The 113,734-nt window shown below is 43.3% G+C and overlaps 6 protein-coding genes and 1 long non-coding RNA gene across 15 annotated transcripts; 2 read left to right on the top strand and 5 right to left on the bottom strand.

The window, feature by feature from the left end:
* Positions 1-11,918: 11,918 nt before the first annotated feature.
* arfip1 (ADP-ribosylation factor interacting protein 1 (arfaptin 1)) lies at positions 11,919-24,876 on the bottom strand. 3 transcript variants are annotated; one of them, XM_034532340.1, is made up of 10 exons: positions 24,609-24,863; positions 22,962-23,341; positions 19,548-19,649; positions 18,420-18,528; positions 17,838-17,939; positions 16,327-16,439; positions 15,889-16,110; positions 14,889-15,046; positions 14,280-14,454; positions 11,919-14,182 (listed from the first exon to the last, which is right to left on the bottom strand). In XM_034532340.1, the coding sequence occupies exons 2-10, from the start codon at positions 23,337-23,339 to the stop codon at positions 14,027-14,029; spliced, it is 1,515 nt and encodes a 504-aa protein (XP_034388231.1). In that variant the 5' UTR covers positions 23,340-23,341; positions 24,609-24,863; the 3' UTR covers positions 11,919-14,026. The 3 variants fall into 3 exon arrangements, with proteins under 3 accessions (XP_034388231.1, XP_034388239.1, XP_034388249.1); XM_034532348.1 differs by lacking the exon at positions 17,838-17,939 and having other exon boundaries at positions 24,609-24,876; XM_034532358.1 differs by lacking the exon at positions 22,962-23,341.
* A 601-nt stretch (positions 24,877-25,477) lies between these two features.
* fam193a (family with sequence similarity 193 member A) lies at positions 25,478-43,859 on the top strand. Of its 4 annotated transcripts, none has more exons than XM_034534558.1 (23): positions 25,478-25,926; positions 27,040-27,108; positions 28,862-29,104; positions 31,458-31,633; positions 31,730-31,897; positions 32,568-32,808; positions 32,948-33,072; positions 33,329-33,476; positions 33,603-33,677; positions 33,767-33,841; positions 33,932-34,044; positions 34,882-35,124; positions 35,281-35,437; positions 35,594-35,740; positions 36,134-36,412; positions 36,705-36,927; positions 37,020-37,337; positions 37,644-37,926; positions 38,046-38,232; positions 38,444-38,683; positions 38,829-39,732; positions 42,320-42,401; positions 42,767-43,859. In XM_034534558.1, exons 1-23 carry the CDS (start codon positions 25,705-25,707, stop codon positions 42,873-42,875), a joined length of 4,827 nt encoding a protein of 1,608 aa, XP_034390449.1. In that variant the 5' UTR covers positions 25,478-25,704; the 3' UTR covers positions 42,876-43,859. The 4 variants fall into 4 exon arrangements, with proteins under 4 accessions (XP_034390449.1, XP_034390443.1, XP_034390435.1 ...); XM_034534552.1 differs by having other exon boundaries at positions 37,020-37,385; XM_034534544.1 differs by having other exon boundaries at positions 37,020-37,394.
* A 3,888-nt stretch (positions 43,860-47,747) lies between these two features.
* On the bottom strand, positions 47,748-52,858 carry tnip2 (TNFAIP3 interacting protein 2). Of its 4 annotated transcripts, none has more exons than XM_034534587.1 (7): positions 52,682-52,858; positions 50,582-51,229; positions 49,783-50,100; positions 49,584-49,673; positions 49,223-49,486; positions 48,971-49,087; positions 47,748-48,872 (listed from the first exon to the last, which is right to left on the bottom strand). In XM_034534587.1, the coding sequence occupies exons 1-7, from the start codon at positions 52,682-52,684 to the stop codon at positions 48,576-48,578; spliced, it is 1,737 nt and encodes a 578-aa protein (XP_034390478.1). In that variant the 5' UTR covers positions 52,685-52,858; the 3' UTR covers positions 47,748-48,575. The 4 variants fall into 4 exon arrangements, with proteins under 4 accessions (XP_034390478.1, XP_034390494.1, XP_034390470.1 ...); XM_034534603.1 differs by having other exon boundaries at positions 47,748-48,875; positions 50,582-51,265; positions 52,682-52,854; XM_034534579.1 differs by having other exon boundaries at positions 47,748-48,875; positions 52,682-52,854.
* A 1,301-nt stretch (positions 52,859-54,159) lies between these two features.
* On the bottom strand, positions 54,160-57,204 carry sfrp2 (secreted frizzled-related protein 2). Its single transcript, XM_034534615.1, has 3 exons — positions 56,474-57,204; positions 56,195-56,275; positions 54,160-55,890 (listed from the first exon to the last, which is right to left on the bottom strand). Exons 1-3 carry the CDS (start codon positions 56,973-56,975, stop codon positions 55,586-55,588), a joined length of 888 nt encoding a protein of 295 aa, XP_034390506.1. The 5' UTR covers positions 56,976-57,204; the 3' UTR covers positions 54,160-55,585.
* A 76-nt stretch (positions 57,205-57,280) lies between these two features.
* LOC117732020 lies at positions 57,281-74,359 on the top strand. Its single transcript, XR_004609568.1, has 3 exons — positions 57,281-57,362; positions 65,774-65,966; positions 72,256-74,359. It is a non-coding gene; the product is annotated as an uncharacterized LOC117732020 (long non-coding RNA).
* Positions 74,360-75,300: 941 nt separating this feature from the next.
* On the bottom strand, positions 75,301-103,334 carry dchs2 (dachsous cadherin-related 2). The gene is made up of 21 exons (XM_034533324.1): positions 103,244-103,334; positions 101,247-103,045; positions 97,691-97,882; positions 97,326-97,557; positions 95,933-96,169; positions 93,154-94,179; positions 92,419-92,606; positions 91,468-91,567; positions 91,226-91,395; positions 89,470-90,316; positions 88,791-89,030; positions 85,510-85,644; positions 83,889-84,098; positions 82,549-83,409; positions 82,346-82,459; positions 81,539-81,750; positions 81,272-81,423; positions 80,373-80,503; positions 79,959-80,245; positions 79,489-79,630; positions 75,301-77,906 (listed from the first exon to the last, which is right to left on the bottom strand). The coding sequence occupies exons 1-21, from the start codon at positions 103,332-103,334 to the stop codon at positions 75,301-75,303; spliced, it is 9,972 nt and encodes a 3,323-aa protein (XP_034389215.1).
* Positions 103,335-106,526: 3,192 nt separating this feature from the next.
* plrg1 (pleiotropic regulator 1) lies at positions 106,527-112,041 on the bottom strand. Its single transcript, XM_034542758.1, has 15 exons — positions 111,872-112,041; positions 111,535-111,641; positions 110,912-111,048; positions 110,670-110,723; positions 110,469-110,562; positions 110,247-110,337; positions 110,043-110,141; positions 109,856-109,948; positions 109,006-109,155; positions 108,779-108,880; positions 108,450-108,552; positions 108,244-108,352; positions 107,541-107,680; positions 107,203-107,396; positions 106,527-107,105 (listed from the first exon to the last, which is right to left on the bottom strand). The coding sequence occupies exons 1-15, from the start codon at positions 111,878-111,880 to the stop codon at positions 107,046-107,048; spliced, it is 1,542 nt and encodes a 513-aa protein (XP_034398649.1). The 5' UTR covers positions 111,881-112,041; the 3' UTR covers positions 106,527-107,045.
* Between the last annotated feature and the right edge of the window lie 1,693 nt (positions 112,042-113,734).

Below are 113,734 nucleotides of genomic sequence, written 5' to 3'. Positions count from 1 at the left end.
GAGAAAAAGTTGAAGTTAGTCGAATGTTGTCAGATTGGTCTGCAAGATCAACTTGGAAAAGAATGTGATGACAAATCCCACCGAAGCAACTGAAAAGCACATTTATGTCTCGATACCAGGCCAACAAACGGCACATTTTCTATCTTTAAACTTATATTTTGCAGGCGGCATATAAAATCTTTTCAATTATTACCAAAATGCACAGTCAAAGACAAATTTGGAAACATGAAACTCAGGCCGTAACGTAATGATTATTTTCATGATTGACTATTCATATCTCTTCTGTAAATGTATGCGAATTAGCACATATTTCATAAGTTATAGTCTCAGGTGTCCGATCCTCTTCTTGGCCCAAACAGAGAGACGAAGTGCTGCTTCGGACCACGAAACTGGAAACAAATCAAAAAGGTTGATGGGGGGGGATATTGTTGTCAGCACGAAATAATTTGGTAATTTTCTATCTCTGGGATGCGTTTTTTGAAAATAAAAATAAATAATTGGTACACAACACTGCATTAATGGACATTTCAACGCTCATCTTCTAAAACTTGGTCATATCTTAGTTAGCAGCCTTTTCCACCTGATACCCAGGCGGTATGAATGATTAATAAAGCAGACGTCACAAATGGCCTCATGTTGCTGACATCAGCCTTCATGCTGGACCACACCGTCGCTCATTTGTAATTCATAAGACTCTGAGAGGACATCTGACCTCACACCAAGTCGTCTTCTTCTGTGGTGTTACATCTACCAGATGCCCTTTCTCTCATTATTCTGGTCATCTCAGCAGCTTTTTAAAAAGGAATAGTTTGACATTTGACATTTTGAGGTTTACATTTTTTTTGCTTGTTTTGCAGAGAGCAGATGTCTGTACACTAAATATGAAGCTACGGCTAGGGGGGCGGTTTGCTTAGATTAACCTAATTTAGCATACTAGAAACAGGGTGAAACAGTAAAAAAATTATTTAATTAATCAGTACAATAAATAAAAGCCCTAAGACTCTAAAGTCACTGCATCTGGGCAATAAATAGTCCAGCACATAACAATAAAACAACAAATAGTGATTTTTTTAAAAAGGGAGCTTTTAGAGATGCTGGTAGCTATTTTCTTTACCTTGAGAAAGCGCAACGCTAACTCCCACTGAGCTTCATGCTGTGCTAAGCTAATCGCCTGCATAGGCTTGTCATTACATAACGAATTAGCAACATAGCGTCATTTTGGATGCATACGGGTGGTATACAATTCAATATATCAACGCAGGTTTTTTTTACCTTTGAGCAGAGTCAGGCTATGCTAAGCTAGCTAACAAGTGAACACCACTTTGTGATCTTTGAAGCGTAAATGTAATAAGCAGTAGCATGACTTCACGTGAAGTTTAAGGAGGACTGGTGGTTCATCGTGATCTTTAACGGCGTAGAGCAAAACGTTAAAATATCTCAAGCTCGAGTTAACCACAGACCTTATTTCAGGCCCCTTACCAAAAACTAAATGAGAAAACCCATTGACTTGGAGACGAGGGAACCAGAAGTACAACAGTGCAAACTCATTTCCCGGCTTGTAGGACTCCTTCAATGCTCAGGCTCCAGGTACATTAATCCTGCCTCTCTAAAGAAATCAGCTCTGTGACACTGATTGATTTGTGGTATTTCACACTCGTTTAATTATATTTCAACCAGCCAACGAGGCGGTAACGGACATCCTTTGCCTAAAACGATTCACAGAGGAAGCACAGCTGTCAGTAACCTTATACAGAGAAGCCCTGAGGGAGAGACTCCCCACCTCCACCTGCCACCATGAATGAACACAGGTCGGCCCACCTGTAGGCGACCCCCAGGCGTTCCCTATCAGTCTTCATTAGTGACAAGAGGTATCCCACTTCATTAGTCTTTGACAGGTAACACAGCAGGTCAACGTTAACATGCATAAATGGAAAGCAGTGGTCTCAAGGGATCCAAGACATCCAAGGCATCCGAGGTATAGGTTCCGACGGGGACACCTTCCCGAGACCCAAACCCAGGACCCGGGTACGAGCGACTTGTTGTGTATGGGTAGCGACACTTTCTATTGTCGTTTGTCTCGTGTTTGTGCGTCAGCAACTTGTCCCATTGTTGACTAATCTACTGATCTTCTTGAATAATCAATTAACTGGTCTAAAAAGTAGAAAACAAATTGCGATTGCGACGTTTTCAAATGTCAGACTAACTGTCTAAAACCCAAGGATGTCTACTTTACTGTCATAATAGAGGATGAAATAAATTCATTTTTGCTTATAAAATTATTTTAAAAATTGTATGACTATCAGCTCGTGAATAGGTTTTGAAAATTATGTGAATTCAATGCCATAGCTTTTTAGACTTTTAGAAGAATGGCGTTCATCCCTCCAGTCGAAGAGTCTTTGCCAAATGCACTTCAGGTGGTCTCGTACTTTCATTTGTCACCTGTCTTTAGTTTCATAACAAACTCAAAAGTGACGCACAGAGACCTCCGACTGCCTGCCGGATTATTTTCCCTGAAAAGTGATTTTAACCGGAGGTAACTGTCAACAGGCTTCCGGGGAGCCACCCAGTCCAAAACAAATACAATCCGCTCTCACTCACTGCTTTGGCGATGCTGAAGGTCTAGGCGTCTCCGGCTGCTATAATAATCCCCTGTTGCTGACTTCCAGTTCAGTTTTCCTGAGGGTCAGTGAACCCCCCCCCCACCCCCCCGCAGAGCCGAGGTCTTTCACTGACACCGTCGGGGCAAAGAGGTGCGTTCAGGAGGAATTTGCCCAGTGGTGCTCCTTCATCATCGCCATGGGAACGCTCGTTAGCAGAGAGACGTTTTGTGTCAGGCTCAGTGGGACGTCGCTGTCAGACCTGTTTGTTTTTGATCTCTGATTGTCCAAACGAGGGGGGGGGGGGGGGGGGGGGTGGGGGGGATCGGGGGGAGGAGCCAGTGATGGAACCTTAGTGCCACTGAGATGTTTTTTTTTTTATTCATCATCACAGATTCGTCATTTGGCTGGTTGCTCTAAAAATGCGTTGAACAATTATCACACTTGTTGTTGACCTTTAGCACGAGTTCAAGCTGGAAAACAATCCTTCTGACTTAAACTTGGGATTTTGTTTGTTTTGGGCTTTCCTGTGAACCAATGAAAAACTACTGTTTGTGTCTCTCCTGTCATAAACAGATTCAATCATCAATCACTGAACCTAAAAAAGGTACAATAATTATTATAAAATAGTGAGCGATTAATTCCAAGAGTTGACAACTAAATTGGAGGAATCGTTGCGGCTGGCTTATCTCTGATTTCCATGTCTCGTTTACAATAGAGAGGACACACAATAGAGAGAGAGAGAGAGAGAGAGAGAGAGAGAGAGTGGAGCATATTATCAGCAACAAAACACACACAAAAACACACACACACACACACGGCCACTACTGCCCGGATACCAAAGACAAAGGGACCATGTTGACGGAAAAAAAAAAGCTCAGAGGAAATGAAATGACACCTTTTAGGTGCTCGTGGGCAAACAGAGGCAAACGTTTACAGATCAGCGGTTCTAGGCAACAGCAGCTCCTCACTCAGATGGAGCAGGAGGTCGACAGACTGCGGCACCAACGGATTCAAGGCATATTAAATCTGGTCTGCTGCATGAATTACCAAAAGGCTCCCGGCCTCAAACACGATGCACCTCGGTCAAATACAGTGGACGTCGCTTGTGTGTGTCAGACAATTGGTTAAAAATGTGCTTAAGTGACCCGCTAAATGTGAGATATCTGGTGAAGTAACAGGACGTGCATTACCCCGTGCCCACACTGGTTGCTTAACGATACCAGAACAAAACACAGCAGAAAAAGAAGAAAAAAAAAATCAGTCTAATCGGGCAACGCTGTGGACAAGGGGCCCATTATTCAGGAAATCCTGGATTTGTCAAATATTTTGAGCGATTGAGCGCTCGGTACCGTCATGAGTGTGTTTTCTGAGTGAACCCTGCCACAGTAAATTATTCATGTCATCGTGAATGAAGTAACCCCTCTTCAAAGACGCACTCAATGCTGCCGACACAGGAGCCCAGTCACCTGTGCCACATTTACGTTTTGGGATGAGTCAGGGTTTTTTTTTTGCACGGTTCAAGACCTTAAAATTGAAGACTTTTTCTTTTACCACAAAGAATGCAATGAAATACCCGTTTCGTAGTCATATCGCTACGACGATATATACAAAAAACCCAGTCGGGGTGATATGGCCTGACATGATTTACTAAGTGCATGGATTCATTGATATTTATATCACATTATGTGTCTGTGCGGCACATTATTATAATGCCTAATCATTTATTCATGAGTAAACTTGACCGTGGCCTGTTATTCAGGCACCAGAAAATCGTCGGTTCTCCGTCTCCGAGCCGTCCGATCAGATAATCCCCATCACGGGAGTCTCCTTCATTTCCTCTACTCACTGCAACCGGCCTGCTTGGCTTTCAGCTTTTGTTCAAACCTTGTTGGAGTTCAAGTCCCGGCTCTTTGTCTCCTAAACCATCCCCAATTTAAATCGGTGATAAAAGCCACCATTTCCTACCAAAGAGGGAACTCTGATTAAAGCTACTGCTTGTGTGACGTGTGACTTCAGTAAAACGTTGCAGAGTGAGCGCGGCCACGTCAAGAATTCAGGCCGACCTCCAAAACAATGATACAGTAGGCTCTGCTCGTGGGGGATTAACGCGACTCGAGCTACACCGAACAGTTTCTTCACCCTCAAATCTGCAAAAACTGCCGTTAAGGAGATTATGACAAGGTGTTATGTATCTAGAGTGAGGAGGCCAAGGAACAGTACTTAGCACTTCATGCCATGTGAAACTTAAACCTGCCTTATTGAAGAACGTGGACCTCTGCATCACAGGTTTATCTACTGAATGTCAGCAGAGGAGGATCTCCGTCTGGCTCGTCACCAATAACCCATTCATTCTAATTGAATGGCGTTAAGAGGCAGGAGAAGGGGGGGAAAAGAAAACAGCATCTTTTTAAAGCCTGCAGTGCGCTGGCCTCTTAGGTTAAAAAGCAGTTACGGTTCTGCTCGATGTTCAGCTCAATTATATTCGCCTTAAAATGGTCCTTGGTGTTCTCAAAACTGGCACACAATTCACGAGCGGTACTATAAATAGGCCCCAATCTCCTTTCCATCTCTCCCTGCGTCAAAGTCCCATTCAGTGAGGGAGGAAAGCTGTCAGCTGGATGTGACAGGGCCTCGCTTTTTAAAATTCAGAAAGTTTGGTTCGCAGCTTGATTATTAACCTCCAAACGTAGATGATCCAGTTGTTTCACTGCAACCCGGCAGATGATGCTGGAGGATTCAAATAAAAGTGACTCTGTGGGTATTTTTGTTTTATTGTTAAGGAGAATTGGATGACAATGAAAGGTTTTCTTCGTTCTTACGGCAGCAATGTGGGTTTCTGGGTTATGTAGTGCAGTCTGGATAGTACCACACACACACTTAGTGGGCTATTTGGGTCTCTCGATGTTCTGATTAATGATCACGTTGAATAATGATGGCATCGTGTTCTGCTGCTGCACTGATTCCTGTTTAATGAGTCATGAAATGCAACCGTATCATCTACTGACTGAGCTTCTCTCCATATGACTGATCTCAGTTCAACAAAATGACCTATGAACTGTATGATGCGTCATGAAAACTGGCCTGATAATATGCATTTAACACTCCGTTTTTAGTGTTTAATGGAGCAGCACTAACATTTTAGTTTTCAGATTTGATTGTCAGATTAAGAGAAATGTCCAAATTAAGGTTAATGTCAGTGATAAAAGGACAAAATCCACAGTTCTTCTGTCCAAAAAAAAAGGTTTCAAAGGTTTATCTGACTTAAGAGTTATGTTTAGTTTATTTAGATGCATCTTTTTTTCCGTCTGGCTTATACTTAAAGTGCCTCGTTATTTACTGCCTTAGTTTCTAAGTCTTTATCAGCGATGTTTATTTTATTTATATCTCTTGATCCTATTTTACTGACTCTTATTTATTTTAAAATGTTATTGTTGTAAGTCTGTTATTTATTTATTCATTTCATTGTAGTTTGGCCGTGCCGCTTTAATCTCGCCCTCTAAAGATAAAGAGTTATTGCGTTATTTACTTTACCAACAGCTACAGCTAATGGAGGAACTTCCCTTTATAATTATTAACGCACGGAAAAGAAGATTCCCAGCGCATAAAGAAATCTGTTGTGTTACACTAGTGTGCGACAGCCTGCAGACTGCTTACTCTGCATTTCATATTAGGAGCCTTAACAAGTGAAGATCTTATTAATAATATGAGATATACTGGAATGAACAGCTGGAGATCGGCCAAAACACAAGCACTGCCAACACCGTGTCACAAATCATATCATATATTACATCATCTCTGCACAGCCACATGCAATCAATACTGTTCTTGCATGCTGAGAAACAACCCAATAGAAATGCAAAAAACACGCGACTGCAAAACAAAAAAAAACAGGCAAACAGTCTTGGAAGTGCGGCCGCTTCCCTCTTCCCTCGTCTTGTCTGCACAAACACCTGCAGGGCCAGATAAGGAAGGATTTTTGTAAAGACTGTGTGCAGATGCAGTCGCCCCCAACACAACATATCCCCCGAGCTTAGCGTAAATCTGGTAATAACAGCCCGCGTCTGAAATGAGGTTCTCGGATTCTGAAGATTAAAGCTGCGAGTTTGCAGAACACGCGATGGTGCTCCGGCAATGACTGTTTAAACAGGCTTCAGGCGGGTTGGGCTAAGACTAATATGAAGGACTATCTCACCTGTAACACCAGTTACAGTCGGCTAACCTGTAACTGAGGAGGGAATTCATCCAATCATACAACTGACGGCTAAACCTTTCTAAACCCGACTCAAACAAACAAGGAATCTGTGCTTATGCTCCTAACGACTGACCGGGCAGAAAAACTGCTCACTCATTACAGTTGTGTGGTGTGTGTGTGCGTGTGTGTGTGTGTGTGTGTTAGTAGTGGCCAGCTGATGAGACCAGGGCTGGTTTCACCAACTCATTCAATTGTGCTTCCCCAACTTTAGAAAGTAGGACATTTCTAAAGGACTGCCATATTGTTGATTATAGAGGGTTTTTTGTGATGCGATTGGTTAGTTAATGTTTTCTTCACTTTCTTATTAAGAGGATGTCTCTATAGCAATCTGTGTTTGTAATGTTTTTAGCGCCCCCAGTTCTATTATCAAAATCAACCAGAAAATTAAGAGCACTGTGGGCTCAGAATGATAATATCACACACACACACACACACACACACACACACAATACAAAATAATTATTTGTTATAATGACACACGACAACCTCAGACTTACTTCAGAGAGCATTTCTAACACATGCTGAAGTGATACGTGGACTCTTTGAACATAGTGGATTGACATGTTTTGATTGATTCAACTGCAAAAATATCAAATATTTGCTAGTTCCGGCTTCTCAAATGTGAGGATTTGCTGCTTTTCTCTTCTTTCTTTTTTTCCATTGGCGTGAACTGAATATCTTTGGGTTTGGGGCTGTTGGTCGAACAAAACAAGCCATTTGAAGAGGTCGCCTTGAACTCTGGCACATTAAACTATTTTCCACATTTTATAGACTGAACAACTCAACATGCTTGCTTAGGGAAGGAAAATGTACGTATTTTTTTTTTTTTAGGTCTATACAAACTTCATCAGACGTTATAAACTAAACAATCAATCCAGGGATCAAAACAATAACACGCAGTTTAACTGATAATGAATATACCATGACACCATGGTATCTAAACTCAGTTGCCACTTTATTAGGTACACCTACGTATTACTGAGAGGTGTTATAATACAGTCTCCACATATTTATATCCATGAACGTAGCCTGAATATTACATTACTTTATGTTTATTGGCGTTTCATGTCCAACGTCTCGAACGAGACAGAAAACGAGGTTATAAACAACGTAACTGTTACAGTGGTAACTTCTTCTTTTCTTTTAATGAGTTACATATTCAGTCTCTCTTTCAAACTCTCAAACCAGAGTTGGTGATTTCTGGAAGACGAACTCAAACGAATGAATGAAGTGAGTTTTACAATAACCGGAGAGGTAAAAATGTTTGCCAGACATTGCCCCCAGGTGTTGGTGGAGACCAAAACAGAGCTAAAAGGAGAGTGAATATTCAACTTCAACTCGTCATGTGGACACAACAGTGTTTACTTTCTATATTGTTATCACAATTAAAAGCAACACAGAGGAATTAACACATACCACCCACTTGACACACATGACAGAGCAACTTTCAAGAAGTACACTGCGCTTCAGATCTTTAAAAGAATCTCTGAATAAAAAAAAAAACACAAAAGGCATTACTCACCCAGAGAAAAACTAAACCAGGTGAAACAAAACCCACTCGGGAGAAGGAAATGACAGGAAGGAGGGATGAGACGGGACAAAGTACACCATCTGCGAAGCCACGGATCAAAAACAGAGCTTTGGCTCTTCTTCCGTTTGTTCTTTTGTTAGCATGGCGGTCGGTGTCTGGCCTGCAGCACGCCACCGCGTCTGCATCGCCTCTGGCTCTGCTCTCCGATTGTTGCTCCGGCAATCTGAGCCCGGTGCCAAGATCAGCTTTAGGCAAATCTCGCTGTACCTCTTGGCTTTTCACAGTCTCGTGCAGCGTTAAACCAACGTCCGCCAGGGGAGAGATTACAGATTAAAGTTGGAGCAGAATAACACGCGTTTGATTTAGTTCAAACTGGCTTAAAACAAGAGATCCCAAGTAAGGTTAGTAGTACGATAGGTGACAAATAAAGCAGGTGTTCAGGTCACCGTGGAGACAACAGCAGGTGAAACATGGAGGGAATGCAAACATGTTTACATGGCAGTGGGGAAAAGGTGTTTTCCCAAGGGCCCTGAGACACAGCAGGCTTCATTAGAATACAGTTTAATACCTGCGAAACAATACTTACAGGCACACGGAGCCACTAAGCAATGTTCAGAAACCCACAAAACAATATTTGCGTTTTTATTTGAGCCCTTAATTCTTTTTTTTTTGGCTGAAGTCACGTTTTATTTTGGACTTTAATTAGACCGTTTATAGCTGAGCGATCTGGGAGGTAACAGGTGGGAATTGTTGGGGTGTGACATAAGAGAGAGAGAGAGAGAGAGGCATGCAACCAAGAACACTTTTGATTCTTTTCCTCTTTTTTATTTTCTTTTACTGGTTTTCATGGAAGCATTTATAAGACGAGGACAGGCAGTAAAAAAACACTTGAGTTGACCCAAGTCGGCGACAACTATTCAGCGCCTCTCCTGCTCCCACAGAAATAAATCAAGCCCCCCAGCATCTTCCTCCCAGGGGATGACGTCAGAGAATTGAGTTTTCCGTGTTACCCCCGGTTTCCACAGTAACCGAGGGGTAGTGTGGGGTGGGGGGTGGGGGGGGTAGGGGGGAGGGGGGGGGGTGACACCGCCCTCTCCCTTGACCTGACCCAGGGAGAAACCCCTTTTTTTTCACGGGGGTATTGTTCCCAACACTTGAATGGATTGCCCTCTAATTCATCCCAGCATGTATAGTCGGGTACAAAAGCCAAAGAAGGTGCAGAACAAAAACCAACAGGGTGCAGAGTTATAAAGCCATACATGCTGAAGTAAAAGTGCTGTAAGTCCTGTTAGTGAATCCACAACAACCACCGGCAACACACAAACACTGCTTCCAGTAATCACTTGAACGTGGGATGAAAATGCACATTAAAAATACAGAGCCGTTTTAACCTTTTTGTGGCAGCAAACAGAATCAGAAACGGAAAAGAACGGAACATTGTTATCGAATGTCTCGACGGATCAGAACAGAGCGCTTGGTTAAATTATTTCTTTGCTGAAGTAAATTTTAAAACCGTTTTTATTTGGGCAAAGTTCTCGTATGACTGGCTGTGAAAAAGGCATTGGAAATGCGAGAACTTTGGCTAGTTTTAGTCAATTAAAACAACGATTTTGTGGGAAAGTAAGTATCGGGAAAAGTATTACATTGTTGCCAAATACCAAAATATACAATGCAAATATTGGAACATTGCAAACTATATGCAGCCCAAATACAACATGTATGGATCATACCAAACACGCGCTTCAGTCATCCGCAAAAAAAGAGACTCTGAACTGAAAGTGACAACTAGAAACTTTTACCCCAACATGAAGAAATACTCTATTGTATATTGGATATATGTATTCTTCTTATCGGCACTGTGTGTCTACTTGTTTTACATCACAATGTGGTTGTTAATGACACTGACACCTGTAAGTTGAACATTCTTAATTTATTATGTAATACTTTGCATGCTCTCCAGTGACAGTGTCACATACCCTTATTTAAAGAACTCTTTAAAATACGAACAACAAGCCAATGTTTCCTTGGGTGTTTACATTGCCAACATACAGCAGTGCAACTTAAGGCCTCAAACTGCACTAAATCTTCAATTATGACGTCATTTTGAACCCTGACTGCAATGCAGGTCAAAAAGATAAAAGAGACCGCCGTGGGAAGGTCAGATGCTCCGCTTTGCCAAAGATGCAACGTGCATGACACCGCTCTAACGGTACAAGGACTTCTCTCAGCGCACGGGCGCGCGCGCGCACACACACACACACACACACACACACACACACACACACACACACACACACACACACAGCGTGATGCTGCGGTGCCGTCCTGCTTGACTTACCTGGGGGGTAAGGGGGGGCTCGCCAGCACACGTAACGCGCTCCGGCGCCGTCGGGAGTTAGTAGTCGATACTTTTCAGAGCAGAAAATCTGCGCCGTGTTTCCGGTTAGCGGGGCCGGTCAGGTGAGCTGCTGCCGGGCTGCACAGTGAAGAAGCACTCAGCGGCAGCAGCAGACCGCGGCGGCGATGGCGAGAGCTTCCTCGTCCGTGATTGGGGCAGGTGGAAACGAGGCGCGTTCACGTGTCCCCTGCGCGCGCGCGCGACAAACGCAGCGAGTGCAGTCGTTCAGGCTGCAACCAGCGATATCAGGTGCGTTCGTGTAATGAGGTACTTTGACTCAAGTGCTGCCATTAAGTAAACGTTTGAGGGACTTGTGTTACCATTTTAAATACAACTTTACATTTCTAGGGACATATTGTACTTTTTACTCTTTTGGCTCCATCTTGACCGACTGCAACAGTAAAATGCTGCGTTCACGTTAATGCATTTGTAATATGAATCCAATAATATATATATATATATATATATATATAAATAAAGTATAGCTCGATGTGCATAATGCATGCGTTTCACTTCTGAATGCACAACTTCAACTTAAGGGTAAAGTTACTCTGAGCTATTAGATCTTTAAAGGATCTAAATACTTTTTTTCCAGCACTGGTTTTGAGATATTAGCATACCTTACTTTTAATTGAAGCAAAACATCTACTTTTATTACATCACATTTCTGAGGGCAGTAGACCAGATGTATCTGAAGGTCGTGTTGCAGCTTGACCACCGTCTCTGCACAAATAACTGAGCTACAAAATAATTAAACTATTAAAAAGTGGAAATGGTTATTTAAAATGTATTTACAAATGAAGCATTTGCATTTTTAAGGAGCATTTTGACTTGACATCTCAGGACTGCAGGCCTTTATTAATTGTCACTGAGAAAGATTAACATGCTGCTGTAAGACTGGTTAAAGTAAGTCATTAATCATTTGATTGACAGTGTGGTCAACACACCACAAGTTGTTCCAGAGGATTAACCAGATCCTGTCAAGTGTATACCTGAGGGTGTGGTGGTGTTGTGCTCATGAAAACCTAAACGCACCTGGACTTAAGTAAACACAAGTCATTCTCAATCCACATGTCAGACTAGAAAAAACACTGCTGACTTTCTGCATGGGAACAAAAAAAACAACAAAAAACAGGATGAATGCAGAAAAGATTTACTGGAAATGTAATTGTATGATTTCATGGGGCTTTTCTTGCCCCCTCGGGGACAACGTGTGTTTCTTTGTTGGCCCCTGGTGGCGACTCCTCATACGAGCCGCTCCCACAAACACCACGAGAGGATAAAGAAAAGAAACTTTAATCTTCCCCAAAAGAGTTAACACAACATTTCTCAACTCAACATTTGTTAATGTTTTATCGTTACAAAAAAGGCAAAAGACCCACTAGCAAATACTAGAACTAGCACATCATTCTGTAGGTCTTCAGAAAAAAAAGAAATAAAAGAAACCCAGACAAAAACAAAGCCAAATGGCAGCATTGATTGTAAACTACAAGGTAAAATAGCGAAGATTACAAATATATATATATATATATATCCATCCATTTCAAGGAAACAATAGATTGGTGTACAAGATTCACACTCACAAGCCGCTATGGTACAAATCCACACAGTAACAGCTGGTTATCGATAACAGCGTTACAGTGTGTCCTCTTTGAAAAATATACTTTTATGTAGCCCGATGAAACAAACTTAGCAGCTCTGACAAAAGGATGCTGGCATTTCAAATTTACAAAAAGTTAAATCGTATTTTGGTTTTCACCTCACATATACAGTTTCTTTTTTTAATTAGTCTCAAATGCATAAATGTGCATGTGTGCAATACGGATAAATATCTTTGAGAACAGCAAGCCTTAAAAACTTATGGAGACTCTCTCTGGAGTGTTTCTTAACACAGCTATCCTATGTGTGTTGCGTTTAAACATGTACAGTTGTACAGGCTCCAACTGCAGTGTGTGTGTGTGTGTGTGTGTGTGTGTGTGTGTGTGTGTGTGTGTGTGTGTGTGTGTGTGTGTGTTCTCCATTCTCTTCCTTCCAGAGTTGGTCCTGAAAACCGAAAGAGAAAGCGCCTTTTTTTCTTTTTTCTTCTTCCAACAATTCAAATATCGAAGCACAGAAGAACAAATTCAAGAATTCAAGGCACATTTAGTCACATAAGGCTGGTCCTTCATTTTTTTCCCTCTGGGATAGAAGAGAATCAAAACACTTTTACCCATCGAGTCATATGCCAGACAGAGAATAATATCGATTAGAAATAGCATCCCGTCAGCATGATCATAATCACAACATGCAGCGTTTGTTGTGAACAGACAAACATGATTTTAACATATCGATTTAAAGAAATAGTTCTAGAGTTTGGGAAATACTCATTTCTTTTAAAAGGTCGAGAGTTAGACGAGACGAGAAAAAGCATTTTCACGTTTGCACTTTGAAATGGTTAGCTTAGCTTAGCATAAAGACTGTAATCAGGGGGGAACCGTTAGCCTGGCTCTGTCCAAAGGCACATAACCTCCTGTAAAAAACCACGTCTTCATTTTGTACACTTTGGTCTTCATATTAGTGAGCTTGAGCGGTGCTGGGAGGCGACATTGTGTTCACCTTTAAAAAGAGAGCCAGGTTACCCTGACAGCTAACCATGTTCAGTCTTTATGCTAAGCTAAGCTAACCGACTGCTGTCTGTAGTCCTATAAGTGAACAAACAAATTGCAAAAATAGGCACGTTTCCCCCAAAACGTCAAACTACCACTTTAATCAGAGTTTTCTGGTCTTGCACATGATTCATAAATCTGAATGCCGCGTTTATCACAAGAGGTGTCAAATCAAATCATGAGAATTCACGTCGAGTCTCCTGAAGCCTCCTGATGGGACTTCCATAAAAGTATTCGTCTAGATCTCAGTCGACTGTATATAATGTGGATCCTGTAGCTGTCCTTACAGAGCCAACAAGAGATGCAACATTCATGTGCTGGATTGCAAAAGGCCATTTACAGTTTCCAAATGTGTTCACTGCAATTTATCAAAACAAGTTTAAAAGTGCGTTTCATTGCACTGATTTTCAAATCAGTGCAAGATGATCATGATGATTTAACAACAAGAGTAAAAAGGATTGGAGGAGGTTGTTATTTTATATCATTTTGCGTATCGAGTTAAAAGATTGTGAAAGTTTGAAAGGCAGTGACAATCGAGTTGAAGTTGCAGAATTTGCCATTTCCCATCAAACCGAGCCGCTGTGGCTTCAAACGGAGTGATTAGTGCTCTTCCAGCCAAGATGGACAGTCCCCACCTGGCATTTTCAACTTGATGTGGAACTGCTTGAGTGTCTGTTCCAGCTGCTGTTGGTTTCCGGCGTAGTACGCGGCGATGGCATTGTGGAACAGGATGAGCTGGTTATGCAACACCTTCACCTGTTTGGGGACAGGAAGAGGAAATAAAAGAGACGGTGAGCACACTTGGAACGTAAAGCCGCGGCTACGTCGAGGCGGAAACAACTCTGGAGCCGACCTTGTTCTCCTCCAAGAACTTCAGCTTGACGGAGACGTCGTTCCGCATCCTCTCGTACTTCTCGCGGTAGACCTGGAACTGTTGCTGGGAGAGCTCGATCTTGGGCATGGTGGCGGCGTCACGTGGCCCCAGATTCAACTCCTCCAGATCGGTACGGTACGCGTCGTACTCGACCCTAGACGTGTGGTATTCAGAAATCAAATCATTACATTTATTTGAGAGGTTATGTTCAAATAAATTTAAAAAAAGGGGCGTGTAATAGACAGCCTTTAATATAAAATCATTCACATGTATGCTTAGAATATATCCGTGCAGATGCATTTTTATTGTGAAGAAACAGCCAGTGCTGTTGTTTTCACACAAAGCGTGTAGTAAACGTGGCGTTGGCCACGAAAGCAAACATAACACAATTAACACCTTTCTTCATTATCACAAATAACACTCTTTACAGTGCTTGAGGTTAAGGACAGGAGAGTTTCTATAAAAGGTCTTTTGACCTGACAACGGCTAAACATTTTTGATCACACTAAAGATCCAGCCAGGACTGAAACTCTTTCTCCTAATGGGGAGATAATATCTTGTGGTTTGGAGATCCATGCATTACCTTACCTGGCAAATTCATACTGTTTGATATTAATCAGGGTGTCCTCAATTGTTTTGTCCACGAGCGTGTTCACGCTGGAGATGAAAAAGTTGATGGCGCTCAGCAACGTGTCTCCGTTTTTGGACAAAAGCTTTTGGGTTTCAGCGTTGTACCCAAACTCCTCCTAAAGAACAGAGTCGGACAAGTTTGAGTGGATTTGGCTTATTTGGCACCGTTGTCCTCTGTGTCTACAGCAGGTGGCAACATCTATCAAAAAAGTCTATCAAACAAATAACTTGATCAATTATTTGTCCTATTAGACATTTGTGTGAAATTGTCATAATTAGCATCTGACTATTGGAGTTAGGTCTCAGTGGCCTTCGACCACCAGGATCTGATCATGTCATCCTCGAGTCCAAGGGGACGTTTTGTTAAATTTGAAGAAATTCTGGTGAGTCGATAGATGTCGAGTTCACAAGAATGGACCGGTCATATGGACGGACAACCTAAAACACATAATGCTGCCGGCTACGGCTGTCACCGCAGAGGCAGAGGCAGAGGCATAAAGATCAATGACTGCACTCGCTAAAAAAAATATATATATATATTAAAAGACGGTAATTGCAACAATAAATCTACAGCACAAAATTCCCAGAAGATACAAAATACGTACTTCTAGTTCTATGATATAGAGTAAGTATGATATGAAAAAGAATGCTCTTGGTATTTGAATAAAGGAGCAATAAAGATAAATCATATAACACACTTAAAGAAATAAGGAAGTGGAGGTCCCAAACTTGAATTATGCAAGACTCTTTACTGCCTTTTAAAGCCAATAACTTGTGACGCTTCAATAGAATACAAATGAACAGTAATCTAAGGGATCAGAGGAGATGACCACACTATATACTCTTTAGTCTCTAGGGCCTTTTTGCTGGGACACTTAAGTGAGGATGATAACGCGCCCCTTCCCGTTTATCCAATCCAATCTGATTGATGACAAGGCGTTTAAGTACAAAGACTCACGTGCAGTTCTGGTGACTTGAGGCTGAGGTCGGCGAAGGCGTCGCCCAGCTGCCTCTGCGTCTGCATGATCTGGGACAGCTGAGCGGACAGAGTCTGAGCCAGCTTGATCACATTCTGGTACTTTCTCTTATTGTCGCGGAGGATTTCGATCTGCGCCTCCAGCTCCATGTCCACGGTCCGCGAACCCCGACCCAGCTTCTCCGACAGGATCTGCCTGGTACACTGCGGAGGACATAGCGTTTAAAAAAAAATAATAAAAAAAACATTAAGAGGGAGCGGTGGGAGTCGAAAACAAGAAAGTATATCAACGATTTGCGTTTTTTTTAAATTTGTGGCACAGTTCACTTTTCTGCCAACACCCGAAGGAACTGAGAGGAGATTCAGAAGAAGCAGGGTGAGAAGGGACATGAAACAAAAATAAATTAAGGACAGGATTACTTTATACGTGTTGATGCTCCACTTCCTCACTAGGTCCAGTTTTTCCATGGCCGGGTTCTTTAAGTCATCTGAAAGGACCACCGCTCCACTCTGTGGCTGTTCATTCATCGCGCCTGGACAATTAAAAGTCATTCACTTAGTGGGTGATTAAAGTTATTGGGTTTGCAGGCTAGAGAGCTGTGGTGAAAATTATGGGAGGTACAATTCAAAGTGTTACAATCATCAAACAGTGTGATGAGATTGTCATGTTAACACTAACACTTCCAACACTGAATTTAAGGCATTAGAGGACGCTGATGACATCTATGGTTATTAAAATCACAACGAACAATCAAAATACAATTAGTCATGACTTACCATCTTCAAAAAACAAGTCATGATATGAGTGAGGAAAAGTGCTTTATTGTGGTTTGGGCATAGAGGGGAAATGCTGGAATATAGTGAGCACAGCAACTTGACAAGATAGAGTTAAAAAGGATATCAGAGAAGTATAAAATATAGCTGAATACATCATACAAATGTTAGTTAGAGGGCCAGTGTGTAGCATAACTGTTTTCCTGAACCGTTAGCTTAGAATGAGTCCTTCATATCTACAGAGGGAGCGGCTCCTCTTTACAAAGTCCGCCATGTTTCTACAGTAACGGACAAACCAAACACTGCCTTTATTTTTACTAGAGCTCTTCACAATCTGCAACCACACCGCAGGATGCCACCGAATCCTACACACTGTCCCTTTAAATAATTAAGGTGTTGTATATAAAATAAGATAAACAATTGGGTGCACTGACTGCTGAAGGTCGAAGAAAGGCAGCTATAACTGAAAAGGCTGCTGGTCAATGGGTTTTATTAGTTAGGTTTTTATTTATTTTATCAACTGATTGGTGATAAAGGAGGTGAAAGAAGAAATGTATACTTCTTATTAAACCATTTTAAAAATGATCCATCGATGTATTCAGTTATATATCTTTTTGTCTGACAACCTTTTCCAATATGTGTCACTTTCGGGACTTCATAGAGAGAGACGGAGGGAGAACATGGGTGCGAACTTTTGCAAGGACAAAAGGTTACAAGCAGGACAACCCACTGCGATTAGGTGTGAAAGCCGTTCTTTTCCCAGCCGAGCAAATGCTTTAAGCACCGAGAGGTTTCATCAGACCTAGAAATCCTGAGACGTAGATCCTCAGGGAAAAATGACTCTACAGGGGTGTGTGTGTGTGTGTGTGTGTGTGTGTGTGTGTGTGTGTGTGTGTGTGCGCGCAAGGCATTTCATTAGCAGAAAACTACTTCAGTTAGCCCACACTTATGCAAAGACAAAGTCTGGAGAGCCAATAAACAAGGAAGGAGAAGAAGAAGAAAGGTTTGATTATGAATGGAGTGCAGCTTGTGGGAACAAGGAGCGGGTAAGAAACGGATGAAAACCAAAGAACGCTACGACAGGCCTGCAGGTGAGTTCAGTGAACACATGGTGACGATTCAGTATCGCCTGATTGGTACTCCCTTGCCGCCGGTACCTTTCTCAGCCTGACTATCGCTGGAAGAGCGCGCCAGGCGGCTAGCAACAGCCGAGCTGGGCGCTACAGGTGCCACGGGGGACGTGGGCAGGCTTGCTGACCCTGGGAGATATTCAGAGTTATGATTCATTAGTACGTCGCCATCCGGCCTCCACAAGCGTAAGAGGGAGCTTCTCATGTTGATTTCCTTCTGCGTGTTTTTTTCGTATCGCGGTGGCTCTCTCAACAAAAGCCGACCTCAACCAGTGTGAATCACATGGAAAATAGCCATGGCAACATGGTGGTAGACGGGCTACAACAGCTCCCCCATTCTATGGTGGAGATTTTTCTTATTTGCATTTGTAACAAGGGCGTGATGATGAAAAGGAGAGGACGGTCACAACTCGGAGATCAGAGGAAGCTCATTAAATTCAATTGGACGTTCACCTTTACAAATTCAAATGTCTGCCTTTACAAATTTCACTGGAGATTATAACAAATAAAAGCGGAGCCCGGCGAGTACACGGAGAGAAAGATGGTTTGTAAACACAGAACGCTACAAAGCAAATCAGGTAAACGGCGAGCGAGGAAACGGTGCGTTACCTTTGTACGGCCCCGATTCAATGATGCCCTCTGTTGTTGAAGCAAAGTTGCTGGAGGTGACACAGGACTCTGAGAGGTTGGGGACCCCGGGGCCACTGGGGTACGAGTCCTGTGAAGAAAAATATAAATAAATATAAAGTGTATTGGTTCCTAGCAGACCAACGATTTTCATTTTACACAAAAAAAACAAACAAGTACAATAGATGTAGATTAGCTTCTTAATAAAAGCCTCAATAATCTCTATGAAAGGATTTTATTGGAAGTTTACTTTCGTAACCTTCTTCTTGTTGTCCAGCTTGTCTGTGCTTTCGCCTTAAACATAAATATAATTGTATTATTTGTGGGAAATTGCTTGGCTGTGTCGTGACATTGAGGTTCACTGATGATGGAAGTTAACTCACTGCAAACCTAAAGCGGCGAGCTGCAGCCATACGGCACACCGTTGATGAACCTGCGTGTGCATTTACATTCGGTGCCTAATTCAACATCTCGAGAAGCTGCACACATTGTTGTGGTTGTGGCGTCTTCCCTGCTGCAGACCGTCAGGGTGACTTGGGGGGGGGGGGGGGAACAGCCACCAGGAAGCACCGCCTGCTCAGTCAGACGACCACAACTAAAAGGACTCCACTGCAGCAGGATCTGACCTTGAGTGTCTGAGAATGCCCCTGCTACACAGAACAAAACCCATTTTTTGCAGATCTGCAACAATTTGTGGAATTTCCTTTAGAAAATCGGTTGACAAAAATTGTATCTGCAACTATTTGGGGTAATCGGATAATTGCGTGAGTATGTTTGCAAGCAGGTGTTTACAAAGTGTTCTGATATTTCATAGACGTGATTTAAACTGATTTATTTAAATAATTATGGTGAACTGATGCAGCCCTATCATTGTGCAAATATATAAATTATACAGATTTTTTTTGCACTGTGCATTTTCATCCTGGAGCAGAGTTATTAATATTACAAGTAGAGCCAATTTAATGAGAGATGAACAATATGTAACTTGACAGACATCATAACAAGGGTTATGTTGTTGTTACAAACACAATATTTCAAAGAAAGACAATTAATTCATATCAACGGTTACACAGTTGGGAGGGATGCTGCTCTCTAAACAAAAGCCCTCACCCTCTGGAATACGGTCTCGGGGCTCTGATCCAGGTCTCCATTGCTGGTGACTGGGATCTCAGCGGCTGAGCTTCTATGGGACTCTTCAGTCATGGTGGCTTCCTGTAACCAACAGGGTGACATGAAGCAGGTTATTCTGGAAAGCTTTTCCTCAACATCTTCAAAGAGAGACCTCCGTTAAGGAAAGAGGACTCGGGATCCAAGACGCAACAGGACACAGTAGTGGTGGCCTGCCATCTTGTGGACACAACCCTGGTGGAAATCAGACAACCACAATTGATAATTAAAGATTCCATATAGTGATGACATGATATCTGGGTGAATACATTGGTGACAACAAGAATTTTAAAAATGGACCCTGATTTGAGCTAAACAGCGCCACCCAAAGGAAATGCCTGTATTCTGGTAAATCCGTCCTCTCATCACTTTTCAGGACAGGACGAAGAGCGTAGTGAGGCATAAGTCCGTTACGTTGCATCATCACATCATTTACCAGGATAGCTGAGGTTCTTGTGCAACAACTGGCATCAAGTCTCGACCCTCTTATTTTTACAACACCGTTTCTATTTAATTAGTAAACACGCAGGACGGAATATGTCTCCAAGAGCATTACACCATCGTCACTCTTTACATACATTCTTCCTTTAGTGGAGTATTGTAAACACATGATATAATGCGTTATAAAAAGGTTTAGTGCATAACGCCTCGACCCGTGGGACAAAAAAAAAAAGGGAATGAAGTCATTATCTCTAAACATCTGCTGTTCTCCATAGCAATGTTTTGGACTGATAACATCTGGTTACTGGTTGCCACGTTCATGCCACTGTTTCCTAGCAAAGACAAGGCTTTACGTGTTACAGCGACGTCAAACACATGCTACCACATTAAACCCTGTGTGTCGTGGTTTTTTTTATAACCGGTCATTTTGTGGTCCAACTCGGAAAGATCCTGCGATGCAGCAACACACACACACACACACATATCGTAAAAAAATTCTCCTTGACCTTGAATAGAATTACCGATCGCAGGGAAAGAGCGACTATAATCTTTATGAAAACATACCAATCACGGTTCCTCCTAATTGTGCCTGTTGATTAAAATGACGCGGTGACACATTGGTTCGCTTAGCCTCGGGGTGGAGACAGTTCTCGTTGGCAACATTTGGTTTTGTTCAGCCTGTAATAAACTAAGTCTGAAAGTTCCAGGCTGAAGATGCAGCTGTGTTAGTTTTTGTACAATGTATGGCCTAATCACTGTGGACTTAGGAACTAGGACACTGACCTAACACTGTAAAAGCTTTACATGCGAGAGCTCCGTCTGGTCTGAGAGTGTAAAGCTGGTTAATGTGGATTAAAGACACGGCAGCCAAAGAGGCTGGCTGGCACAGACACAATGTATTATAAATCATTAAATCAGAATGCTCGTCTTAAAACAAGCTCCTTCAGATATAGGCGGACCTTGAAAAGTGTCTTAAATAATGCAAATAGCTATCCGATCACCAGGTAACGAGATCTGGGACTGGTCTAAACTCACCGACTGGTTTCACCGTGTGAGCAACAAAGCGAGTTTAAAATCATGGGTTTATAGTAATAACACATTTCATATCATAGCTTAGAGGATGTTTTTACTGACGGCTACAATTCCCTAAAGTACTGGGTCAATATATTAGATTCTAGCTATGAATTCTATGAAATAATACTAAACTTAAAAGAGACACACAGAAAAGGAAGATGCGACTGTGAAGTTAAGTCTTTCAAAAATAAAGAAGCATATGACCATAAAATGACTGACGGACAAAACATCCGTCAACAAACATTTGCTGTATCACAATGTGTCATCGGACACTCTGTGTTTATTAAGGGTTACAACTTGTGAAGAATCTGCTGTGTTAGGATACCAGGCTCTCTGGAAGCCAAGCCAACCTCTAGTAAAGCCAGAACCAAAAAGAAGTCCTATATGCATAACCAGAATATAACATACAAAAAAAAAAGACCAAAGGGAAGGTTTCATGTTGGCATGTGCAACAAAGACTTCACTTTGGGTCATGTGACAGAAACATAAATACTTAAAAGGCCATATGACGCCCGCATGCAGGCAGATCAGCGCAGACATGCGCTGGTATGCTTGTCCAGCCACCTCCTGCAGATAAGCCAGACTCCTGCCTGATAATCATCCGACATCAAGTATAAACAGATTCTATGGGAGAGACACATCTCTGACACGACCCAACCCAACATCTGCAAGATAGCTTGCAAATAAAGTCAGCCTGCTGGAGCAAAGTAGCTGCAAATTAAGGCACGGTATGGCAAGTCATCGTGTGTCGTTCCCTACAGTTCAGTATCCAGGATACGAGCTAAAATAACGTGGGAGGAAGGGATAACAACAATAACCTAATGGTCCCAATTAGCTGCATCAGCTGAAGAGGAAAGAATCACGGCTCGCCTCTCAAACTACAGAAGACAGTCAGACACAGCCGAGTAGCACGACGCCAGGTTTAGGCTTCAGACGGAAAAGGATGGAAAATGTAAATCTGAACGTAATACCCGACAAGTCTGGGTTACAACTGTGATGCATTTATGGCTACTAAATGAAGAGGGTTTTCCAAAAACGAAAAAACTTTTTCTTTTTGAATTCCTGTAATCTGACGTGCGACACTGGCACTTAACCGAAAATGTGAATCGACAGCACATTCCAGCAACGCAAGAATTGTGGGACAGCCAGGGATTGTGCAGTCGGGACTCCAAATCTGTGTCACTTACCCGGTCACGTGTTTGACGGTATGTAGAATTCAAGAGCTCTATGTGCCCAACTTACCAACATTGTGAGGAAATGGTGTCATTTACACATCATGTACGTCAGTGTCCAACAAAGCAAAGCAAAATGTAGAAACGTGTATACTTACTGACTTATACCGTATAATAGTATACATCGAGATTTAATAGTAATAAAGAACAATTAATCGTTCTCAACAATCACTTTGAGATAAGCCAGCATTGATACAAAGCAGAGGAAATATATGAAGCCTTGATCGTCCCCAAACACGTAAGACACCTCACAGAGCAGCACACAAGTAAAAGAAAGAAAGCCACCAAGACAAAGCAACAACTACACCAGCTAGCTAGCTAGCTATAAATAAATAAATAAATAAATAAATAAAATATATATATTTCTAAAACCTCCAGCACAGCAGAAGAAAATCTGCGACACATCTACCGGGGAGCTATGACTCAGGTTCATGTTTTTGATTATATGACAGGAAGCTTCACAACTAAAGTCAATCCAATAATAAATTGGCTGTGTAGGAAAGAGACCACCACCATCACAGCAAGTAAAGATCGGAGCAGCAACATGAACACCAGCACATTAAGGAAGCGCTTAGACGGGTCGAGTGTCCGAAGTGACGGTAAATATCACCTTTGTTTCAGTGTCAGAATCTCCACTTTCCTCCGGTGTTTCAACATGATGATCTGTCTCCTGTCCCCCATGTTCTACCCTGTCGGACACGTGTGCAGCGACGCTGTCAGTGCACGTCACTGCACTCTCCCTCTGAATGCCCTCATCCGCCTCCAGAATGGCCTCGTCACCGTTCTTTTCTGCATTTTCTTCAGCGCTGTCAATGTCAATGTCGTACAGCACATCGTCTTTGTCATCTCTTCGCCTACTGTTGTCTACACTCTCCTGTTTTTCATCCTTACTCAAACTTGCTTCAGATTTTTCCGCCCCCTCACAATCCATCTCAGAGTCCTCGGATGAGGTCTTCCCCGATTCAGTCTCAAGACTAATTTCAGACATACCTGAAAACAGACAGATAAAAGGGTATAAATGGGTCCTACCAGGCCACCTGACAGCTTGGAGTGCACCACAACAGTACAATAAAAGGCGTAAGATACAAACCTACTCCCATTTTGAGCATGTATGTGAATTTATAATTGTTGTATTCAAGTCACAGTCCTAGGCTTGTTTTTAGTATTCCTGCCATGCTGCAACATTATTCTAAGTTGGTAGGAAATTACATATCTCCTTGCTCATTTTGTACAACGCTTTAATAATATTAATGCATTATTGTGAGTAAAGGCATGTAGAATAGATAGCCTTAATTGTTGCACATTTGTTTCCATGCTGTTTTCCTTATCTATGCCTATGAAACATATATGCATCCATACAGCACAGGCCCACATACCCACACAAACAAAACATGTACACATAGAAATAGATCGATCATTTCATGTCCTGCAATTCAAGCAAAGACCCATTTCCATCGAACACCATTTGGTTGATTTCATCACTTTGTAACTCGCCTTACTTTGTGATTTACAAATATAGACTGCTTGATCTGTTTTTCGTTTGTTTTGTCAGCATCTAATGATCTCAAGCCTTCATCAATAAGACATGTACAAACAAACAATCGCATGTCGGCAGTCACTAGAAACACCAAAGCAACCCTCGCCTTGGATACAGATGAACACGTGGGAGTTTAGTGCTGGGCAGGTCAATGCTGAGGTGGGAATTTCCTGGTTTTCAGCCGCTCCCATGCAGGAAAAATATGAACCCGTTTACATGGCGATTGCCATGTGAGGTTGCTTACTTTAGGGACGTGGATGCTAATATTCATCCAGATGACAGTCAGCTATTTGGCACCATTTGCAACGTTTCCCTCTTTAACTTCCCACCCCGGAACTGGCTCTCACGTTTCAACAATTAGCTAGCCTACCTGTTGCAGCACGTTCACGTGACTATAGCGAGGACGTCCAAAAAGTAATACAAAACACTTATAAAATGTCCTATAATGAAAGTGTCATTGTTATCATTGCATGGTTATGGTTATTCTGAAAGCAGGCACCGGGCAAACGTGACGGTAGTTTCCTCCCAGCCTACGTTAGCTTAAAAGATGTCCACTAGTTAACGAGCATCAGAGCCGTTGACGTGTTTGCTAACGCTGACCTAGCTAAAACAGCAGACAATAACTTGAATAAAAGCACTTTAAATGGCCACTATAAGATGCGCAACTCTACGCCCCAAGGGAATGGCGATGCTCAAAAACTTTGGTTAACATTAACTCACCTGTGCGCGGTCGTGGCGAACTGTGTAGGTTAGTTAGCTGCGAGCGGTTAGCCGGTGTAATGGTTCAGACCCTCGGTGACGTCAAGGCGCGCCTGCTGCTAATGCTGCATATGTGTATGCTACCAATTCATCCGCCGACGGTCCTCCACGCTCCGAGATGAACAACGCTATACTTTGCTGTTTGAACCCCGGAAAGACTGACCCAATGTGCGGGCCCTCGGCTGTCATCAGACGCGGACCTCGTCGTTTGCACGCGCTCGCTCCCTGCTGTTAACATATACTAATTGCAAGGTTGTGTCTAAAATAAATAAATAAATCGTTGAAATACATTTTTCCATTACAGAGTATTGAGGTAAGGAGAATACAAAATGAGCAGAAAAAAAGGCATGGAAATAAATATAAAAATTACACACATATATCACAGGCAATGCATGCAATTACTGTTCTCGTGGCGTTTTTTGTTGGAACAGCATTTAAGATACATTTCAAACTCTTTGTAAAACACACACATAAGTGGGTCTTTGGCTTGTAAACTTGTGAATATAAAATGTGTCCCACATAATCAATATTTATGATGTACGCCCTTCCCTCAAATGGTCTGTCATAGCTAAATAATTAAAATATAACATGTTAGTAGAAACCGTTGTACAAAAACATTGCTATTACATGTTATCACATTTTCCTATAACTTTTGATGTACTGCCAATTTGTATCTAAATATTTCTTAAATGTCTAAGTCATCAATCTGCTACAACCAACGGTACACCTTTTGGGTTGTCCCCCCCCCCCCCCTCACTAAACTTTGCTACACGTAATATCCCACAACAAACTCAATTTCCCAGAAGCCCCCGCGAGGGAGACGTACAGTTGCGTTGCAACGCAAGCTCCCCTAGTTGAAGGCAGCACAGCTAGAGGCCATATTGGAATCTATGAAGTCGGTTTGCACTTTGATGGAACTGACTGTCTGTCGTTTTTGGGGAGTCTCTAAATCGCTGTCCCGGATTCACACCCGAGTGATCGCGCCAGGCATTCCACCCGAGACCCCGCCACGTCCGGACGGCGCGTTGTCTCGCTTCATTTCGTGGGGGAAAAAAGAATGAGTCCAACCGATGCTAAGCGAGGGGCTAAACGCAGGAAGAACAAGCGGGGCGGTGGCAGCAGTTGCAGCGCTGTCTGCAATACCAGCGGTGGCAAGGCCGGGGTTGCCTCGGCCCTGGGCTGTGCGGGGACAGCGACACCTGCCTCGGTCGTCAGCTTTTTAACAACCGGCAGTGCGGGCACCGGGAGTATCGGGTCCATCGCGGGCATCAACGGAGAGGTGAGAGTGTCACGCGTTGTGAACCGGCGGATGTCAAAACGGGGAGGGGGTGTGGGGGGGCGACTAGCTAAGCAGCGGTATCAACGACACAAATCTGATTTGGGCCCGACAAGCGATGCGAGGAGGGCAGCTAGCGAACTAAAATATGCGCAGCTGGAAATGACCAGGTTTAAATGCAGATAAATGAGGGTTGTTGTTTTTTTTTTTTGCTTCGTGGTGCGCAGTGTCTGTTATGGAGTCGTGTAGTGTAACTGGCCTCGTTATATCTGTGTTACACTGTCGTAAACATTAGCGTCGGGCTACTTGTGCGCTGTGACTACCCTCGTTAGCTCAAGTTGAGGTATCGCAGCTGAGTCGACAACAACTTAAGTCACGCAATACGCGTTATTTGTTGTTGTTGTTGTTGTTGTTTTTAGCAAATGTAGTTCAGGTACGTTAGGTGGAGATTAATTACGAGTGTGATAAGGTTCAACACTGTTGGACCGCGGGGCTGCTTTTACGCAGATAAACATGAATGCTAGCTTAATGCTAACAGTGAGGAGGACTGACAACTTCAGCTCCGTCGGGCCTCGATGTGTACAAGCTGACCTTCCACGTTTCTGGCTGTTTTATAAAGAGTTTAATCTGGTGGTGTTCACCAGACAACATGCGAAACAAACGCACTACCTGCATATGTCCAAAGTAGCTTAGTTTGTTTTTTACGCCATTGTCACAGAAGTAGGCACACAAGCCACACGTTAAAATGACACACATGAGATGTGAGCTAATTTCTTTGTCACCGATCTGTTTTGAGAGTTAAACTCAAAGATGTAGGTTCAAAAGTTAGTCTGTTGGTTTTTTGGGTCAATCAGTTGTTACGCAAACTGCCAACCTCAAGTAGATACTACCAAGTACAAGTGGGGACACACGCCTCACCATCTGTTCAGGACCCATTATGTTTATGTTGTAGTCTAGCTGTCTTCCCTGAGCAGGGTCTTCGCGGTATTACTTCACACATTTTAGAAGATTGTAAACGCATCTACTTTACAACAGTAATAATTGCCATTACACTAACTCTTGATTAATCAAGTGTGGAAGTTCTATGTAAACAATTGAGTTGTTTGTGTCCCTCAGGTAAGCAACAGTGTTACACCCCAGTTTACGGAAGGACCGGTGAATGCTGACTTCTCCGGGGTCCTCCAGGTAAATTCACATCAGGTGTTTCCGAAAGTTCGTCTAAGGCCACAGTTATAGATGTGTCCTTCGAAGCCGTGCCCCTTTCGTCCCAACACATTTTACGCCTTTTGTGCCAGAACTTTAGGCGCACTCGATGGGGAAGGAGGCTTACGTTGCTCTTCATTTATTCACCTTTACACATAACATTTCTAACGTTTAGTGTCAGAAGTGACGTAACTGTCACAAATATCAAGAATACGTAACATTCTGATGGGCGCCAAACAGTTGTGCGTTCTGCGGCAGCATGGCATTAAGATGGTTCAACATCTGTATTTACGCATCACATCTGGAACGTGACTGGAACCAGTCTCGTCGTATTAGCAGCCCGCCTTAAGTGATCAATTACAGCAGCGATTTCAGTCTCTGCAGCACTTTTTTTTTGACGGCAGTGTTGGAAAGCTGCATATGCCTCATCAGCACTATTTTAGCAGCTAGCCATATGTAAAGTGACTGTCATCAAAACCTTTTTCTTGCATGAACAATTTGACCTCAACCAAACTTTATGTTGTCCTGTTGTTAAGATCTAAATCAATATTCACAAACATAGATAACCTACTGAACTGAATGTCACAGCATCAGGACAGTTAATGACTAACATTATATCCAAATATGTGCTTTTTGATTGAATGCCTTTCCAAATATAAGGATCCTTGCCCGTATCTCAGTAAAATCTCTTGTCAAAAAGCCAAAATGTTCTATCAAAACTAGACTTATTGACAGCTCTAACAAAGTATTGACATGTGCATTACCAAACATGTTCAAATACATTGTACTGCTTTTGTGCATCACGGTATTAAGTAATCATTTTGGGCTGTAACAATGTGTTTTGTGTGTATTGTTAAGAACTATATATATATGTTATTCAGCACATACAAACACGTGTCCAAAATATAAAGTGGCTTTTGCTTTTATTTTTTTGCATTGTGTTTTTGTCACCACCTGGTTGTTTTTGTTATGTTGTTCACCCCGCTTATGTTGTGCAGACAATAAATTACTCTAAATAGGTCAGGCAAAAAATAAAAATGGGAGGAACATTGTAGGGTGCTTTTTGCATTGTAGGGTACTGCTCCATGTTGTGTTAAAAATGTATTCAAATGTGACACAATTATACTGGATTGAATCCAATTATTTTAGTTGTTACACCCCGTCTGACATTTCCAGTATACCAAAATATACAAGCAAGATGAGATAATCCGCAGAAAATAACCCTCCTGGAGGAGTGACTGAGGCTGAATAACTGGAAACTACTGGTACACCTATAACATGTTGCCGAAATAGATCCAAAGCCAACCGCTTATTATTATTTTTTTTGCCCCAAAGGCATTTTGCTCTCTTACAAACGTTGTGGAGATCATTAATTGAAACTTCTGTAATTATGCGTTTGTGCCACTCTGTGGTTCACTCAACGAGGAGGCTGCACATTAAGAACAAGTTCCAGGGATTTAATGGTGTGCAGAGGGGCAGTTTAGACAGCTGGCATACCCAGAATGCAATGGCTTCCAAAGGAGTGTGACCTGCTAGATATCAAGCAGTTCTACTGTATTTGGTTAATCCTTGAGAATTCTTTTTTTTTTTTTCCATAACGAATAACTGCAATCTCACTGTGTTTTGTTCTATTTACAAATATTCAGTTTTACTGTCAAAATAGCACGTTATGAATAAATAAATAAATGTATTATTACAGTGAATGCTTATGTGTTCTCTTGCTACTTCCTCTCAGACCCCATTCACGTTCGGCTTGAACCAGCGGGCCCCTTACACGGCCGGCGATAGCTGCCTCTTATGCCGATGTGAGCGCAAAGACAGTTCCGTGCCTCCGGAGGCGGGGATCTCGGGCCTGAACGGTACGGCGCAGGCCAACAAGACGCCCAGCGCCCTCCAGCTGCCCCTGTGGGTGTGCTCTGACTGCAGGCGCACAGTGGAGAAGGAGGACCGACACACTGCTCTGGAGCAGTCTTTGGGGGTAAGGCACCGCGGTACAGAGAGAGTTTTGAAGTTTTGGGGAAGGTGTTTGAAGTTGAAAGACGACGTGTGTGTGTAGTGAGAGAACTGCGGGTCCTCCAGTTCTTTTGAATGATTCCACAGTTTCCAATCGGCATCCGCCTCAGCGCGGATATATCTGCCGTTTCAACTCGCACAGCTGCAGCCCCTCTCTCAGTGGATGGCGTCGCTCTCGCGTTCACATCCGTTTCTATGCCAGAGAAGCGGAGCAGCTAGAAGAAACAGCTGTTGTCAATAACAAACATGTTACAAACAACATATCATTTAACATTTGGTTAACTTTGCTTCATTGTGAATTGCAGCTAAATAATAGTAATTAGGCCCAAATATGCAAATTCTGTCATGTTTCTTTTTTTTTAAACGAAGGACAATGCAGTGGATCGACTACTATGTTCTTTTCAGTATGTGTGACCGTAATGCTCTTTACACTTTTGGAGTTGGATCTGCTTCACACATCAGATTTACATGGCTGTAAATATGCTCTCTGGCCTATGTGGTATAATGTCTGAGACTAATGCCGCTTCATGTGAAGAGCTTCTTTATGTCCGACAGCCTGGCTATGTGCTCAGCTTGTAGAAGTGGAAACATCTTGTGATTAAACATTTTTACTGGAATACAAAGTCATTACTATACACTGGAATGACTCCCTTTTATTGCAAATAGTTTTTACTATTTGATTAAATGCAAGTTATGAGCAGTTAGTGGTCTCTACTCTAAGCAATAGTTTCATTATTCATTTTTAAATAGAGCTGATTGTCGTTACTGTTTACATATTTATGCTGGCACTTTGCTTTGCGGCGCGTTTGCTACATTTCGGTTGTGGGAACTGAGCTTCAAGTGAACTCTTGTCTATCAGAAATAATTTGTAGTATTGTAGCCTGTACTCTGCTAACAACAATAATTGGATTAAGACAGAGGACTATTCTGGATCATTTCGCTGTTTGCACATTGATGACATGTCTCTGACTTGTTCTGCCTTGTTCCTGAATCATTAATCAAGCATAGAGGAAATTAAAAACACCAAATAGTGAGTTTGATATTGGTATTGGTATTGTAATGCATGCGTACAGCGCGTTATGTGCAAGACTTCTGTACTAAAAAGACACACTACACTGATTCAAAGTTGTACTAAGTTTACACTTGCACATATGCAAGTGAATTCTTAACACTAGTCAACGTTGTTTTACTCAAAGCATTATTGAGAACCTCAAGTGGTTGTACCTTTTGCATTGCTGAGCTTGTCCATATGATATTGATAAGGCTTTATTTTAAAGTTGTCAGGGATGTCGGAGTGGTTGGTTTCCTTGTTGTGGGAGTGGGTGTGCCCGTGGCCTTGTTTGGTTTGGGTTTGGTTTCCTCTTTAATGTATTGTTCCTCTGCATCCTCACAGCAGTGGGGTTGATGCTGACTCATGATACCACGGCCCCGTAGCAAACAGAGCCAAACCACTGGGAAGCTTTTACTGTGAAACAGCTGCAGAAGGTTCGGCTGGACAGAAACATTCTGGCTCCAGTAGCTTGTCGATAATTAGACCAGGCGGGCCGGGCTCCTCTCTCTGTTATATCGGCGTGTAACTTAACAATGGTTCAATTAAAGAACACTTGCCCCATGACACTCCTGTTGGGTGGGGCGCAGGACTCTGCTTTGATTGGCCGGTCCGAGCTGCTCGGCCTGGACTTCTTGTGGTCGGCTCATAGCACATATTTCTTCTTTGTAGCTGCCGTAGTGAACAAGGAGCAACATAATGCTGAGGTATATCAATGTCCAGAACTCTGATGTTCCAGCTTCATATAGATATCCTTCAATATTGGGGAAATAATGTAAAAAGAAAACGTCCAAATACATTATATTACACATGATGCTATGCTCACGGTTACCGTGCTACTCGTATGATGTGTTGTTGCAGCATTTTTTGGATTCAAAACATCCATTAACTTTCACCGCTTATCCTGTTCAGGGTCGCGGGAGCCGATTCCCAGCTGACATTGGGCGATGGTTGCAGGTCTGACGAATAGAGACGGACTAACATGCACGCTCGCATTCACACCCACGGGCAATTTAGTGTCCTCGATTAATCTTAAACTGCATGTTTTTGGACTGAGAGGAACCCGAAGTGAACCCGAGCTGTCACGTGGGGAACATGCAAACGCCACACAAAGGGGCCCCACTACACCACTGTCACAGCATAATCCACAGAAATATTTTTTGACTTGACAAACAACACAGCAAGTTGCTAAAGTTTCTTTTAAAACGTTGCTCGCTTGCATCTTGATGAAAGCTTTAAAAAAAAAAAAAAAAAAAACCTGTATCTCCAGAGCCAGGACTTCCTTTTGCACCTGCCCGTGGGTAACGGAAACCTGGGCCAGGAGGCAGCCACGGGGGACAGACTGACCACTGCTGTGCCTACACTACCCATGCTCCCTGCCCCGGACCTCACCGCACCGATGCCTGCTGATACAGTGTGCAGCTGTGAAGCCTGCAACGAGAGACGGTCAGTTCAGAGGGATCACCGTTGAAAGGGAATTAAATTCCAATGCATTGTTTTAATCTTTTTTTTTTCTTTTTTTTTTAATGTCCTGGATAACAGGGAGATCTCTGCTGAATCGGAGAGGGAGTCGCAGCAGCTACAGAACCACTGGTCGGAGGTTCGCTACCTGGTGCGCTGCATCTACCGCCAGACCGGAACACCGTTAGCAGATGACCATGACCAGCCCTTGGAGAGGGACAAGGAGGGCATGAAGGAGCTGGTCGATAGGTAAAGTGACTCGTATTGCTCCCTTTTCAGTGTTTGTCCATGAGGCGTCTCTATTGCATAAATAAAATAAAAAGCCTCTTGTCAAAACCTTCCGGCCTGACGGCCTTCGAAAGGAATGATGTCAACAAGTTGAAACAACTTCCTCCTCGACTGTATCAGTCAGATTAAAAGCCCCGTAAACGCTCATCAATTATTTCCTTGATACGATGTACTTCCTGTTGAAATAGGACCATCGGCTCTGCTATGACTCACTGAGGGAACATTTTAAACACGGGGGAGATTAAGAAAGAACCCATTTTATATGGCCGTTGTTTTGCAAGTTTTAGTAGTGTTTTCATTTCCGCCAAATTGTCCTGTCTGAACCTCGCATAGCAAGACGCATCTCCTAAAGAAAGGTCTGGTTGCATCTATTTTCAGTCTGGTATAGGGGAAAAAATACTCCTCGCTTAGTCATTTCTAAAAGCGAACCACACAGTTGAGCACAGGATGCAGCGAAGTAGGCCTCACAAAATAGATGGCGCAGAATAGCCGGGGAGGTGGAGAATGATGCGTGAAATTCTCGGCCAATGTCGGGCTTTACGCCCACAGTCTACATTTGGCGAGTCGCATGCGTCCAGTCTGATTGTTTTGCCATTTCTAAGATTATTTGGTTAATTGTTTACCCCCGTAGGCTCTGTGAGAAGGACCCTTACCAGCTATATCAACGGTTGGAGCAGCAGGCGCGTGAATATGTCTTGGAAATGAAGGTGCGGCTACTGAAGCACCTATCGACAGGACCCAAGACTACAGGACCAGCGGGGACTGCGGCCCTGGGTCCTCCTCAGGCCTACCAGTTCATTTCCCTGCTGCTGGAGGAGTACAACGCCCTCTGTCAAGCTGCACGCACCATCAGCAGCTTCCTGCTCACCCTGGTCAGTTTATCTTGTGTGTAGCCAGAGCTACAGCATTACAGAGATGTTGTTTTAGCTGCCCAGCAGGTGGCATCAAAGGCAATTCATAGTCTTAGTTACTGCCAATGATTCTAAATGTGTGTTTTGTTTTTTTCCTCAGGAAAATGAGCACCTTCAGAAATTTCAGGTGACGTGGGAGCTGCACAACAAGCACCTTTTTGAGAATCTGGTGTTCTCTGAACCGATCTTGCACAGCAATTTACCTGCACTGGTTGCACAGCTGAAGTAAGATATAGTTGTACTAGCTTAATGAAAGATATGATTGGTCATTCATCCATCGTTATCACTTAATCTGCTATTCTTGACCCAAATTGGACCGATGTGTCAGAAGTTTAGAAAATAAAAGTTGCAAATGAACTGTTGGCCTTCGTGAAAACAAATTCTCCACATCTTTTGTCCATTAAACCATACAAGTGTCTTTTAATGACTTATTTTTAATCTTATAATTATCTTATTCTGCCTCTTTTTTTGTTTGTTTTAGACATGGCACAGCCTCCCATGATTCCTACAATGAAGATATGTACAGGACCTTGTTAGAAAGCTACCATCAGCTGCAGCGGGAGATGGCTTCGGTGGCTACTGAATGGCAGGAGTGTGAGAAGAGGATTGATGACTATGTAGATGAACAGGTACATGCATCCAAGACGAAGCATAAACGTATTTGCTACGGGAAATAGCAGTACTTTTATCAAAAAAGAGGTGGTACTTTATGAAGATGGCGTAATTAAAGCTTTACGAATGTGACTCTTTTGCAGCTGCTTTTTAAGGTGGAGGGTCAGAGTCTCACCAACCAAAGAACAGAGCCACACAAGTCTTTAATAAGCAAAAACGTAAGAGACTTGGAAATGATTTTTTTATCTTCAAATTGTTCTTTAATTCATGGAAGTTCACGCTCTTCTAATTATCTGCCCATTCGCAGACGTTGAAGACTAAGCAGCGAATGCTCAAGGAGGACTGGGAGTTCTTTAAGCAGAGGAGGTTTATAGAAGAGCAGGTACCGTGTTGCGGAGCCGTCATGGCGGATTTAAATGTGTAGTTCTGCGCCTCCCAGAGCATGTTTTAAAAGACGTTGTTCTCTTTATAGATACCGAACAGTAAGAAGCCCCCCACCGGAGACCACAACTTCACAGACACGATGAGGATGCTCTCGTCTCGTCTGAGTATTCCAGACTGCCCAAACTGCAATTATCGAAGAAGGTGAGTCTTCAGACGACTCAGAGATCACTTTCAATAGCCAGCGTTTCCACTATCGCGCCATTTTAAGAGCTCGCGCCATCTTCGAGCCAGCCGTTTGTTAATGGTCGGGGTCCTTAAGCAGCTGGAGCGTAAACACATTTGCTTTTTTTGCACCGATACTCTCGTCACTATTTCCCTAAAACCCACCTCGAGTTCTGCTTTGTGAAATATTACAGATTTATAACTTATAACTGAGTTACTCGTGGAAAAAGTATTTTTGATGAGTTCATTTACATTTTTACTGACGGACAAGGAGACATTTCGACTTAAAGCTGCGATTTAAGAACGGAAGTGACAATGGACGGGAAACTGGCATGAGCTTTTATAGCACATTTTTAATATACTTGCCTTTTATTGACAAATGTATTCCATGAACGATTTCATTCCCCAACTTTGAGTTGACAGGGAATTGAGCCCATATTACGTCACTCTCACATAATCATTGAGCTAAAGCGTGAGAACATTTAGCATTTATTGGTTGTTTTCTAACGTTGATGGATGCATCTGTAATTCTTCGTCAAATTATTATCCAAAGTAAGGCTTGACTTTTAATTCTGCCACACCTTTATCCCCAATATGTGAGGTTCGGTAATAATTTGTTCATATTATCTTTTCTTCATATTGTATTAAAAAAATATATATTTTTAATGTTGTAAAAAAAAACACAAAGAAGAACATTGATTTTAGGGGATGAACACGAGTCGATGTGAATACTTAATAACAAATCAATATTTAAGATAACACGGTCATGATTATTGCAATATTTAGATTGTCCGTATCGCCCACCACTACCAACAGGTGCACGTGTGACGACTGTAGTCTCTCCCACATCCTGACCTGTGGCATCATGGACTCTCCCATCGCCGAGGACCTCCACATCAAGCTGCCCCTGCAGGGCGAGCCGCCCCGCGACTACCTGGCGGAGGTGCACCCTCCCAGCCTCTCCTCCGGCAGCTCGGCCTCCGGCTCCAACTCCAGTTCTCCCATCACCATTCAGCAGCATCCACGGCTCATTCTGCCTGAAGGCGATACCAACACTTTGTAAGTTAGCCAGTCACTGTCCCATCAAAGTGGTTGTTTTAAGGTTTGTAACGAACCATTTAGGCACGGATCATAATTGCACGTCTCTTCCTGTAAACAATAATCACCCCTGTCACTTTCCCCGAACATAACTACTCATGTCCCCTCTTCTTTTAGTATCAGTGATGATGACGAAGTGCCTCCGTTGTCCAGTAAGTTCGGGGACATCTACCCTATGACTGGTTATGAGGATAACCGCGTTGTGACCGCTGCTGTGAACGGCCTCCATAATGACATCAATGGGGAATGTGAAAACGTGGAACTAAAGGCAGGGGTGAGTTCTGTGCTGCGGAATATTACTTTACAAAAATAGTTGTGGATTTCCCTGCCGAGTTTCTGGATGATGAAACTGATGTTCATTATGAGTGGGCTACCAGTTTTGTGTCCTGTTCCTCACCTGTTTCCTAAATGGGTCTTCTTTGTTCAACAGTCTCCTCACATGACCAGCAGCAGCAGCTCATCAGAGGGCGATGAGGAGGAAGTTGACGGTGAGGTCGGTGGGGTGCCCAGGGACCAGCTGGAGGAGCTTTCCTCAGGAAAGACCATCAGCCCTCCACCTTCTTACAACCACCAACAGGTGTGGTAACGCCGCTTAATAAGCTTTCTTTATTACGATTGCTCAGACATAAAGTCAATTAACCTGTTGCACATACACAGTTATTACTGCAATTAACTATAGTTTTCATTCATTCATCTTTTGTTATTTAAAAAAATTCCTAAATGTCATTTTTGTACGTTGAAATAAAAGGAACCAGAGAAGTTCTGCCATCTTTGCTTGAAAGATTTCTGAAATGATTAATTGATTCACAGAATTACTGCCAATAAAATCTTCTGTTGAACAATTAATTGTTTCTGCATAAATATAACTAGATGATAATCTTACACGGGCAGGGTAGAGGAGCACGTGCGCGCACACGCACACACACACACACACACAGAACATGTTTTTAATTTGTGTTCCCGCTTTCAGGTAGAACAGGTCCAGCATGCCTGCGAGTGCCACGTGTGCAACCAAGACCCCAGCTCCTCCCCCCTCGGCCCTGCCACATGCCTGCCCCCTAGTCGCCTCCACGCTGCTCCTCCTCCCGCTGTTGGACACCAGTTCTTCACAGACAGCAAGACGCCCCCCACCCACCCTGCCCTCCACCTCTACCCCCACATCCACGGCCACCTGCCCCTACACAACTTCTCCCGGCCCCTGCTGCACCCTACACTCTACCCTCCCAGTCCTCCTCTCACACACAACAAGGTGATTACTTTCTTTATACTCGTGTGTAAAATAGCTATGAGAGCACCTTTTTAAGGGAACATTTATTAATGTCCTTATCACTGGGGATTGTTTGAAGTTTCCAGTAACAACACTGAGTTGTATTCTAGTTTCACTTCGTCTCCCTGCAGTTTTAATTGTCTGCCACAAGGGGGCAGGCTGAACCAATCCAAGTTGAAGACAATTCCAAACTGTATTCATACACCAGCTCAAATCAGTTTCTCCCAAACTAGTGACAGGACTTGTTTTGTATCTTATTTCCTCTTTTCTTAAGCCTTTGCCTCCAAACCCGACATCAAACCACTCGGCGGCCAAGCAACCGGCCTTCAGCCCGTCGTTACCGGAGCACGTTTACCAGAACTGCTTTGGCGGTGCATGTGGCGCTGGCGACTGGAACAGCTCGCTGCAGTGCCTCTCGCTCAAGTTTGAGAACCTTTGGGACGCTGCTGTTATGAAGAGCTGGAATCCATCTGTCCTGTTGCCCGAGTCCCTTCCAGGTGAGCCTCTCTGCCACTGCAGAAATAATCCAGACGCAAATAAATCCAGCAAGTCAAACACTGTTGAGTTGTCCGTCATTATCTGTCAACAGGTGACATGCTCGGCCCACCCCTCGCCGACATGCCCCTCCCCCCAACGTCATCGATCGGCCCCCAAGGGGAGCACCCCTCGCTGCCCACCCCTCTGCCCCCTTCCTGCTGCGCTTCCTCGTCATTGTCATCGTCTTCGTCGTCGTCGTCGTCGTCGTCATCATGCTCCTCTTCAGAAGCCAAACAGCAGAAGAAGAGCGGTGCCAAGAAGAAGTGTCTCTACAATTTCCAGGATGCCTTCATGGAGACCAACCGAGTAGTGATGGCCACCTCCGCCTCCACGTCCTCCGTGTCCTGCACTGCCACCACTGTCCAGTCAAGTAATAACCCCCCCATCCACCTAGCATCTAAAAGACCCAACTCTTTAGGTAATATAGGTAGGAGCAACTCTTAGGTTTGCACTGATGTTGATCGATTCATGGGCACTAAAATTAAAAACAAAAAAATTATCAGTCATTCCAGGGTTATGACCCATCAGGGAAAATGTTTTTTCCTTTTTTAACCTCCCAATCAAAATACAAGTGCCATTTAATTTTCTGATAACTTTGTGATTAACTGCATGTTTTTTTTAAGAACAAAGAAAAACGAAACAATGCTCTCAACCAATATATCTTTGTTTCCTCCAGACGATGTATTTCACAATCTAGGTAAAGAGGACCATAGGCAACCCGCTCCAGCCCCTTCAAGAAACTGTCCCACAGGACTGACCTCCCTCCCTCCACTCTCGGCCCCCACCCTGCCCCCAGCACCCACCACGCACCTTCCCACAATGGGATCCCAGCCCTTTCCAAAGATGGCTCCTCCGGCCCCGGACTTCATGGAGACCCACCAGGGTTTGTGCCTCCCGCCCGCCGAGCCACCGAGCTCCTCAGCAGACGGTCCCGTCAGTGCCCCACCCAGTGTCTGCAGGTAAGACCACCACCATGTCCCACAGGCTCACACAAGGACATTAATCAGACGTAATACCAATGACTGAGACGGATCGATTGTTTGTGACGGGGACCAGTTTTAAGTACGATTCCTTTCAGTGATCCAGACTGTGAAGGCCATCGCTGCGAGGGGAATGGGGCCTACGAGCACCAGCCGTACGATGGGGAGGAGAGTCAGGACGAGGACAGCTGCTCCGAGCATAGCTCCTCCACCTCCACCTCCACCAACCAGAAAGAAGGAAAGTACTGTGACTGCTGCTACTGCGAGTTCTTCGGGCATGGCGGGGTAAGAGGCACACCCTTATTACACACTGTAATTAGCATGTTCACCTCAAATGTACATGATACAGTACTTTTTGAATTTCAATTCTGCATTTAGTTTATATATTATAAATGGGCATTTATCCCCCTGTACATAATGTGAAACAAACAAACAATCTAGTGAATCATAGATTATTAGCTTAATGTAATTTGATCGTTCTCCGGTTCATTCCCAGCCCCCAGCTGCTCCTACCAGTCGAAACTATGCAGAGATGCGAGAGAAGCTGCGCTTGCGTCTGACGAAGCGTAAGGAGGAGCAGCCTAAACGGGAGGAGCAGCCACCGGTGATAGAGCGAGATGGAGGGGTGGAGGACCACAGGCGGGTGGAGGACCTATTGCAGTTCATCAATAGCGCTGACAATAAACCTGCCTCCAGTTCTAAAGCAGCCAAACGGGCCAGGCATAAACAAAAGAAGGTCAATGTTCCTCCCAATTATTTCACAAGCCTTTTTTTTTTTTTTTTTTTTAAATGACAGACATGAACGTGTTAATCCATTCAGTCTAAACTACTGTAGTAGTTGTCATGCTCAAAGTGTGTACATGTCTGTGTGTGTGCTTCAGATGGAGGAGAAGGCCCGTTTGGAGGTAGAGGCCCGTGAAAGGGAGGAGCAGCAGATGTTGGAGGAGCAGCAACGACGACAGCGGCAGCAAGAGGAAGAGGCGGCGCTTCAAAAGGAACTGCTCCGGCTGCAAGAGCTGCAGCAGCATCGGGCTGCCAAGAAGAAAAAGAAAGAGAAAGCGAAGGAAAACACCGCTCCCCCACCAAACAACCCGCAGCCCCTCAAACAGACAGCTCAGAACGTCTTAGATAACCTACAGAACGGAAAGTCACACTCACTGCTTCAAAGCCTCATCAGGCTTCCCGAAAAGAAGGAACCCAGAATAGACCCCCTCCCCCGCCCCAACACACAGCACAGCCCACGACACGCGAGTGAGAGGGGCTTTTCTACCGAGACCAACATCCCCAACTGTCAGGCCGTCCTCCACAATGGCACTCCTACATCCCGGCTGGAGGTCAACGGTAAAGTGAAGGCCATGCAGTCTGCGAAGGTGGCCACGTGTGAGGCTGCTGTAAAGAAAGCCCCAGAGCTACCCAAGAGCCCAGATGTGGCAGCAAAGCTAGCGAATGGCACGGCCCCCGCTACACCAGACATCAAAACGATGCGAATCAGGCCCGCCGAGGCCCTGGCTCCCCTCCCGACCACTGAACCAAGGAGGGAGGACAGGTGTAACTTTGGAGGCGCCAGTGGGAAAAGGCAGCATCAGCAGCTACAACCACAACAACCGCTGACCCGAACAAAGGAAGACAGGCGAAGTCCACCTGGGTCAAACTCTTCCACTTCACCCCCCCCAGCCTCGCTGTCTGAGCAGAACGGCAAACCGCCCAGTGCAGAATCCCCACAGCCCAAAGGCAAGACCAAGAAGAGCAAGAAGAAGAAGGGGGACAAGATGAACACCTCAATAGGTTGGTTTTTGTTGAATTCGCAATTACATTTTGAGGAATCAGGTGCGCGTGTTTATGTCCAGTTGTCTCACTCCTGAAATGACAGGTGTGGCTCCACAGACATCATGCTGGGGAGGGAAACACAAACTGTGTTCTTAACGGGGGAGGTGTGTGTGTGTGTGTGTGTGTGTGTGTGTGTGTGTGTGTGTGTGTGTGTGTGTGTGTGTGTGTGTGTGTGTGTGTGTGTGTGTGTGTGTGTGTGTGTGTGTGTGTGTGTGTGTGTGTGTGTGTGTGTGTGTGTGTGTGTGTGTGTGTGTGTGTGTGTGTGTGTGTGTGTGTGTGTGTGTGTGTGTGTGTGTGTGTGTGTGTGTAATGTGTGTACTGATGTAATGATAATATAATGGCACAAAAAGGCAAGTACACCCTGTGAAAGAGCAATGAACTTTTAATTCTTGAAGAATTTGGAATTGCAACGTGAAAGATTAATTAGAATATTCTACATAAATTAAATAAAACAACCAAAACGATAAATAAAATTGATTCACGTGAGTCTGATAATGATGAAGGAGTTTATTCTGGCATCATGTAAACAACGGGCAATAGCGAGGTCAGCAGAAATTATCACGGTCAAATATTCGGCTACCTGGATGGGAAATATATTATAGATTATAGATTTTATTTATGATGTTCAGCTCCATTGCTCGTATGTTATAGTTTGACATGAGATTCACAAACTGCAGCTACAGTTCAGCCCTGCTGACCATTTCCCACCACCTGCCTTTCAAACTGCATTGCGTTGCCTTGCTGGCAGCAACATTCACCACAGTGCGTTGCCTTGCTGGCAGCAACATTCACCACAGTGCGTTGCCTTGCTGGCAGCAACATTCACCACAGTGCGTTGCCTTGCTGGCAGCAACATTCACCACAGTGCGTTGCCTAGCTGGCAGCAACATTCACCACAGTGCGTTGCCTTGCTGGCAGCAACATTCACCACAGTGCGTTGCCTAGCTGGCAGCAACATTCACCACAGTGCGTTGCCTTGCTGGCAGCAACATTCACCACAGTGCGTTGCCTAGCTGGCAGCAACATTCACCACAGTGCGTTGCGTTGCCTTGCTGGCAGCAACATTCACCACAGTGCGTTGCCTAGCTTGCAGCAACACTCACCACAGTGCGTTGCCTAGCTGGCAGCAACATTCACCACAGTGCGTTGCCTAGCTGGCAGCAACATTCACCACAGTGCGTTGCCTAGCTGGCAGCAACACTCACCACAGTGCGTTGCCTAGCTGGCAGCAACATTCACCACAGTGCGTTGCCTAGCTGGCAGCAACATTCACCACAGTGCGTTGCCTTGCTGGCAGCAACATTCACCACAGTGCGTTGCCTAGCTGGCAGCAACATTCACCACAGTGCGTTGCCTAGCTGGCAGCAACATTCACCACAGTGCGTTGCCTAGCTGGCAGCAACATTCACCACAGTGCGTTGCCTAGCTGGCAGCAACATTCACCACAGTGCGTTGCCTAGCTTGCAGCAACACTCACCACAGTGTGTTGCGTTGCCTTGCTGGCAGCAACATTCACCACAGTGCGTTGCCTAGCTTGCAGCAACACTCACCACAGTGTGTTGCGTTGCCTTGCTGGCAGCAACATTCACCACAGTGCGTTGCCTAGCTGGCAGCAACATTCACCACAGTGCGTTGCCTTGCTGGCAGCAACATTCACCACAATGCGTTGCCTAGCTTGCAGCAACACTCACCACAGTGTGTTGCGTTGCCTTGCTGGCAGCAACATTCACCACAGTGCGTTGCCTTGCTGGCAGCAACCCTCACCACAGTGCATTAACGGCCTTACAGCTTCATGTAGCCGACCCGTCACCAGTAGAAACTTCTCGATTGTAAATAGAGAGTCGTAGAAACTTTTCCTACATTGCATCGCACGGAGCTGCAACTTCGCTGGTTCGTAATACACCTTGTACATAATGTAAAGACATAGTATTTTTCTGACTATCGATATGTTTACATAGCATTAAAACATGAAGGGTAAAAGAGTGAAACGTGTGTGTGTGTGTGTGTGTGTGTGTGTGTGTGTGTGTGTGTGTGTGTGTGTGTGTGTGTGTGTGTGTGTGTGTGTGTGTGTGTGTGTGTGTGTGTGTGTGTGTGTGTGTGTGTGTGTGTGTGTGTGTGTGTGTGTGTGTGTGTGTGTGTGTGTGTGTGTGTGTGTGTGTGTGTGTGTGTGTGTGTGTGTGTGTGTGTGTGTGTGTGTGTGTGTGTGTGTGAGTGTGAGAGAGAGACAGAGACAGACAATGCGTCACAAATATTAGGGTTGCACTTGTGCCCTTATTTGCATTCAAGCTTCTTTTTCTTGTTTTCACTGGCACGGTGCCAGTCTCACATGTGGCTGCTACAGTGTGCGGGACTTTTCCACTTTTTATTCCTCTGACAAACCCGTCTACACCCAATTTCCAACTCAAGCGCCACCCCAAAGATGCACATTAAGCAGCCACGCGTGTCGAAGTTCCTCTCGGAGACAGATCTAATAATACACTTACAAAAGTTATTAATATATTAAACATCGCAGCAACTAAAATGCATTTGTGTTGTTTTGTTTTAGATGACGTATTCTTGCCTAAAGACATCGACTTGGATACCACTGAAATGGATGAAACGGAGAGGGAGGTGGAGTATTTCAAAAGGTATGCGTATTGCCATATATATATATATATATATATATATATATATATATATATATATATATATATAGCTCCCACCCTGTTCTGTTGATTGACAGTTGAATAACAATGAGGTAGACGAACATTGATTGGCCAGCTAAGACGAGGAAAAAGACAACCGCTGGCAACCAAACAAGGATATAAACAACGTTTTTGTTTTTTTAATCATCGAAATTTGTCTTGCCAGTTGAACAGGTTTATTTGACCTCAGAGCTACACGCAATGTGTTCTGCCAAGAAATCTCACACAAAACTTCCCCGGTTACCGTTAAAAACAATGACGTTGCTCTTCAGAAGGTTCATGTTTCTTTGTTTTGGTTTCTCCTGCAGGTTTTGCTTGGATTCTGCCCGGCAGCCCCGCCAACGGCTCTCCATCAACTGGGCAAACTTTAGTTTGAAGAAACTCCGTTCGCTGCACATTGAGGCTGTTGGTCAGTGACTGTTGGGACACAATCAGTACCGTTAACAGCTCTACCAACCCACACGTTTCCCCCCCACACACCCCCATGCTCATCCCTTTACCTCCACCCAGCTGTTGTCCTCCCAGAACTTCTCTCCCGCTGTGCGCAAATCACACCCACGCTGCCTTGCTTTGTTCTTGTCGCTGTGGGGTTCCAACACGGGACCCATCTGGATCGATCCACCTGCAGAACTGAAAACAAAAATTTCATTAAATGACACAAAAGAATCACAAAAATGCTACTTTACATCTTGATTTAATTTTCCTTGCGTGCTTGTGTGCTTTTAGTCCGAGTCGGGCATTTCTTTTGACTTTAAAAAAAAAAAGAAAAAAGGCCATGGTCTGAAATTATTTTTCTTTTAATGGCTTACCTGTAGTCAAAAGATGCTTACTATGTCTGGATGGTTTCCTTCCAACAAAAAAAAAGAGACAATGGAAACTACACCAAAAAAAAAAGGAAGAGAAATGTAATGAATTAAAAGCTGTATTTGAGATATTGTGGCTTAATATCCCATCGTTTCCCGTTCCTCGCACGGCATCTCATCCACATGATTGACAAGGGAATGGGCTTGGTCAGCTGGTCCCAACCACCCTCCCCACCACAACCCCCACCCCCAACCACCCTGTTTCACAGAAAGGAGGAAAGCGTAATACTTGACAATGTTCTTTTTTTATTTTATTTTTTTTTATTTGGGGGGGTTTTAAGTTCTGTTTAACAAACTGTTGAGTAAAAGTGTACCAGTTACAGTTTTTGTTTTCTTTATTTTTTGACCTGTAGCCAGCTTGTATCAGAATACTTTCAGAATGAAATCGAAAAAAAGAACAATACTCACACTATCAATCTGTTATAGAGTGTATATTGTATTAACACTGAAGCCAAACTGGCTACTTTTAACATATTGTTAAGTAATATTAAATCTTGTCTTTCTTTTTTGAAAGATGGAATACAGTAGTATGGCAGGATGATGCGTCTTGTGTCAAATCTTATTTCATACACACTGTAGAAAGTTCAAAAGGGCATGGACACTTAAAACGACACATGCATGCAAATAAATAGTTTTGGGACGGAAGCGTATTCACAAAACACACAAATTTGCGCGTCATCTGTTTAAAAAAAAAGAATGGCTCGTTAAAAAATGACAGTTGGCTGTTTCACGGACCAGCAGCTTCTTTCCAGGTAGAAAAGAAACGGTCTGGCACGTCGCCGTCCAACAGCTTATCTTTCACATCTTAACACTCCCTTCTTTTTTGGTACGGATTAAAACAAACAAGATGTAGCGTGTTGATGAGTGAGTTTTAAATGTGGCGGTTGGCGGACGTTGTTATCGTTGGACAGAGCTGGGCTAACGATCTGCCCACATCACCCTTTTTCAGTCTTTGTGCTATGCTAAGCTAACATGCTGCAATGTCATATTCAACAGGAAACAAAGGATTGTACTTCGCCCAAGTGACAAATTCATCCAGGATAAGTCCCTTTTAAGTCCCTTTTAAATCCCTTTCAAGGTCACTTGCCGCCCGCCCATGTGGGACGGGTGAATGTAGCGCGTGACGCCGCCGCGGGAATTCTCACCCACTGTTGCTGTTTTGCGGCCACACAAGGTTGCCGGGTGCGCCACACCCTCAAATACGTGTTCCCTTTTTTGGGGGGAAATCCACTAATTGACGGTCATAATCAATCCGTGAGGCCACTGTAATCGCGGCATGTAGATGCGATCGGGTTAAATATATGCACATGACGCTCTCGGGAAAATTGATTTGAGGCAGTTTTGAAATCAAGTACATTCCCTCCGTGTGAAATGAGGTCAGGCTTATCTGGATGTAGATGAGCTAATGCGTGCGTTTCACTGCAAAGCACTGACGGGACATCGGCAGCGGTAAACCTCATTTTACATCTATTTGCATCAATGCACAAAGATGAGACATAACATTTAAAGATGAAGAATAGTCACATATTTGAATTCTCACAGAAAATGAAACTTGGAATAAGGAGCTCCTGGTTTAAAAAAAAAAAAAAGTTAAAACATGCTGTGAAAGTACAGTATGTTCAAAGCCAAATGGATGTGTAGAGGAAGTGAGTTACAGTTGTGTTCCTCAGACTGCTTCCTCTCAACTTTTCAAAGAGTGACTTGTCTCTTAAAAACCGAGAGATTTCACAATGAAACATTACCACTCCTACAAAATTTGATGATTGAGAAAACTGTGGTAAAGGTACTTCATTCAAGAGAAGACAAAATGTTCTTGGTCTGTGAGAGCCACCAGAGCCCGGCTGACTCATAATTTATTTCAGGTATGAATCATGTTTGTCTCTCAGTCACCAGTGATGTAAGATGGGATCTACCGCATTTGATCAAATGCCCCGCAAAACTACGCTAACGTAGACGAGCCAAAAAACACCGGCCGACATGTCTGAGGGACGTATGTGGGCCGTGATCTAAATAAAACACAACATTGGCGCAGATTGCAGATAAGAGCAACTTGAGACGACCCTTTTCCTCAGTTAATAATAGATTTATAAGTACATTTCCAATGTTTCCTTATTTTGACCTTTGCTGTAAAACAAACATCTGGGTTGACGAGGGAAACACACGATGGTCTGACAACGACGGCCGAGTGCCAATAGGATTACTCGAAGGGATCATAGCTGGCTTGTGGCTTGTAATCAGAATGCTGATCTTTTCCTTGTCGACTGCCTGGAGCGCTTCAGGATCACATACACTTACAGAGGGAATCCACACACACACACACACACACACACAATTAAAATAAAATCCTTTCCCATCCAACATTAATACAATCTACCTGACATAATCGTACAGTAAATCAAAGATGATCCGCTCAAGTCGACAACGCTCTTATTTTCAAATAATAAAACTCGTCTGCTTTTTTTCTTTTTTGGGAATTCCCTCGTGATGGCGGGAAATTCCCGTTCTTTTGGGATACCCATAAGATTAAAGGCCGTATATCTATCCGTTCTGCGTTTGTCTGGATAAGTGTCGGGCTGAAGTTTTCCCTCTTTGTTAAAAGTCCACGGCGGCTACAGCAGTACTTCCTGACGCTTTGAGTCTAGTTTCCAACAGGAACTGATCTTCCGCCGTCACCTGACTTTTTTTCTTATTAATTCTTTTGTTTCTTAGAAAAGTTCCCAGACACTCAGGTGGGGGGACGGACGGGGACGGGGACTTGTGACCTATTTCTTTCCACTCTCAGACCGGTGGGTAGCGCGTCTTTCTGCGTGGAAGTTCAGTCACTTATAGACACTGTTATAAACGTGTGGGTGTGTGTGTGGCGGAAGGGGAGAATCCCCAGCAGACAGCTCGTGGCCTTTTTAGGGGCTGAGTGTATTTCTAAAAGGCCTTCTTCGCATTACTGAGGCCCGATAGACGACATGCTAAAGTTGCCCTTTAAAGCCCAAATAACAACCAATCGTTCTGTGGGCACATGAACTCGAGACATATGTAAATTAAATTAATTATTGAAACTAATTCAGCCACAAAGATCTTCCACGGTTAGCTGATGAGTAAGTTAGCATGTGATGCTGCCTGGTGTCATTATGTCTTTGAGGTAGTCCTTTCTTTACTTTTTTAATATAAAGCTTGATAACCTCTGCTTTTGGTGAAAAGATTTGAAACAGACCACCAAGACTAAATGCAAAATATACATGAAAATAATTCTATATTTTAGGAAATGCATTTTGTTTTTTGCACTAAATATGTTGCTACTAGCCAAATTAGCTAGACAGCTAGCCCATCTTTGCCCAATGTTACAATATCCTCTTCCCGTCTAAAGCTCACTTAACAGTCATATGTTGTCTGTTCAAGGCGTACAAAAATGTGCCAGATGGATTCTTATTTACCGTGTAGCTGTTAGCCCCGCCGCCAAGCTTTGTGCTAAGCTAAGCTAACCGACCGCTTCATATTTATCATATATACAGAGAACATTGTTCTCAACCAATTCTTGGCAAGAAAACAAATATGTAGAAATATAATATTCACTAATACAGTATTTAAAGTGAGACGTATTGCAACCACATTTATCCCATAAATGATGCACAAGTACTGACAGACTCAAAGCAATAACTGGCTAGCTAGGTAAGAATGTAGCTGAAAATAAAACAACCCGGTTGAATTGAGCAACGGTAAGTGTTATTGCTCATGGATTCAACGTATCATATGTAAGGACGTTTACGTAGGTTTCGTATTTTTGCTTTAAAAGTAGTTATTTGATCAAAATGCGCGTGTGTCATTCACACACAGACACCGCGGTGGTTTGGCTGAGTCGGTTCTGTGCACTCGCAACAGCCTACTTCCTTTTACAACAGGGGATGTCCAGCTTCCTGTGCTTACTGCACTAAAACCCTGTGACGAGTGAATCATCCGAACAGCATTGTTGATCTAAATGTGTCAAAAAAAAAAGACACTTCGGTGAGACCGTGCGACTGCAGAATGCTTTGGTCACCAGCCGAGCCGCGGGGCAGTCGTTGGATGTAACTTGAGCTGCAGCGTCTTCCTCTGGTCCTCTCAGTGGCCCTGTGGTGTTTGGCTGGAGCCACACAACAGCTGGGAACATGGCTGTGACAGTACAGCGTGCCCATTCAGGCACCATTCGGAAGGGGTTTTCCACCGCATGCACACACACACACACACACACACACACACACACACACACACACACTCACGCGCATGCACACACACGCACACACACACTTAGATTAAGTAGCGCCAACATTTTCGTGGTTAGGCTATGATCTGTGGCAACAGCTCGAGGCTGCAGACTGTCAAGAATTAAAATGCACCGCGCGATAATGTGGCACACTTGAAGCTAGATAAATCACCAGAAGATTTAAAAAAAAAGTGCAGGTAAACAGTATTTTATTACAAAAATAATGTGCCAGCTCAAGAGAAACAGGCATAGGATCTCCAAAAATCTGTATATTATTGTCAGTTAGGATGCAATCTTTACATAGGCTGTTACAAAAAACAAATGGATAAAACATGTATTTAATGTATACATTATACCAGGAAACAAATATTTCATGGCTTTGGTGGTCAAAAGGCATCAAAAGCCTTTTCCAAATATTTATGCAACATGAATAAATATTAATATAGTTAATATATTTTAAAATCTCTTAAGAATATATAATTTACAGGACAGAATATGTAAAGTTCAATACAAATTTAAAAATAAAAAAAAAATAATAGCACCACATGATCCAAAATAAGAAGCTTATGAGTCATGAATGTCTTAAATCGTACGATTCTACGATTCTGTTTTTGGCTAAAATGTCAAGAAAGTGCAAACAGGTAATTTGACACATTGAGGTATATAATATTTGATATATTGCTTTGACATCCACTTTCCCAGCACAGTAATCTCCTGCACTGCCACAGGGGAACACTCAGAACCGGACTCTGCTCACCGTGCAGACTTTAAAAAGCCTCATCGACTCATTTCTCTTGCGACGGGGGAACTTTGGGTCGTGCAGTTTTTGCGCTCCGCGATGAACAAACGTCTCAAGTCAGTCATTTCATCCGTAGTCAAGTCTCTCCGAATCGGAAATTCCACTCAGGTTTTTTTGCCGTGTAGTGCTGCCGTTCAGTGTTCGATTACTGTCAGCAAGTGAAAAGTGTCTTTTCCCGCACCCCAAAGAAAAGAAAAAGAAAAATGGAGGCGCTGCTCCGTTTATATTCTCGCACACTCTTCACAATGGTTCAGGTACTCTGCGGCGTCCGTGTCGCTGAACGTGGCGAGGCATCGCGGACACTGGAGCTCTGACAGGTCCGGCCGTTCGCTCCACGCGGGGCTCGGCGTGGCTGCTGCTGCTGCTGTTGCTATGGCGGCGACGGCGGGCTGTTGCTGCAGCTCAGCCGTGGTCCTCAACAGAGGCTCTGAAGAGTCCTTGTGTCGCCTCGAGGTGATCCTGTGCCCGATGTGCACGCGGCACATGGGAACCACTTCTCTGCTCTCTCTGCTCGCTCCCTGCTGAAGGTCGATTAGGTACAGACACTGTAACGATGGCACGAGGCGACACGAGATGTGCAATACGCGCAAGTTTGTTTTGAGGGCCGTCGTCTCACCTTTTTGTGTAGCTGCTGTTTCAACTGATAAATCTGCTCCTTCAAGTCTTGGATCTGGCCCTGTGCTCGCTCCCGGTCGGCACGCTCGGACTTAAAGTCATCTGCGTAGATGAGGACCTGATGGGAGGGACAGAAAGAAATTTTAGTCAATTTTTTTTCAAAAGACACATCATACGCCTAAAGAGCCGTTTGCCTGATTCGACGTAGCGCAATATGCACAGATGTGTAGAGAGAACGCAATGTGGCACAGACCTGCTGCTCCAGAGTCTGGATGCGCTCTTTGTAGTGCCTCCTCGTCTCCTCCACTTCTTCACTCAGCCGCGCACACTCGCTCATCTTCTCCTCGAGTAAGTCGTTGAGTCGGGAAATCTCCTGTTGAAGCAAACCGGTGCTTATCGAGCCGAGCCCCGGCACCAAGCCCGGCCCAGAGGTCTCCTTTAGCCTCTGACATAAACCGTGGATGTAGTCCTCCCTGCTGGAGTCATACTTCTGCCACTGACAATTCAGACGTTGGACCTAAAAAGAAGGAAGTTTAATATATTTATACGTTAATATCACGTATAAATGTTTAAGTTTAGTCCTTGAACTATATGTTCTACAGGTGAAGACTTACATATGCCACTCGCTGCTTTAGCTGTTGATTCTCTTCTTGGAGTTGACAGATTTGGGCGTTCATGCCACTCATGTCAGAGGACTCCATCATCTGTCGAGAAAATGGTGAACAAGGTTAGAACAGAGCTAATGCACAAGTCAATAAAGGCCTTTTTTCAACACAGACAAAGGTTCATACAAACACACACACACACACACACCTCCTTAGAGTTTTGCTGCTGAGCCACATCCTCCTCCACTCCTCCTCCTCCTCCTCCTCCTCCTTTCTTATCCGTCTCCAGCCTGGCCAGCAGCTCCTGGCACACCTTCACCGTCACGCCAAGCTGGCTGCGCAGCTGGTCAGCCTCCTCCGCCAGGGAGGTGCAGAGCACGGCCCGGGTGGCCTCGGCCCGCTCCTGCTCCTCCAGGTCCGCCCGCAGCCGGTGGACCTCCCGGTCCTTCTCGTGGTCCGGCTGACACCTGACTCTCTCCAGCTCCAGCTCCTTCTCTTGGAGCTGCACGGTCAGCCTCTGGATCTCCTGGGGAGGAAAAAGGCCCCGGAGGGATTAATTGCACGGCCACATCGGTTCTTAATGGGTCATCTTTTGACATATTTATTTATTACAAAAAAAAAAAAAAGAAAAAAGAATTAAATAAAATCGGTCTTGATCATTGTCAGCAATATTGGTTCTGGTTGATTTTCTTTCAAATCACAAGTCTACTTGTATTTTAGGAGGAAGTTTCAACCGCTTTTTAAGTAAATAGTTTCAAACAATACAACAACACAAAAGTCTACACTTGAAAACAGAAATATAATAACAAATATGATTTTAAAGCTTATTAGCTTATTAAGAGACTTTATGTGCATCTACATTAAAAACCAGACCTGTCATTGTACTAACTTTTCTCCATTTTAGGCTCCACTGACTACAAAACACTCAAAAAGCACCGAACATCGCCTCAAAAGCATTTATCAAAACTTTATTTATATTATTAATGATAATGTTTTTGTTTGCGTACCTCCGTCTGTCGCGACGCCTTGAACTCCCCGTCCTTCCTCTTCTGCTTCAGCTTGCAGATCTCTTTGCACAGGCTCTCCAGCAGAGACTTGGACGGCCCCACGACCACGGACTCGTTGTCCCCGACGGCCATGCAGATCCTCTCGTATCGGCCCAGCCTCGCTTTTAAATCCGCAATGATGTTGTCCTTCACGTGAACCTGTTTGTTCAGCAGCTCGAGCTCCTGCAGCGTCTCGTGGTACAGAGTCGTCAGCGTGCTGCAGCTGCGCAGCTTCACGTCGTTCGAGTTTGAACCGACGTGGTCCATCGTTTTTTTTTTTTGGGGTGGCTTTTCGTAGATTTGACAGACGGGGTTCGCTTCTTTTTTTTTTTTTCTTCTTCTTCTTCTTTTTAGTAATCCAGCATTTGACAACCTCTGGCGACAAAGCCCTGCGACTCTAGAAGCGGACCGGAGCAGGTCGGTTGTGTCGACGCCTCGACGCACAATAATATCCCCGCACCGTCGAGGGGGATTTCCTAGGGAACTTCCCCGCGGACTTTTTCGAGCTTCGTCAAACTGAGCCCTGCCTGCTCTCAAAGACTCACCGAAAACAAAGAGACACACACACGCACACGCACACACGCACACAAACTGGATCTGGAATAGGAGCTAAAAGAAGTTGTAAATTAGGTTGGCACTAAACGGCTGGAAAAAGAAAAAGAAGAAGAAATAAATAATTAGTGGTGCTGCCTTCATGACAGTCGTAAACTTGTGTACTTATTCAACAATCCCAAGCTGAACGAGTAAACCGTTTAAGTTTCCTACGTTTGATTTTTGCAAAAGAATGTGAACTTTAAAACATTTTCCCTCCCTCCCACCCGAAAAAAAAAATCTACAATATAGCTTCCAACACATATATCTATATCTATATATTTATATATATATATATATATATATATATATATATATATATATATATATATATATTAAGTCCCCCTAAAAGTACGAGCTAATATTTTGGACTGGAAACACAAACGGTACTATTTCAAACAGCGTTAAAATGTTCCCAACTGTAGTTTACAGGGTTTCTACGCATTCCGCCCCACAAACGTCACATCGGTAGGTGTTGATTTCTCCCACTATTTTGAAGGCATCATAATTGCGCTCGCTTCCCGTAGTAATTATTCTAAACGGACTGGGGTTGCGCAGTTGCGGACACGCCGGTGTGTGTCGTTGTGTTGGAGCTGATTCATATTTATGATTACCATCGGTTCCCGATAGTCCCACGGGGGCATTTCCATATATTTCTTCCTTTTTTAAATATTGGGAAAAGCATCATTTCCGCTACAAATATACCAATACAATAATGTATTATTCTCACCATCAATATTGTAAGGGGCTTACAAGTTACACCGCTGGTTTGAATGTGTATGATCAAGTGGATTAATATTGTAGCTAGTCGAGGTGGAGCCTGGAGTTTGGTATAATGAGAAATATTTAATAAAGTGAAGTGCAAAGAACAATATTGCACTCGTGAAGTGGAGCAGAGGTAGAAAGTGGCAGAAAATATATATATATATATATATATATATATATATATATATATATATATATATATATATATATATATATATATTCACACCCATAAATGAGCCGAACTTAATATCTCGTCAGGGTTGGACTCTGGACCACACAACCACCGCATCTTCATCAGGTCAAAATGAAACCGCTGTCTACTTGATATGTTACCTAGATTAATGATTCATGGGCCCCAGAGCCAAGATAAGACCCAGGGCCACACAGTACAGAAAGGTATACTTGCATGTATTTAAGTACAACTTCAGTGTGTGCCATTTTAGTACAACGAAGTACACTTAGTATATTAAAGTACAAACATATTTCGATTTAACACATGGATTTAAAGTATACTTATCTAATACACTTGGAGTGTACTAACCAATAGTGGAAAGTTAAGTACAAAAAAGTATATTTAGTACACTTACATTTAATGTACTTAAGTGTACTTTTTTTTCACCTGGGGTACTAATACTAAATACTACCTTGTTTGCTGATAGTGTTGTGTCAATGGTTTAACATACTAACATAATAATCCCTACTTACCATTCATGTAGGCTGAAGATGACAGTGACATAGTCAAGGCCAAGATGACACAGAAAGTGAAGGTCAGGGTTTTGATTATTTCTCCAGGCTGAAGTCTGACACATTAGACCTGTTCTTATACACCCCTACACACACACACACAATCACACAATCACACACCCAGCATGCAACACTACTGATACCACTGATGTTCACACCCCATCGTATGTTCCGTTCTGTTCTTTTCTTCAATATAGTTCATACTAATTCTCCCCTCTGATTGCAGTTTCTTTATTGCGTGGTCTTTCTCTGCTGACGTTCATTCCTTAAGGCTCTGTAGTTATACGTATAACCATCTGACACGAGCCCAGAGTTAAGCATATTCATCTAGCAAACTATACCTATCAATAGCCAGGATCGTGTTATTCCATGTGTCCATCCAGGCAAATTGGTGGATCCAAATGTTATTTTTAAAAAAACATATATGATCTAATTTCTTTGTAATCATCCAACATAATGTTACGTGTATGGGTACTTTTGGTTGATACGTGCGATGCATTGAGTGGGCAACGCGCCGTGTATTGAGTGGGCCAGTCTGACAGTAACTCCCGGGCCACTTCTTTCCCCCCAGTATCTATGAGACCTCCAGCATTCTTCCAAGAGGCCTCGTCAGCTCTGCTGGCCGGTGGGGACTCCCAGGTATTTCTGGGTGAATCATACAATAATGTCACGAGGGCTCCAGAGGTGAGTCATTGAGGTCACATGGCAGTCATGTGACAATTGGCAGAGCCACCAGAATCAAGGTGTGTGAAGTGTGTGAAACCAGATAGAGAGAAAGAGAAAGAGAGAGAGTATCTTCGGTAAAACTTGCCCAATGGATCACTTTCATGAAGACAATTTATTTATTTTTTAATCGGAAATTGTTTGAATATGCAAATGAGACTATAACTTATGAAATATGTGCTAATTCGCATACATTTACAGAACAGATATATGAATAGTCAATCATGATAATAATAATTGAAAGATTTTATATGGCACCTGCCAAAATAAGGTTAACAAATATAATAAAAAATAACATCAGCAATAACTTGAGACAAAGTAGCAAATAAATAAGCAGATTCATTTGGAGATCTAAAAGAATGAGGGGAAGTTTTCCAGAATGTATACGGGTAAATACAAAAGATGGGCCTTTTGGCATTTCCTTCCACAAAAAGAAGTACCTGTAATATTTTAAAAGCCTCTTTCAGATTCACAGTGAGAGAAATAAATATATAAATACACCAAATGCCACATTTGCATTCAATTATTACCAGGACCAGATTTGACCAATGACTTCCACTAGATGGCAGTGTTTCATCAACATTATACACTCTAGGTTTATTTTCATTATTAAAACTGTGGCCACGATTCATTTTTTTGTGTTAATTTTTTTTATTCGTGAGTATATTGATTTCCTGCCACACACGTACAACAATAAAATGAGCCACTTCAAAACATGATGTTGGCAGCTTTTAATAGCTGGAAACTATACAAGAATAAAAGTCAGTATTTGATATTTACACAGTGATACTTTCAAACATACTTTTTTTTACATTGCACACACACGCACGCAGGGCCACTTGATTACAGGCGCCTAACAAGTTAGTGCTCATTAAATCAACGCTACCAACCAAAACTCAGATATTCATCCTCTAATAATACCAAAAGAACTCATCAAACCGAAACTCAACATACACGTTTAACTGAAATATTGGAGTAGAAAAATATTAGTTTTTATCATACTGTGGAAGAAAAGTATATGCAGTGACTCAAGTATAAAAAGATTACCGAGAGTATTAAAATGTTGAACAGGAAGAGAATATAGCCAGCTATCTCTCATTTTTTGCTTGAGAAAACGGTAGGAATACAAAAACACTAACATGTTTGTCTTTGAACATCACACTACGCACACTGGCATCACAGCTTCAATTAATATGCACCACACAATATGAAATCAGTAATTACTTATGAAGAACTGTGTGAGAAAATAGTTTGATTTAGGAAGATTTTAAAACTCATAGTTGTTTAAAAAAAATGTAAGGCCTTAGACCCTGGTGACGTCATTTGTTCCTTTTGGGAGTTTTTAATAATCCTAAACAAAACAACTGCCGATGATGTCACCTTGTTTGAGGAAGCCCCTCATGAAAAATAAAAAAGTACATTTTTAGGTTATTATTCAGAAGCAGAAAAGAAAACCCGGGGAATACCAGAGGTGAAAAGGAAAATGTCTTAAAATCACCACCCAGTCGGGATTTAATAATAAGATCTGCCAATGCATTTTATGGAGTCAATGTTTTTTTTTTTTAATCTTGTATTCAAAACTCTGCTAGTTTCACTCTAACCGTGTAAACAGTGATCCTTTACACCTGGGAGGCCAGCTGAGTGCAATTAATGAGGCAGCTCCCCAGGAGAAGACGCATCACTTTTAATACTGGCCACTGGGGGGCGCTCACTACTCACTGATTAACAATCAATGGATGAAAACAAAAATCTCATATTACTACAATTTTCCTACACCGCATCTGTACCTGTACCAGATGTGAAATGTGTGCCCTACTTAAAATACATGGACACTTAAAATAATATGAATAGCGTGGCCTCAATGGTGAATGTAGCTTGAGTGTATTGGCGTCGCACCTTTCAGAACGTGAAAATCCAAAATAATTGTAGTTTTTTTTGCCGGCACATATGCTTTATATTGCTTATGTTTTGGAAGTGGATCAAAGAAACCTCTTTGCTGGAATCTAGATGGGAATCTATGAACCACAATTGCAACTTATGTGACAACTGGATAATTGGAAAGAGATCAACTAAACCTTTTCTTCAACGGGGGACACATGCAGTCCACCCCCCTCTCCCCCTCCCCCTCTCCCTCCTCACTTCCTAGCACTGCAGCTTGCGGATGCTGCGGGAAATCCTCTTAAACTCTCGCTGTCCCTTCTGCCAGCGCTTCAGCGAGGTGATGACCAGATGGCCGTCCATCTTCTGGCCCATGACCAGGTAGGCAGCGTGGATGTCGTTCATCTCCTCGCAGATGCACTGCAGGCCGTCCTTCAGCCACAGCACCGTCTTCCTGAGGTCACGCTCCGTCACGCCGTTCAGCTTGTAAATGGTCTTGCTCTTGTTCTCCGGCACTATCTTGGTGTCCCCGTTGATGTAGGAGATCTCTTTGACTTTGATCTTCAGAGCTGGATGCAAAGCCGGGGAGAAAATAAGGGATTTGCTTTAACAAAATCTGTATAAAAGATCATCTTTTTTTGTCAAAATTGAAGCAGGATGAGAAGGCCTATTCATGTTTTAGTGCTACAATGCATGTCATAGGTCAAATAAAAAGTGAATAGGGGAATACTCATTCTTTTTTTGCACTTTTTTAATGAATAAAACACATTTAACAATGAAGTTTTCCTGTAACTTCCTCCAACCTCCACCCGTGACCTCTTGGGGCCCCTGAGCGCGTCACCTTGAACTAATAAAAGAGGTGGCTGTACTTACCAAAGTCATTCTTACACAAGTTGTCGACAATTTCGTTGTCATTTTCATCCGTTTCCTTGCAAGCATCACACACCCTGGGCACTAAAAAGAGAAGTTAAATCAGGTGAACATGATATCATCTACCACATGTTAACCGGAAATGAGCTAAATAAGTGTAGGACACACACATCCAGATGTGACCACAGTGGAAGATGGGGCAATACATGGACGATATTAATTAAGCGTTTACGCACACTGGGGGGCAATTTGCTCCTAAAACTCAGTTTCTCGGAACCGTACCTTCTTTGGTGACTGGCACAAAGCTGTCGATGCCTGCAGGAGGTATGCACAGGTCATTGTCGAGTGGGAAACGGTCGCAGTCCAACATCTTCGGCCAAGGGAAGCCGAACGCGGACATCACGGGCGCGCAGCCCTCCTTGACGCTCTCGCACAGAGACCGGCACGGCTGGATGGGCTCGTCCAGGTCGTCAAGGCACACGGGAGCGAAAAGGGAGCAGAGGAACTTCCTCGTGTCGGGGTGGCACTGCTTCTGGACCAGCGGGATCCAAGACGAAGCCTGCTGCAGGACCTCGTTCATGGTTTCGTGCCCGAGCAGGTTCGGGAGGCGCATCTCCGTGTACTCGATGTCGTTGCACAGGAGGAGATTTGCCGGAATCGGCTTGCAGTTGTTCTTTTTGTAGAATAACTCGTGCTGTCCGAAATTGTACAATCCGTGGATAGCTTCAATGCAAGGTATTGTCATGACCCACAACACTGTCACGGTGGAAATAAAGGCCCTCATTGTGTGTGCGCGTAAAAACCTGCAAAAAAAATTTGTAAACGCTTAGTCGGGGTTGCTGAGCATCAGTCCGCGTGGATGGAGTCTCCGTCAGTGGCCAGCAGCTACTGTTCCGAAAGGTTTTCTTCCAGGCGAGTCTGGGAGGAGTCTGCATGCTGTGCGTAAAGACCGGTTCTCCATTCAGCACTTGGTTTCCTCATATCAGGTGAACCTGGAGATAAATGTGTCTCCAGAGTCCTGGAGGAGGAGGAGGAGGAGGAGGAGGAGGAGAAGAAGAAGAAGAAGAAGAAGAAGAAGAAGAAGAAGAAGAAGAAGAAGAAGAAGAAGAAGAAGAAGAAGAAGAAGAAAAAGGCCTCAAATTCTTCCGTGTTGCTCCTCTGGGTCTCACAGGTATTATTTTTTTTGATTTCATGGTGTTTTTTTTCCTTCTTCTTCTGAAACAATTGCCCCCTTTCTATTTCATCTCCCGCCCCTTCATGGAAAACACAACAAATCGTGTCTGACAGGTTTTCCCTCATTACGCCCCAAATCAACAGCGATATATATCCCGAGTGATCCCCCCTTCACCGTGCTGTTTTTTAGCCCCGTGCTGTAAATAGTTGGGAGATGTTGTCAGAGGGGGTATTTAGCTGAGTTCAGCGGAGCGTTCATTTTCCATCATTAGAGGGGGTTCAGCAGTGAAGACCTCTGGGCAGGTCTGCAGGTTCATACCACACGGTGAAATATTGTTTGCCCGTGGTGTGAGAAGCAGACCTCCACTCAGCACACCCAGGGGTGAAACCAAAGCTGAGGCTCTGGCTCCCATCCGGCTCTCAGACCCCCTTGAGCTACAGTCTGGTCCGCAGACAGCGGTGTGGTTCTTCTCAGGCCTGACCCCGTTGCTCCGAAAACCAGTGAACACTTACATCTCGCATGTGATGCGTGTGGAATTTCTTGCTAAAAGGGTCAGTTCACCCAAATTACAGAAACATATTTTCCCACTTACCCCCCTTGTGGTTTCTAGACATTCAGATATTGTTGATTTTACTTTACACACATTCAGAGACGCGTGTCATTGAGACGTCTGCCGCATGGGCCCGATAAAACAAAACGGTATACATTCAACAACAAAATGGTCAATCTGTTTTCCAGAAGTAATATGCTTTGATTAGCATTCATCTACACTGAATCTCATCTGGTGTGAGAAGCAGCCTCACATGTTGATGCCTGTGTGTCGCCGGTCTCTCCGAAGCAGCTCAGCTGTTGGTTCAGTCATTCACAAAAAGGAGTCACTCGTTTTAAGTGGCGGGGAGAAGTACGTGAATAGAAAACACAGTTGTAGTTTATTTCCGCCTGAATTAAACCTGTGATTAGAGTTTATAGCTCTAGGTGTGCCACATTTCTTTTCTTTGCAGAACTGAACAAAGACGATCATTTTTGGAGAGAGGCCCCACTTCTCTTTCTTTCCTGTAAGAAAAAAACAACGTATTTAAAGAAAGATCGTGAAGCTGGCGTGTAGAAATAGTGTTTAATGAATAAAGTGCTGCACCCTTAAATGAGGTGTTGGATTGTTTTGTCAATGTACGCTGTGTGTTCCCTGACTCCCTCACAAAAGGAGCCTGAAGCATCATACTGTCTCATGATCTCGTCCGTTGACGTTGGTCGTTAATATATATATTGCTCACACCCAGAAACTGGAGAGGTTAGTGTGCATGTTGTGACTGGTGACGGTTACAATACGGCTTCAATACTTAATTCCAGCATTTGACAAATTATCTTCACCGGGAGGATCATGCAACGATTGAGTGAGTGAGTGAGTGAGTGTGCACCTCTGCATCTGTCCACTCATTTACGATACGCGCAGTGATGAAAAACTACCGGTCGTGTATAGCTTCTTTTAAAGAGAAAACGTCTTCCGAGCTCATCAGGATCGAGCTGGCATTCAGAGCGAAAGAAAACATGGGGCTGCATGCATCGGTGGGGGGTTGTATTGCTTCAGGTACCAGCGAGACGTGAAATACGATCCAGGAAGTGCAGTTTGAGCGACAGATCCATGAGCTTGAAGGATTGTTAGATGCCAAAACACCGCACGGCGGTTTACAATACTCTCAGACGGAATGATGTCATTCTGCAAAAGTTGACGGGGTGGCAATTATCATTTGTCACAATGATTTCCCCGCTGCAGCACCAGAAACAAATGAATGAGAGGGTTCTGAATGCGGCCCGAGAGCAAAAGAGGAGGGACTTCTGTCTGTGTCAGAGGTTTAACTTGTTTTTATAGGGCAACTCTCCCCCTCTTATCCCCTTTCCTTTAAAGTGTGTTAATTCTATTCAGGTCTCTGTAGAAACCCTTATACGGCCATTTAAGGGCTCGAGCCCCCCCCCATTAACCTGCAACTGGACTCCCTTTAGCTGAGCAGCGGGGTCAGCTGGCTAAACTGTGGTGTGGCAGGTCACATGCTAACCTTGGGCTACTAAATGTGATCAGCTGCAAACACACTCTTGAGCTGGGTATGCAAACTTTTACGGCACATGCATCGAGGCGTTATATATATATATTCAAAACATTTGTGCTAAAGTAGTCGGAGTGAGACATCCTCTGGATACGCCAGCTCGTCTTTTTATGATTACAAGAAACAAAGACGACGGATCATGGAAATGGACTGCAGCTTGGATCGGATAAAGCCTGACCAAGCTTAAGACTTTATATATCTCCAAACACAGATAGCATCCAGTCTTCATTAAGGATACGCTTTCACAGACAGTTAGGGACCCGGGATAGAGGTAAGCTGATCCTGGACCTGTGCTTAAAGGCACCACAGCGGGTTTCCATTACAACTCTGTGTGAAAATGAGACGCAGCTTGTCGGACCGAGTGGTCCATCTGTTGCCCCTTCGTTCTTTGTCTTTCCCCTCCACTACCATTAACCCTTTACCCTTTTCTTTCATTTAATAAATAAATAAAGAATCAAAGTCTACACTATACTGTCAAAAGCAATCAGAAGATATATGGTGCAGGTTCAAAAGAAAGCCAAACCCCACTGGGAATGTTTTGAGGAATCAATTTATTAAGACTCAGTGTGAGGAGCATCAAAGCCACCGGGGCTCTAATGTAAACCAAACCATCTCTGTTTCTTTTTAGATTCCATAGATCCATTTTTATACCGACAGGCAGCTCCAAACCGGAGCGTGTGATTTGGACTAAATTACATCTGATAATAACAGATTAAAAGATACGTCTGGTGATAGTCTGTATTTTTCAGGCGTCAACAAATCCAAAACCGACAATGAACTTACGAGTGTCTGTCTGGTCAAAGCCGATTCCTCTGTGTCGTACTGTAGACCTCCATTCTTGAACAAAAAACTATTCAAAATCATCCGTGAAAGTACTCCTTCAATGCCAAGAATATGGACATTTAAGTTTTTTTTTTAATCAATCCCACATACAACGTCCGGCTGCCGTAAACGCGCTAGTGCACCAAATGTGTATTCATCCGCAGATGAAAATAGTCCCCAAGAAATGCATTATTTAATCCTGTTTGAGTAATGTGGACTGAAAACTTCAGTTACCAGCTGCTTTAGGAAATTACTGAGCCTCCTTTAAAAAATTAACTACATTTTGAAAGATAAATGTCTTGAAATGATATAAGGAATTGACGGGCTGGAAAAGTCGGAGAGCATTGAAAGATAGTTATGGCTTCTTAAGTAAAATGCAGAATAATGCCAGATGGCATCATTACATCAATATGGATAATAGGGTTTATTTATTAGCCCAGAATAATAAAATAATAAAAAGCCTTCACAGTTAGGCCCACCAGTCTTCATCTTCCACTGCCCCTTGACTGCCAACGAATCAACCATACAGCGCTGAACATTGTCTTGAAGTGCACTAATGAGGTTGTTAACTTCAATCACTCCTTCTGCATTGACATTTGGGAAAGAATGTATCCCATCCAAGAGGAATTAATCTCATTAGAGCTCCAGAGACATATAGATTGTGCCTGCTTGGCGTAATTGATGTTCCTATTGTACAGGTCTAATTGACTCAATATGGGGCTTCAGAGCAGCTGTGGGACACGTAGGCGACTCCACCACACTTTGGGATAACCACATGGATATTAGAGACGTGGGCACTGTACGTAGCAGTGGACACACATGTGAAGAGATGTATTCTCTGTTATCGCAGTATTGAAATAGGGTAGTCGCTGCAGCCGAAACAGAGAGACATGCACTAAAATGCACGGACGTCCGGCCCGGCGACGTAAACAAAGCAAAGAGAAACTCGGATAGCAACAGACACCGAGGGACAGTCACTTCATTCTCTGCTCACGTTATATAACTCTATCCCTTTACAGAGCAAATATTTGTTTGCTGTTATATTACTCACTATATATACTCACTTTTTAATGAAGCACCTTTAAAGTGCCAAAAGCTAAAGTTCTCATTACGCCCTATTTCAGAATAATATATGTAAAGGAAGATATTAGTGATGCATTGATGTGTAAGCATCAAGAATGTTGCAGCTGCTAAAGGTGGAGCTAATTGTAAATGCTTTCTTTCGGCTACTACTGGGTAGGTAAATACACACATATATATATATATATATATATATATATATATGTATGTATTTGGTATCCATAATCTGAATTTGCATTGTGACGAGTAATTTAAATTATCAAGTAAATGTGTGTGAGTAAAAAGTACAATATTGGCTTAGTTCAAGAGTAAAATAGCATAAAATAAAAATGCTCAAGTAAAGTACAAATACATCCAAAATTGTACTTAAGTGAGCAAATATACTTAGTTACATTCCATCACTGGAAGATTGATGTGTGATAAGTATAAACCACCAGCTGTTAGCTTAGCTTAGCATAAATACTGGAAACAAAAGGTAACGCAATCTGCCTGGCAGCATCTCTAAAGCTCACTAATTAATTCATCAAAGTATTATAGCTTGTTTAAAAAAAATAAAAATCATTCAAAAAACAAAGTGTACAAGCTACAAGTTGCGTTTATGTGCCAGACTAACCTGAAGTGAAAAGACTTCTGGAAGTTACTCGTCGTTCGTTTCTTTGTAAATATAATGTGCTTAGTGACACTCGGGTGGGGGGGAAAAAGCGAATAAATGCATTTCCCGAAATGTCAAACTAAATATTCTATTGGCTTGTGATGACCACCATACAGATAATTAGTACGAACAAAAGCTCAGTATTTTAAGGATTGTCACGAGTCCAAAAACGTGTTTGTACCATAAAACCCAGCAGTGAGCCGGGAGGGTTTACGCCTGCAGGGTGTCCATGGATCAGCGTGACAAGCAGATCCTTCTGTAGGGCCCTGCTCTTTGACCCCTGACCGAAACCCAAGCTGGAAGACTCACACTGTGAAGGGCTCTCGGGGGATATTTTACAACTTAGACAAAAGTACAAGCAGCTCTGCCGTCACTGAAGTGTTTTTTTCCGAATGACCCGTACCTGATCACCCCATACGGCGCGGGGCACCCCGCGGTCCGGCCCCCCTGCCACCTTCGCACATTCCTCTCAAAGGAGACGTCGCTTGGTCTCCGCTTAGAGGTGATCACAAACCCTTGGGACACGTGTTGGAGTGGTTGTAAAATATATCATTGGTTGTGAATAATATGTTAGCTGAAGTGATACGAATTATAAAAAATTGGCTGGTTTTAGCCGCTACGTTTGCCTTGCCAAATGTTGTTGATTAAACATATGACTTGCTAATGTTGATATGAACATTTTTGTAGAATCTTCTGGAGTCCTTATTGTCTGTGAGAGGCTTTTCCTGCTCTGAGCATATATGTACTGCATATGTATTATACATGTATTACATAATACACATGTATTATATGTAGTGTAGAAAATGACTCTACATTTCACTGTAAGTGGAAGCTTCGTAAATGTTTGTTATTCTTCTGTTTCTAAATTGGCTTTTTAGAGCATTCTCAAGGGTCATTTTGAAGGGTTTTTGGTAATTTTGATAAATGAGGGTCCTGGATATCAATCTGCAACGTTGCTCTTTAAAAACAAATAGTATTGTGGTGTTGGACCTTGAGTTTGAGTTGGTTTACTGACATGCACTTCTTTAAAAATGTGATGATTTATTGGCTGTTCATTTTAATTGTCCGTTTTGTTCTTTTTGATCTCATTCATGATTAAATATACAATAGTTTGTTTTAACAATTTACATGTTTATTGGAAAAAATTGGAAAGACAAATGATTTGATCCTTAAACACATTTAAAGTCAACTTTCTTTCTAAATAATTTACTTCCTGCAAAGACAAGTTCTCCATGACAAGAACAAATTACAACTCATGGATCATTTGCCTTTTTGACAGTTTATGTTGTGAAATATAATCTCACAAACCCTCATCAGAAGAATTTGGTGGTTAGAAAAAAACTAGAAAAGAAAAAAAACACCCCTCTTAATTTTAGCGATCGTGGCAGCGGGTTAAAGCGAGTGACCCACAGCGACCCCCGGAATACCAGACACGGGCTCAAGTGTAAATAAAGGTTTGGTATTCATTCACAGTTGTGACGCCACAACGAGGACACATTTAGTTTGGAGGTACACAGCTGAGAAGAGAGCGTGACAACCTGAACAAAAACAGACTTCACACGAGTTCAAGACCAAACTCTGGACAACCTCCGCGCTCACGAAACTTCAAACCCGCCGCACCATGAAACCAGATTTGACTTGCAGTTGGTTTTTCTTCAGTTTCAAGAATGGGACAAAACCATTAAAACACATCTATCTCCATCCAGAAACCAGTGGAGCACAAAAAGAAACTGATCTCAAAGGGAATAATTAAATTCATCACTAACTTTTTTTCCCCCTGACACTGTAAAATATTTGAGTTCCTCTCAGCGTAATACAAGTAAGACTAATAACTCAATTCTACTTAAACAAATGTAGTTAAGAGTAATTTTACCCAGAGCCAAATGACTACGCTATAACTCATGAGGTCTTTTGCAATGGATTCCAATGGAAGCAGACAAAAAATGTCCATATACTGTTACTTCTTAAATAATTTCCCCAGCATAAGCTACTTTAGCCTAAATGTGCTGCTTGTATTTGTCATCAGCGCAGTCGGCTGTAGTAATAACCTGCATCAGCCTTAAACAAACTTTTTAACTACTTTGTACCTCATCTTTTCCATCATATACTGTCTGGCACTTATGACTTTATGTCATAGCTTATTTCCCCAAATAGACATCTTTTCTCCTCCGTAGAGGTAAGTGCTTTTGTTAAGAGTGCCAACTACGAAACGGTAAGTATCGCCTAATGGACCCACAAACATGTCATCGCTGCCTTCCTGTTGCTTTCACAAGAAGGAGGCAACATTAAAACCCCACATGCTGGATAGGGAAACACCCTAAATACAGTCAGAGGGACTCACCGAGCCCTTTATGATTGCTCAGTGGACTCGCGTTAGCGCTGCCTAACAGTAGCGTCATTACGTTGTGTGTGTGTGAATAATTATGCTCGTCAGGCAAATAAACCCCGAGCTGCAGGATGATCACCTCATCAGTTCCAATACATACTGAAATGTAAACGTTTGCTTTATTTATTTTGTATAACCGCTTGTTCCCAAACCCTTAAAAAAAAAATGGTGATGAGCAAATGATTTCACGTACCGTATAAGATTCATTTACAGTGGAAATAAGTAACAGTTGACAGCAGACAGACAGTAGAGCTAAAGCCTGAAACACCCGCTACGTGCATTAAGGTCGATGTGACAGAAGGAAACGCAGTTATTGATGATGACAATTATGCTGCTGGTGTGAACGCAGCATAAGTGATTTATCTAGTAATGTAAATCTTAACATGACTATACTAAAAAATACCTGCATTCTCTCTATAGCTCAGTGGAAGTTCAGATGTCACTCTTGGGTCAATGGTATTACATGATCGGCGGTTCGATTCTTGACGGGAACCGTGATCCTATTTTTTTAAATGAGTTTCTTTTTTGTCGCCAGTCAACAAGTGTTCATCATGAAGATGGATAACGTTTCGTTAATGCTGTCGTTCAATCCTAAAGGAATGCTGCAGCAAGCCGCTCCACCGTCATGTTTCTAAAGACTACGCTAACTCCTGTGTGTAGTTATTCAATGTGGGTGCTAACACAATGGCATGACGTTAGCTAGCAACTAATTAGCAACCAACTAAAAAATATGTATGAAAACGCACCAAAAAAAAATCGCGCTGGTTCTTTTTAAAAAATGTCCATCCATCAGTCTGAGGTCGAATAATCGAGACTAGTCAGAAGAAAATAGTCGATCGCAGAAATATCGAGGAGCTTTTTTTCAAACCTGAACTGAGGGAACAGTATTTCCGTTTAGCCACCAAAACATGCATGAAATATTTCAGCACGTATAAAACACAACTGTTAACATGTATATGCCAATATAGAGTCAGTCTGGTTTTTAATGTGGGATTATTTTCAAAACCTGTCAAATTCTTTGCAATTTAGCGACATTTACTGATAAAAAAAAACATGACTTCTTTCCGTAGGTTTGTTTGTTTATTTTGAAAGTTTCAAACCGGTAGTAGTGGTTTTCTATATTTTTTTGAACTCATCACAAATTGTAACGTGCTGCAGCGCCTTTCCCTCACAACCATGTGTTTTTAGCCTCTTCCAGTGGTGGAAAACTCAGAAACCTCATTTTATAAAAATTTCCATTAAAATAACAAAAATGACAATACAATCTACCCGTATTATAAGATAAAATATTACTTTATTCATCCCCAAGGGGAAATTTAGCGACAGCCAGGATATCTCTTTATTTATCTCTTTTTTGTATCTCTCTCAGGAGAAATATCTGAGCTTTCATCAGCAGCAGAAACGTGCAACGGGAGGAAAAGAAAACGGGAGGAAGGCGAGGAGACGCGGACGCTCGGAGAGGGTTTTTGTGCAGCCCAACCCGCCTTCAACAACCAATTACACCGAGTGAGCTGACAGAGGAGACACCGAGATGAGGAGGAGGAGGAAGAGGGATGTGGCAGGTGTGTGTGTGTGTGTCTAATGGCAGATGGAACAAGCCGCCGGAGGCAGTGGGCATTAAACCTGCAGAGTCCTGCTGGGAGGAGTTATCCTAAACTCATCACTGCACACACTTAAAAAAACTGGCCTCGCATTAACTAAACGATGGCTTCCCCTCAACGCAGGCCTTTCCAACAAAATCCACCTCTTCCATAATGCTCCGGGATGAAACAGAAGCTCTGGGAAAGTGTTTCAGAGCATCATCAGCGCACCGCGTCACCACACGACCGGAACGTAAACATGGCCACGCTAATCTTTTACCGCCTAATTAAATCTTTGCCAATCTTAGCTTGACAGTGCCGGTTAAATCATGATGGTGATGGCGTAATATGGAGCCATCAAGTGCCAACCGAGCCTCATACTGCCAGAAGTTACGTGTGCCCGTATCGGATGACACATTCAGTGTACACAAGTTGAAATAGGACATTTGTTCTAATCCGTTCCATGCGTGATGTCTGGGTTTTAAGGCTGCTCTTACTTTCTTTAACGCCAAGCTGGAAGTGCCAAACTCTCTCAGTGTCAAGATGCAGCGACGGCTTTTTTTGTTCTTGAGGAAAACCTTTTGTTACCGCTGCCCTGCTAAAAAAACAAAAAAACAAAAAAATCCCATTGTTTATAAGAAATAATAAAAACCTAACCGTTTGATTTTGTTTGAATTTGACTTTTAGATAAATACTGCTGTAGGTTCAATAGACAAATACATAAACACAGGGAATAAAAGGTCAATTAAAAGAATACTTGTCCCTTAAGAACTGTATGTTCACTGTGCTGCTTGAAGTGGTCTGTTTGTAGCTACGGAATATATATATATATATATTGTGTGTGTGTGTGTATATATATGTATGTATGTATATATATATAAGTAAGAAACAGACACAGTCTTTACACACGCCAGTAAACCACATAGATGAAATGAACACATGCTTTGTGCGTCTACACGCAGATTATCCTCAAAATGAAGGGACAAAATGAACTCCACATGGAACACTGTTCACAGTCCTGCACACACACACACACACACACACACACACACACACACACACACACACACACACAAATCCTTTCCCCCTGTCTCCCACATCTGTGTCTATGGCCCTAATTGTTTAATACCTTTCCCTTCCAACCTCCCTGTGCAGCTGAGGCACTAATAGGCCCGTCAAAAAACTGCCGGGGCCTCTGATTCTTGTTACCCTGAGCTCACCGATGGGGATTTCACTGGTCAGTGGATGAACTCATGCTGCTCACCACCTGTGTATATTCCACAAGGCTGTTGCTGCTGCATTGAGTATACGAGTGTGAGTGGAGGATGGTAGAAAAAGGGTTTGGGTGTTGCTTCTTCTGTGGGCCGAGGGGAAAAACAAGTTTCCGGTCTGCTTTTTTCAGTCTGTCTGTACTTTTATTACCTACGTTTATCTTTGCTCCGTACGTAACGCCATCGCCTATAGCACCACCAGCGAGCCGGACACTGCGTCCTTTGTTACTACCTGCACCGTTTAAAAAAGGTTAATCTACTGAGGGACACACAGTGAAAAAGAGGGAAGATTGGAAAGACTTGGCCCTAAATGTGTTTGACCCCATCCATCCTTCCGATGTCACCCACAGACAAAAAAAAGTGGATGGACTCCTTTTGCACTAGAAGGGAGGAAAGCTGTCATTGCCACCTCGTCTCTGCTCTGTCAGACGCAGCCGTTTGAACCTGAGGTTGGGGCATAAATCTCCCCTCTCGGGCCTGCCTTGACATTCTGTTCCCAGATGGTGCCTCCCCTGCTGTGGACTCTGCCCCAAAGGGGCCTGGCATCTCAGCCAGACCCATCCATCATAGGAGAACCAGGCCTCTTATACTGGGAGCGGAGGCCCCAGTAGGGAGCACCTGCCCGGTCTTCACCCTTGTGGCTAAAACAACCCCCCACCCTCCAGTGCACACTTCATCCCCCGCTGCTTCCCTGAGGGGTCAGAGGTCACTTGTGGGTGTGGGACAACTTTGCATGTCCGCAAACACTCTTTTAAGGTGACATTCGCACTCTAAAATCTATTAGGCCTCATATTACAAGCAGGTCAAAGGTTGAGATATGTTAACAGAAGGCCACACAAGCTACGGCCGGAACACGACTCAGTACTACAAACGAATGCTGACAGTGAAAACCGCCAAACATCACTTGAAAGAAATGCCACGGTATGGAACATGAACAAATATATATTTTCAGGAATCAAAAAGGAAATCTGCAATCGCCCCTGAAGCGAAAAAAGAATGTTACTTCTTCACTCCAAACAGCTTAAATACAAAAGATTTGTACTCTTCCTATTTCTGGTCCATCTGTTTTATATAGTAGTGGCCAAAAAAACTGATTTGATTGGACCCAAATGTGATGCTTGAGGCTCCTTCATACAGCCAAAGCCTGTTTGACCCTCCCTTCTCCTGCCCTCCACCAACAAAGCTTCCCTCTCCCCACCGGTCTCTTTCAAGGGGCTCCAGGCCTGTCGACGTGTGTGTGTGGGTGTGTGTGTGTGTGTGTGTGTGTGTGAATGAGGAGTCTGGTTGCAGCATATTGGGTTGCGAAGTATCAAACCACCTGTAGGCTTAAAAGGTGGCTCTGAAAAGCGAAGCCGTGCAGAGACAATATTTTGGAATATGTTATTTATGCAGGTATTTTGGGATAAACCAAAGTATTGGACAAAAGACAACTCACAATAGGTGTTGCGATATTCCCTCATAACCATCCACAAATGTGTGTGGTGGACCAACTGACAGACTGATAAAGTCACTTAGGATGGCTTAAAAAAGAAAAAGGCTTTTTTTTATTTATGTGTCAAAAGAAAAATATACATGTAATGCTGAATGGCTTCTTACCTTGCATTATATTGTTATTTTATTATTAGTGATGCATTTAAAATTGTAGCAGATCACGGTTTGGTTAATGTTACCTATTTCATAAACTGTTTTTAAATCGACTATAATCGCACTTTAAAAGGTCATCATCATACATTTGGTATCGAAAATCTGCAAAGTAACTAGAAGCTTACCGATAGTGTCATTGTAGTGCAGGAAGAAGTACAATATATTACATCTGAAATGTAGTGCTGTATTATTACAAAATAGCATAAAATGGAAATACTCAAACAAAGTACAAGTACCTTCAAATTGGCTCTGAAAATTGAAAATTTAAGCACCTTCCAATACTTCCCACGATTGCTGTGGTCCACTGTAAATAATATAAATTGGGTTTGACATATTAAAGAGGTATGGAAGTTTTGTTTCCCTTTAACCAATGTACTTTATGGCTTTGGAATGAAACTCCGCAGTTGATGGAGACATAAAAAGAATTAAACTTGATAAGAGCCTGGAAGAAATCTACCCGGCAACGAGCCAGTTTCTACACTCTTCAAATCCTTGTTCCTAGCTCTGCTATCCCACATCACGTCTGTGTTCATTTCCATCAGGATCAGCCACAGCAACGACTCTGGCGTACATCATCCCACACACTTGTCAAAGAAATGAAAAAAAAAAGATAGAAAGGACGCTCCACATGGTTCTGATAAAAAAACGTGGGTAAGATGTGGTCGGCGCAGTCTACTCGTTCTGTGATTCTTCACGTTCAGTGCATTGAGATTCCTTCGTGAAGATTAATAGTTGCATTGTAAATACATGTTAAAATTGTTCGGCAGTATTAATAAATTCACAACATCTCTCTCTTCTGCTATCAAATGTGTGCCCTTTTGTTTCAGGAAGAAAAGAAGAAAAAAAAAGCAGAAGAGAGAGAAAACCGAAAACTTTCCAGCTTGCCAATGAAGCATAACGCGTGCTCTCCTCGTGACCCGTGTTTACACAATCTTTCAGCAACACAATAGATGAACTTACAGATTTATGGGGAAAATGTCAAGACTCTGCGCATATGTTGTTTGTCTGGAGTCAAAGGGCCGAATGGAAATTTATGATACTGAAGATGGTGATTTATGTTTTTTTTTCTCCTCTGAACTAAAAATGTTCTCCTGCAACTGCTTACTCCACACGGGAGAACACAAGAAACAAACGCAACTGTAACCGTGTGGATCCTTTATTGAATGAGAAGTGGCTAGTGTCGGTTAATTTAAAAAAAAAAAAAAGTGTCTTTTATAATCTCAAATATTAAAATAACCAGACATCCTTGAAGACTACAAGCTTGAAAAGGAAGAAAATCTGGGTTTAGAAATAAGTTCTCCTCATTGGCTACAGCTCAACAACTCATTTATGGGTTTTAGGACTCATTCCTGCAGCATTAAATAAGCTGCTGGTTCATCCAAAAACCCAACCAAACTGCCGGCTGTTGAGTCGCATTGTGGTTGATGTAGGCACCAGGTTGTTGACAAGAAATAATCTTTATTCTGCTGCATCTATTTTTATCCTTCTTTTCTTTTTTTTTTAGAAGCTTTTCAAATGGGAAGTTCACTGCTAATTGTTTTGTTTATGACCAAATATCTTTTAAACCAGTTTCATTTCCTCCTGCTTCAACTGTCATTTGTGCTCAAATCGACAAAGCCTGCTCCCCAACGTGAGATAATGAGTATTGTAAACATTAAATCTGCTCTACATCAGCATGGTACCATTGTTATTCTGAGCACGTTAACATTTAGCTTAAAGCACTGCTGTAAGAGCCATATTAGACTTAATAAGATGTGTTTAATGATGTGGCAACAACATTTTTGAAATGCTCCTTTAGCTACGCTACTGACTACGTCACAGCCAACATCCCTCAGTCGCGGGTCATCAGTCGGACAACACCGCTTTTTGACCGTTGTGCCAAGTTGAGCACAGAATGAATCTTGTAACTTTTTAAAATGGAGTTACTGCCTCTGAAGACTCATTTTGCATCAAGCGTATCAAGGGTCTGATAGTTCTCTACGCCTTGTGAAACAACCTCACACTGTAGAACATGAATGGACCTACACATGGACGGGATGTCACCCATTGGTCTGTAGACGGCTGTTTTGAAGCCTCGAGTTTGGTATTTTGGACGTTGCCACCTTGGTAGGGAGTTAAGTGTAACCGAAGGCTGAAAAAATTTTTTTAGGCGACCAAAAAGGTTCCAATGAACTGAAAACACAGTGTGAAAGGGTTTAAGTTGTAACATGAAACCACGGACGGCTCCCAGACGGGACAACGCTGTTGTAGTGGCCTGTCAATCACAAATAGCCACGCCTTAAAGCATAACCTGTTTTATCGTTTTATTGTATTTGACTCATTTATTAATCGTGTTGTTATCAATAGACTTAAAAATAGAGTTTGAGACCATACTCGTGTTTACAATGTTTACTGAGGGAATAAATCAAGTGAGAAGAAGAGTCATTTTCTCATAGACGTCTATAACTTATTTTTCGCCCCCTGATGGCCATTTAAAAGAATGCAAGGTTAAGGCCCGTAAACACTAGAAAAGGTAAAAAGCTAATGATTCTGTTGTGACAAAATAAATAAACAGTTGAGGCTGTGATGCATAAAATACACATGGCCACATTTTTTAACCATGAAAAAGTATAGTATATAAGAAAATATGCACAAATAAAATCGCTTTTGAAGACCAGTTTTAGTTCATTCTATAATCTATACCATCTTTCATGTAAGAGGAGTTCCCAGAGGTTCTTGTTATAGCTTCACTTACAGGTGGAATTTGTAATAAAAAGCACATGTCACAAATCTGCATCACGTAAACATATATTTTTTTGGACTGGTATTCAGGTAAAAGTCTAACAAGCCACTGTTCCTCTGGCACCAGACATAACAAACTTCTGCATATTGGTTTAATTAAATTTTACATTCGTCGATGTAAAAAATTCCAGTTTAGCTAAACTCAAATGTATAGTGAGGTAACACAGTAATTAAAAAATGTGGACCACTTTTCTGTATTTATTCAACTCCATCAAATCATATTTTAGTCAAGAGGAACATTTAGCAATGCATCAAAACTCTTATTACCGGATGTGAAAACATTTTAAAACAAATGTGTTATTATTTAATCAACTGCCACCTTCCCGGTCTCCGCCAAGTGTATCTAATCTAAATTCTTTCAGTGCATCGCAGCCTAAAGTTCCCTGAGAAACAAAAAAAACAGAAACCACAATGCAGAACTTGTTTAGAGGCCAGCACATTTCTCAATGTAATGCAAACAGAGATAAATGTGAAATTCAAGCCAGGATGAGAACACAGCTGTGCTTTATTTGTCAAAAAGCTCCACTTCCAAGTGATTATCAGATTGAACTAACGGATGATCATCTTTTCTTCAGGGGGAATCTATGAGCTCACCCTCGATCAGATTTGACAAGTGATGATCCAATACAGATGAGTATACATTACTGTGGAGCTTAGAAATTTATATTTGCCTTAATTTGACTGTGTTTTTTTTGACACTGCTCCCTCCACCAGTATCATTTGCTCAATGATGTTCTTGATTACAAACTGACTAAAGTTAGCCTAAGACCCCGATAGGCTACAAAAAGCCCCATGTTCAATGTGTGTCAACTGGTTTGCGGTCATTTTAATAATATTGGAATATATTTCACCCAAGCACAAAGTCAAGAGACATGATAAGGGCCTTAAGGTGGTTCCAGCTTTAATCTTGAGGCCCCGTCCTTGACGAGGGTCCCTGTATCCGCCTGGCTCAGACCCTCTAAAGTCCGCCCACATTTCCAATTTCTTTAGTAATGCGAATACGATATGCACGTTGGTACAGCTCTGCAGTAAGTCAACGTACAGGAGTAACAATTGCGTCGAGCAACCACAAATGCAGCTTCCGTGTAGACTGAAAGTGACGTTGACGGGACACCTAACACAAACACGCATGCACTTAAAGGGACAGTGTACATTATTTGGTGCCATCTAGTGGCGTGGTTGCAGATTGCACCCAACTGAATACCCTCTTCACTCAGTCCTCCCTTTCCTAGACTGCGGTTAACACAGTTTCACAAGCGTGTCTGAGAACTACGGTGGCCTTCAGGTCGGTGAAAATCAAAAAGGCTCTTGCTAGAACCACTTTTTGGTTTGTCCATTCTGGGTTACTGTAGAAATATGGCGGCAGTATCAACGCAGTCGGCTCCGTAAAGAGGACTCGCTTCCTGTATAGATAAAAAAAGCTAACAACAAAAACTTAGTTTTAGGAGATTAAACACTAATGAAAGATTATTTTTGAATGGTTCGGACCTGTTACAGGATGTTCTGGCAGACTATCATCAGAACTGGAAAAAGGAAAAAACAATGCAATAAAACAAAATGAAAGGAAAGGAGGACAAGAAGAAAGAAGTTACCAAGCACCAAGCATGTATAGTATGTCAGCACCCCAGACATGGTGCAAATAGAGTGGACCTTTACTAAAGGGCTCCCTAACAGGTTAATCTGCTAGTAAACTGTTAATAATCTCAAGTGTGTATTGTTGATAAAAAAAATTAAAAAAATTCTCTGTCTTTTTCAGACATATTTTTGTACTTGAGACCTCCTGACCTCTCAGCAAATATTGTGGCCTGACTGACGTTCAGTGTTTGATCCACTGAACGGGACGGATGAGATGTGTGCTGAGACACAGAAGTTTGTTTGGCCAGATCACCTGATATGGAGAGAGATCTCCTCCATCATCGGGATCCCGAGGCCAAGGACCTGCTGAAATCACAAATACAGAGGAGCGCAGAGCTTGTCAAAACCCACCGAGGTGCACAGGAGAGGCTGAACAGTCAATAAATAATTACGCACCGATCAGTGGCTACATGCAGGACCCACTTGGCCGGTATGGTTCAGGGTCTGGGTTGTTTATTATCTCTCATGAAACGATCTGATAAAGAATTTAGCTCCTCAGCTCATATGTTCCAGCACATTTGGATTAACAGCAGACCAATTGGAGCCATGTTGAATCTTTTTGTATTTCTTTATGTTTCTTAGAGAGGCACAATTATTAGATATTCAGATCATTGTTACAAGCGACAACAATACAATGTCTCTATAGTGGGAAGACTCTTCTCGGCTATTTTAATAATAAATTAAAATGTAACCAATAATCGATGGAATTGATGAAGAGAACTAATACTGCATGTAAGAGTTTCTTAAAATGAAAATTTTTGGAACTTTGAAGCTACTTAAGGCGATTTTTAAGGAAAACATCAAAGTTCACGAGATTAAAATCGGACTTGTTTTTAATCATGGCATTCCCACCTTTTATTATGTGGAATACTGTAAGAATTGCTTCACTTTGGATTCTTGTTCATAAAAAATTACTGAACGTGGCCTTGAGAAAAATAAATTCACGGGACATTTTAAAGAGAGGCCGTTCAATTCCAATATTTTATGTAGCTCAGTGTGTTAAAATGTCCTTGATTTATTATCCTTTTTTCTTTCTTCTTTTATTATTTCCCCAAAGTTAAGAACATTCTAAATTATTGTTGTTTAATTTAGTAAATGTAATAAACATTAAGAAATACTGTCTTTAAATATATAAATTCTCTGGAAATTGTACATAAAGTGCTGTTTATTAACAAACCCAATCATGAAGGGAACAGACTATTTCTGTTCATAATCAAAACAAAAAAAGTAAGACAGACGGAATCTGGAACTGGTTTATGAGAATCTATTATGCTGACCAGTAACATTTATTGAATCCTTACTGAATTAGCGTCAATGAAGAATTTGCTTTTGTCTACATGAACCATAGAATTGAATAACACAATATACCATGAACATTAAGAATGGTCCTAGATTAAAGGAATAAAATAACTTCAGTTTGAAAAGAAATTTCACTGGCAGTTTATTGGCAGAATATATTAAAGAAGAGGGAAGCAAAGATGTGTTTGTCTTTAAAGTCCTGTTAAATACAATATTGCCTTCCTTTGCGTATTAAAGTTGAACCAACCTTGAACTGTTTCCATTTAGAAGCTGCAACCAACCGCATTAACAAAGTGTTTCATTTTCTCCACATAAACATGTTTACAATAAAACATTGAATAATTAATTGCCGAGTCGAACATCTGCACACAAGTGCAACATTATAAGAATACAATACAAAACTGAGTTCAGGCTTTTCCAGATATACTTTTTATTACAGAAGAGAGTTATAAAATCCACCTCAATCTTATCGTTAGTAATTAAATACATTATTAATGAATGTTCAAATGACAACTTTGCCTGATATTGCCCCTTTTAGACTAAACCCATGACACCCATGAGTCTAAAACAATAAAAAAGTTGTCAATACATTTTATTTTTTACTTAAAATGTGTCCCTTAAAGCCTTTTAAAATACTAAAGGAAATACCTTCTGATGGCGAAGGAAGATTGTTATAGTTAACCTGTCTATACCTGGATCTCTGCCTCTAATAGGCTTGCAGTGAGGGGTCCTGAATCAAGTCTGATACCCCCCACCCCGGTTTCAGAGACAACTGGTGAGGCACTGGGGGTCCTCATGGTGAGAGAGGACAGCGATGGGGAGAAAGTGGGCGTCATGGCCGAAGGGGTAAGTCCTGTGTTCCTGGCTAAGGGGGAATACGCATATTTGGGGTAAGATGGCTTCCTTCTCAGACTCGGCATGCGCCCATGTTTTCGTGGCGGTACAGTCCTTATGCCAGGCTGAGCTACTCCTGTGATGAGAGGCGGTGGGTACATGGCACAGCTAGCTTCTTCTGCCAAGTCCTCGCGGCCGCCTTGAAGCTTCTCGTCAGGGAGCATCCCGATATCCGTGAAAACCGAGGCCAGAGGCTGGAAGCTTGGCTCCCAGTCCAAAACATAATCCCAGGTGTAGCTGCCGTGCATCTGTTCCTCAAGACACATTAGTGAAGAGAGAGAGTCTGCACAGGCGTGGGCTTCCGAGAGAGGAGCGTACCCATTTGTCCTCATGCTCTCCTCCAAATCCCTCACCCGGAGTATTGCAGGAAGTAGCCCTTCACCGCCTCCCTCCTCTTTGAAGTGATGGAGACTTTCGGTGCTGGCCATCCCTGTGACTAAACGTTTTTTGACAGATAAAATGTCCTCCTGCCCCACATCGACAGAGTGGCAGGAGATATTGTCCAAAGGTAGAGCAGAGTCTGGGAGCTCGGTGGCCTGGTTGCCTTGCACAGATTGGTCTCTTTTACGGCAGGGGTACTGATTAATCCACTTAATCTCCTGGTCCTCAGCTGTCTCACCTTCTGCCGATCCACGGCCGCTCGAGTCTGACTGGATGTATGGGTTCGATACATCCCTGTTGGTCACCATGATGGGGGGCTGTTTCATCTCCTGCAGAGAGATCGCACTTTGCCTACCGGAACTACCGACTGAGCCTGTGTCGTGGTTCGAGTTTGCGGCAATTGCAGCAGCCTTTTTGATTGCCGCTTCCTTGATTTTGTACCTGAGAACCAAGCCCACAAAAATGAGGAGGACAAGGAGGAACATGATTACTGAGACACTCAAGCTGAGCATGTGCGCATCAAGATGGACTCCGGTAAGTGCTTCTGCTGAGCTGGAGATATTGACGAAAACTAGGCAGGCGGTGGTCCTGGAGGCCAATCTGGGACTAGCTGCAGACACAACCAGTTCCACCATGTCCTCACCGGCATGGCTGCCTCTTCTGCGATATACAGGACCCGACACGAAAATGGCCCCAATTGTTTTGTTAATTGAGAAGAATGGTGATGACCTTACAAGGGAGTACTCCACCAGCCCATCCACCCCTCCATCATGGTCCATCGCCATCACGTAACCAACTGTCTCTCCAGGCTTGGCGTTTTCCGGCAGGAGGAAATGGTACTGCTTTTGGGTGAAGACGGGACTGAACTCATCCACTCCCTTGATGGTCACCTGCACTCTCACTGTAGCCGCTTTGTCACCTTTGTCCCTGGCCTCCACCACAAAGCAGTACTCACTCTCACGTTCGTAATCAAAGGTCTGTCTGGTGTGAATGTCGCCTGTTAAGGGGTCAATGGCAAAGGCCTCCTTCTTCTCAGGGTTGCCACTGCCATAGTCCATGAAGCAGGAGGACACAACAGAGTAGGAGAGCTGGCCGTAGAGGCCTAAGTCGTTGTCGACAGCATGGACAGAACAGGTTTGGGTAAACACTGGGAGGTTCTCCAGCACGGAACAGTTAACAGTTGGGAACATGAAGTATGGCGTGTGGTCATTTTCATCCAACACTGTGATGAAGACCACTGCGAAAGACACTTTACGTTGTTCAGATGATTCAACACCATCAGATGCTCGGATGGTGAGGGTGTACTTTGAGTCTTCCTCATAGTCGAGCGAGTGGTTCACCACCAGAAGGCCCGATTGACGGTTGAGCTTAAGGTGACCTTTGCTGTTCCCTGAGATAATGTCGTACCGCAGCAGGCCGTTAGTTCCCTGGTCGAGGTCCCGAGCACTGACCTGGACCAGCCTGGTACCTACATGGCTGTTTTCACTCACCTGAGCATGGTATCCTGTGCTGGAAAAAACGGGGGCATTGTCATTGCAGTCTGTCACAGTAACCATGACAACAGCAGAGCTGTTCAGTGGAGGCATTCCTCGATCAGACACGCTCACTGTTAGCGCGTAGCTCTCCGTGGTCTCGCGGTCTAAAGGGTTACACAGAACAAGTTTTCCTACATTTCTCATCTGATTCTCAACCTGAACCATTTTCACTTCCAGACAAAATCGCTTTTCCTCATTTCCGTTGAGTATGCCGTAGTCCAAGTGGGTGTTTTCAGGGCTCCAGTCTTGATCCTCTGCAGACAGCGTCAGCAGGGTGGTGTCCGTGGGCGTGTCCTCTGGGACGGTGAGCGTGTAGATGTCCTGGTGGAACAAAGGCGCGTGGTCGTTGGAGTCCAGAACCAGCACGTCTATCGCGGTGACAGTGGACTGCACAGGTTCGCCTTCGTCTCGGGCCTCGACCAGAAGATGGATCAGGTTGCTGTTTGTGATGGCCTTCAGGGGCTTATTGGTAAAAACAGACCCTACAAGACAAATCACATGTTATTGAGCGAATCATTTTTTACAAACCTGGCCTAACCATTTCTGTAATAGTACAAAAAGGAGCCATGAAGTTGCCGATAGTGACTGTTAACACCTCATTTATATTGAGATTATTTTAGCTAATTGCTGTTGTTTTCCGACTGGAGCATCTAGCACGCTGAATGCTCCACCATGTCCAACTAAAGTTAAATGTCTCTCAAGAGTTGGCAGAAAGTAAAATAAGGCTAAAAAGTGATTGACTATTGGATTTAGTGTTGTCGGCGAGTAATAGACATGAATCCAAATGAATGCCGATGTTGCTCTGTTTCTGCTGGATTTGCAAATAGGCAACTGTTTGCCAACACATTTTTAACAACGCCTTTATAAGGAAATAATATGTCAGATTTGAATGTAAAAAAATTATAATCATATACTAAAATCTGTTTCACTTATATCAAAACATTATATTGGCGAGACATCAAGCACTCATTCAAACAATGTTGATTTTGCAATTTTTTACAATGAAAAATTCAGAAAGCCCCGACATCTGGTCTCACCAATGTAAAACTCTAAAAGTATTTTCGATTGATTTAACAGATGGTTTAACAAATACAGTGATTGTTTCTGGATTAGTTAACTCTAAAACAGGTCTATTTATATAACAATATACTGGCGGTTAAGTCTAAATTGTCCTTGTCATTAGACACCGCGAGGCAACATAATTTCCTGTGTGACTATTCTTTAATGAATTCCATATGCCGACTGTTATAGCAAATGTTCTCCTTGGATAAAGTGTTTGTCCATTCAATTTATGGTTCTACTTCATTGCCACTTAAACTTTTCTACAGGGTGACATTATTCATTCTATGGCTTTACACTAAAGCAGCACCATTCATTGTCTGTGAAACAAATAGGTAACACTGGAAAACACACCGCACCACAAAAGCACCATACGAAAGGATTTAGAATGCGTTGGTCAACATTGATGCAATTTTATCCCTTTCCATTTGTGCTCCTCACGGCAAAATATGGACAAAAACATTTCTTTGATATTAAACTTTAGAGTTCAAACATGACAGAAGCCCGTAAATCACACTTGAGTGGAAAAGACTGTCCAGAACTGGTTCCATTTCAGCTCTCCGCGATTTATCTTCTTTCCTTGGTTTAGACATTTTTAAAAGGGAGATAATAGGATAGGCATGGCTCCTCTGAAGCACTTTATCTGAATGCTTTCTAATTGCCTTCTCTGCTGCTTCTCTTCTGTCCGCCTGTACAAGAAACTCACTCCCACATCCAAGACTAGTGAAATATAAACACTGGAGAAATATAGTGCTGCTGGCAGAACGACAACATTCACTAAGCCCTGATACTGTATGCTGCTCAGAATGAGGCAAAGTCTTTCTCTGTGCCCTTTTCTTTGGCATGTGTCCCTTTAACTATGCCAGAAAAAACGGATTTTAATGGAGAGAATAGGAAGGATGAATATGAAAATCAGACCACCAGACCGTCATAAGTCATACAACTTGTAAAGCTTGGGGTAACGAGACATTTATATCAGAGCTATTGCAGAAAAGCAGTTCTTACCGTCGTCTGGCTTGATGTAAAAGCCTTGTAAAGGAGATGAAAGCAGTCTGTAGGTGATCTTCCCATTGAGTCCAGAGTCGCTGTCGCTGGCGGACACGGACAGAACCAACGTGTCCGCTGAAACCAACTCCGACAACTCAACCTTGAAGAGTGAACAAATAATGAGTCACACCTGCAGTAAGATCATAACGTATGTTCTATATACAGTCTTATAGGTATATGGTTAATTAACATTTAGTAATGCTTCATATAACACTCACAAAGACTTTTACAAACCTGTTAATTCAAAATATTCTTTCTTCTTAATTACTTGAATAATAAACATGAATGAACAATGTTATTTACAATGTATACATCCTGAATAAGACATGCCGTAGAAGGTTTTTCCTACTGTCGTTTTTTTTTTTACAGCTTGTTGACACCAACCTGTCATCCTTGAACCTTTTGATTGATAAATATCTCATCTGTACCTGGTAAGAGACCTTGGTGAACACTGGGGCGTTGTCATTGACGTCAAGCACTTGAACTTTGACCTCTCCGGTCGTCTGGTGGAGGGAATCAGACGCCCAGACTGCCAACGTGTACTCTGTCTGCTCCTCGTAGTCCAGGGCTCGAGTCAGGGTGACCACGCCAGTGTATCGGTCGATAGCAAAGGGAAAGTTGGTGCTACTGTTGTCTGAAAAGCTGTAGGTGATGGTTGAGCTGAGGTCTACGTCGTTCGCAGTCACCTGGGTGACCATGTAACCTGCCGGCAGGTCTGAAGTAAAACAGAAAACATCAAAATAAGTCCACAAACGATAAAGATAAAGAACATAGACAGTGTTTATATCGGGATGAGTGTTTATCACTGCAAGCAGTCAGAGAGCAGAGGGGGCTGGTCTTACTCTCTGCTATGACCACAGGCTCCATGGGGGGGATGGCAGGGCTGTTGTCATTGACGTCCACCACTTGGACCCTGAAGGTGGCGGTGCTGCTGAGAGGAGGGTTCCCCCTGTCTGCTGCCTGCAGAACCAGCCTGTAATATAAAAAGGCAGTAAACACATGATGCCACGTTGCATTATAGAGATGGTGTATCATTGTATTATTCTGGGCTGGAAATGTATGAAATATACAATAATAGAATTAAGCTGATATTTGAAGTCTTTGTACTTTTTCCTTATATTCTAAAATCAGGTAATTCTTTCACTTGAGATGTTTGACCGTTGCACTGAATTACTTTGAACTACTTTATTTTATTTATTTTTAAACAAGGACATTTGCCAGACAGCTTTCTATTAAAGAAGATTAGGACTTTGCACTCATAATAAAATTGCTGAATCAAGATCAGGGGCCCAATTCATCAAATTTGAAACACAAGTTAATTTCCTCTCACTCATTCACAGTAGACCTTGTTTCAACTATTAAACTTGTAAACCATGCATGACATTGGAACTTATTTGTCTGCAATTTGCGAGCAACAATGATTTGTCGAACCTAGTAATGCTGCAGCCATTTGCAAACTGCCCACAGTGCCATAAAGACCCTCTCACTGTGACCACACACATTGACTCTACTCTATTTAATGACTTCCCATTTTAACTCATTTAAACAAAGAAAGAAGTCTTGCTTCCATCTCCGAACAAACAATTATTATTTTGTTTGCACTCGACAACTACACAAGGGTTTGACACTGAGCCAATGGCAAAGACTCATGGGATGTGTGTTTGCTGAATGCAAACAAAGTCTCATCATACATTCTAGAAATGCTCTCATAATACTTTTGAATACGCAAAAGTCGGCGTACTTGTACGAGGGCGTGATCTCGCGGTCCAGTAAGACTTTGGTGGCGAGAATCCCGCGAACAGAGTCCACGACGAATGCTTCGTTGTTGTTACCGGACACGATGGAGTACTCGATCTGCCCGTTCATCCCGCAGTCGGCATCAGACGCAAACACCTGCGGGGGAATTATATAAAGTGATCGTTATTAATAACATCTCACAACTGAATATATGATATACCTGCACGGTATTTCCAATGTCAAAGAGGGCATAGATACTCATACTGTCTACCTGCATGATGTAGGTGTTGTGCACTTGCCCCTCCCAGACAGCTGTTCTGTAGTTGCTGTGTTCGAACACCGGCGCGTTGTCATTGATATCCAGCAGGCTGATGGAGGCCTGGCAGTGAGCCGTCTGCAGCCCGTTGTCAGCCAGCACCACCAGTTGGATCTGAGGGCTCGCCTCATAGTCCAGAGAGTTATCCTTCTGCACACGGATCTCACCTGGAGGAGAGGAGCACAGATATGTCACTTTTCATCTATTAAAAAAGGTGCTGACAGAAGCACTTTTAGGTTCACGTCTTTGTGGCAACCCTAAAAAAGTATTTAGTCCTATGTCAGTATAATAATGTGTATTTAAGCGTAACTGTGGCTACCTCATTACTTTATGGAAACATGAATCCCAATAGAATATGATCAAAATCAGGCAGGCAACAATCATAATCCTTGAGGAAATACTTGTCAGATGAAGCAGATAAGCCGAAAGGACATTTTGAAAAGAAAAACACAGAAAATAACAAAAAGCCCCAAAGTGGTTAGATTAGACGCTCTTCTTGGTTAAACACAAACAATGGTGAGGACTGGAAATCACAAAGTTATTTTCTGGATGCATTTGTGGAAAATAAAATGGACGAGTGAATGGGAAATTTGTGCTATTAGCGTAACTCAATTGATGAAAGCATGCATGACTTTCCTGTAAATACATAACAATAATCCCATCTGCTAATCATAACCAGTGAACTCCAGCTACAACTTTGGATGGGCGGCAATAATTTAAAAAAAGGAACAAAAGGAATGTTTTTTTGGTTTCGTTTCTTACCCGTGTGCCGGTTGATGGAGAAAATATGGTTCTCGTTGCCATTAAATATGGTGTAGGTGATCCTTTGTCTGCTGTTGGTTTGGTCGCTGGCCTCCACTTTTGTAATCCAAGTGCCTTGACAAAGAGAGCGAGATGGTCGATGACTTTTTTTTTTTTTTTAAATGGCATGAAAACAGAAAGAAAAAAAAGGTGGAAAAACCTACCGGCTCTGCTGTTCTCCTTCACGGTAGCGTTGTACACTTTGTTGGTGAACTGTAGCCCTTCGTGCTCTCCCTTCAGATGGATGAAGACCAGACAGGTGGAGGTTAAGACAGGTTGTCCGTCGTCTGAAACCACAACCTGCAGCTTCCTCCCGGAGAAACCCGCTCTCACTCGTCTCCTCAGGGAAATCTCTCCCGACTCGCCGTTGATGTCGAACAGGTTTTCCTCGTCAGACAGCGTGAACCGTACGGTGCCGTTGTCCCCCTGGTCGGCGTCGGTCGCCGCCACCGTGGTCACTATCTGGTTGGGTAGAGTCCTCATGGAAACCCACGCGTTGACGGGATTCTGCTCGCACACCGGCGCGTTGTCGTTCACGTCCTCCACCTGGATGGTCAGCGACGCCGCGGAGCTCAGGGGCCCTTGGGTGCAGCCGTCGGCGGCCACGGCTCTGAGGGTGTACTGCGCCCGACTCTCTCGGTCCAGAGACCTGGTGGTGCGGATCACTCCCGTGAAAGCGTCCACCGAGAAGGCCCCCTGGCTGCTGTCCTCTGTCAGAGAGTAGGTCAGGTCCCCGTTGGACCCCTCGTCAGGATCAAAGGCGCTAACACGCAGGACCTCGGCGCCTGCAGGTAGGCCCTCGCTGACGGAGGCGTGGTAGCTCTTACGGGCGAAGGAGGGAGCGTTATCGTTCTGGTCCAGCAGCAGCAGCTGGAGTTGGGTGGAGGAGCTGAGCGGGGTGGGGCCATAGTCCCGGGCCTGTATGGTGAGTGTGTAATTCTGCCTTTCCTCGCGGTCGAGGACTTGCGTGGTGCTGACGGCACCGGTGTGGCTGTTGATGGTGAAGCGACCTCTGTAGTCCTCATCTGAGGACGGAAATTAAAGTAAGTTCCTGGTTCATTTCTAACTATTTAACTCACCAAAGTAATTACTGAGACAAGCGTGGTGTTGTTGATGTTGTTGTTGTTGTTGACAACATTGGACACAATAGTTGAGCAATAATCTAAACCACCTGAAATGTCGCTAATAATGCCGCATTGCACAGACAAACTTTGCACGTGCAATAATTTCCTGTGAGTTCTTCTGTTAACTGCAATATATGTTCACAATGGAAAGTTTGGGACTTTTTATGATTTGCCTCCAACGAGTTTAGCTCACCTCAGCGTTTGTTTCAAAACCTGTATGATGGCTTAGTTTATTTCCCCTTTTGGGCCTTTTATTCATAATGTCAATGAGTTCACAGATCTCAGCGATTAACTTGGTGAAAACAAATGTTATTACCAAAACCACCAAATCATGACCCAAAATAGCTTGATATACAGAGCACTCTCCGGGGGCTCCTTACCTAAAATGGAGTAGTGTATGGTTCCATTTTCTCCGTGATCCGGATCAGATGCCTGAGCAGTGTGGACCACCCCTGGAGGAAGGTTTTCTGGCAGGCTGATCTGGAAGGAGGACTGCATGAAATCCGGAGGGTTGTCGTTGTCATCCAGCACCGAGCAGAGCACCGTGGCCGTGCCCGACAGAGGCCGCGTGCTGCTGTCACGAGCCTGGACTGTTAGACATGAGAGCAAAAGGAAGTCACACCTCACGCTCACTGCAGGAATCTCTGTCGCATTTTTTTTAATCTCATTTTGACGGTCGTGGGAAATCACATTGCAATCCCAGTATACATGTTTTTTTTTCACCACTGGGCCACAAAGACGTGCTTTTTAAATATATATAAGTGAATAAGTGAAAATGGCAAAGAGTCCACAGCCATGCCAGCAGCTCTGTGAAGCTGCTCGTGGCAACAATGACGTTGTTAACATGCAGATGCTTAAAGGGTGTAATGTTTAAAATAAAATAAACACTGAAGCTGGTGGAAAAGACATCGGTCCAGGACCAAATACCTCCAAAGCTTAAGTATTTGAGGCTTTCAGTTATTTGACTTGATAATGGTGCTAGAAGTAAATTCAGTGGGTCAACAACGTCTTTAGGATTAAAAATCCTGTCAACGTTTCATATACTGCGACAGCTTTTTATACGTGCTGAAAATAATTTGTATTTCTTTTCAAATTCACCACATATTTCAATATTTCCCAATCAGAAGCCGGGTGATTCTGGCGCAACTTCAAGCCCTTTTTTTACGCTTTCTTTTCTTTTCTGTGATTAAATGTAATTGTTCATCATGCCGCCGCCGACTGTGCAAATATTATGATAAGACATGTGAAAGCAGTTGGTCATTAAACACGGCTGAATAGGTTGCGTGTAATAGCTGTGTCTGCCCACGGGAGACTGAAAGCAAAAGGCACTTCAAAAGGGCAGAGGGAGCAGTCAGGGGAGGTTAGACATGCTGTACCTCAGCCCTTTAAAAGTCCACCGTTTCCTCAACGTAAATCAATCGGCTGAATTATGGAGCCGTCAAATAAAAGACTGAAATTCTTTACGACTTTGGCTGTGAAGCTACGTCGAGAGAGAAGGAAGAGAACGAGAAGCAGAGGACGAGAGAAATGTCTCTGTTTTCTTTTTTGATATTTTTCTTCTTCTAACCCTTAGAATCGCGGGCTTTCGAGCAGTTGGTTGTGGTTGAGCTTCACAACTTCTGGAGAAGATTTGTCAACACAAAACTGCTCGTTTTCCATGAAGTGTAATAAGCTTTCAATTGCATTTGTTCCTCCTACTTCATGTAGGACACATTATTATTTCTGAGCTCTCAATCGTTAATTGGTTCTGAAAATCACGAGATGTGTTTGTTTTCTGTCTGTCGTGAGGAGCGGAGAACAAAAAGTGTTTTTTTTTTTTTGCATGCCGGTGTATTTGCATAGCTCCCCACTGTATTTTAATGACATTTGAATGGCAGACATACAGGACCTCATCACTGGGAGTGTTTATTTTTGTGCGTTTTATATATATATATATATATATATATATATATATATATATATCTATATCTGTCTCTCGGGTGTAACGGGTTTGTGTTTTACCTCTGAGAGTGAAGTGATGCTGCTGCTCTCGGTCCAGGTAGGAGGTGGTGGTGATCAGACCGGTGTAAGGGTTGATGCTGAAGAGCTCGTAGCCGGCGCCGGGCAGCAGACTGTACCACACCACGGCGTTCTCCTCTGGGGGAGGAACACGGGAGGTTAACGGTTGTAAGCTCGAAAATAAAAAACTAATTTCATAAAATGTGTGTGAAACTACTAAAATTAGTACAAACAAAAAACATTATAATTAAGGTACCAATATTGTTATTATTATGGTTATTGCTATATTTATTTAAGTGTTCTGTACCACATGGTGCCCAGCATGTGGCATCAAAGTTGATCAGATCGGCCCATGACTCTTATTTAAATCTCTCTCAAGCAAAAATATCATTCAAAAGTCAAACAGACAAAAGAAATCGGGACTCTTCTAGGTGCCGACCTCCTTTTATATATAACATATATATTTAACATGTGGCTCTGTATAGAAATCTTCTTTCATTTGAAAGTAAAGTCTACGCTGAGAGTTATTTCAGTTCTCGTTCTTCCATGCGGATTAGAAATGTAATCTTGTCTTTGTCGCGAATAAGACCTGAAAAGAAGTAAATAATGACATAATTTAGCTTCTTTTCTTCTATAAAACACGATAATACTTTCTAAAAAAAAAATCATGTTTTCTTTCAATCTCAGCATTCACATCGGTGTTCAGCACCTCATCAGGTGAGGTCATATTTACGGCCGGACTCGTTTTTCAGGCGAGGCATTAACAGATGCCATATTGAAAACAGCACCACAGGGTTTTTGGTAAATCACAGAATCACCTTTAAAAAAACGGACAGCGCAGCTAAAGGCCGTGATGTGAGAGCCCTTTGCTGCAGGAGAATGGATGCAGTGTTCGGGGATGAAAGACAGTATGAGAGCTGGTGTCGTGAAACATAAAATACCTGCATCGTGCAGTCATTAAGGCCTGCTTCTCCTCACTGACATCAGTTTTCAGTGGAACCATTTTCTCACAAAGAAATAAGCCTGAAATCTGTTGCTCGCTTTGTGTTTTTGTTTTTTTATAGCAGCTTAGTAAGAAAATGTTTTTTTTTGTTTGTAATTTGAGACAAACCAACATCACTGCCAATGGTTATCTAACTGGATTGAACATTTTGAATGGTATTTCATATTTTCTCTTTTCCTACGATATAGTTTGCATATTTTAAAAAACAGAGCTATTCTTTAAAAAAATCCCTCAGAACTCCGAGTAACACGAAGGGTAGCTGTCACACTCGTTGATACCGTACTTCTCCTCTGAGCGACTTCAACACATGGAAACTAGATCCCGGGGCAGACACAAGCACAAAACAATGGTCATCTTTGGGGAGCGTTGGGGGGGGTGGGGGGGCAGCAGAAATGATAATCAAATAAGACTGCTGGGAGAGCTGAGCTGAGCTGCCAGACGAGGCGATTTTGAGGAGACAGATGAAAACACGGCGCCTATTGGCACAGATGGCTTGGATTAGGGAAATCGTCACGAGAGAGGAGACCTCTCAAATCTCCCAGAGGAGCCGTGCGCTTGCTGTTCTTGGACAATTCTCACCCCGAGTTCACATGGAAAGCCCTCCTGTGCAAGATCCTCCTGCCACATGCCCTCCACCGTCAGTATTGGAGGGCATGTATCCCCCCCCCCCCCCCTCCTGAACACAACGCGTTTAAATAAACAGGACTGATGTGTAGATTTGTGAATATGATTATGGGGCTAGCTGAATGAGTTTGGCTGGGATGCACGGTGAACATATAGCACATGGAGAAGAAAACAAATGGAACACCACATGAAGAAAAGAGGGGCAGCGGTTGGTTTCAATTAAACCGCTAATGGAGTGAAACTAAACAGACGACGGCCGTGATTCACTGCAGCGAGAGAGCTGCCGCTGCACCGCATTCGTCAAGTGGGTTCTTTGCTTTAAAGACAATAATAACTAACTATTAATGCTTAAAACAGAGAAATGTTAAAGGGGAATTTCCTCTTTTTTGCCTTTTAGTACATTTAACAGGTTTACATGCTTTTTTAAACCACAACTATTTACGTCTTCATTATTGATTATTAAATTACACCAATATTTTTGAGCTTAGACACTTTTTTATGTGTTTAATGTTGTATTTATGTGGCACTGTTTGTTTTCACGCATATTGAGTGTGTGCTTTGAGGCTGTTCGGCCTCAAGGAGACAAGCCAGTGCTGCCATCTAGGCTCCTTGGAGGTGCACTGCCTTCTCCACTTCAGGTTCAACTTCAATGCTACGGGATGAAAACCGCAGCTCGTCTGACGGTTCACTCATAAATCATAACTGAGATTTTTAAGGAAGTTCAGTGATTTTTTCCTCTCGTCGCTCAAGTAAATCTTAATAATTTTGACAACCTGAGTGCATTCAAATCATTCTTTATTTTCTCATACATGTCTAGCCAAAGATTTGTAAAAACACTACATAAAAAATAACTAGATATGCAAGTGCCTGAGTGAAAGAGAACCTCCATTTTCTTAGACGGCTTGCCCAGCAATCCAGAAAATAATCATAAGTTTACTTATGTATGTATGAACATTTAGTTACTATTTGTTCCCCTACAGCTTTACATCACATCTCTTTGTTTTCCACGGCAAGTTGAAGTGTCCCAATTGTCGTTCATAAATATGCAACTTGTGACCAACTTCATACAAACAAGGGTTTCGCTGATGCTGTGCGAAAAGCCAGCGAGTGAACACTGAGTTACAACTATTTTGTCAAACTACTGTTTCCGAGGGATGTTTTTCCCAGATTTTTGTCTTGTAATTTTCTCTTACATTAAACATTTATTTGGAAGATTTTATAAAAATCGACAGGAAAACAACACCTGTTTTGTTAATCGTTTAATTATTCGGGTAATTTTTATGTTTCAGCTTCTCAATTGGAAGGATTATGTGCGATCATTCGTCTTATGTGATAATAAACTTAATATCTTTAGTCTTTAAATGTTGGTCGGGCCAAACTCATCTTGGGCTTTTGGAAATTGTGATGGGCAATTTTCAAATTTCTTTTTTTGACAAAGATTATTACATTTATTGAAATTATAAACTGTAGATTAATTATTACTATTAACATTTAACCCAGGGCTGCGAATAGTGTTTAGTGTGTTAAACAATTAACGGAATTATTTTCTTCCATTTTTTACTTTTATATGATAGCGTTAACTCAAAAACACATAATTAACACACAACCCCCCCCCCCCCCCCCCGCTGATAATTCATAATAATCTGGTAATTATCACCTGAATCATCGTCAGTGGCGGAGACCCGGATCACTGGTTCTCCGGGGTCTCTGTTCTCCGCCACACTGGCGTTGTAGACGCTCTGACTGAAGACAGGTGTCTGGTCATTCACATCCCCCACCTCCACCGTCAGAGTCTGGGTGGAGGAGAGCGAGGGCCGGCCGCGGTCGACTGCACGGACGGTCAGGCGGTGGAACCGGTGCGTCTCGTAGTCCAGAGGGGCCGAGAGACACAAGAGGCCTGTAGAAGGCGGAGGAAGATCAAATTTGAATATGATGATGTCATACCGCATTTTCAGTATGTTTTTATCTTCCTATTAAGAATAGGGATACAATTAAGATTTAAAATCAAGTTTTCAGGCGCTTCAATCCTTTAACCATTCAGAATATTTTTGTCCTGCAGGAAAAGTATAATAAATAATGGACCTAAGAGGCAAATATCAATATGAATATTTAAATGTAACAATATACAGCCAATATTCACTTGTTCTACAAGCACATCACATAAACATACATTATGAACCTGTACCCAGAGTCTCTGGAAAACACTGCTTCAAAATGTACTGCACTCCAATTCCTTTTGTCTTATCCATTGACATATACAGAAATACAAATATAACAGCAGTGAGCTCATATTGGCCGATACATCCGCCCAGTCTATCTATGAATAAGAATCATACCTGTTTTCCCCTCCAGTGTGAAGAGTCCATTCTTGTTTCCAGCCATGATGACGTAGGAGACCACCCCGTTTTCCCCGAGATCTCCATCTATGGCCACAAAATGATGCAGCAGACTCCCCACCTCTGCATCCTCCATCACCTGGACTGCGTCCGCCGACACAAACACCGGCCTGTTATCGTTCACGTCCAGCAGGAACACCTGAGCCGTCACCGACGCCCGTCTCCGCTCCTCCATCCTCTTCGCCTGGTCCGTGGCCGTCACGGTGAAGGCGAAGCTGGGGTCGGTCTCGCGGTCCAGAGGTGCCGTTATGGTCAGGCTCCCCGTGTGAGGGTTGATCTGAAACGGGAAGCGTGAGGAGGAAGACCCGCTCAGTTCGGGGTCCAAAGTCAGGGAGTAGCGGAGGTCACTGTTAGAGAAAGTCCCATCGGCGTCCCGGGCGTGGAAAGCGAACGCCAGCGAGCCGACCGCGGCGTCCTCCCACAGGCCGAACGTCACCAGTTTGTCAGGAAACCAGGGCGTGTGGTCGTTGACGTCCTCCACCATCACACTGACCAGCACTGACACGTTCGCCCCGGGGGAGAGTCCGGCGTCTTCGGCCCGCACCATGAGGAGGTACTGCATGGCCGACTCGTAGTCCAGCGGCTGGTTGATGTAAATGTCCCCGGAGGAGCCGTCGATGCCGAAGTGAACGCTCCCGTCGCCCTCGGAGACGGAATAGTGGACTCTGCCTTTGTATGAAACAGCGGCAGAGCCGATGACGGTCGCTGGCTCGGTGTCCTCTTTGGCCGTGAAGCGCCTCATGATTTGGTGTTCGGCGTGGCCGTACAGAGCCTCCAATCCATGGACCTGCAGGTGAAATACTGTTTTGAAAACTCACAGCATAAACGAGACACCACAAGCCAAACCACTGGGAAGAATTAGGAAAAATCTCCCAGATATGGTGATTACTTTGTGCTTTTGTTCATATGGTGGATCGGATGCTGTCATCCCCTAAATGGAGGCGGAGCTGTTGTTTTTGTACAGTATGCATGCATACATTTAGGAATCTGTAGTATTCAATGATTGATCCAATGAGCGCAATTGTATTCATGTGAGATGATGTCAGTCCCCATAGAATCCATTTCTCAAAGTGAAATGACCTGTGGTGACCTTGAGGATAATCACAGCCTCACAAACTTTTACAACCACATATTAGAGACCGTGGGCATTCAGAGGATATATGGCTTCCCAAGCTTTATTGACAATAAGCGGGTTTCTGAGAAGTTTCCATCCAACGGTTGAAAAGCGTAATTCTTGCTAGAAATCTCCAAATGTCAAGAAATCTAGATAACAAATCCCAGCGTGACTCTTTATATGGTGTTCCTCAAGATCTGAGTGTCTTCATGTGGTATTTTGGAGTCATTTCTGATCATTTGTATCAATTCTAGAGCGGTTTAACAAATGGTTACATTGAGCACCAAATCTGTGCAACAAATGATGTCAACCCAAAAAGTGCTTATAGAACTTATGAAACATAAGAGCATGGGAGTGGCCATCGTATACTTCCATCGTAATGTTCAAAGTGCCCGAAGAGGCGCCTAACCAAGACAAGATGTTTTATTACAGATTTATGACGAGAACAACTTGACACACAGTGCTGAACTGCATCATCTGCCGACTTCTGTGAGGTCTCAATTACAACAATTACCATTCCAAGAAACTTTCTGAAATAAGTATATCCAGTAGTCACGGTAGGAAATGGAGCGATAACTGTACCTGTACATGAATGACTGCAGTGTCCTCCAGAGGCGGGACTCCGCCGTCCTTGGCCGTCACCGTCAGAGTGTAGAGCGGCTCGCTGTTCTCGGTGAACAGCTCCGTCGTTCGGATGTCTCCACTTTCACTGTCAATCTCAAAGTGTCCAAAACCCTCGACCTGCAACTCGGCTGAGAGAAACACACGACGGTGATGCCCGGGAACTCATCCATGACGTGCGTGATGTGTGCACCGTAACTCACCTGTGGCCATAGAGAGTGTGACTGTTCCATTTTCTCCTGCGTCTAAATCTTTGGCAAACATGTTGGTCACCAAGGAGCCCGCCGGGAGACCAGCCCATATCTGCAATGAGTGGATTAGACTGGATATATAACGACATGTCAACCACATTGTACACTTTAAAGACGCATATCTGCAAGTCTGATGACGTGTTTTTTAAAAAATGCTCCGGAAAAGTCGTGACGGTGAACAGGAGATCGGAATGGGCCAATCCGGAGAGAAAATATGACACAAATTCAGCTTTTACCAGTGTTGAGATGAGGGAAAATGCCAAATTGCACATATATGTAGAAAACAATACAAGCTCCGATTGTGTTTCCCCTCAAGCCTCTCAGGAAGCTATATTATGCCATTGCTCTTTCAAGAAATATGACTTTTGTGTGCAAGTTTTTGGAGGCGAGTTGAAGGAGAAAATGGACGCCTGTGGTGATAATGAAGAAGGCCAAAAATATTTAGATTGGAAGTTTTCGGAAGGATCCATAAACACAACAGTCCCAACACAAGGTCAATTTAGTAGCCGTTTTGGAGAGTTCCCATATCTATCACCGTTATAATAATAACAGCCGCCGAGTGGACCTTTTTGGGAGATTGTTTTTCGTAAGCTCCACATTCCAATTAAAAAACATTTACTTTCAATCATAATTTGTCAACCGAAACAGATGAAAAGTTCAGTGTTGTAAACCTGAGCATCTACAATTCCTGTTGAGGATTATGACCACACAATCTCAAGGTCATATTTATCAGAATAAAACTGTTAGAAGAAAAAAAGTACACACTGAATTGAATTTTTTACAGTGCTATATTCTAGAAGAGAACCTTTCTTGCCGCACATCAAACATCTGTCCGTCTACCAGGACACACACAGACACACACTCTTGTCGTACAATATCCAGGTGAGATTCTAACACGATTACCTGCACGTTGAGCTCCTTGCTGGCAGGCAGGTGAGTAAACTGGGGGGTGTTGTCGTTGATGTCCGTGACCAGGATGTGAGCGGTGGCGGTGGCGTTGAGGCGAGGGTGGCCCTGGTCCGTAACCATCACCTTCAGGCGGTGCTGGCCGTGCTGCTCCCGGTCCAAAGCCACCCAGTTGATGATTTCACCTGGAAGGGTACAGAGAAGGGTCAACAAGGTGAGGATGACACGGTCAAGCCTAATGGCTACACGTTAAACATCCTAAACATACTTATAATATATTATAATCTTCTCATAGCACTGTATGATCAAAGTTATAAGCACTCAATCATATCAATAATGATTTATAACAATATTCACACATTATAAAGCGAAGACAGTCAAGTATCAATACTGACATTGTTTTCTCCAATGATCACAGTGTATTATAGTGTCCACTAGAGTCAAAAATTATTTCAAAACGTTTTTTTGTGTTGATCTTTCATAGATGTAATGATATTTTAACTTAACTTAAAGACCACTAAGAGTAACTTCTAATCATTTAATAATGCATTATAAATTATAAAAAATGTGAGATTAGTGACCAGCTATTATGAAGTATTAAATATAAAAATGCTTCATAATGTGTTGTGCTTTTCATATGACGCACTGTGAATAATAATGACTGCTTATAACTATGATTACACAGGGCTATAAGCAGTTTGTAACACACATTGCGTTACCAAATCTTTTTACCTGTTTTCGCGTTGATGCGAAAGAACTTCCCATCTGTGAGCAGGATGTAGGACAGCTGGGCGTTTTTCCCAGAATCCTCATCCACGGCCTTGACTGTTCCCACCAGGCCTCGAGGCGACGCCCCCTCCGACACGGTGAAGTAGTAGACCTCGCTGCCGAACACCGGCGGGTTGTCGTTGACGTCCAGCACCAGCACTATCACCGTGGCTGTCGCCGTCGTGTTCGCCAGCGAGGCCTCCGCGGCCGCGGCCGACACTCGGAAACGAAACGTGGATTCCGTCTCGAAGTCCAGATTGTGGGAGAGAAACAACCAGCCGGTGTTTGGGTGAACCCGAAACGGAGCGGCGGGGAACCCGGCCTCCGTCTCCAGGGAGTAGGTGAGACCCGAGTTCGACAGGTGAGCTCCCCGGCTGCGGTGCGCCCTCACCTGGATGACCCTGGAATCTTTCCTGTAGCCCTCTCCTATCTCCACCTGGTAGACCAACGTCTCGAAGGCCAGGCTGTCTTCGCCGGCGGTGCGGTCCACGTCGACCGCGAGGGTCAGCGTGGCGCTCAGGGAGAGTTCCCCTTCATCTTTCGCCACGATTTCCAGGCCGTACCTCTGCTGATGACCCGCCCGTAAACTCTGGATCAACGTGACCGTCCCGCGGTCGCGGTCGACGGCAAACATCCCGTTACTGGTGCTTTTCAGGTGATACTGCACCCTCCCGTTGGCGCCGCTGTCGTGGTCGTGTGCGTGAGCGATGAACAACACTGTGCCCGGGAGGGTGTTTTGAGACACCGTGATGGCGTCGCCGGGTTTGGGGAAGACGGGAGCGTTGTCGTTGATGTCGGCGATGGTGACGTTGACCTGCGTGGTGCTGTAAACCGGAGAGGTGTCCGTGTAGGACTGAAGGACCAGCAGGGCGTACGGCTGGGACTCGTGGTCCAGAGGGTTGACGTTGCTGATCAGGCCGGACTTCGGGTGAACGGAGAACAAACCCTGAGGGTCTCCAGACGAGATCCGGTAGGACACTGATTCTGAGTCTGTGAAGGCGAAACGTTTTTTATTAGTAGATGATCGTCAAAACAGGAAAGGGTCTGTTCTACTAAATGCTAAAGTAAAAAAGAAAAAAAAATTGATCCAGACTTTTGAGATATTTCTACCCGCTCCCCAAAACAATGGAGAATGAAAATGTTCACTCCATTGTTTCTTGTTCACAGCGATACAAACAGTACCTACTACATATTAATCTCTACTGTACACACAATTTTGCTTACTTTTTTTGCTGAGAGAAAACAAAATTACGTATGAACCGTCTGACTGCCAATTTAACTTTTAACATAACAATTATTACGTGTTATTTTTTGCGGAAATCTGTAATCAAAGATGTTTTCTTCAGTTTGTAGAATATGAGTCCAACACTTCTTTTGCAGCACAACGATATTACATTGAAAATGGTATTTGAAACACATTTCGCCTCCTGTGAAAATTGCATTAGGCCATATTGCAATTTCGATAAAATGCACACAAGTATTCTTTAGTTTGCATACATACATAAAAAATGTATATATGTTGTCCAGTAGAATTAATGAGCTGGATTGAATTGTGGAAGAGCTCCAAGTGTCTCTGTTAAACGGGGTGATACACGGACCACACTGTAAACAGTTTTCAGAGGAACTATTTCTTTGGTAGAAAGTAGTTCTGCTAAAAAAACAGCTCATAGTTGGGTTGCTGATTATTTCTTGTGGAAAGAGGTGCTTATAGTTGACATTTAAAAAATGTAATTGCTTTGGACACCACAAACAACTTTTTGTTAACACAGCTGAAGGTTAATGCTGTAATAAGAGGGGTTATGTGAGAGAAAAGAAAACAAATGAAAGGAAAAAATTGAAGAAAAAAAAGTGTTAAGAAAGAAAATAAAGAAAGAAATAAACTAAACTACCACTCATCTTAAAATGAGTATATTAATTTGCGGTCCAATGTAGTAAAAGATGGCCGTAAGAACACCACACAGCACACACAATAAAGCAACAACAAGTAATTACAGGACAGCTCAGAAGATCTCATTAATCCCCTGTTTGGTGCTCTTCAACAGCAACAAACGACACACTGAAACACGCAGACGGCTTATGGACGCCCGATTCTGTTGTTTGCGTTAATCTGTTAATTGATTAAAAACCTTAAATGACCGTCTAGTGTAAAGGGAGCGCTTTAGCTGCTGAAGGGACTGAGTGGAGTTAGTGACACATAACTAGTGGATGATAGAGAGATAGTCCTGGAGTGTCTAGTTTGAGTCGGATCAAATATTATGCACAATGCATGCTTCTCTATTTGTATTTATTATATTCAAAACTAATTTTTACCTTCAAATACGCTAAACAAATGCTTTTATGATAAATATATTCATAATGCCAATACATTCTACATCAGTCCAAGTGTAGGTTTAAGTTTAGGACTATCTTTGACCTCTCAGAATAATGATACAATATATAGTGTACAGTCGTCTTTGACCCTTTATCGTCTGAGCATGTGGCAGATGAGGATTAAAGATTAAACCTCTTCTCTACTGCTGGCCTCCTCGTGTCTGGAGGGAGAATTTAAACAATGACAATTAATGTTCGCTCAATTGTGTCACGATCGTCTGTCAGGACAATACTGCAACGGCCTGTGTTTGAGAAATGTGCCTTTTTTAAATCATTTACTTCCACCTTATTTCAATACTTTTAGTTTTCAATATCGACCCTCCAGCTGCTCTCAGACCAGAAAACGAGAACGTGGCCCCACATATGCGCTCACCCGCCGGGTTTATGGCCTCCACTGCCCCCACGGGAGTCCCCGGCGGTGCGTCCTCGGGCACCGTGAAGGTGTAGCGAGACCTCTTGAACACGGCCGGAGCCTGGGCGCTGCGTAACACATGGACCGTGACCTCCGCGGGCCTGACTGAGGTCAAGCCCTCCCCATCCTGTGCTGTTATTAAGAGCTTCACACTGGCCGCACCCAGGTGGGTCAGAGTGGAGGTCAGCAGGAGCATTCCTACAGGGACAGAAGGGTGAAAGTCATGAAGCTCAGACAAGTCCATACAATCATTCGAGCTTCTCACTTTAAAGAATTTGTTGATTTTTCCTGTCAATTAAAAATATTTTTTTTGTGCTTTTTCTTTGGAATAACAATTTGAATGCATCACCTTTTGGTGAGAAAATAATCATCCGATTGATCAGTAAAGAAAATGTGTAGCCGCCGTCACTGAACTCAAAACTTCCTTTTAAAAAGTAGGTAGCACACAAACTACAATTTAGACAACAGGGTAAAGAAAAAGCTTGAGATAGTCTAGATACGTCTGCATGCATTTGAATTTCAAAAACATCCACGTACATTTAAAACAAAGACCAAGAGAGCTGTTTTACGAATTCTTTCAAATAGACGCCGCGCTGGAAATAACGTTAGTCAACACTTTGTTTGTGGCGTCAACAGTAAACTGCGTGATGACAGATGGGTCGGGGTCATCTTGACACCTAAATCCACCTTTAAATCCCGTCACGACGACTTCAGAGAAGCAACAGCTGCTCCGACAGCATTCAGTTGGGAAAATCATTCACGTGCAGTTAGAACTACTTAAAGATACACTGTAGTGAAAATGTTTGTTTTATACTTTATTCCGCATGACATTGTGGCCGAGAGCAAATCCCCCGTTGCTCTCGGCCACAATGGGGATATAAAGCTTTGGGCCTTCTGCGTCGACCCCTGCTGAGCGGGGACACCGCAGATCACGAGGACTTACACAAAGTAAGTAGCTGTTTATCCCTCAACGGGACCGCAGTCACATGACTTACTGCACGGCCACTGAGTGGATGCTCGACAAGTCGAATTCAATGCATCTTGGTGACAAGTCAAAATCAAATAACCTAAAAATCAGTGTTGAAGTGCCTACAGTTGGGTCTCTCTCTCCCTCTGCAATCTCTCTCCCTCCCTCTCCCTCTCATCTCTCTCTCTCTCCCTCTCCCTCCCCCGATACTTAATAAAATGTACGAAAACATTAATATAAAATAAAGAAATAAATGTTTTGTCCCAGTTAGTCAATAACAAGAGTTGTTACTCTCTTTTTCAGTTCTGTAAATGTGTTGCTTCCAGTGTTGTTGCGTTTGACCCCCAAAATGACCCCAAAAGGCCGTGTTTCCTCCCGGCTGCCCACCTGTTTGTTTATCCAGCGTGAACAAATCGGACATGTGCCCGGGGAGGACGTCGTACGAGACCCGCCCAAAGCCGCCAGAGTCCCGGTCGGTGGCGATGACGTTGAGGATCTCCGTGCCGGGCTGCGCGTGGCTGCTGACGCTCACGGCGTACTCGTCCGGGTTGAACACCGGAGCGTTATCGTTCAGGTCTTCCACCTCGATGTGCACGTAGGTCTGAGCGCTCAGGCCTCCCTGGATGTTTGGAAAGTGGAGGAAAGAAGAGAGGTTTTGAGAAAGGTAATGCAGAGCTGCAGTTTGCGGCATCGTGTCCAACGCAGGCAGTAAACGATGTCAAAGGTAATGACTAAAATGAAGTTCCACTCACTGGATCTTCAGCCTTGATCAGAATGTCGTGGACCGTCGGCCCCGAGTCTCGGTCGATGTCCTGAGAGACGCACAGCTCTCCGGTCCGGGGGTGGATTTTGAAGAAAGGGTGCTGGTCCTGCATGTCGAAGCCGTCAGACAGAGAGTAGAGCAGCGAGCCGAACTCGGGCCCGTCGGCGTCCGTGGCCACGACCTAAATAAGTAGAAGACACAGTTTTACAACAACAACACCGTTATTACCATCTGAGGAGCATTGGCGAGAGAAATACATTTGTATCAAGAATAGGGAGTCTCATATATATATATATATATATATATATATATATATATATATATATATATATACAATTATGTATTATATGTTTTTATGTACATTGATGTGCTACTCTAAGATCTGCTGTGGGAGTACCCCAGGGTTCTATTTTGGGACCCCTTTTATTCAGTTTATACATTAATGATTTGCCGGATGTCTGCGATGGGTGTTTTTTTCAAATGTATGCTCACGATACAGTGATTTATGTGCATGCAAAGAACAAAGAACAAGCTGCACTTAAATTCACGTCCACAATGACTAATGTAACTAAATGACTTGCAAATTGCTGCCTTCATCTGAATGTTAAAAAGACTGTTTGTATGTTCTTCACAAAGAAGGCTTGCAAAGTGTCCGGTGAGAGACTACAGGTAGTGTCAGATTTTAAATATGTAGGTATTTTTATTGATTCTAATCTCTCTTTTAAAAAACAGGTAAACCATGTGACAAAGGTCTTAAAATTTAATCTCGTGAATTTTAGATATTTAAGACACTGTTTAACCATGCGGGCTGCAAAATTGTATTTTAATGCAATGATTGTCCCTCATCTGACCTACTGCTTAACCAGCTGGGCACAAGCCAACAGCACAACATTAAAATCTTTTCACATTCTCCATAAGCAAGCCATAAAAACACTTGATAAAAAAAATAATAAAAAAGCCACCATCACTGCAATATTTTCACAAAACACCACATCCTGAGTTGGGAGAACATCTGATGTGTGTCTGGTTTTTAAAATGTTAAATGGTATGGCTCCGCCCCCGCTTAGTGAATTTGTTAAACAAAGCAGTGAAAGCAGCAGACTCACTAGATCTGCTACAAGAGGTGATTGTGTCATTTCATATAGGTCAAGCTCGTTTAGCAAATCTACATTCTCTGTGAAGGCAGGTCACTCGTGGAATGCTCCGCCGCCACACATACGTGCACAAAACACGTACAAAACGTTCAAGCATAACCTGAAGGAATGGCTTGTTGCCAATCAGGTGTGCAGTCATTGATATGCTGATGCTTGTTTCTCCTATCTGTGCATTTGTTTTTTTATGTGTATGTTGTATTGTAGCTGGGTTTGTTCTGCCTGATACATGCTGCAGCCCGTTATGTCTCAGGTCTATTGTTGTTTGTCTATGAATTTTATTTCCATTTCATTTTGAGATTTTGTTATTTTAGGCTGCCTTAAAAACATATGGCCAGGGACAGCAGATGAAAATTAGCCTCTCTGGCTCACTTACAGTCCAACTGTTGATTAGTGTGCATTGTCCCTGCAAAATAAATGAATTAAATAAATAAATATGTGTTTATGTATTATATGTTTTTTATGTACAATGATGTATTATATGTTTTATGTACAATGATGTAGTATATGTTTTTTATGTACAATGATGTATTATGAGTTTTTATGTTTTATGTTTTGTATTAATACATTTCCGTATATTTAAAGTGAATTGTGTAGCCCTTGTAGCTCCACATCTGTTATGAACCGAAGGGCCGTACTGAAGTCAGCGTTATCTGTCAATGTCTACGTGTAACCTTGGTCGCAATCGTGAATCATAATGCTGGTCTTGTTCTGCCAGAGAAGGTCAACATAATAAAAGCATAACACAATCCTCATAATCAAAGTGGAGTACCACTTCAGTGGAAAACAAGACACGCCTCGGATCCTTTCATGTCTCACCCTGACGAGAGACACATTTCACTTTCAGCCATAAAGATAAATATCATCTCAGAGTTTATGATCTCAGATCAGAGGGGTCATGGTCCGACTAACACAACGGCTTTTCAACCAACTTTATATCTCTTTAGGGCTGCCAAGAAAACTATTCTAAATGATTGAATGTTTATTACCTTTGTATTTTGCACTGTTGGTAAAAAGAAATCCCCTTCTATCCTTGTGACAGGCATCCGTCACAACCTCAATCGTTCACTTTTAAAGATGACCCAAAGGTAAAAGGGCTTAAGAGCAAAACAACACACAAACTCAGGCTTATAAGAGTCTTTTTTTCAGTCTACAGTGGATACAGATTTCATTTCATTTTTTGGTACGCTAAACCAACACTTTTTGCAAATAACTACGAACTTTTATCTAAATTAGACACATCATTTAAAACTAAAAGCTTCTTAAATACCGCACTCAAATGAACCACCTGCACCCAGAATGCACCTGTGAAAACACCAGTTAGATCACTTAGAAATCAGAGCTTGTAACTAAGTTCGTGGCATCTTCAGTTGAAGCAGTTGTTATGAGTTATTAAGAAGAAACCAGTTGCATTTGTGTTCATAATCTACATTTACAGCATGCTACAAATTAAACTGCCAAATGCTCTAGATATGTGTTTTACTCTTGGCACACATTTTGAATGTTGTCTTTAGCAAGAGACGCAAGATATTTTGGTATTTTGGTATTTAGTGAATATGTTTTGGGTTTTCGTGAGTAGAGTTTCGGCAAAGAGGGCCCTAGTTTCAAAATGTATGTTTTAGCAATTGCAAATATATTTGTTGTCATTGTCTAATCCATTTGTTGTGTTTGCAGAAAGGACATTGGTCATGTGTTGTGATGGGCTTCATGCTGCAGGGTGGTACCAGGCATCGCAACTGTCATTAAAGTCCCATGGCTGAACTGGGAAGGGTGCGTTTGTTGTGTTGTGTGTGTTCAGGACAAACACTGGTGCCTTTGTGTCTTTGTGCCGTCAGACTGACGGCTACTTTTGTCTGTAATGTTAAAAAAAAAAAAAAAAAAAATGACGCCAAGAACAAGATCACACTGGAGACTTTTTTTGAATTGCTCTGGTTCAGTATAATTGTCAAATTAAAAAGTGTGAGTAAGTGTGTTGTTGAGCAGCAGTTCTTTTGTTGCCACGTGATCTTTAAAATAAAGCAACGCCCACAAAAATGGCATAGATTATTAAGTAAAACTATCCAGCATTTCACAGGATAAAATATTAGAGACCTCTTTTAAATATCTGTGCCGACGTAAACTAAAACAACTCCTTTTGTTTGTCTGAACAAGTCCTTCATTTCACTTTGGCTGGAAGGCCTAAACCGAGTAGTCTTTACTTCATCTTCATTTCCTGTCATCTTTTGACTAAATACTATTCAATAAAGGCTTCAAAATGACCCCCAAAAACATGAAAGGTGTACTGGTGTGTGAAGGCAAATTTCCCGGGATGAATATCTCAAAAGCTGGACATGTATCTGCTATTCTCAACAGTTTTTTTGTGTGCACGTGAAGCTAAAACATTCTCCAACATACTTGTAAGAAGCAGCTCCCGACGTCACTGTGCTCCGGCACGGACACGTTGTACAGCTGCTGCTGGAACACAGGCTCGTTGTCGTTGACGTCCTCCACCAGCACGGTGACCGTCGCCGTGGATGACAGAGCCGGTTCCCCTCCATCGGCCGCCACCACCAGGAACCGAACCTCCGCCTGCGTCTCTCTGTCCAGAGCTGCAGCCGTGGTGACCAGGCCCGACTCCGGGTCGATGCTGACCAGGCCGCCCCAGTTGGACTTGGGGATGGAGTATCTGACGTCCGAGTTGACTCCCTCGTCGGCGTCTCGGGTCCTCATCTGGATGAGGGAACTCCCCGGAGGGGCGTCCTCGGAAACGCTGACGATGTACGCGTCCTTCTCGAACGCCGGGTGGCAATCGTTGGCGTCGGTCACCCTCAGGAGGAGCACCGTCTCACTGCTCAGAGGTGGGCTCCCGAAATCTGATGCTTGCACCTTCAACTCGTACAGATCCTGTTCTTCCCTGTCGAGCGCCGCGTGGACACACAACGCGTACAGAAAATCATCCGTTTGCGTCAGAGTGAACTTCCCATCGCCCTCCGCAAGCGTGACGGCGACCCTCTGCTCCTTAAAATCGGGGTCCGACACGGAAATCCGGGCGACGTAGTCCCCGACCGCCGCGGCCTCGGACACCACGGCGTCGCCCGTCTCGCTGAGAAACAGCACGCTGATGACGGGGCTGTTATCGTTGATGTTGAGCACCTTCACGACCACAAACGTGCTGCTGTACTCGGGCTGAGCGCCGCCGTCTCTGGCGCTGACGATCAGCTCGTGAAAGGCCTGAGTCTCGTAATCGAGCGGCTTGTTGAGATACACCACCCCGCTGGTGGCGTTGATGGAGAACACCTCGTTTGGGTCACTCTGCCGCCGGTTGATCTCATAGGCGACCCTGCCGTTGTCGCCCAGGTCGAGGTCGGTGGCGTGGACCTGGCACACGGCAGACATCGCCGGAGCATCCTCGGGCAGCGAGGCGTGATATTCAGTCTGGTTGAACACGGGGGCGTTGTCGTTCTCATCCAGGACGTGGACGTTCACCTGAAGGGTCCCCGTCCTGGCCGGGACGCCGCCATCAAAGGCCTCAATGGCGAGGGAGTAGAGGTCCCGCGTTTCTCTGTCTAGTCTGTTAGTGAGGATGAGATCCAGGTTCGGGTGGTCCTCAGATCCACTGCGATACTCCAGGTGGAACAACTCCCGCATCTCGCTCTCCGTGATCCTGTAACCCCGGGTACCGAACTCACCCTCATCTTCGTCTTTAGCACCCTCGAGCTGGAACCGACTCCCCGAGGGGCTCAGTTCGGAGACTTCCAAGTCAACCACCTCCGAGGGAAACACGGGCGAGTGGTCGTTCACGTCCTCCACCTCCAGTTGCACTCGTATCACCTCCCCGGTGAGAGTGGCTGCGACAAACTCGTATCGATCTCTGCTCTCTCTGTCCAGGATCACAGCCGTGGAGATGATCCCCGTGTCGGCGTCTATTTCCAAGTCCCTGAACACGTACGAGTCTCTGCTCTCCGAGATGAAGAACCCAGTGCTCGGCCTGCTTAACCCGGCTCCCAGATCTCCAACGATGGTCTTAGCGGGCAGGCCCTCTTTGACGGACAGCGTCAGGTTGAACACCTGCCCGCGCGAGCGCGCGCAAAGCAGCGACAGCGCGAGCGCCCGAAGGAGCCACGTTGCGGCACTCTCGCGACCCATTGCTCCTTTTTCCCCCCACTTTGGCTTGGACCTCTTGGTTTGTGAGTGGAAGTTGTAGGCTACATCATCTCCGCGTCAAAGTCGGGCTCCTCAATCACATTCCAGAGCACGTCTCCAAACAAAAAAGCACGTGTGCGCGCGGGGGGGAAACAGCCAGCAGTCATTCTCCATCACAATAATTCAGCCGCTTTATTTTTTATTTTTTTTTGGAGGCTAGATATCCACGCATCCAGCAGCGCAAATCCCCAGGGGCTGCTTCTTCACACATCGTGGCACGGAGTGGCCACGGAGCACCAAGTGTGCGCACTGAACACACCTCCTGGCGAGGCGGCGCGTGCCCACGCTGATCGGCTCCATCTGTGCCCCCCCCCACGAGAGCTTAAAGACGTAATGAGGCTGAGAGATTACCCACAGTGCCGCGCGCTGGAAGGTGACACAGAGCAGCCCCGAGTGTGACCTGTTGGAGATCCTCAGGTGTGCAGGGGAGAGTAGAGGAAGTCAAGACGAAACTCGAGCACAGAGAGCTGCCGAGGGAAGGTCGAGCTACCCTGCAGTCTGTGATTCGGCCCGTCGGATTTAGATGAAGTTCTTTTGAAATACATGAAAGAAATAAACCGTTTAACGAGCTTTACTTTAGTATCCATTTAGTCCATTTAGTATCGGCGTGGCTCCCTCTTGTGGTAGAAAGGACAACTGCAGGCACTGCGCTGTGGAAGCTGTTGACACAACCCCCGAGCAGTTATGGACTCAATCATAGAGGGATTACTGAAAGAGACTCTGATTATGACCACATAGAAATAATAAACAAAACAACCACAAAGAGACACAAAAAACTACTAAGTGTGTATATTAAACACTGAAGTTTTACATATTTAGGTTATGAGTTTTTGCGCTTGTTTGATGAAGTTACAGAAGGAGAGATCACACACTGTTTTGAAGTTTGGTGCAGGTGTTCAAAAGAGCCGCCCTATATCTATATATCTATCTATCTATATAGATATATGTCATATAAGTGCACACGTATGCAGACATATGCCATTAGCTGGTGTTGAAATTGCACACACTTGGGATGTCACTGACCCTTTTTTAAGGCTATATCCATTAAAATGATGACCCAACACTGAAACTATCCAACATCTGCATAATAAAACATGAAGCATAACACAAATATAATAAAAAAATTAACAAATACATGTATAAAGATGAAAACAGAACACAACATCAAACAGTTCAACATCACGCTATGATTTTATTTTTAGATTTAAAATCATTATAAATGAAAGAAACAAATTAAATATCACCAGTTAGTTTAAAAAAAAAAAAAATCTATTTTCCATAAATTAACTCTATGACAAATAAAATTATTTTTGTTGCTATAGTATCAAGCTCAAAATAACACGAGAAACATGGAGAACATGGAACAGCTTCAGGTTTAAGTGTCCAAAGTGTTTTCTTATCAATTATTTTAAAGATATCCTGAAGAAAATACACTGAAAGAATAACATGGATTTAAAAGCCAAACCAAATGATCCTTTCATTGTACATGAATTGTTTGGCCATTTAGCTCCATGAGCACCGTGATTACCATTGCTCAGCCCTCACTGGTCCTGCGGGGCAGCCGTCATGGCAGCACTGTAACCGAGCAACAGAGGAAACCTGAGCTGTGTACCCGAGTCAACAAGCAGCAGAGCTACGGCGTCTCCCTTTGTCTCAGTCTGTCCAGCAGCTCCAGAGAACTCCAGCACAGAAGCCTCACACAGGATTGCTTGTAAAAAAAAAAAATTTTTTTAAAAAGAGTGAAAATGCCATCTCACATTATGCTCTCCTACCAGTGGGACGACCAAGCTCTGGTGAGAAGCATATACACCCGCCTCAAAGAGGATGGCCTGCCAGTGTGGATGGACATTGAAGGAGGGGTGACGGGGAACATAAACGACTCGTGAGTAACCGTAAACCACCGATGGGATCACTTGAATGAGTCGGTTGGATAAAGTCAGAACTCTTTGAGCCCCCCTGGGTGTGTGTTTTCAGGATGGCTGCAGGCGTCGAGGAGGCTGTGGTGATTTGTCCGTTCATGACTCCGGCTTACCAGGCGTCCCGCAGCTGTAAGAAAGAGCTCAACTACGCGGACACCAGGGAGGTCACCGTGGTGCCCGTCATGCTGACCAACAACTGGGAGGCCAGCGAGTGGCTGGGGCTGATCACTGCAGGTCTGCTGTGGGTGGACTTCAGGTGAGGAGGTTCTTTTTCCACACAAAAAAAAAAAAAAAAAAAAAGGACAGGCGACACACTTTGGTTAAAAGTACACCAAAAAAAAAGGTGGAAATGGATGAAAACTGGTGTCGCCACAAAGATATTTCACATCTTACTGTCAACGGTGTCGTTTTTTTTTTTTTAAGAAATGCAGAGAAGGGCGAGGAGCACTTTGAGATGTGCCTCAGGTCTCTGGAGGAGGAGATCATGTTCAACGTCGGTCACCTCCTGGCAGTCGAAGAACCTCCGAGGGAGGTGGAGGATCCGCCAGAAGCATCCAAAGCTCGCCTGAAGAAGAAACCGGGCCGAGGGTTTCGCCACGCTCGGTCACAGCTCTACATCTGCGAGTCAGGTAGAATTACCGCCTCGTGGTCGGGTCAGGTTGCTGTTTACATCCACGCCGGCACAAATGTCACCACTTCCATCATTTTTGTCCTGTTAGACATGTGTGTAATTGTCATAATTAGCACGCCAATTCTTAAGTTATGGTCAAAAAGGTTCTTTGTGAGGTCACAGTGAGCTTTGCCCTCCAGATGTTTCTACTCAGTTCATCCTGTGGTCCAAGTGGACGTCGGTGTCAAATTTGAAGAAATTCCATCAAAGTATTCCTGACTAAACTAAAGTTAACTAAAGAGTTTGACTGACAGCTCTAAAGTGTTTTTGTAAAGTTTTCACATCGACTCTGTTTGGTAAAAAGCAGTTTAAATAACTATAATATGCCGGGTTACAGGTGGACGCTGTGAAAAGATCTAAAGATGCATCGATGTCGATATCTGTGCGAGTGCCGATTCAAACCTCTGGATCTGAGTCAATTACAATTCAGTACATTCATATCTATGTATATGTATTTGTTAAAGTTAGTTTGACAAAGTCAGAAAAACAATGTTTTCAGTCGATTTCCACACTAACGAATGATCCGAGTCTCCAACACGCAGTGAAGCAGAGCGGTGTGTGTCGGGTCGGTGACACTGCGTGGGCCGGATAGTTTAAAAGTGTATTACTCGTAACTTGGGTTGGACTTTTCTAATCTCAATAGCACTAAGCCCTGCACTTTGAAACTCACGCCTTCTCTTGCGCTGTGCACTTGGCAGGTGAGCGCGATGAGCGTGATGAGCAGGTGAACCAGCCACCTGGTGGCCCCAGAGCCACAGTGGGGCTCAGTGGGACTTCTGGAGAGTCTTGTTACTGGGTGGAGAAGAAGGCCAACGGCTGCAAGTACTACAGGAGCGTGGTCACCAACAGATACCTGGGTAAGTACGCCAACGTGTCTTTACTGAACAAAACAAAACTGCAAAGTAAGTGAAAAATGTTGTTTTTATTAAAACAGGAGCGAAAATAAACTTCACATTACAAAGCAGAAAAAAGAAAAGGGGGCCAGTTTGTTTTCAGTGTCTTTAGAACTGAATCAATCCTAAAAGAAAACGCACCACATGTCCTCCTGCAGGGTTTGACCCCAGCAGAAATCAGGTCTACTCGGAGGTCAGTCCGTCTGCGGCTGAAGAGTGGCTGATGCTGGTGGACCCGACGGACCAGAGCCACCAGAGAGCCGTCATCATCAAGAACAAAGACTCCGGGAGGTTCCTCGCCGTTCAAAATGGCGACTTCGTTGGACTAACGTCATACAACGAAGACTGCAAATGGTTTTTGGAATAAAAAAAAAAAACACGGGACCTTGTGGTCGCATTCGTTGTTATGAAGAAAAAAAACGCAGTAGCGAGCAAAACTTGACGGGCGTATCTACAACGGGAGGTTTGGTAGAAATTACATTTAATAAATGGTACGGTGACATGAGGTGTAAGTGGAAAAAAACAAACATTAGAATCGCTTTCTCTTCAGGATTTCTGGTTTCCAGTTGACTGGATGGCTTTCCTCCGTCTGCAAAAAGGGAAACGAGAGTTTAAAAAAAAAAAAAAAAGATGCCTGAGCGCCAACACTGAAATCTAAAACTGTTAAACACCACGGCACAACTTACAGCGGTGTCGTCCTCTTTGTACACTTTGATGGTCTTGTCGGCCTCGGCGCAGATCAGTCGGCTCTCAGAGTTGTCGAACTTGCAAGCGAAGATGCCCGACTCGCTGTCCAGAGACCCGGGCTGCACGGCGGCATGAATCCGCTGGAAGTTGTAGCCCGTCCTCCAATCCCACATGTGGATGGTTCCATTGTCGGCTATGGAGAGAACAGAAGTGTGCGTCATCATCATGCGTTTCTAATCCAATACTGTAATCACCTGCATCTGTACCATTCACCCAAATAAATCTATTATTCCGCATGAGAAGTTGACAGTGTGGCTAGTTATATATAATATAATACCCCCAGACACCAAGACGCCGTCAGAATTAACGGCGAGCGTGTTGATGATGGCGTTGTGGCCCGACAGGTTCTGGATGAAGTTGCCATCTGGGAACATCCACTGCTTGATGTTGTCCGCTGAACCGGAGGCAAACGTGTATCTGATAGACGGGGAAGAAGGACGGCAGCACGTTAATAAGCACTTTAGAAACTCTTCATTGGTTTTATGACGGCATAATTGCCGTTTCATAAAACCCAAAAGGGCAAACAACATCTTGCCGTTCTTATTAAGTCAAAAAAGGCTTTGTCCAACTAGAATTATTGATTTATTTTAGGATTACAGATTATCAGATATTCAACTGTTGACAGAATCAACCCGTTTAAGAATTACACATTACTAACTAACTAACTGGGCTGTAGTTCTCAAGTCTGGTCTCACTTTGTGAGTTACATCATGGATGTTTTATGGGCCTGTAATCTGCTTTTAACTTGCTACATTTGCCATTAATGTATTTTGATGGCATTGAACAAAATGATCTTTTATATAAGCTGTATTCACTCCGGAGAGCAGAGGATCAGCATGGGAAAGACACTTTTGCCTACGATGATCTGGACTCCCATTTTCTCTGGACTTGTTCTTGACCTGGTCTCGAAGGGCGCTGGTCTTGAACCACAGCCCTGCTAACTCATCACACACACTATGTTTCAGGGTGTATGAACTTACTGTCTGGGGTGCAGCGCCAGAGTTCGGACAGACTTCTTGTGGTTCGTCAGAGTTGCTCGGGTTTTCCCAGCGATCAAATCCCACAGTCGGATGGTGGAGTCGTGGCTGCCTGCGAGAAGCCAATCAGGTGTCAGACAAGTCGCTAAAAAGGTCAACCAATCAGCTCCAACGATGACCAAGAACAATTAGTGAGGTGCTGGTCTTACCAGTGATGATTTGTGGTTCTGCCGCCTGACATCTCACTGTGGCCACGGTGTTGGTGTGGCCAGTGAGTGTGTGCACGTTAGCTTTTGACCTGATGTCCCACACCTGCAGGGGCAGAGAGGAAGTCCAATCCATTTAATTCATTACTTACACACCATATTCAAAACACATTCAACTACGGTCCTCTGATGAAAGGATGTCTCTCTCTAAACATCAGCCCATTCATTTTTTAAGTGTGAGATATTGATTCCATCTGAACTTGGGCACAGACCCCCAAATAACCAAATTAAGACCAAGAGAAAAATTGCAAACATGCAAAGTGTGAGCTTACCCTTGCGGTGGCATCTCTGCTGCACGTCACCAGCACGTCAATAGTTGGATGAAGGTCGATATCATACACGGCACTGAGGTGTCCGTGGTAGTGCCTGATGACCTAATGCACACAATGACATCATCAGGACAAAACAAACCACCATAAAACCAACTGAGATCTCCTTTTATGGACCTTTAAGACATAACAGACTCCATCCCGTTAAGCTCCCTCTCATTACGTCATACCTTGTTATACTCCAGATCCCAACACTTGACTTGCTTGTCTTCTCCACAGGAGAACAGGTAAGGGCTCCGGTTGCTGACCGCCACACCGCGCACTGTGCTGATGTGTCCAGTCAGGGACAGTTTCAGTTTCCCACTGGCCAGGTCCCAGATCTGTGAAGACAAGCAGCATTCGTCTTATAGCAGGAGCATTATTAAACATTTCCAGAAGCAGATTAATAACAGTCGATATATAGAGATTAAATATAGTATTATTATAATATAATTTAACAGGGTAGGTGATGGGAAAATAGAATACACATAAAAAATAAAAAAAGGAGCTCAGACGTCATACTTATTTTTGGTCGGTTTTAATTTAAATACATCCGAGTCTTGATCGGTGATTAAAGTGTCTTAGTTTTCCATCAAGTGATCAAACCGAGACGACATCATGACAACTGAGGCGACTTCAATTTGCTGATGAAGACCATGAAACACAACTTTTTCGACTATACCTTAAATAGGGAAGGTAGCGCCGTAGTAGCACTTAAATGGCTCTTACTGATAGCACTTTGTAGTTTAACTTTATTGAAGAAATTGTACTTTCTCGATTCTTGTTGTTCTGAGTTTGTACTCATGGCTGAATGCACTTATTGTAAGTCGCTTTGGATAAAAGCGTCAGCTAAATGTAATGAAGTTAAAAGCTCTGCAGACAGAAAAATACTTTGCCAAACTACTGTTTCCGTGGTCAAAATGAAGCTTGACTGTCTTTTCATCACGAAAGTCGAAAGGATAAACCTTGTGGATTATATATGTGTTATTGTGTCTGACATCTAATACACAAAATAAAGTAATAATTTTCAGCGTCACTCACCTTTATGGTTCGATCAGCAGACCCTGTGACAAACCACTGATTCCCAGGCTCCACAGCGATGGATCTCACCCAGCCAAGGTGACCACTGATGACCTATCGGATCAAACACACTGCCGTTTAAAATAACCCAGAGGACACGTCCCAGGCGCAGGCCTCGCCGCGTTAAGTTCAAAGTATTTGTAGCTACCCGAAACAGCTTCCACGGTGGATGCCACTGGGGTTTAGGCATGGTCGGTGCTTTCCTTGCAAGCGTAGAATTTCTGGTGCCGCCTGCCTCCAACAGCGACTAAAATAAACGAAATAATTCAGTGTCAGCTTTGCACTTCCCTCAAGGATTTCACCGCACGTGTAAACAAGTAATCACATCAAGTGTAAATACACCACAACCTACCACAGCAGTCGACGGGGGGTGAGATCTCTCTGCTCCTCCGGCATGTCGATGGATGTCGCCGACACTGGATGCAGTGCGGCTTACGTCCAGCCTGAAATTCAACAACACGTGGATGTCGTTGATGAATGTGAATAAGCCGTACAGAAAAACTTCAAACTTAAGCGTTGACGCTAAAATCATGACCAGTAGCTTACGCCCCGTGGAGGGAAAGAAAGGGTTTACCTGGCTTGTGATGGCGGCAAAGCCAGCGCCATGGAGTGGACTCCTCCCTCACTCGGATTCCTGTGCATCTTTGTGTCAGCAGTCAAAGCCACTCCTATTGAAAGAAAAACAATACTATAACACACGCGAACAATGCTGACGCCGTTCATTCAGCGCAATCACATGCATGCAGCTTGGTTACACTAATAGCACAGTACTGACCAGGCCCAGAGGGATAAGCATGTGTCCCGGTGATCAGGTATTCCGGGTCATCCCCTGAAACACATTGGGGGTGAAAACAACCCAAACATGAGCTAGTTTTTGAGCATCAACAACCAGGAGGTTTTCTTAAAATCGGTCCAAATGAATAAAACCTCTCTCAATACGGCGAAGCATGGAAGTAAAGTGGATGCTCGTCTCCATAATCAACTGTAAGATACGGCGTTTGTTTGTTTATTCCTCACCCGGCTGCGTGTAGCTCTGGTGGCCGAGCATACTGCCGGGAAGCTGCGACACTCTGTCCGTCCCTTCTTTCAGGACCGGCATGTGTAAAACTGCACTGTAATCGGCTTTCAGTTTCACACCCATCTTCATCTTGTGGCTGCAAATACAACGTACACAAATTGGGCATCATTTTCTCCTTCACCAAAATTACCAGAAATCATTCTCACGATATTTTCCAGTTATATGTTGGACAACAATTTTATACAATAATGGAACATTTTCCTTATTAATACCATAACAATGATATTTTAGGATATTGACCAGCCCTAAGTATAAGTGCCTTGCAATCACACTTACAAACTCACATTATTTGGTCTTTTCTGTTACACATGCATCTGTAAAATAGCTATCAAACAGCTACTATAATAACAATTTCGTGAAGCCTAAAGATGTGCATCATAATAATCTTGAAAGCAGTCATTGGTTCTTCTCTGTACACAACTGGACTGGATTCATTTTAATGTATTGATATTCACCCCAGTTTAAGATGAATGAATAATACAATATAACACTGCTTGTACAAAACAAAGTAAATTAAAAGTTCAAACAGCTCTGCAACAGGGATTCGTGTAGCCTAAGTTACCTCTCGTCATCCAGTGCGATGGACTTCGCGTGGTCGGACACAAACATGTCGTGCGTCCGTTTGAGAGACCTGAACACCAGCGTGTGGACTGAGTGCTTCTGGACATCCTGTACAATGAAATAGTCACATTTAATACAATGGTATTGTACTCACGCGAAACAGGCACCATTTATACATGTCTCTACTCCTTAAATACAAAGTTATAAGGGCTACGAAGCTCAACGTAGACGTAACGCGATCCAGCACTTAGCCGGACCCGACACGGTATACGTCCTGGAGCAGCCTGAGCGGGAGCGAAAGAAAACCACCGGGACAAAGACGTCCAACCTCGGCTTACCTCGGCCATCGTGGCGGTATAGACACGGAAACAAACACCACAGCGGAAGAAAACTACTTTCTTTTTTTTTTTTTAGGATTAATGTTTGGTCGCTCTCAAAAAAAAAAAAAGTATCACAATCCTGAAAACATGGCCATCACGACTAGCCGGTGACCGTACGCCCCGGAAGTAAACATCCTCAACCGCAGGTAGAAGTGTGTCGGTGCCACCTACCGGCCGGGAGGGGTAACGCCACAGCAATTTAGCAAAAAGAAAAAAAGAAAGAAATACCACCAAGATAATGTTATGACATGATTCAATAAATCACATTTATTTTTGTTCACTAATAATTATTGTCTGCACGTTTTGATGCAATGAGCATAACTTGCAGTGAGGTCGAACAACAGGCCAACGTTTGGTTTACCGGCCTCCGAGAGCCATGTTTGCCTAACATTGATTAATGGTTATCCAATTCCAAAAAAAGTAATGTGATTGGTGCAAAGTCTGTGGGCGTGCCGTTATATTATAGGACTATAACCAAAAAATCTGGTTCAGGACTAAACATCCTCTTGCAATGTTTACTGTGATTAATGATCAATTTTGGACTTTAGAGAGTGAGGGGGCGCAAACCAGCCTTTTTTTGCACAAATATACTCTCTTATATTAGGCCAATACAGAAGCATTTCTTATTTGGCACAACCGTCTGCAACAAAGATGGAATTTAGACTCACCACGTTGTTGTGGTGAGTGTTATGATGCATGAGGACAAGTAGTACAAGTAAACAATGCAAAGTATAAACTGTCGAAATGTGAATCAATATAAAGAACTGGTGGTGTTGTACTGAGTGACACTGAACGTTATATTTACTACCTGCAGTTAGTCTTGGAGGGTCGGCCGTGGAGACATTTATCTATTGTGAATAAGCTGTCGAGGCAGCGTAACCTTCGGGTGTTAGTGAGGAAAAACTGCCCAACAAATAAATAAAGGTCAAAGCTTGAAGCCATATATGTCAGAGGATTAAGGCAGAGCTGCACATTGCTGTAAGTCTGAACATTCTTTCACTCAGAGGATTTTCTTTTGTTGAACTAAGAGTCTCATTTAAGAGCACTTCAATTTAGATAATTCAATTACCGACTTCCCAAACTTATACTGGGACGCTTTCAAGTGCTCCTTAAAAGCACTTTGAGGATCACTGCCTCGGTCAATATTTTTAAATTATTACTTTTATGGAGTGATATGCGATGGATTGTGTTTTTTTGTTTTGCTCATAAAAGCACATTAATTTTATGCTTCCTTTAAACCGTCTGTTTAATTTGCTTAAAAGTTCCTCCTGCCAGATCAATAATTAAAAACAATTCATTTCGATATAAAGCAAATACTCATGCTTGTGTGTGTTATCTATAAGAATATAAACAATCAGAAAGCAAAAAAAACCCTGTAGCTCACAATGCTCCCATAAGCATAGATAAACACTATTTATTTGTGAAACTTTAATCATTTTAATAGTTATCGACACTGTACCACAGTGATGTTGAATTTGTCACACAGCAAATTATTACCTTTGAGATGATATTTATTTCAAGATGTTGTATTGTACATACATACAGGTGTATATTTCCGGTCACGCTGGTGCAACATGGCAACGTTTTTCGCAGTCAATTCAGTCTTGTGGCGTTCTTGATTGTTTATTTATTTACCTCTCCTGCGCGCCACATGGACTCAACTGGTTGTGTCCACTGAGTCCAAATTAAAGCCGTGAAGTGATGACCACTTTAAGAAAAGACATGATTTATGCTGAAAACAACCCTGAGGACAAACAGTGTCGTGCTACGTCAGATCAGTAAAACATGCACAAGCATCACTTGTCATGATGTCACAAACTA

This window comes from Cyclopterus lumpus, chromosome 1 (assembly GCF_009769545.1).
Source record: "Cyclopterus lumpus isolate fCycLum1 chromosome 1, fCycLum1.pri, whole genome shotgun sequence".
Classification (NCBI taxonomy): Eukaryota; Metazoa; Chordata; class Actinopteri; order Perciformes; family Cyclopteridae; genus Cyclopterus; species Cyclopterus lumpus.
The sequence above is the reverse complement of the archived record's forward strand: the minus strand, read 5'-3'. Positions and strand labels throughout refer to the sequence as shown.

Bases quoted from the DNA above. Each gene is read 5' to 3' on its own strand.
- fam193a (XM_034534544.1), top strand. From the start codon at position 25,705: ATGAGTCCAACCGATGCTAAGCGAGGGGCTAAACGCAGGAAGAACAAG. The intron at 34,045-34,881 runs GTGAGTCTTCAG...CACTACCAACAG, and splicing joins AACTGCAATTATCGAAGAAG to GTGCACGTGTGACGACTGTA. The intron at 37,395-37,643 runs GTAGGAGCAACT...TGTTTCCTCCAG, and splicing joins CAACTCTTTAGGTAATATAG to ACGATGTATTTCACAATCTA.
- tnip2 (XM_034534579.1), bottom strand. The intron at 49,487-49,583 runs GTAAGTCTTCAC...CCTTCTTTTTAG, and splicing joins TAAAGCAGCGAGTGGCATAT to GTCCAACGTCTGAATTGTCA. The intron at 49,088-49,222 runs GTCTGTGCCACA...CCCTCCCATCAG, and splicing joins TCCAGACTCTGGAGCAGCAG to GTCCTCATCTACGCAGATGA.
- sfrp2 (XM_034534615.1), bottom strand. From the start codon at position 56,975: ATGAGGGCCTTTATTTCCACCGTGACAGTGTTGTGGGTCATGACAATA. The intron at 56,276-56,473 runs GTACGGTTCCGA...TTCTCTTTTTAG, and splicing joins TGTGCCAGTCACCAAAGAAG to TGCCCAGGGTGTGTGATGCT. The intron at 55,891-56,194 runs GTAAGTACAGCC...CTTTGCATCCAG, and splicing joins CTTGTGTAAGAATGACTTTG to CTCTGAAGATCAAAGTCAAA.
- arfip1 (XM_034532340.1), bottom strand. From the start codon at position 23,339: ATGTCTGAAATTAGTCTTGAGACTGAATCGGGGAAGACCTCATCCGAG. The intron at 16,111-16,326 runs GTAATCCTGTCC...TGTCCTCCGCAG, and splicing joins GGAGCATCAACACGTATAAA to TGTACCAGGCAGATCCTGTC. The intron at 14,183-14,279 runs GTCGGCTCCAGA...GTCCCCAAACAG, and splicing joins AGTTCTTGGAGGAGAACAAG to GTGAAGGTGTTGCATAACCA.
- dchs2 (XM_034533324.1), bottom strand. From the start codon at position 103,334: ATGGAGCCGATCAGCGTGGGCACGCGCCGCCTCGCCAGGAGGTGTGTT. The intron at 81,424-81,538 runs GTAGACAGTATG...ATTCCCCCGCAG, and splicing joins ACAACACCTACATCATGCAG to GTGTTTGCGTCTGATGCCGA. The intron at 80,246-80,372 runs GTAAGACCAGCC...GTTTTACTTCAG, and splicing joins GCCTGTGGTCATAGCAGAGA to ACCTGCCGGCAGGTTACATG.
- plrg1 (XM_034542758.1), bottom strand. The intron at 110,724-110,911 runs GTGAGGAATAAA...AATGTGTTTCAG, and splicing joins CCAGAGCTACACGCAGCCGG to GGGATGACCCGGAATACCTG. The intron at 107,106-107,202 runs GTAAGTTGTGCC...CCCTTTTTGCAG, and splicing joins ACAAAGAGGACGACACCGCT to ACGGAGGAAAGCCATCCAGT.